The sequence below is a fragment of the Lissotriton vulgaris genome, chromosome 12 (genome assembly GCF_964263255.1).
Source record: "Lissotriton vulgaris chromosome 12, aLisVul1.2, whole genome shotgun sequence".
NCBI classification, from domain to species: domain Eukaryota; kingdom Metazoa; phylum Chordata; class Amphibia; order Caudata; family Salamandridae; genus Lissotriton; species Lissotriton vulgaris.
In genome coordinates, this window is record NC_141700.1 from 178,984,107 (window position 1) to 179,128,285 (window position 144,179).

Genomic DNA, 144,179 nt, shown 5'->3' on the forward strand with positions numbered 1-144,179 from the left:
CCTTTCCCTCCACCATGAGTCCTCAAATCCTGGCCCCTGCCCTACAACCCGACCCCTTTGCCCTGAAACGACCCCACCCCTTAAACCTTGAACTAACCTGAATCCTCCTTCCCTAAAAACTAACCCTTGCCCTGAAAACTGTCCCTCCCCCTGCCAAGATCCCTAAAACTCTGCCGCTCCTTCAAATTTACCCCAAACCTCTCCCGTGCCCTGAGCTCTATAAACTGCCCCCTGCCCTGGACACTGTCCTTCTCCTCCTCTGCCCTGAGCCCTAAAACTCTGCCCCTACTTAAAACTTACCCAAACATCCACCTTTTCCTGAGCCTTAAAAATTGTCCCCCTGCCCTGAAAACTGCCCCTTCCGTCCCAGCCCTGAGCTCTAAAACCACCCCATCACTTACAACCTACCCCCTTTGCCCCCCGCCCTAAGCCCTAAAACCGGCGCCCTCCCTTAGAACCTACCCCTAGTCCAACTTACCTCGTCCTGACCTTGTCCTTCACGCAGGTCCTCCTTTTCGGTTCCTCTCCCTGGCAGCCACCAGCTAGAACGTCGACTGCCTTAAACATGCATATGCTTGGTTCAGACATATGCGTGGTTAAGGCAGGCGGTGTGCAGCTTGCGACAAAATGGACCGCAAGTTTGAAGCCGCGTTTCTAAAGTCAGTTTCCCGTCATCTGAGGATGCGAGTCTAAATCAGACATTAATGACACATCATAAGTGTGACGAGTACAATTGGCTATAAATAAAATACAAACCTCCAAAAGGTTAATAAATTTACATCCCTTAAATGTAATGATATACACTGCCTCAAATCACAAATTATCTTGGTTTAAGCACTTTACAGAATACTGGTAAGGTTAGGAATAAATAAACAGGTTGAAACAGAAAGGAGAGGTGTTTAAGAAATTGATTATATAAATTGACAATAATTTATTTTAGAAACCAAGTTTGACATGTGATTCTTGCCCCACAGAGACAGAAACACTAATACACGTATTCCTTTGAAGATGGTTTAGCAATGACTCAAAGAGGTTAAAATGTTGTATACAGTATATTATCTGTTGATTGGGAGAATACATTTAATATTGATAACAGCAATTTGCATAACATGAAATGGATAGGTAATCATACATATGTTTCAGCCCTTAACTAAAACAGTGAGATTTTACCAGAATATATCACTTTCAGGCACTCATCAACTCACTGCAATAACCTAGGCAGGGTGGTAAAGGGTTAACTTTTTCAAACAATTTGAATAGGTCCCACAAGCCAGCACTCCACCTTCCCTTCCCTGTCAAAACCTGTGGCGGGCCCATTCACATGCACTAGATGTCAGAGGAGCCTAGGCTGGGCTCAGTCATTTTATTGCAAAGTCTGGAAGAGAATTTTACTTGGGATACCACTGTTTCCTTTTTATGACTCATTGTAAACAGAAATTGTACTGTTTGTTGTATTAACACTACTAAATCTATGGTAATTTGGCATTTTTGCCAACAGTATTATTCAGGCGGCAGAGCGAGGAAAAGTGTCACTAGCCTCTAAGGCTACTTTAAAAAAACGTTGATGGTGTTCTCCTTCCCATTGGAATGAATTCCCTTTCCCATTGGAAGAATGAAATACATTCCTTGTCTCCTGCATTTCCCATTAACTGTGGGCAAGGGTTATAACAAGCTAAGCTCCATGCTGATTTTCCTAGGCAAAAGACAGAAGCAGACTCAAAAATCCAGAAATGCATTTTTTTCTGTGCCAGTGTGTCATTATGTCCTAGGGTTTCAACTTAAAGAGACAGGAAATGGATATCAGCATTGTATCTTTATTACTAATTGATGCCAAATATTGCTGTCTCGTGTAGCACCACTTTTTAGGTTTTTGGAATCCTTATGATTAATGCTGAATCTCCAAGCACATCCTCGCTTGACATTGGGGTGACTTAAGTAGAGAAGTGGGGGTGATGTAGTCTAGTCATATTCTGCTACCCCCTGTAAATTCTTGTAGTAATTAGATGGACTTTACCACTAGATCTGAGCTGGCCTAGTGGGTCAGGTCCCTAGAAATAAGAATAGCTGACTTTTAATCTCAGATAAAGGAACTGCAGTCTCAAGTAAGCATTTTCACAGATAATAACAGCTGAACCAGTCAGAAAGCAAAGTACCCATTACGATGGCCATGGGCCATGATCAAAGTCTTTAAATTGAGCAGAATCACTGTTGGTAAAGGACATGCCTAATAATGAGGCCGCATTAAAAGTGATTCACAATCTTCAGCAATATAATTTCACTTCTCTCTGCACCAATGAAGAGGCTTGGATCCTCTCCGATGCAGCAGCAGTTTCCATCTAATCCCCATAACCTCGATCAGAACTATATCGCTCATCATTGTCCATTGATTGCTGAACTCTGGTGTGCAAATCAAGAACTGGGAGTTAAAGGAAGGCGTAAGGTGCTCCAATAGTTATGAAATAGAAGGAGTTATTTGTTGATTATAGCTTAAGCTATTATTGGTGTTCAGAACTTACAGGGAAAGGTCCAGTTCGGGAGTATGTAAAGAGGACTCTCTCATCAAGGGCCTGTTAGCAATAGAAGAGAGATCACAAGCATATAAGTCAACTAGCATCCACAGATATTATCTGGATGCAATTAAAGTGAGGGATAACTAAATCACAGGTTGTATAATGGAACCAAGCCCATGGGGCAGGTCTCCAAGAAAAGTACTCTAAATCCATCTTCTTTTATTTAACACCTTAACTGCTACTTGAATTTTTCCCCTGTGCTGGACATTCCAGAACAGGGTGTGGTTGTGACGGAACCATTCAGTCATAAGCACAGCTCAGCCGTGACTGATGACGGAATGGTTCCGTCACAAGCATCGAAGGGGTTAACAATCACCGTGCACCTAATCTCATAAATAAATTAATGAATGAGTGAATGAGTGAGTGAGTGAGTGAATGAATTCATGACTTAATTCATTCATTCATTCATTAATGAGAGATCTGTAGAGCGCTTTTTCACAATAATGGAATCATGGTGTCAAGGACCCAACATATTAGTAGAAGAAGCAAAGGAGCAAACATTTGGCAAAAAATAAGAGCTTTCCTAAAAGAGAGATGGAAAGACATCCACTTCAAATAGATATGTAAGTTATTACACATTTGGGAGCCCCACAAGCAGAGGGAGTGGCCACCCAGATGGGAAAATCTTAAATGGGGAAGTACAAATACAAATGTGGAATAGAGGGCAGGGATGTAGTAGATATGAAGTATGTGAACCACCAAGTGAGAGGAGACTTCTTGTCTATCCTATGCATAACAGAACTAGATTCAAACAGCACACCCAATGTGATTGGAAGCCAATGAAGCCTAATCCTAGAGTCAGTGCCATGATCACATTTACAAAGTCCACAGACTATCCTTAATGCCAAATGTTGAATATATTAAGTTTCCCTAGAAAGGAATTTGGAAGATTTAGGTATATCATCCAGTCTGGATGGAATTCATCACAATATCACTTGCACATGCATTTGTCTAGACAAAAAAAGGAGAATCATTTTCAGGAGCTTCAAGCAATAGAACCAAGAAGAAGAAACCAAACTAATTTGAGCTGAAAGAGAAAGCCCTTCCTGGTCAACTAAAACCCTCAAACAATGAACTTTGATTGCAGTGGGAAGAGCGAGTGCCTGAAGACTGTAGCCAGAGGTAGGGATGCCAGCGCTCTAAGTGGCTTCCATATAGCAAGATCTCTGTTATATGCACTTGAGAGTGAGATAGTTAAATGAAATCCAGCTCTGCACATTTTGAAGACCAACTGTAAGAGAGGCTGCAGAGAAAGGAACAAGTTGCTAAGTTGTGTATCGGCGCATATGAACTTTCTGTCAAACCAAAGGACTTGATCAAAGAGATCAGAGGGTAGATATAAACATTAAAAAGCATAGGGGATAAAGAATAGCCCTTGGGCATCCCACACAGGATTTCATATAGTTGGGATCGAAAAGAAACGAGGGTCATTCAGTAGGTCTAGCTCATTAAAAGAGAAGTGTACACATCCACTGCTGAGCCTTTGCTACAGATCAAATCAAGTTGGAGTAAGAGAATGGAATCATCAATTGTATCAATAGCTGCAAAGAAATCTAGCAAAATATACACAGCAGTGTTTCCCTGGTCAAAAATCACTTCTCTCAACATGATAGTTGAATACTCCCATACTATGATGCCACTTACATTGTTATTGGCTGAATGAAGAAAGACCCCGAGTTGATGGCTCAGAAAAGTGCAACTAGTTCTCTTACTGAAATTCCTATCAGGGGCACTCAGTTTCAACCAGGGCTTTGCATTTTATTGTGTATATTTGCAGGATTGAAACACCATATGTGTGGTTGGTCAGGAGAAGTGTAAATCGTTTACTGACTGCAATCACTACCAGGGGGACCCTTTTTACAACATGGAGTTTAATTGTATTAACTATTTTTACAGGGCTCAAACAATATGTTGGTGATACCCACTGGAGGTACTATGTAGCCTCTCGTTATATATGCAGCCACAAACATGGAAGGCACGCCACCAAGGAGGCTCACTATTTTGGTCAGCAAACAAAGGTCATAGATGCTGATTCTGGGAGTGTACAATAGTTTCTCATGAAAACACTCTAGTAAAAGGAGACATAACCTAAAGGTTTTTGTTTAGTGTTAATAACACATACTTGGACTTGTCAGGTGATTCTGCAGTGCTGTGTCAGCTAAACCTGAGCCTTATGAAAGTACCCTAAGTAAAACCTAGCAGAGTATTGGAAAATGGCAATGCAGCATGTGAGCTGGGTCATTAACGATGAGGTGTTGGAGAATATTTGGCTATCCTCCAGGAGTTGTTGTTCACGATTATATCCTCTAAAGCTTGATCTTATTCAATATAATATCTTCAAACTCCTAAATAGTCATTTTTTTCTCTAGACATTCTGGCAAGATATAGTTATCACCTTGGCAACAGAAAAACTCTATTTGATATTGTACCAATTTCTTCTGAAGTGTTGTATAAAGATGTTGATGTTCAAGTATGGTCTAGATTGACATGGATTATAATCCTTTTACAATATCTCTGAACTCAGTATTCTACTATCAAGCCAACCCATTTCCTCTTAGCCAGTGTTACCACACAACAGAAGAGTATAACAAGAGTCACTGCATCTCAGAGTTTCTTAAACATTTTGTCTGTTTTATCACATCCATATTCACTCAACATTTGAAACCACTAATAGCCAGGGGCGTAACACAGGCCCCTGCAGCCCCCGCGGTGCGGGGGACCCTCACCCTCCAGGGGGCCCCGTCAGCACCGCACTACTGCTGCGGAGCTCTAGATTGAGTCCGGAGGGGGCCCCTTCACGTACCCTGCAGGGGGGCCCCCTCAAGGTTTGTTACCCCACTGCTAATAGCTAGATTCAAATGTAAATTATGCTGCTTCATCTATTAAGTCATTCATCAAACCAAACACACCATCACACATACCCAATCCTCTGACTCAAAGTTCAAAAATAACTTTATTCGGCTTCAAAGACCATGAAAGTTTGTCAAACATATATTACACTTTTAAAATTTCCATAGCATATTTGTGCAACAGCATAAATAAAATTTAAAAAAACAAGCGTTTCAGAGCATTCAAGCAGTTAAAGAGGGATATGAGTCTTAGTATCAAATACGGCATTAAGATGGACTACGTCATCAATCCTAAAGTTTCATTGACTTATAAAAATTGTTATTTAAAACGTTCAACTTTCACAATCTTCTATTGTGATTCATAACATTTTCTAATGGCCATTGCAACTTTAATACAAAACTAGATACAGCAGTGCTAATATCAAGGGTAGCCAAAAAGTGCAGGACATTAAAACCTTCAATATAAGTACAAGGGCGGGTTTCACTCTAAGGTGGAGCTAGAAATTTTCCCCTAGGCTCTTTACAAACGGAACAGAACAACATAAAGTGCAAGGTGCTCTTAGCTGCCAAATTATCACATTCGTAAGGTGTGAGTTTGTCAACCCAACCTGATTGTTTTGGGAATGCCACTTAAAAGTGCGGAGTGGGTAAACAAAATCTAGTTAAAAGAAATCCGGTCTGGACAATGGTGGTAAAATATTATATAAAATTGCTGTTGTACAAGGAAGAGACATGAAAGACCTGACACCTCACCATGTGAGCAACGCTTAGTTACCCTAAAATATTACGCCTCTCTTATAATGGCTTTTGCATTTGTGTTGATACTAGCAGGGTTGTCGTAGTAGTGCCCCAACCCTATGTCATGGCGTATATCTCTCATGAATCGGAGCCAGGGGATCGACAAAGCACTATCTAGGTAATACAATCCTTAATGACGTCCCTTGTAAAAATGAATCCCTTAGACAGCCACATTTTTGCCCATAAGAACACAGGAGCAATAACTATTCGATCCTCTAGAAATTCCAGCCCCAGCCCAAGCTCACGATGGCAGAAGAGTGAGGTGGCACTGTTTAGGGTCATCAATAGCCTTTTAATGAATATGTTTTCCACCGCCTGTAGGTGGCAGCTTTTGTGGTAACCCCAAACTCCTGCCCCATAGGATGTAACAGATAGGCATTTGGCTTTGTATAGGGTAACCAGCTCTGTCACTGGCTTACGACCTAGCTTAAAGGCAAAGCAGAATAATTGCTCCACAACACGGCTAGGATGTTAAACCCTGGCAGTGGCAAGAGGACCCCAATTCACAGTGTTATTAAAAATGTTCCCCAAGAATGTAAAATTGGTCAGCTTGTCAATAGTCCTACCCCTTACAGCAAACTTTCTGGTTTCAGTCGATTTTGGGCCACACACCATAATATAACATTTGATAAAATTAACTTTTAGATCAAGGGGCGACATAAGATCTGTGAAACCATTGAGTGACTTTTGGAGGCTGTTTGCTGTCAGAGCGATTAGCACAGTGTCATCTGTGTATGATAGTAGCAGGACCGGATTGCCACCAATTCGGGGAAAGTCGATTTCCTTGTCTGTTAAAAATGCCTCTAGGCCATTAGTGTAGATTAAAAAAAGGAACAGAGCTAAAATGCACCCCTGCCTTACACCTTCTGTGGAACAATAGGCCTAGTCTTTTCCCCCTAGGGGCCATATCTTATGGCAACAGTGGTAGAGGCATGAAGCCTACTCAAAAGGGAAATCAGAGCTTCCTCAACACCCAAACCTCTGACTCTATCAGGTAGGTGAGGTTGACTTAAAAGCCATAGATCCTTAGAGTTAGAGTCATGAGATTTCGCCCTCCCCCCACTCAGAAATATATTTTCGGTCAAAGTCACAAACTCTTTATAGAAATCTTTGCATCTTGATATCTGAACTCAGTCCAATCTATTCACTTTCCAAAGACACATATCCTAAATATTTCTGATCATGTCTTCGACTCTGATTGTGGAGTTATGTTTTCAATTTTAACGAGTTCACGATATGCTTCCTCAAACGAGTTCGGAGTAATAATTTCTAATACTCTGTGGTGTAGGGGTGCTACATAACATTGTTAAAGAATAATAAATAGTTACATAAATCCCCTAGTTCTTGGGTAATATTTTGAGTCTGCTTGAAAATACTTCCAAAATGTTCTTCCTCAGACATTATGCTCTGTGCATCTGAGGTAGTGGTACTGGAGATGAAAACACTCCTTCATGAAAAATTGCTAATTCATTTAGATGCAATCCGAAGTATTCGATAATATGAATTTTACTGTCAAGAAGGAGATGCTGTGATGCCTAAAGTGCATTAATTGTATAGGTGGGAATACCAGTGTATAATATAAGAGGGGCCTACTACTGGATCGGCATATGAGAATCTATTTAACAGAAAAAATCTCATCTTGATAGGGAGACAAGATGGCGTCCGCGTGAGTGGACGCGTAACCCGACCGCTCCTGCCTGACCTTGCAAGTTGGCGGATGGAGGAAAGCGAGAGACGGAGACAGAGATAATAATTGCGGCTTACAGATATCTTTGCTTAGCAGAACCTCCAAATTGTTTCCAGTGTGCAAAACCGTGAGACACTTACGGCGTCTTTTAGGTGGACTTTCCCTTTTTCAGAAACGGCTGATGCTGGAAGCGCTGCTCATTCTCACGGTGGGAGTCCACAGGTGTCGACGGACTCGCTGGGCGACCAACCTGCAGCTTGGCTCCACGGAGCAGCGAATGTTTCCACCTGAGATCATTCCAACAAATGAGGAGTAAGCTGTGAGTGAAACACGGGAATGCCGCCGGGAGGAACTCGAGGGAGACCGCGAGCCCAAGAGGACGACACCCCAGCGTTGAGACAGAGGTGAGCGATAAAAATGTGGGCAATCCGCTCAAAAATACCAAAAATGACTCTGACGCTATGATAGCCAAAGGGAGCGGGACTGACAACAGAACTATACCTGCAGTTTTTTCTGTCGCTAAAGATAAACAGAAGGGGAAAACGATGGTCTCTGTTTCTGAAGGTGGGCTACAGTTACCAGAAGCATCTATAGCAGATATGTTGAATATGGCAGGAACAACTGCTATGCTGAAGTTAAAGGCACAGGAGGAAACTATTTCTGGGAATGCTGTGGGTATTGCCGATATAGAGGGTGCTTTGACTACGAACAACCTCATTGTCTCTGAGAGCGTTTGAGGTCTAGTTGGAGCACAGAGTGGTGCTAAACAACTTGCTAATTTTCAGTTTGACACCCCTCAGGGAGACGATCAAGCTCAGTTACAGGATGCTGAATCGGGGGATTTTTATTCTTTATTAGAGCAATCTACTTCATCTTGTGAAGACTTGGTTTTACAGTATTCCAAGCAGATGAATATGGCCGGTGGCAGCGCCCATAGTAGCATCTGCTTGGATGACTCTGTAGATTTAGCTGACAGTAGCCCCCATACAGGGCGGAAAAGACCCTAATTGACCACAGATAAGGGGGGTGAGAAAAATTTGCACTAGTCTATTGATCATGAGCAAAATAAACATCCGGATGATGACATTTCTTTATCATTGATATATCAATCAATTATGTCCCATCGAGATGAAACATGTGAGGAGAGTCAAAGGGTCCAAAACCTGTGTCGCAAATTGCAGAATTCAGTTTGGCGGTTGGTTAAGACTCATGCTGATTTCATTTCAAGGTTTAATGAAGCAGAGACTCAAATTTCAAACATGGAGGATGAACTGGCGCAACAGAAGGTTATGACTAAATTACTTTGTACCATCAAGGAGGATACTCAGTGGAAAATGGCCGACTTTGAAAACCGGGCTCGTAGGAACAATTTGAGAGTGCTACAGATTCTAGAAGGAAAAGAAGGACAGGACCCGCGCAAGTTTATTGTGGAACTGTCTAAAAATGCCTTCCCTGAGCTTACCAGATGGGACTGGGATAGGGAGATTGAACGAGCTCATAGGTTTCCTTTTAACATCCGTCCTCGCTCAGGACAAGTTGAGGATAAGCATAGAGCATTTTTAATCTACTTTAACAGTTGTTTGGCTCCTGAGGAGGTTTTTCAGTTGGCTCGCCCTGATAAGAAAAGAGCTGGGGTTGGGTTTGAATTTTTTGTTAGGCTTGATTTTTGGAGATACACAATGGAGAATCGCTGGCAACTTCATCAGCTAATTACACAAGCATATTGAATGAACCCTGCCAAGTTAAAAGTTATTTTTCCAGAACACAGTCATTTTTTTACTAATGAGGGGCTTGCCAAGGAGTTTCTGAATTCCATTTAGGGATATTAGGGTCAAGGGGCTATTATATGTATACATATAGGGGTGTTTTCCTTCTGGGACATGACTGTTATTATGAAGTTATTCACTCCTGCTTCTTCTAATCTAAAATCTAACAATGTGAAAATTGGTCTCCTACCAGCCTCGGCGGAGGGAATGAATTTCCTCTCCCCTGACTGGAGGAATTTGCAAGCAAAGGCAGGGGATGCAGGGAAGCTTGACATCTGCAGGACCGTAAGTCCTAAAGCCTTGTTAAAGGGGAGAGGTGGGGAGAGGAGGAACAGTGGGGGGGTTGGGTGGGGTGAAGGGTCACTGAGGTGGGGTGAAAAGGGGAAAAAATCCACAGTTTCAAAAAAGGAGAAGAGTAATAAAATAGATATACTGCTTTGAACTCGTTGTTTACTTTATGTTAAAATCTTAAGAAGGTATCAATTATAGATTTTTTTTCCGGCTCTCTAATGGTCTTTAGAGGGATTAAAATATGTTCTTTAAATGTCTCTGGTCTTAATAATATAAATAAAAGGAAGAGAATAGCTGCAGAACTGCAAAATATTCAGCCGGATTTAGTATGCTTCCAGGAGACGCACTTACCTTGGAGCAATCGCCATCTCCTAGCAGACTTAGGACTTTCATTAGTTGTGGCTTCTCAGCAATCATCAATGATTCGAGGGGTTGCGATTTTAGCTAAATCAAACGCTTATTCAGTGAGTTGGTGCTTGGCAGACAAGTTAGGCCGCTGAGCCATTGCTGAATGTGGTTTGGGGGGCCGTAAATATACACTTTGTACTATCTATGGGTCTAATTTAGATGAGGCCTCAAATTTGGAGTACTTAAATTTAGAACAAGCATCTTGGGCGACACCGTTAATCATATGTGGGGATATAAATATTAATTTAACAAGCCAGGAGCTTATAGACAGACCCCAAATCTACAGAGGACGCAAACCTCGGACTTTTAAGGCCCTCTACAATTTATTAAAAGATCATGGTCTAGTTGATGCATGGGGCAATTTATTTCCGACCGACCCAGGGTATACGTTTTATTCTTTTCCCTACAAAAAATTGGTACGACTGGCCTACTTTTATTAATTTATGGCCTCTTTAGTGGGGGCTTCAATGCAAATATTCCCCAGGATCTCTTCTGATCATGCCCCAATTGTTTTGGAAATCGCAGGTCTCGCTATTGATTTCAAACCGAGAAATTTCTCTTTTGATCGAAAATTATGTGTAAATGATCACTTTAGAGAATATATGTCGAGCTGGATTACGGAATTTTTTGATGATAACAGACAGTATGCTCGAATAGATATCATATGGAACTCTTTTAAGGCTTGCTTCAGGGGTGAAGTGTTGAGTTATGGTCTATTTCATAAAAAAAACTTACATTCGAGATGCAGGAATTATACTCAGCTTTAAGAGTGGCAGAGGAGAAGCTGACTCAGGGCATAGCACAGCGGGGAAACATCTTGGATTTGGAGAATACAGTTTCCAGGTGTCGGGCTAAAATAAGTGGGGTATGGAACATGGAGAACGCAAGGAAATATTTGATTCGCCAAAAGCAATGTCATGAGTATGGAGAAGCAGTTGGGAGATGCCTTGCACTCAAACTACCTATGAAAGAAACCTCCTGCCGTATCGTAGAATTAAAGGATAACTCAGGGATATCATGTTCTGACCCGCAAGGGATTTTGGCCATATTACATCAGTTTTATACAGAACTTTACACACAGCAGAGAGGGGTGGATGAAGTTGATATGTAACGTTTGGTGGGGTTTTACCTCAATTAGACCAAATTGAAGCAGAACAGTTGGATACTCCAATTACTATGGAGAAGTTAGAAATTGTGGTTAGGAGCCTAGCAGTGGGGAAAGCCGGTGGACCTGACAACCTTCCAGGGGAGATCTATAAGCTTTTTTTTGATCAATTGAAAGATGTGATGCTTGCTACTTTTAAGGCTGCTCAAACTGGGATGACTCCCAAATCATGGTATGAAGTTACTATTGTTGTTTTCAGTAAGAAGGGCAAAGCTCCGGAGCTGCACGGGTCATATCGCCCAATCTCTTTATTGAACTGCGATGGCAAAATATATTCAAACATTTTGGCTAATCACCTATCTAAGGTTATCACTTCATTAGTATCAGTAAATCAGCATGGATTTATCCCTGATGGGGCACAGTTGCACATGTTAACAAAGTGGTGACTTTTTTTGACATCGCTCACGTTGAGAAATATCAATTAGGGTTAATTTTATTGGACGCTGAAAAAGCATTTGATTGTGTGCAATGGGATTATTTGTGGAAACTAATGAAGTGTGTGGGCTTTTGGAAAGGTTTAATGACTGCTCTACAGGTGTTGTACACTTCACCGGTTGCAAGAATAGCTGCAATGGGTATGACATCAGATGTAGTAAAAATTACTTTTTGCTTTATATTAAATGCCTTTGTTGACATGCTATGTAACAGTCATTTGATTAGGCTTTTTTTGTATAGGTTATTCCACATTCAGTCTTCGCTTATGCAGACGACATATCTGTGACTTCTGCTGATCCGGCTACTGCCCTCAAAGAGATTGAGTGGTTAGCACTTGAGTTCGGCCAGGTGTCTGGTTAAAAACTTAATGTTGCTAAAACACAACTTTTATGCACTGATAATATTGTACTGCATGATCCCAGATCAGTAAAGGAAGTTACATACTTGGGCATTAAAATTATAACATCAATGCTAGAACTAGTAGATGCTAACTGGGTGGCATTGCTACATAGTACAAGAGATTCATTAGAGAGATGGGGACGACTTCACATTACTCTAATAGGTAGAGGTAATATCATAAAGATGAATATCTTACCAAAGGTATTATATTTATTTAGATCCATCCCCTCGGAAGTATCGCCAACTCAATTGCAAAACTTGCAATCACTTTGTTCTAAATTTCTTTGGGCCCCTCGCAAACCCCAGCAGGCTATTAGATTTATGACTCTCCCAATTGAAAGTGGAGGCCGGGCAATACCTGATTTAGTTTTTTATTACTATGTGTGTTTTTTGCAAAAAAAGAGTGTATTATTGACTGGGGAGGATCTTGGTAACACAGCGGAGGCTCCCTCAATATTTCAGTTGATTTTAGGGACAGAGGCAAGACGATGTTTATTTAAAGAAATTGATGGCAGCTATTATAAAAGGACGATGTTGAAAGTTTTGGAAGCCACATTCAAAGTCTGGACGAAAATACGTAAGTTAATTGGTTTGGAAGAGCTAACTTAATATACACCAATGAATGCGTTAAAGTTGCTCCCACCTATATTCTGGGACAGTTTGGCCTTAGGTTGGAGGAACAAGGGTATTGTGCAGATTGGAGATTTCTACGAGGCTAGGGGGTTGATTCCATTGTATGAAGATCTTGCATGGCAGTATAGTCTGCCTAACTCTCAATATTTTAAATACCTTCAAATTTGTGACTTTCTTAGCTGGAAGAACATGGCATTGTCACCAAATTCATTTATCGAGGCTGTAAGGCGCCAGGGAAAAATAGGTGTGTTATATAAAATATTACTTTCGTCTAGAATGGATGATTTGGAGAAACAAAATGTACAATGGGCTTCAATTTTGGAGGAACCTGACATATCTATAGGGAATGCAATCACCAGATCCAGGGGAGCTTTCCTATCTGCTAATCTAAAAAGTATGTTTTTTTAAAAACAGCATTTAATTTACATTACACTCGACGCTCGTATGCTTAAATGGGGTGGTTGTTATGACGGCAAATGTTTTCGATGTGGGGGAGATAGTGCGGATAGTCTCCATATATATTTTTTATTTGTGTTAAATTGATTAGCTACTTGAATGATATTGAAAAAATGTGGTCAAAAATCCTTAGTACTCCGCTTAATATTACTTAGGCTTTAATGTTATTAGGGATTGGCCAAGCTGTAAAAAAGGGGAACCCTCTTTATGAACATCGCCTTTTTTTGGTTGTTGCTATTACTGTTGCAAGATTGTGCATAGCTTCTGACTGGCTTCAACCTGAGCCTCCTGTTTTTGAGCGCTGGTGGACTAAAATGTATAATTTAGTTGTTTTGGAATTGAGTTTGTACTCTGTAATGGAGCAAGAAAACGCAAACTTGGTTGGTATATATGGGGGGCTTTTTCTGCTCATATGAATGCATGATTTAATGCCTCAATGTTTCAATGATTTATAATTGTTGTTTTGCTTTTGTTTCTCCTTGTTTTGATACCGTGGAAAAATAATATCTCATCTTGCTAAAGTCTGGTCTAATCAAATTTTCTCCGCCCAGAATGACGTCCATGTTTTCTAAAAACCTAATTAATGGGGATAAAAAATCACTTACCGATTATCAAAGTGGCTGTTGGAATGGAATGTGAGTGGATCTCTTCACAACAATATATCATGAAGACGATTATATTTAGGTTCTAGTGAGTATAGCTGTTGGAACTATGAGCTTGAAAGGTGGTCCCCTAGTGTAATTATTTGTAATGTAGGTAGCCACATACAAATTACTAGAAACTAAACATTTAGAAATTGCATTAAAATGCATCAAAGAAATATTGAGGGGGCAAGATGGCGGCCGCGGCTATGGGCAAGTGAGAGGTTGTGAGAGGCTGTGTCCCACTGGAGCCCGCCCGTAACTGACGCACCTTCAGAGCGAGAGCGGAGGTAGCAGCGTTCTTGGTGAGTGGAGTGGCGGAGCGTAGTGAAACGAGCAAGCGGAGCAAGCGGAATCGGAGCCGCGAGAATTCCTGGTCGGACGCCGAGCGGGAGCGGGACTCGAAGCAGTGGATCGGATCGGCGGATTGGCGGTGCCATCAGCGTGTACGGCGTGCCAGGTACTACCGCGTCCAGCAATAGCGCCCTGGGCTTTCGTGGCAGTAAAAGGCGGCTCTCCCTCTCCCTGGGAAACATACGAGCTGCGGAGAGGCTCTCCTCGCCCCAGATTTTGTTGTGCAATGGCCCTGAAGGGAAGGGGGCAAAGACAAGAGGTTGGCCAATGCGGCCAGCACAGTGCCGACATTAGCAACAGAGGGGACAGGAGGAGGAGGGGTGGGGGTACCTTCAGGTCCCCCGGTGGTGAATACTAGCAATACCGGCAGTCAACCCCGCCCCAAGCAATTTGGAGGAGAGCTAGGGAATGGAGCTGAAGGTGTACAGTGTGTGCAAGGAGGCCAGCAACAAGAAAACACTGTGAAGGAACGTACAGTTCCAGATATATTTAGGAAAAAGGCTATACCACCTTCCAAGCAAGTTACGTCTGTACATACAAGCAACAATGTAGCCGCTGCAGCAACAGTTGCGCCTTGAGGAGAAGAAGGAGATTGCATGGCTGAACTGTGTAAGGCTGTAAGTAAAGCAAGAGTTTCTCCTATAATGACTACTGCTAGCTCCGAATATTGCTCAGATATGGGGGCACGGGTTGAGCCAAAACTGATTCTTGGGCTCGGTGGAGTAGATGAAGTGCCACCTGGGCCGAATGTACCTACAAATGTACTGCCACTCCAGAAATCTGGAAACCCTGTCAATGATCTAGCAATGGTCGTAGTGAATGATGGGGACTCTGTCGGCTCAGGGGGGCAATTCTACTCCATGTCCGATGTTTCTATTACCTTGGAGAATGAGAATGACATAGACAAACAGAGTAACATTAGTGATTGAGCAGACAATGGCAGCTCACAACAAGAAGATGCATTTAGTTTAGATTCTACGATGAATCAAGATTGCCACGAGACAGCTCGTAAAGTGTATGAGTCTGCGAAATCGCCTTCGAAGGATAAATTGAGTCCGGTTAACCCGCCCCTATGGGATAACTCACCTGGTCTTCAACCTGATCAAGGAGATCTAAGTGGAAACCTCTATTTTGAACCAGAGGGCGAGATTACTCTGACAACAATCTATAAGGTCATAATGGCCCATAGGGAGGAAACTAAAGCTGAAGGGTTGCGGACCCATGGGGCGGTGCGCAAACTACAAAATACAGTGCGTCGCATTGCTAAATTTTGTACGGAGGTAACAACCAGGGTGCATGAAGCAGAGGAGCGGATTTCTGCAGTTGAGGATCAATTGGTACTGCAAAAGTCTTCAATTACTACAGTACAGAAACAGGGGAAGATGTTGACTGGAAGCTGACGGATCTTGAAAATCGAGCACGCAGAAATAACCTCTGTGTCTTAGGTATGCCCGAAGGTAGCGAGGGGAAAGACACGTGACGATTTATGGTGGAACTGTTTGCCGAGGCCTTCCCAGGTTTAAAGGATTAGAACTGGGACGTTGAGATGATAAGGGCACAGAGATTTCCCTTAGTGCAGAAACGAAAGCTAGGGGGCGCTTTTTATATGCTTGCACAGCTATCTGCTTCGTGAAGCTTTATATGTTCTGGCTAGGCCAGATAGGCTGCGAGAAGGCATGGGTTGTGACTTTTTCGTACGCCCTGATTTTTGCCAGGTGACTGTGCAGCAAAGGTGGCAGTTACGACAGATGATTTCACCTATTCAAGCCAAAGGGGGCAAGCGTTTTTATTAAACCCCGCCAAGGTTAAAGTGATCCATAAAGGAAAGACTACCAATTTTTTTGTCAGAAATTAAGGCACAGGAGTTTTTGGACATGATGTGAATCTGTTGTGACTAATGTTCTGGGCTCCCAGATCTTTGTTTTTGGAGGGTATCGTAATCAGTTGGTGTGCACAATATGAGGGTAATGAAAGGGGGGGTGTAGGTTTCGGGGGGCACGGTGGGAAGCACTCACAAACACTTTCCATCACTGAGGACATGGTCCTTACGCCTCAAGTGGGATGGGTGACTGCGGGTGGGGGGTGCTGAGGGGTTGGGTGAGGGAGGGTTGGGGGGAGGGGTTAAAAAAATAAGAATCCATGATCATGCAGGGCAGTTGTGCAGGATAATTGAGTGCCTTTTTTGTACAGCTTGCATAACCATAACCATAAATTTCAGTCAGAGTGATGGCGGTTAGTGGAATGTTTAATGGTATCCGATGTTGTTCTCTGAATGTCAGCGGTTTGAATAACTATAATAAAAGGCAACGGGTTGTAAGTGAACTGGCAATGCCCCAGAGTGATCTGATTTGTCTTCAGGAAACCCATATTCCATGGACTAAAAGAAATCTGCTCTCGGAGCTTGGTTTTAAAATGCTGATATGTACACAGCAGTCTACTACTATGAGAGGAGTGGCAATTTTAGTTCAAAATCACATCCAAGGGACAGGTGGGGCATTAGCGGATTAGCAAGGTAGATGGGCCATTGCTGAATGTATTATTGGTATACAGAAACAGAAGTGCACTGTCTGATCTATTTACGGGTCAATTTGTGATGATGTGTTAATAAAAGAAGGGCTTAATGTGGAACTCGCTCAGTGGCCCACCCCACTATTAATTTGCGGGGATTTAAATATACATCTTGGGCCCTCGGGCTACAAGATATAACTATCACCGTAATAGGAGGAAACCTAAAGTCTTTAAGGCACTTCAATCATTGATAATTGATCATGGCTTGGTAGATGCATGGGCCGAACTGAGAGGTGATGAACCGGGTTACACTTGTTATTCCTACTCCCATTAAAAACTTGTAAGGCTTAGTTATTTTTTGGTACCACAGTCAACGTTGATGGGGGCTAGAATTCAGGTGTACCCACGAATAACCTCGGATCATGGCCCTCTTGTATTAAGTCTAATCCTTGGCAGGATGGGAATCAAACCAAGTGCTTTCTCCTTTGATAGGAAACTGTTGTGTGATATATTATTTGTCAATAAGTTTAAAATCTGGATTGAACACTTTTTTAATATTAATCGGAATACTGCAGGGATTGGATGTGTGTGGGATACCTTTAAGGCCTCTTTTAGGGGGGAGGTGCTTAGTTATGGTTTATACAAACAAAAGCAAATCCATACTGCATTGTTAGGACTATATGCAGCACTAACGCTGGCAGAAGAGAAGCTGGTGACAGATATACATGGGGGTTCGGATATTACGGATTCGTTGACTGAAGTAGCCCGCTGTAAGGCTAAGATCAATATATATTGAAGCACAGAGATCGCCAAGCAATATGTGACTAAAAAACATCTGAATTATGAGTATGGGAAGTCTAGTGGACGGTGCCTCGCTCAGAAATTAAGAACTAAAGAGGCGGAGGCCCAGAGGATTAATGCAATTAGAAATACTCAGGGTGATCTTATAGAAACAGAGGCAGGGATCCTGGAAGTGTTTCATGAGTTCTATGAGACTTTATACAAAGAGGAAGATTATGATATACAAGCGGGTGAGGCTTTGGCCCTGCACTTCTGCGATAATAATCTTAATGATCAAGAAGCCGATCTCCTTGAGACCCCTATAACTCTGGAGGAGTTGGAGCGAGCCATTAATAGCTTGGGATTGGGAAAGGCAGCTGGGCCGGATATGCTCCCACTTGAAATATATAAAATCGACTGCTTGAAATTCGATATGCTGGCTACGTTCAGGCGATTCAGAAAAGGGGGTGGTGATGAACAGAGTGTCTGAATTAAGCAGACCACTCTTACCCAGTCCAAAGATCAGGGCTTGATCCATCACCGTTATTCATCTCACTGCACCATCCCAGTTCAGGCAGGCACAGATGGGCTCCTCCCGTTCATGGGACGAGGCGAGTATTATTGTGTTTAAAAAAAAGATAAAACTGCGGATAATCCGGCCTCATATCGTTCCATATCATTACTGAACAAGGACAGTAAGATCTATTCGAAAATCCTTGCAACCCAGCTAGCCGAGGTTATATACCCGTTGGTATCTATAAGACAACATGGTTTTATTACTCAGTGGGGGACGACCAATCATATTATTAGGGTGGTGACAGTAATGAATATTGCTAATACCACAGGGGGGGTCCCTTCAGTCTCATACTATTAGATGCCAAAAAGGCTTTCGACCGGGTCGCATTGGGATTTTTGTGGGCAGTGCTACAGCAGCGGGGGTTTCAGTCTAATTTTAATCGAGCTATACAAATGCTCGATCGTCAACCTACAGCAAGAATTTGTACTATGGGCTCTCTCGTGGTACAAGGCAGGGATCTCCTTGCTCTCCTTTACTGTTCTCATTATATATAGATCCATTTATAAAAATGCTTCAGGGTTGCTGTAGGATTGCACCTGTGATCTGGCAACAAGAATACTATTGGGTTCTGGCATATGCAGATGACGCCCTACTGAAGAAACCAACAGCGGACCCCACCGACCTCAAAAACTTCCGACCCATTTTGCTCCTCCCTTTTCCCGCAAAAGTCATCGAGAAGATCGTCAACAAACAGCTTGCCGCCTTCCTCGAGACGAACGGATCCCTCGACCCCTCGCAGTCTGGTTTCAGAGCCAACACTGCACCGAGACCGCCCTCATCGCAGCCACCGACGATATTCGAGCCCTGCTCGACAACGGGAAAACAGCGGCACTCATCCTCCTGGACCTCTCCGCAGCATTCAACACTGTCTGCCACCGCACCCTAGTCCAACGCCTCAACAACACCGGCATCCAAGAGAAGGCACTGAAGTGGATCATCTCATTCCTCGCCGGAAGAACACAGAGAGTCCGCCTCCCCCCGTTTCGATCCAAGGCCACCGAAGTCATCTGTGGAGTCCCGCAGGGATCATCACTCAGCCCCACCCTCTTCAACATCTACATGAGACCTCTAGCCGCCATCGCACGCCAACACAACCTCAACATCATCTCCTACGCCGACGACACCCAGTTGATCCTCTCCCTCACCAGAGACCCCGACACCGCCAGAACCAGCCTACACGAAGGGATAAAAGACGTCGCCGAGTGGATGAAGAACAGTCGCCTAAAACTGAACTCAGACAAGACGGAAGTCCTCATCCTGGGACAATCACCCTCCGCCTGGAACGACTCCTGGTGGCCCCCAGCCCTGGGCACCGCCCCCAAGCCAACAGACCACGCACGCAACCTGGGCTTCATCCTGGACTCCTCCCTCTCGATGACCAGACAAATCAACGCCGTATCCTCATCATGCTTTCACACCCTTCGCATGCTTCGCAAGATCTTCCGATGGATCTCGACCGAAACCAGGAAGACGGTCACCCAGGCCCTCGTCACCAGCCGACTGGACTACGGAAACACCATCTACGCCGGAACCACAGCCAAGCTACAGAAAAGACTCCAACGCATCCAGAACGCCTCCGCCCGGCTCATTCTGGACATCCCCCGACGCAGCCACATCTCCGGCCACCTGAGGGACCTGCACTGGCTCCCCGTTGACAAGAGGATCACGTTCAGGCTCCTCACCCACGCACACAAGTCTCTCCACGACCTGGGCCCCAAGTACCTCAACGACCGCCTGACCTTCTACACGCCCACCCGCCAGCTACGGTCTACCAGCCTCGCCCTCGCAACCGTACCACGCATCCGAAGAGCCACCGCAGATCCTTCTCCTACCTGGCGGCCAAGACATGGAACTCCCTCCCCATCCACCTCCGGCTGACCCAGGACCACCTCGCCTTCAGGAGACAACTCAAGACCTGGCTGTTCGAGCAGTAGCGGACCCCTTCCCCCAAGCGCCTTGAGACCCTTCCGGGTGAGTAGCGTGCTATACAAATGCTGTGATTGATTGATTGATTGATGTGGCCATTGTAAGTCGGAATCCCGATACTACTATGCCAGAAATTGCGGTACAAAAGGGGGTGGTGATGGACGGAGCATCTGAACCAATCAAACACTCACATCCAGACAACAGATCTGGGTTTAATCCATCACCGTTCTTTAGCCCACTCTGCCACCCCAGTTCAGACATGGCCATATGCAAATCAGTCTGACCCTGTGCCTCATGGGAACAGTGCAGCCCGAACTGCCAAGCTATGTCTTCCCTGGACCGGAAACAAGCATCCTGGGCCTGGCAGGGGCAATCCGCCCGCCATCCCCACTGAAATGACCCCCTGCCGCATTAGGATGGCTGGGGGTCCTGGCAGACGGAAAGACCGTCAGCCGCTTTTCCGCACCGTTCACCTTGCGGCCGGAGCGGAAAAGGTTTAATATGGTGGCGGTATCTATCAGACACCGCCAGCTATATTATGATGGGCAAAAACAGATGCCAAAGGCATGCGGTCTTCACTTTGGGGGCCCCCGGAGTGATGGAGAGGTGGGGGGTGCACACAGGGGGGTACCTGTGGTACCCCCTGCATTTGCATTAACAAAGCAGCAGGTACCGCGCGGTGCCTGCCGCTTTGTTAATACATATGCATTCGTGCATTTTTATCATTGTTGCGGGCGGTGCTGAGAGCACCGCCCGCCACAATGCTAAAAATGCAGGATGCACCCGCCACAGTGGCGGGCGCATCCTAATACCCCCCACGGGACCCCTGGCCTTTTGGCGGCCGGTCCCAATGACCGATAGGATGGCAGGTGGACTAAGTGCGCCCGTCATCCTAATGACCCCCACAGACTCTAAAAGAGAACTACACTGCTAATTAATTGACTGAGACTTAATATGAAAGTTTAAGTGTCCGCCTGTACTAATATTGATTCTAAATTATCGACTACCAACATACCATTAAGGTTAATAGACATGGACTTCCTATTGGTCAAATTATGTTAATCTTGACAGTATGTTATTAGTCAATATATAACCACATGAGATATTTATTATTGATGCCTGAAATATGCAGGAGGGAGCTTCCATCCTCTTCTAAGTGGATGACACAAGTTCCATCTGATTGGAACTTTTCCATTGTCTAATTTTTCAGATAATGCAATGTCTGTTACTACATCCAGGTAGTGGTAGATTCTCTCAAGCAAATTGCTTGTTGACTAAGGTAGGAGCTGTTTGATTTGTCCTTGCTGCCTGATTTGATAACACAGGATTTTTTGTTGATTTTTTGGCCATGAAATTAAATCAACTCTATTTATATTTGAAGAAAACAGATTGATACAGCCAAGGGAAGAGTGATAGGTAAGGTGACCCTCTGGCATTGAGTTATCAGAGGCAATTTATTTTCAAATTGTGGAGCCATCAGAATCACAGAGTCAGGCAGACTCTCAATGGAGACTGCAACCAGCGTCATGCAAGCAGCTAAAACTAAAGTTAAGATCCGGACCTAACCTTCCCACTGATCATCATCTGGTTTTCTGATGGAGGCTTTCTGGCTGTTATCATCATGCTGATATAGGGACATTGTTGAGGCTATTGATGACATCCTAATATATATATATCTAATCAGGAAGGGTGAGGAAGAAGGAGCTGTGATCCATTCAGCTTTCTGTTGTAATGCAATATATTAATGGGGAATGGATCACTAGTACCTGAGTAACCAGGGTTCTGTGTTCTTGCCGTCTTTCAATAGAAAACCCTCGTTCATGTATCAGGTCGGGAGGTGGTATATCTTGATTCTTAGCCTTAAAAAAGTGACAGCATCATCATTGGATTACTTTTTTTCATATGCTATCCTCCACCCGGAGGAGAAACCACTGGCTATTACAGTAGTGATCAATCATAAAACAGGGGCTGGGTGTATAAGTGGAGTGAGGTCTGGTGAAGTGAATTAAAAATGGCCATGTATTACCTGAACTGTACCTTTATTCAGTTTAGAGTAGCGGCAAGTAAAAACTGTGGTGTGTGTAGGACCGGTAGCTCATCTTCCTACGCACACCATAGTTTTTACCATCTGGGAGCATGAAGAATCAAACCATCTGGGAGTAGAAGTCGTAACTCTACAATCCCGTGCACTTAAAAGTTATCCAATTTTTATGGAGATAAGATTATAAGCACTGATAACCTCACCTGGGATAATACCCTGAGAGGTACACAGCCTAAGCTTGGAAGCTCAAGATTCTCCTACTGCACAATAAAACTAACTGGGAGAGATGTGGGACCATTTAAGCCATCGTTTTCCGTTTGTTGGTCTTAGCGTACCCTTAATTGCCACGCTACTATTTCGTGATAAAAGCGGACCACACAGTTGGACACAGAGCGGGTTATGGTCACTAAAGACACTTTCCTGGATAGTGAAACCACAAAATAAAGCTTGCAAAAAGGATGAAATTAAAATACGATCTGTAAAAGAACCACTACCTCTACCTTTAAAGGTGGGACCGGGAGCTATACTATGTGGATCGGATAATGACATCGGGGACAGCTAATCGAATCCATTTAATACATCATTTAATAATTCCCCCTGGGCGAGATGTTCAAAGTGAATCCCCCTCATCCAGGGGCAGCCTAAATCAGAAGTACAAGTTGTCCTTGGGTCTCCACCAGGATGGATGTTAAAATCACCCAAAACCACTAGGTAGTGTAGGTTAGGACCAGAGGACTGCCTTATGAATGAACCCAGAGTTGTAATATAACAGGCACCTGATGGGCATGCCATAGAGTTATAGAAATTAATGAGACCCATGGTAGTTACTGACGCAGTGGAAACAGACTTTCCCTTCACCAAGACAGCGGCCGAAAGAACTTTGTGACTGACCATGACTGAATAATCAAGAGTCGAGAACTATAGAATAAAGAAACAGGATAAACTATGCCAATGAATAATGGTGACAGAGTAGAGGGTAAAACAAACTGGCCCTCCTATCCCTCTGGACAAGAGATCAACTACAAGCAATGCAGTCAAGGTATTAGTCTGGTCCAAACAGTCAGAAATCAGGACCAAACATCAGCAAGGAACAGTCCTACCTCCTTACTGCTGCTTGTAATATGAAGTATGGCTGGTCCTGGGGCAATGCTCCACTTACTTTGGCAGATTAGATCTCCATAGTTGCCATGGCCAGATCCAAACGGGAATCCTAATTACAAAACCAAAGAGGAGGGGCCCAGCCCTGCCTCGTCTACCCGCAGACGGGCACACCCGCACGCGTCCCGCACTGTGGGAGTCCTGGCTAGAGCGAACCAGCACACAGGAATCACCACTGACCGATGCAGGAGCCCTGGCCCTAATATGAGCGTCTCCTGATGCGTGGGCGGTGTCGGTGGCGTACGTGCCGCGAGGACTGCAGGGGGATGTAGTTTCACCTTCCGGTCCGCCTCCGTCGAGCTTCTACACTACTTAAGCAAACCAGCACACAGGAATCACCACTGTCCGGTAAAGGATAGCAAAATTTCAAGGCCTCCCCTGGTTCCTTTTAGTGCTTCACTCCACAAAACAACCACTTGGGTTGGTGCTCAGGGCCCGGTGCACAGCAGTGAAAGAGAAAGGGCTGACCTCTGTGCGGTAATGCAGCGGTAATGCAGCACCCTACTGATACCCTGTGGTGCACACTCCTCTGCAACAGCTCCTCTGCCACACCCCTGCCGGTCTAAAAGCGGAGTTGACACAAGCTGCAAAGTCGCAGGCTGTCCATTCACCGGTAAAGCAGCAGGCCAACCTGCCTAGACAATTCTCCTCAGCAATACGCCTCTTTCCTCCATAACAGATCCCAAAGATTCAAGGTCAACCAATCCTTGTCCAACCCCATGCCAGTCACATTAGGAGTCCCACAAGGCTCCTCCCTCTCACCCACCTTGTTCAACCTGTTCATGGAACCTCTTACTGATCTTCTCAGCGTCACCGAGATACACTTCCACATGTATGCTGACGACACCAAAATTTACATAACGATACACTCACTGGAGGACATCAAATCGCTCAACACCACACTTCAAAAAACCCAAACGTGGCTGGCCGAAAACCATCTGAAACTTAACTCCCTCAAAACGGAATTCCTTTTAATCACCCGCCCCCCCGAACAAAACTCATACTATCTTGGACTGGATGAAGCACCTAACAGCTCTCAATGGACAACCGCTCATAGTAGACTCAGCAAAATCTCTTGGGGCAACACTTGACAGCAACCTAAAGATGCAGAAACACATTAGCGCCTCAACAAAAGGAGCCAACTTCCACCTTAAGACCCTATGAAAACTGAAACCCGTTCTGCCCGCACGCGATTTCAAACTAGCAGTTATAGCCCTGGTAATTCCCCGTGTGGAATATGGAGCAGTAACACTATGCAGCCTCCCAAGGTCATCGACAGCCCCGCTAAGAGCTACGATCAATTTTGCGGCAAGGCTCATCACAGGTTCCAAGAGAAACACTCACATTTCCCCAGACCTGAGAGCCCTCAACTGGCTACCATTCGAAGCCAGAATTCAGCTATCGCTTGTATGACACACAAGGCCCTCTACCACAACTCTCCACAATACATAGCTCAGAAACTGGTGCTCTCAGCGGGCAGCAGAGTATCTAGGAGTGCCAAGACTCTTCTCCTACAACCGCAACGATTCGCCAAGAAAAAAACTTATAACCGGTCCTTTTCTGGTATGGCTCCGAGGATTTGGAACGCCTTACTCAATGAAACAAGAATGATCCCTTCCACTGCCTCCTTCAAAAGAGAAGTGAAAGCTATCCTCATGGCAAAATTCACTTGAACTATATATATATTCATTGTATTTGTTTTCTTTATTGCTGTTCTTTGTATTATTTCTCTTGCCTTCAATTTATGACCTGTAAAGCATCGCGCAAATAAGGACTCTCACACAACTCTGAATATAGTATAAAAGGTCACCTTTATTACCAGGACAGCCAAAGACAGACCCGCAACATAACTTTTCCAACAAACTTTATCTTTATTTATTTCTCCAAACCTTTCATATAACCATTTCCTTTTTCCCAATTCTTTCTTTTCCATAACATAACTTATTTGATACCATCCTTGATTTTTCCTTCTTCTTTTTCCATCTCTTCCCCACCTACCCTCCCAAGCCCTCCCCCTTAGAGAAAGGATGAATCCGCTCTAGATTATCCAATCCCCATCACACACGCCGACGAGACAACATAAGAGTCTGCCTGAGTTGCCCTGAGGTGACATCGTGGCACTGTGACCTGACTCAAAAAGTAGGCATGCCAGCCCGACTTTATGATCAAACTGTGAAAACCTTTCTTTGCAGCCTTCTTTTTTTTTTTTTTTTTTTATACGGAAAGACACCACAGACACAACAAAAACACCAACCCTTGATTTGTTGAAATCAGGGCGGGTGGGTGGGTCAAAAAGCGACTCCACCGTTCACCTCACTCGCTCAGAGTGACGTCGCCCTCCCTCCCCGCCCTTCACTTGACCCTAAACCCCTCCCACCACCCAATCAGGTCGCGTGAGGTCGTCCCTCGCGCGAAATCCCCCAGGGGGACATGGCTTTGCCGAGTGCCCCTGGGGGCCCATCGCGCAAATAAGGACTCTCACACAACTCTGAATATAGTATAAAAGGTCACCTTTATTACCAGGACAGCCAAAGACAGACCCGCAACATAACTTTTCCAACAAACTTTATCTTTATTTATTTCTCCAAACCTTTCATATAACCATTTCCTTTTTCCCAATTCTTTCTTTTCCATAACATAACTTATTTGATACCATCCTTGATTTTTCCTTCTTCTTTTTCCATCTCTTCCCCACCTACCCTCCCAAGCCCTCCCCCTTAGAGAAAGGATGAATCCGCTCTAGATTATCCAATCCCCATCACACACGCCACCCAGGAAAACCCTTGAGTTTTCCTGCCCCACCCTCAGAAAACCCTCCCCTAATGCAGAAAAAACAGTCCGCTCAAGACAATACCTAAATGACTGAGAAGGAAAAACTGTATTTCCCCAACTTCCTCCCTTCCTTAATTTGGTTTGGAGCACCACAAATCAACACACCAGAGGTTGGCCAAAGTATCTCTGAGCTCCATCAAGTAGTATGACTGCCCCATTTGTGATAGATGAACCCCGTCTTCTCCTAACAAGTGCCTCATTTCACCGTTAAAATGCTCATGAGCAATGACTGTAATTCCCATTGCCACGCAGTATGTTTTCAATGCTCTGTTAACTTTCTTGCGGGCCCTCTCAACCGCGGCATGAACCCTGGCACCCCTCCACTGGCTCCGGTACAGAAATTCTGTCCACACAAGCCTGGTCCCTTGCCATCTGTCCTTAATCACAGCTAAGTCCAGCTTCATCTGTTTGATTAAAGCAAGACCTGAACACTCCACCAAGTCATTTTCCCCCACATGTAAAATCAACAGATCTGGAATGCCCCACACATCAGCCATTTTGTTCAATACCGAAAACAACTCTCCCCATTTCATTCCCCCTAAGCCCTTCCAGATCACCTCGTGGTCATTGCCATATAGTCCCAGCCCTCTCCCACACAGCTGCTTTTCGGCAAAGTTCGCAGCCCACTTAACTATAGAATGGCCGACAATCCATGTCCTCTTTTTTCGAGGAAAATCCGCCACTCGACCTGTGATGAAAAAAGTAACATTAACTAACTGACTTCTACAATGCGTAATTTTTTTTTTTTTTTTTATAATCGAACATATTTAAAACAACAATTCGATTTCCATCTCCCAATGCGCTGCAACTCTTCTGCACCCCAACCCAACTTTGCTGCTTCTGTAGCTGCACCTATTCTGAACGAATGCGTCCCAAAACAGTGTGAATTTTCACCCACAAAAGTCAATGCCTTCCTCAATACTGCTAAGAATTGGAAACAAGTTAACTGTGTTTTGTTTTTATGGCAAAATATCCCACCCTCCCGAAATACCCCTGAAACCACAAACGCCTCCCATTCCCCAACCGGGCAGCAACCCTTGACCCCACTCCTGCCCAGGCGCACCAACATCCCTTTTCCTGCTTGGTCTGTCTTTGACCTTCTCAATGTGATTTGCAACACACCATTGCCCAAAAGAACAATATCAGATGAACGGATACCTTCTTGATTACGTAACCCCAATAATTCTGATATCCGAAATGCACCGAAAAACAACCATATCATGCATAACTTGAACCTAAACCATTCCCACTCATCATAACAGCAGGAGGGCAACACACCCAACAATTTTTGTAACAAGTCGAACGTGATGGGGTCCCTCAACTTCTTTGCTTGCCCAAAGGACCTCCCAAAACCCTTCAGCATTTTCTGCAAACGAAAGCCTTTCTGCACCTCACACCCCAATTCTAGTTGACTATAAAATGAAATGCCTGCCAACTTGCCTGAAATGGTAGAAGGCGACAAACCTTTGTCTATTAGACTCAGAACAAAACACCACATAAATTTTTCATCACACACTGCAGTACCATCCCTGCCGTGCTGTGCAGTGTAACTCAAAAAACCAGACCATGCCAGCTGATAGCTGCGTCGCGTGGATTCTGATAAGGACTGCTCCGCAAACTCTGCCATTCTCAATTCCCCAGGTCCCACATGTTCGGCGGAATCGGTGTTCTGCATCGGTCCGCTCCAGGTGCCAATTCCCGAAACCTCTGCCACTGGCAACGAGACAAAGCGTCGGCAATTGAATTGTTGACACCAGGGATGTGTTGGGCTTTAAACACAATATTCAGCTGCAGAACACGCAACATGAAGGCCCGTAACAATTGTAACACCTTTACATCCTTTGCCCGCTGCCCGTTCACCAGAAAAACCACCGCCATGTTGTCGATATGAAACAACACGCAGCGATCCCTGAACTCTCCACCCCAAACCTGCAGCGCCACCAACAAGGGAAAGAATTCTAAAAATGCAATGCTGCGGCCCTGCTGCAACCAATGTGCCGGCCATTGCTCCGCGCACCACCTTCCGTCCCAAAACACGCCAAAACCTAAGGCCCCAGCTGCGTCCGAAAATATCTGCACTGGCCAGACAGTGTCTTCTGACACAAAATTGATGGACACACCATTGAAATCATCCAAAAATCGCAGCCAAGTGCTCAAATCCTCCTTGATTTTACCTGTCAAACGTATGTGGTGGTGTGGCAAGTACGCCCCAGCCATAGCAAAGCCCAACCGCCTGCAAAACGTCCTGCCTGCTCTGACAACTCGACAAGCAAAGTTCAAGTAGCCCAGTAGCCTCTGGACTTGCCTCAGCTGTACTCTTTTAGCTCCTAGAATTTCCTGCAAAAAAGACCTGATCTCTTGCACTTTTGTTCTGGGCAAACGGGCCACCATCTCCATTGTGTCTATTTCTATGCCCAAGAAGGTCAACCTAGTCGTTGGGCCTTCTGTTTTGTCCTCCGCCAAAGGCACACCAAATTCTTTAGCCAAGTCCTGGAAACAAGCCAAGACTTTAGTACATTGCTCCGTCTCCGCTTTGCCCACAAACAAAAAATCATCCAGGTAATGGCATACAGCTGCGTGATCTGAGCGCTGGACTACACACCACTCCAAAAATGTACTAAAGGTTTCGAAAAGTGAGCAAGAGATAGCACAGCCCATGGGTAACACCCGGTCCACGTAATATTCACCTGCAAAGTACATACCCAGCAAACCAAAATCGGCCGGGTGAACAGGTAAAAGGCGAAAAGCGGCCTGTATGTCACATTTTGCAAGGTCAGCTCCTACCCCTGCCTTGCGCACCAATTCCAAAGCATCATCCACTGACGCATATGTCACTGCCGAATCGGAAGTGGATATGAAGTCGTTAACTGAAAGCCCCTCCGGCCAAGACAGATGATGAATCAGGCGGAACTCACCCTTTGCCTTCTTCGGGATAACACCAAGTGGTGACACCATTAAGTTTGGCAAGGGACAAAATTTGAAAGGCCCAACCACTCTGCCTAATTCCACTTCCTTCAGCAGCTTCGCCTCCACCACAGACGGCATCTCCTTAGCTGACTTCAAGTTATCAGCCCAGCGTGAAACTCTGGGGCCTTGATAACCAATCCTAAAGCCTAGTTTAAAACCCCAAAACAACTTGGTCGCTCCTTCCAAATCCGGGTACAATTCCAATGCGCTCAACATGGCCTGTAACCTAATTGGAGTAGGCGCCTTTTGGCATAAGAGGCGGCACAGACCCTCTCCCCCCCCTCTGGCCCCTACCGTGACCTCCCGGGTGTTGGTTGGGGAAGCATTGGAAGACAGCATGTCTGCCCCCGCACTGGGAGCATTCATGTTTAAATTTACAGTACTGGCGCACACAGGAACCGCTGTTGAAGCTCCAACATGCTCCAGTAGCGGGCAACTGACCACGTCCGACGCCACTTGCCCCTTGTGTGGCGGGACGCTGAGAAAAGGGCCGGTAAGTAATCGGCAAACCACTGGCTGTGTGTATCGTGTTGGCAGAAGAATGACCTGTCAACCACTGCAACCATAACTCCTGATCAACCTCCCCCCATGGCTTATCGTGGAATAAACTCATTCGCGCCCGAAACTCCTCATCATAGTTCAGCCAAGCGTACCCACCTGCCTGCAAATGCGCTTTTCGTATAACATCTAAATATTTGAAAAGCGAAACCGCCCTCTCAGGGTACCGTTCACTATATACGCTGGCATAAATCAAAAAGGCCGCTGTCCAGTTTTCTATTGTTTTAGGAACTTTGGGACGGCGGGACAATTCAGCCTCTTCCTCCTTAGAACCTTCCTTTGCTTGCAATTCCCTATGAAGGAGCCGAAACACATCTATATACTCATGATCCCAAATACGCTGCCTAGTTCTGGTCGACAAATGTATGCCCAATGGCATTGATACTCCCATGTAAGGTAATCTCGTACCACTCACTTTCGGCAATTCACTCTGTTCCGAACTAGTAACCGATGAACCCGGGCTTCCATGTCCCGGCCTCCCCCCAACCCCTGACACTGCATTTACATGTTTACATTGCTGTGAACCCGAGCCTTCCCCAACCTCCACCCTCACTGGACTACCCTCTGCAGGCGCCCCACCTGAGACACCCGCCAACGGCCGCGTCCAAGCAGCCCACCAGTCCGTCTTACCTGCTGGTAGCTGCGCAGCCCGTTGCCGAAAATCCTCCAGACCGTCACGCCGATGACGTCCGCCTTGCCTCCCGTGTGCCGGTGAGAGATCCGCTCCAGAACTCTGTAACACACTGGCAGAAGTTAATCTCACCCCTCCCCTCCCAACTCCAGCTCTACCACCATGAGACAGACCACTTCTCGTCCCATAAACATTCTCTTTGTCATAATCACCAGATTCAATTTCGAGGTGTTGTTCACCTTCAGACCTTACCACACTCCTACCTGGCCTATTGCCAGACGCTAAGTTAGTAACAGCACCTTGAAACTCAGACTCGGGCCTCCGTGCAAAGTGCCCAGTCGCCGAAGTTAAATCCGCACCAGATCCGCTTCCAAAACTCACTCCCCCCTGAAACACCGCGCTCTGCAGCGCTGCCTGTGGATAGCAGAAATGCTCATCCGGTACCATACCAGCAGCTCCAGAAAGGCACTCGCCGCTCGAGCGAGGACCCGCACCATACTTACCTACCATCTGAGAAGCTGAAAAACCAGCCCTGCCTGACCCCTGCAGCTCTGCATGTTCCACCCACACCCATTGGCCTTGTGAAATCGCAGACCCCATGCCCTGGGACACTTCAGTACACCCAGGCGGGGGCCTGGCATTTGGAAACATTGACGTGTCCTCCTGTACCCGTCTGCCCACACCTTTGTCACCCCTGCCCCCCCACCTCCCACCCTTGAACTGCCTTGCTGGTTGTTTCCATCGCACCCCACCCAACCCCTGTTCCTCCTGAACAAACTGAAAATCATGCGTTAAATCAACATTAAAATCCTCCTCCACCACTTGTCTCGGGGGGCCCCTAGGCCGGGGAACCAGAATGTTCTGGCAGTCCTCGAACTCAACCAGCTGGTGTTCCTCATCGACGTCAGATGCGCCTCCCTCGACCTCCTCGCCTTCCTCAACTCCAGAAAGCTCATACTCCTCAGCCTCGCTATCGCTGGAGTAGTCCACTAGCATTGGACTCCGCCTGGCAGCCTCTACATCTGGCGCAATGTCAATTGTCTTTCCACTCGCCTGCTGCCCAGCTGCCCTCACAGGTAGACCTGAGGTGGCCCTCATGCTAGGACGTGGCGCAGCCTCGCAATGCTCCTGGGACGTCGACGCTCTCTGCGCTTCAAATTCCCTGTCAGCCTCTCCTTCACACAGCTGGACATGAGACACGCGCGTGTCAAAACTACCACCAGCGCTACCTCCTCGCCTGCCAGCTCTACGTCGAAGGGGTGCCACACTGACACTGCGGCCCCCCCTGAACTCACTTGGGGCTGATGACGAACGCGGGGGCGGCTGCTTCTTACCCCGGCCTCCTCGGCTCGTCGAGCGCGCTCTCCTGGCCCTCGCCGCTGTCGTCCTCACAACGCTGTCCTCTTCCTGACGGTCACTGCGCCCTGACTGACAAGCCGCCACCGCTCGAGACACACCTTCCGCTGCCAAGCGACGTGGACGCTTCACCACAGCTGTGTCATCGAAAGCGCCGGGCCGCAGCAAGTCGCTCCTCCCCACAGCCACCAACGCTCGCACTGCCTCAAGGGCAATCTCCTCTGATGACATGCTTCCGAATCTGAAGAAAATTCCGTCGAAAATTCAGTCACAACAACGACTGACAGCTCTGACAAAAGGTAAACAGGGCGCCTCAAAAAGCGACTCCACCGTTCACCTCACTCGCTCAGAGTGACGTCGCCCTCCCTCCCCGCCCTTCACTTGACCCTAAACCCCTCCCACCACCCAATCAGGTCGCGTGAGGTCGTCCCTCGCGCGAAATCCCCCAGGGGGACATGGCTTTGCCGAGTGCCCCTGGGGGCCCACTCTGATAAAATAAAATAAACCACTCACACTTCTAGTGAGTCATAACTGTGTAATCTTTTTAGCCCGTGCTGAACGCAGCTATTAAATTAAAGATTGATCAATCGAATTCTTGCCTTACGGTTCATAATTTTGGCACCTTCAATTAAGATGACTTGTATCATGCCGTTTTTGGTTAGGACTTTTTCTTACTTTTAGCTTTAAACCGATGTTGATATATATTGACAGGCCACCAGAGGCCCTTCCACATATAATTTTCTTTTTGCAGGAAGGTGGATTTCATAGAAGGCTAGTATGGTTATTGGACTTAATGACCGGGTTTCCTGAAAACAAAGTAAATCGTAGGCTGCAATCAGGAATTTTGCAGGGGCAGATTAAGTCATCTAGACAGTCCGGCTACGCTCCATGAGAGTATCTTGAGTTCTGTGTTTTGGTGTTTCCTGCATAGAGACACGAGTTGAGAATGTTAACAGGCCATCCACAAACCTAAGCATACTGAAGAGCAACTTTCGTTTCCAAGTGGATTATGATTCAAATCTAAAATACTTTTCATCCCACCTGATTCTGTTTATGATATTTGCTCTCCAAAACAATTAAAATGCCAACTTCTCTACATTTTTCATGTGTGAATGTCTTCGATACTTAATGTTTGGACTTGTAAACCTTTGATAGAAATCTTCAATAAAAATAGTATGCCCCGATTAACAGGATTGGGCTCATGACTATAAGTATAAAGAAATTATAATACATTGTAATTTTCCTGCAGGCTAGCAAACAGTTAACCATACAGTCAGCATGACTCAAATCATTACAATGAAACAGGCAATGACAGGCCCGCCACAGTAGTGTAGCGATCAATAACGCAGCAACAGTGGCTGCATTTAACTACAAAACCTGGATATGAGGAGCCCAATGTCCTTGTTTGCATTAGGGTCCATCCAGCCCTAACTACCCCACTGGCCCACCAATCCAGTTCTCTGGTAGTTCCTGAGTTCCATTATTGCTAAGACATTGGGACACACTCACCCTTATGCTCGAATGTGTTATGATTGGTTCACATTTTTAAATGTATTCCATGCAGCCCTAAAAGCCCTTCTTTTAAAATTTGAAATAAACAGCTCGGCCCAGATTTGAGCCTGGCTTCTCAGCAGTTCATAATGAAAACGTATGTTCATTCTTCCTTTAAATGTGTCTTGAGTTAAATGATACTGACGCTTTGAATTTTTAACATCATAATCAATAAAGACTGCTTATGCACGCTTTGCAAAACCATCAGTTTGGAAGTTTAAAAAAAAAAAATCTGCATATGGCTGCAGCTTGCTGCCTGGATCGGGGCGGCACTAAATCTTGCGAGTTAAAGTTTTACTGGTGTGTTATGAGTAGGAATGCCTTGTCAGCCATCTGCCAGTTTTTCTCCTAACATCCATATTTTCCGCCCTTGCTAAACATTGGGAGCATTTGGCCACGAGAGGCCACCTTTACAATTAAACACCGAGTTCGCTACAGTAGAGGCAAGGGCATGTCAAAATAGAAACTCTCTGCTATTAATTTTGAAAGTCCATAAAGGCAAGCTTGTGACCCTGTCAGAGGGATGGACGGGCAGTTAAATGTATTATAAACTGTTAGCTCTAGAAGATGAAAAAAGAAAATGATTTAAAAAAAAGACAATATGCCTTTTGTCAGAAGCTTCGATAGATGGTAATTATGGCGGATTAACTGGTTTATAATTTCACTGATCCAAAAAGGTTAGAGTCAATTGTGTAAAATTAGCGCTCCTGTCTGTCTCTTTGCATTTGGCACCTCTGGTACCTTATTTGCATCTTTTGCCAATGTTTATAAAGAATTGTATTCATTAACTCTTAAAAGGAAGGTGTTCTGAATTCAGAGGTGCTTTGCTGAAACTATTGCAACAAATAACTAACAGTGGAACACTTTTCTTTTCATCGACTGAGCCACAAGCCAGTTGCTGCAACCAAGGCTCTTTTTGGGGTTTTGGTTTACAGTCCAAATGTGCGGTATTCGGATTACCACACATCTTTGCTGCTAGGGCAGATTATGAGTGATGGAAATTACGTGGTTCATTATCAAGAGCAAAAGGCAAATGGCAACAAAGTGTAAGGAAATGAGAAAACATTTCAGTGATATTGTTGCCACATGTTATTCCTCATTTATTTCTGTATTAACTGTAAGTCAAACAATACTGTGATATAACGTCACTACCACATCAGGGGATTGCCCATTCACTCTGCAAAAGACATAGGGCCAGATGTATCAAGCAAATTCGCATTCCCAAAGGCCGAAATTCGCAGAATTTCGGCCTTTGCGAATGCGAATTTGCTAAATGGAATGTATGAAGCAAAATCTGGTGCAAAATAAGGAATCACAAAGTTTGCGATTCCTTATTTTACAATTGCATTTAAGGAATCGCAAATTCCTTAAATGCAATGTATGTAGCAAAAACAATTTGCAAAATGCCCTTAAGGATCCGCAAATTACCACCAACTTCTAGTTGCTGGTAAATTGCGAATTCCTTGAAAAATGCACATTTTTGCATTTTTCAAAGTGCCATGTGACGCACATACATGCCCTTAGGGCATGTATGTGCGCCGCATGTGCACTCATGCATATTTCAGGGGTGCAACAGGGTGTCCTTTGGACACCCCTACATCCTTGAAATTATTCTAAATTTGCGATTAGCAAATAGCGAAGCGCAAATTAAGAATAACTTCCCATTCATTTCTATGGGCCTCCAGCGAGGAAATCGGAGGCGCTATTTTGAAGAGGTGTGGTGGCCTGGAAGGTTGACACAGGTTTTAGGTAAGTGTCTTTCTATACAACTCATTTACTGATATCAGAGGCAACTGTGCCCAAGCGAGGAACAATAAATCGATTCCAATGACAAGCATTGTCAAAGCCAATAGTTCTGGCTTTACAGGAATGTTGTATAGTAATGTTAATTTACAAAAGGGGGTGGTGATGAACAGAGTGTCTGAATTGAGCAGACCACTCTTACCCAGTCCAAAGATCAGGGCTTGATCCATCACCGTTATTTATCTCACTGCCCCATCCCAGCTCAGAACATGGCTATATGCAAATCAGTCTGTCCCTGGCCCAGTGCATCATGGGAACAGGGCAGACTAAACTACCAAGCCAATTCTTTACCAGAAAGGAGACAAGCTACCGGGGACCGGTTTCTGGCATTTCAGCCTCTTCGGCCCGGCTTGCTTGAATCCTGATGGAGCAGTGAGAAAGGGACTCATGTCTGAGTATACCCTGCCACACCTATAGTGGCCAAAATCGATTTACAAAAGGGGGTGGTGATGAACAGAGTGTCTGAATTGAGCAGACCACTCTTACCCAGTCCAAAGATCAGGGCTTGATCCATCACCGTTATTTATCTCACTGCCCCATCCCAGCTCAGAACATGGCTATATGCAAATCAGTCTGTCCCTGGCCCAGTGCATCATGGGAACAGGGCAGACTAAACTACCAAGCCAATTCTTTACCAGAAAGGAGACAAGCTACCGGGGACCGGTTTCTGGCATTTCAGCCTCTTCGGCCCGGCTTGCTTGAATCCTGATGGAGCAGTGAGAAAGGGACTCATGTCTGAGTATACCCTGCCACACCTATAGTGGCCAAAATCGATTTACAAAAGGGGGTGGTGATGAACAGAGTGTCTGAATTGAGCAGACCACTCTTACCCAGTCCAAAGATCAGGGCTTGATCCATCACCGTTATTTATCTCACTGCCCCATCCCAGCTCAGAACATGGCTATATGCAAATCAGTCTGTCCCTGGCCCAGTGCATCATGGGAACAGGGCAGACTAAACTACCAAGCCAATTCTTTACCAGAAAGGAGACAAGCTACCGGGGACCGGTTTCTGGCATTTCAGCCTCTTCGGCCCGGCTTGCTTGAATCCTGATGGAGCAGTGAGAAAGGGACTCATGTCTGAGTATACCCTGCCACACCTATAGTGGCCAAAATCGATTTACAAAAGGGGGTGGTGATGAACAGAGTGTCTGAATTGAGCAGACCACTCTTACCCAGTCCAAAGATCAGGGCTTGATCCATCACCGTTATTTATCTCACTGCCCCATCCCAGCTCAGAACATGGCTATATGCAAATCAGTCTGTCCCTGGCCCAGTGCATCATGGGAACAGGGCAGACTAAACTACCAAGCCAATTCTTTACCAGAAAGGAGACAAGCTACCGGGGACCGGTTTCTGGCATTTCAGCCTCTTCGGCCCGGCTTGCTTGAATCCTGATGGAGCAGTGAGAAAGGGACTCATGTCTGAGTATACCCTGCCACACCTATAGTGGCCAAAATCGATTTACAAAAGGGGGTGGTGATGAACAGAGTGTCTGAATTGAGCAGACCACTCTTACCCAGTCCAAAGATCAGGGCTTGATCCATCACCGTTATTTATCTCACTGCCCCATCCCAGCTCAGAACATGGCTATATGCAAATCAGTCTGTCCCTGGCCCAGTGCATCATGGGAACAGGGCAAACTAAACTACCAAGCCAATTCTTTACCAGAAAGGAGACAAGCTACCGGGGACCGGTTTCTGGCATTTCAGCCTCTTCGGCCCGGCTTGCTTGAATCCTGATGGAGCAGTGAGAAAGGGACTCATGTCTGAGTATACCCTGCCACACCTATAGTGGCCAAAATCGATTTACAAAAGGGGGTGGTGATGAACAGAGTGTCTGAATTGAGCAGACCACTCTTACCCAGTCCAAAGAATTGGCTTTTGTAGTTTGGTTTGCCCTGTTCCCATCATGCACTGGGACAGGAACAGACTAATTTGCTTACAGTCAGGTTCTGAAACTGGGATGGTGCAGTGAGCTAACAAACGGTGTTGGATCTAGCCCTGATCTCTTGACTGGGTGAGAGCTTTCTGCTTAATTCAGAGACTCTGTCCCTCACCACCCCTTGTTGTAAATATTTTTGTCCACCCTAAGCGTGGAAGGGTATTCTCAGATGTGAGACCCTTGCTCATTGCACCATCAGGATTCAAGCAAACCGGGCCGAAGACGGCTGTAATGCCAGAAACCGGTCCCCGGGAGCTTGTTTTCTTCCCAGTGTAAGAATTGGCTTTTGTAGTTTGGTTTGCCCTGTTCCCATCATGCACTGGGACAGGAACAGACTAATTTGCTTACAGTCAGGTTCTGAAACTGGGATGGTGCAGTGAGCTAACAAACGGTGTTGGATCTAGCCCTGATCTCTTGACTGGGTGAGAGCTTTCTGCTTAATTCAGAGACTCTGTCCCTCACCACCCCTTGTTGTAAGTATAGTAATGTTAAGCATTACAAGTAACTAGCATATGTATTTGTGTGGAAGCAAATAACTGTAGAATAATATTAGTAAAGGTTAAAGGTCAGGTGACAGTTACACAGTCAAGCAAGTCTCAAAAATCCATGTACATAAATGATTGGCCTCCTTCCATCTGTCCTGCTGCCTGAGAAAGACAAACACTATAAATTATCTAGTAATCTTAGACACTTTTACAGCATTATAATGTCACGTTTGTGCCCTGAATGTTCAAGCTCATCCAGCTGGATAAATAAGCAAAATGATCACAGCTGCTGGAGGGCAAGAACATTTTTTGTTGTAAGCACACAACTCCTGCCCAATCAAAACATGTACTCCTGGCTCCCAACATGGGGGTGGAGGCAAACCCTCTCTCTACTGGTACTCACATCATTTTCTGCCGATAGCTGCACTGTCAAGCCAGACCATAACAATAGTGTGACCAGGCAGCGTGACCATTCAGCATGATGGGTATGATGTCTGCCCTGGCATTTCCCTATTCATTCTGTGTTCATTGAAACTCACATAAATTAATTAAAACGACTCGGGAAATACTTTGGGAATCATCGAGACTGGCATAGTCAAGACCATATACTGTGCACTGATGCAAAGAGAGAGGGGCTTTGGGTCAGTAACTTCATCCATTTGCTTCTTTGGGTGAAAGCCCTTTAACCGCAGGCGTGGTTACATTTGTAGTGTTTACATTTATCAGCGCTGATTATCAGAAAATAAGTTCATCTGTGCAGCTGGTGGTTGCAGTTGGAGCTCACCAGCACTCATTTTTGGGGATCAGCACTTATTTTTCCTCTTCTTGCTTTGACCCACAGTAAGAGAGAGAAAACCACAAAAGGAGGAAAGAAGGAACGAGAGAAGGATGCAAAAAGTGTGACAGTGGGAGAAGGCACGGATGGAAAACAAACCCCAAAGAGTGACATAAGGAGGCAGGGAAGGTCTGGTGGAGGATTAAAGAGGCATGAGGTGGAATCAAGATCGAAGAGCTTTAGTATTACACTCCCGGACCTTTGATAGCGTCGGCCACGGGCTTCTGAAGAAAACCTTGGGCCCCAGCACTTATTCTTTTATAAATTAAGCACAGCTTCTTTGGCGTCACAGTTTTGGCCAGCATTCATAGGTTCTTGGTATTATATTATGCAATGTCCTGGAAGCATCAGATTTCTTAGCGTGCCCCCCTTCACGCCCGAATCAGTTTGCAGCAGATACACTACAGACATTGCTTGTTTCTCTAGCAGTCTGATTCCCTGCTCTCTATATCCTTCTAGGATCTTTCCGTTTACAATGAACGAAGAACACACAACTCTGTGTTTCAGTCTATGGAACGTAACTCTCTGCGGAGGGCAGATGAGTGAGACATTATGGGAGCCAGGCCCTGCTGCTGGTGTCCTGGTTAGATAGTTCTAACTAGTTCTTGCACATTTGTGAAGCTTTCTAGTACACAGGCCGCTTTTTAAAATTGTGCGTTCCTAGATCCATTTGTTGCCCCCCAGTCAGTTACTCTTACTTGTCTGGGAGGAGGGGGGCGGGTTGACTTGGAAACAGCTCCGTACGGAGCATACGTTTCGGTCTGAATGTAAAGGGCTGGCATCTCCTCACTCTTTATTATTACAGCAGTGGTTTAACAAAGGCCCCCATGGCCACCGTAGTGCGGGGGCGCCCTCAGCATAGGACCCTGGCCCGAGAGCTCCTGAATGAGTCTGGAGGGGTGCCCTATGTACTTTGCAGGGAGGGGCCCTCAAGTCTTGTTACACCACTGTATTAAAGGTTGTATGACATTACAACGCATGCTAAAACATCGCATGCCATTACATTGTGGTTTTTACAATGCAAGTCGTTACAACGACTTGCGTTGGAGGGCGCTGGACTTAGGAGAAGTATAATTTACTATTCCAACTCCAGTCTACATACAGTAGGGAAGGTGTTGGATAGTAAATTATACTGTTCCTTGTCCTAGAGCGTCATATAGCGCAAGTTGTTGTAATAACGTGCGTTCTAAAAACCGCGATGTAATGGCATCACGATGTAACGACCGCGTTGTGAACGACGTTTCCCGTATTAAAGGTGTGCCTCGCCTGTGACCATGAACAGAGTCACCTGAGGGCAGTAGTCCAAGGTGCCCTGACTTCTCACATTTGAAACAGTTAGCCCGAGCATGCCCAGAACGTATTTATAACACAATGATTGTAACTGCTCTCCGTTGAGGCACCTTGCACACTTAACCAGGTTCATGCAACTCGGACAGCCAGGACACTCCTGATACAAAGTGAATGAGAAGGATCCCGACAGAGCTAACAGCTCACTGATAGCACAGCATGTGTGCACCTCAGGCATGGGCAGTGAGCAGCGCCTTTTATGAGCACATGGGTTCCTTGACAGCAATCAAGCTGCTCTTACACATAGAAGAGATGGGAGTGCAAAAGTATGACCTTTGCAAATGAATGCAATTGTAATGCACATAAGCTTGCCATTTATAAGAGGATCTGCCCCACTTTGAAGGAGGTCAACATCGACCCTTCTGTGGAGTCAGGAAGTGCAGGTGAAACCTGCCTCACTGGCCCACGCCTAGCAGTGGAATAACATTTCGTCTGGGAGCAGGCTTGTGCACACCCATGGCTACTGCTTGTCATGCAAAGCAAGCAGCATGCAGGGAAGACCTCTTCCGAATAAGAATCCTATGCTTGCCATTCTTGAGCATGTGGGAAGGGTGGCCCAGGAGTGTTTTCACTGCACATGACTAAGGGGTTTGTGCTTGCCCGCCTCTTGCACACAGAAGTGGTATTAGATCCATCCCTATGTTAAGCTTTTTAACCTGAAAACATCTTGTCTGCACTCCACTATATCCTTTTCACAATCATATATTTTCCAGTGCTGAACCTAGGCGTTATTTGTAGCCTATGTAGTGTGTGACAGAGTCCCTGTGTTCTGGGTATACAGTGCATGTGTATGGTATAGTTGCGCATTACCACTGTGCAACTATACCCTTCTGAACATAAGGTAGACAAGACAACCACAGTGGGCCCTATATTGTAATTGTAATTGCATTTAGATAGCGCTTACTCCCTCTGACGAGCCATCAAAGCACTTTTTTGGCGAGTAGCACGCTACTCCGGAACCCATAAAGAATTATTGGTGAATTAGTATAGTGAAATATGAAAGTAATTTGAGTGGTGGATATGTTAGTCAGTTATTTTGATAGAGAAGGATAGTGGAGGGAGAGAAGAGGGAAAACGGTTTGCATTTATATAGCGCTTGCTACCCCTGATGGGGCGTTGAAGTGCTATTTCAACGAGTAGCATCGTACTCTGGAACCCATAAAGGATTAGTGGTGAATTAGTATAGTGCAATATGAAAGTAATTTAAGTGTTGGATATGTCAGTCAGTAATCTGGAGTGAGAAGTATAGTGGAGGGGAATAAGAGGGTAACAGGTTTGCATTTATATAGCACTTGCTACCCCTGATGAGGTGTTGAAGTGCTTTTTCCTTAGGTAGCACACTACTCTGGAACCCATAAAGGATTAGTGGTGAATTAGTATAGTGCAATATGAAAGTAATTTAAGTGTTGGATATGTCAGTCAGTAATCTGGAGTGAGAAGTATAGTGGAGGGGAATAAGAGGGTAAAAGGTTTGCATTTATATAGCACTTGCTACCCCTGATGAGGTGTTGAAGTGCTTTTTCCTTAGGTAGCACACTACTCTGGAACCCATAAAGGATTAGTGGTGAATTAGTATAGTGCAATATGAAAGTAATTTAAGTGTTGGATATGTCAGTCAGTAATCTGGAGTGAGAAGGATAGTGGAGGGGAATAAGAGGGAAAAAGGTTTGCATTTATATAGCACTTGCTACCCCTGATGAGGTGTTGAAGTGCTTTTTCCTTAGGTAGCACACTACTCTGGAACCCATAAAGGATTAGTGGTGAATTAGTATAGTGAAATTTGAAAGTGATTTGAGTGGTGGAAATGTCAGTCAGTTATTTGGATTGAGAAGAATAGTGGAGGGATAGAGGGAAAAAGGTTTGCATTTATATGGCACTTGCATAAAAAAATAGAATACTGTAACTACCAGTAATATGTACATTTGTTAAGCAGAACTAACAAGTATCTATATTTTGAAAAACATAATTATTATAGACGTTTATACAAACAATACACATATATAGGTGCATATCCATATGTGAGTGTTCTTCCAAAACAAATGCTCATAACAATATTCTTAGACATATGGTTACAACATGATACCATTTCAAGCACTTTCACCCAGATTCATGAAGAACACATTTTGCGATTCCTTAATAGCGAAATTTACCGATTCACTATTAAGGAATAGCAAAATGCTATTCATCAAGAAATCACTCAAGAAATAGCGATTTCTAATTATTCCTTGATTGCGATTCGCAAATTGCGAGTCGCAATTAAGGAATATCTCCCTATTCATTTCTATGGGCCTACAGGCCCATAGGATTGAATGGGAAGACACTCGCAATTTGCTAATCGCAAATAGCGATTCGCAAAATGAAATTGCGATTTCAAGGGTGCAGGGGTGTCCAAAGGACACCCTGTAGCACCCTGAAATGTGAATTTACACTGATGTTGTGCACACACATGTCCAAAGGACATGTGTGTGTGTAACATGCAACTTAGAAAAATGCATTTAAATGCATTTTTCGAAGTTTTCGCTATTTACCGCGAGGTTTGACTTCGTGGTAAATAGCGGTCCTCAATTGCGATTTCGCAATTTTTAAATGCTTCATGAATAGCATTTAAGGAATCTCTGAAAGAGATTCCTTAAATGCTAATCCTCGCAAATTTGCGAATTCTTTATTAGCGATTTTAGCATTTAGGATGATGAATCCCAAATGCAAAAATTGCACTCGCAATGGGCCAGATTCTCAGAATCTGGCCCTTTTGCGAGCGTATTTCGCTTGATGAATCTGGCTGTTTGTCCACTTTATTAGGACTCCTATGAAAGGGCATGATGTTCCATGCAGTGGATAAAGAGGACAAAAGCATTAAGGAGCTGCACCCACAAAGCCATATGGCATCTTCCCTGGGCATATTTAAGAGTCATCCTTGGCAGTGCCAGCATAGGCTGTCTGCAGTCTTCGGAGACTCCTATTTCACCTTTCCCTGTGGCAGACTGTTAGCTACTAGCATTTAGGGTGCTAAAGTACACTGGGAACGTTCACTTACAAATTTTGTTTCTTTTGGCATCCTGTATTAATTTGTCATATCTGCTACTGCAATTGTTGCATTCACAACCATTTTATTACATATATTTTGTACTAGGTTTGTGTACAGTACAGACCTAGAGAATACATTTTAATTCCTTCCCTACTGTCCCAGGGAGACAAGGGCAGGTGAAGTCTACTCAGAATGAGGGCTTGGTCCCCCCTCTTTATGGATGGGTTGTAGTCCACTGACCACTAACCTCCATGTACACCACCCAGTAAAACAAGCTTCCCTGATTAACGGTGGTTTATGCATTGCCACCAGCAGATATCTTCTGGCAAACTGACATTAGTAGGTGACAGAAATCAGGAATGGGATGGTACTTAATTTGCATAGCGTCACCCCCCATACAAATGTGACCTCACTTCTCGGCAGTGGCTCTTGCTTGAAGGGGTTCCTTGCAGCAGGAGCCTCTGCCCGTCATCTAGAAGCTAACTTAACCCTTTCCGTGCTCGTGACGGAACCGTTCCGTCACGAGCCTCGGGTGGGCTGTGCTGGTGACGGAACAGTTCCTTCACGGCCCGCTCGCCGCGCCTGCGCGGCGCGAATTCCGCACCTGCGCTGATGTTCTAAAGAGCGGGCGGGCCGTGATGGAACCGTTCCGTCACAAGCACAGCCCACCCGAGGGCCGTGACGGAGCGGTTCCGACATGAATACGGGAGCGCCGCGCGGCCCCGCCTCCCCCTTAGCCCTGCTGTGGAATAGCAGCCAAAGCTAAGGGGTTAATGAGAATATTGTACTGTCTTTAAAAAGTCAGACCGACCCCCGGTGGAATTAACCGTCTGTTTGTTTAGTGGGGCCATGAATGCTTCACGTTCTTCCTTTAGCCTTATTTACCTCAGCTGTCCGCTTTACACACTTTACATCATCTAAATTAATGTTTGATTGTTTATTTTACCTGCAAAATAAATCGATTTCGGAAGGTACCAGCGCGGTATAAGGCATGTATACCACAGCTTCAGAAATAGTAAACAAATTAAAATACGAAATGTAAAGCACACACTGCTTTAAAATTAAAAATGCTAATCAGACTAAATGATTTGAGGAGAGTGTTGCTGGCAGCATCCTGGAGACTTCATGTGTGAAATTGCATGAGAATTTGTTCCTGAAAGTGATGTTTGCTAAATCACTTCCATCTCACTGAAGAGTATGATTTCCTCTTGACCTTATCTTTTCAAAGAAATCTCTGGTTGTTGAAACAGCTGACATACTGGAGAACACATTTCTGACTGGTAGTTAATATAGGATGTTCTGTCTTCTTGCTTCTGAAGCCAGAGCATAGATTAAATACCCAGCAGAGAGTGTTCCCTGTAGAAGTAGGTCTCTTGTGACACTTGGGCAACTAACCGTTTGCAGGTGAAGTCAACAACAGGCTTAATGTATGCTCATAAACCTTCCGCAGTGACACAGAAAAAAAACATTTTTTTTTACTGTATGAAGCTTTGTATTGAGTTGGTTATTGCAGCGTGAATTGTATTGTTTATTAGAATGTTTCTAATTGCCCTTAATTAAAAAAGCAAGGAAAGTGGGCCATTACATTAAGAACCGCTTTGTGAGGACTCACACAATTAGGTCAAGTGGGCAAACTGGAAAGAGTTCTCAGATTCGCTTGTTCAAGCACAGACATGCACTGTCGACAGTGGCCCACATCTCGTGAAAAGTAATCAATTCTATCCTTAGCGTTTACAACTATTTGCCCATTTTATCATGCTGATGGGTACCATCTGTATGCAAGTAGAGAGAATACATTAAAACCTATTGACAGTGATCAGCTGTATTATATTTCTGACATGTGTGTGTTTATGTGTGTGTGTGTTTGCAGTTTTCTATAACACTAAACACCAGAACTATGTATGTATTTATTTATTTATTTATTTATTTTAAAGTTTTATAGAGTGCGAACTTGAACCGTGAGGGCATCAGAGCGCTTTACAGATTCAATAGAGTTATACAAGGTTACGGCAGGACATAACAAACAAAAAACAGGAAAAAAAAAAGAAATCAGTACGTCGGAGAGGTTTCAGAAACAGGGGGTCGTAGGTGGGACGGGGTAGCATACAAGTACTGTACATTGAGGAATAGGATAAGCTATAACAGCAGGACAGAAATATTACAATAAACAAATGAGTAATGTACAAGGACGCAGGACAAGGCAATAGTCTCTCAGATGGTTGCGGGAACGAGTTTAGCCGAGGAATTTACCCATGAGAAAGGCCTTGGCCTCTTTTTTGAAGCATGCAAAGGAAGTGATTTTTCTGATGTCGGGAGGGAGGGAGTTCCATATTCTTGGTGCAGTCCCGGTGAAAGCTCGATTGTAGGTTTTTATTTTTCTAAAGCGTGAAGGCCAGAGTAGGAAGGTCTTGGTCGATCTTGTGTTTCTGTTTCCTCCGGATAGCACAAGCTTCTGTGCAAGATACGCAGGGGAGTTGGAGTGGGAAGCCTCGAAGGGGAGCCAGTTTAACGCTTTCAAGTGAGGAGTGATGTGATCAAATTTTTTTGAGCCTGTAAGTAGTCTGGCGGTTGCGTTGAGGCAGGCTTTCAAGGGTGGTAGAGATATCTTGGGTAAACCAGAGAGGGTGGAGCAACCATATTCCAGTCGAGAGATGACTAATGATTGGACTGTGAGTTTTAGGTCCGGAACGTCTAGAAAGGGTTTCAATTTCCATAGGTAGCTCAGGTGGAATCTGGCCGATTTCGCCATTGTGTTGATGTGGTCATGCATATTTAGGTTATAATCTAAGGTAATTCCCAGCGATTTGGCTGAATTCACAATGGTCGGGGAGCAGTTCAAGGCTGTGATGGCTTTAATCCAAGTCTGGATATCATGGTTGTTCTTGGGCGGGGAGATTAGAAGTATTTTCAGTGTATAGAATTTCAAGCTTAAGATAGTCCCAAGGGCAGTGGTGGCTCCTGTGCTAAGGCGGAGGAGCATCGCCCCACAGTTTTTTCAGCAGTATAACAAAAAAGAAAATAATAATAACTCAGTTTTCTTTCTAATTATTTTTATTTTTACAGAGTTTTATATAGCGTGAACTTGACCCGGTATCAGGTATCAGAGAGCTTTACAAAGAATCAGTTGCGTTACATGAGAACACATTCATTTTTGTTAGGCACGGGGAGATTAAGAGATTTGCTCAGAATCACAGGATGTTCAGCGCTATTGCCAAGACTCGAACTCGGTACCCCAGATTCGAGGGTTGACCGCCCCAGCCCTTTAGGCCAACTCCGCTCCCAGTTATTATCATTTAATTTTTTCTTTTTTCGTGCATGGCAGCTTTGCTAGGAGAGGAGAGGTGGGGCTGACAGAGCAGCCGAAGAGTGGTTTGCCTGCACTCCTAAGTGCACATGACTGTTTGGCTGGGCTTCACAGGCCTACCATAACAGTCATGCACACATTCTCTCTTCTTCACCTAGGCTACGTTACAGCCTAGGTGGAGAACATGCCCAGGCCCCCATTCCCCATCTGAGCGCCAAGCCACGGTGCTTAGACCAATCACAATGCTGCATTACAGAGTTATGATTGGCTGAGGGAAACCTGGGTTCTTCCAGTCTACTTCCTGTTCCTACCGGCAGGAGGGGGAGAGACCCGACCCGGAGGAGCGGCAAGGAGGATGCGGCAAACAGGTTTGTTGAATTAATTTCTTTATTTAACCTTACATCCAACCCCCTCCCTCCCCCCCCTGCTGCAACTCTACCCCCGGTCGGTGCCGGCCGCTCCTGCACAAGAGCTTTGATGTGGAGCCTTCGCAAACCTTTGTCATCCTGAATGTTCAACTGTAGCCAGAGTTAGGCGCTGCAGGGATGGAAAAGTCGCTCGCATGGTGGCAGGAGTGCACCCCTGCACTGAGTGCCCCAGCTGCAATTATATCTGGATCAATGGTGCTTGTTTTTTAGTTATGGGTGAAAATTGATCATGTGTGTGCACTATAACATTGGCCTGTCTCACAGAGTAAATATTGCCGTCATTCATAAAAGCACTTCTACATTTATAAAGTTCTTGCTGGTAATTTTTTCAGTCATATAAACAGAAGTTACCTACGTTATTGCCATTACTGACGCTAGGCAATACTAATCCTCCAAGGGGAGGTAAAGGAGGTTTAAAGACAAAAAAAAACTGGTTTTTCTATGCCACCCATTTCTCTGGTATTGTACAATATTCTAATGCTGCGGAAGGCTGTTTTGTTTTTTCCGTCACACAACCTTTTGGTTATCAACATGGTTGCCATTCATGACTCATGGTTCCTTACATTCTTGCTACCCAAGACTTTAAGTAACCAAAGTTCTAGTTAGGCTGAAAAAAGCAAATCTGAGAGCCCTACTGGGAGTTCTGTTGCCCAGTTGAAATATAGCAGCCACTCTTCAATTGTGATATGCTAAATAACACTCTCATGGCTCAAAGTCGAATAAAGAAAGCCAAGCAATCCCACCTTCTTAAAAAAAAACACCTGTACCCCCTGTGAGGCTCTCCCAGCAGTATTTACTACGCCAAGGATTGGATCCCATCCGGTCACCTGTGTGTGCTCGCTAGACCACTACTGAACACCTAGGGCCCCATTAGGATGGCAGGCGGTTCGCCCCCGCCGGGCCGGGGATAGTGACCGCCGGCCCGATCAGGGGTGATCCGCCGGCCATCCTTGCAGAAATTACCCCCCGCCATATTACAACGGCTGGCCGGTCCGCGGCGGATGGAAAGACCGTCCGCAGCTTTTCCGCCTGGTTGACATGTCGACCGGGCGGAAAAGGGTTCAATATGGTGGCGGTGTCTGAAAGACACTGCCAGCCATATTAGAATGTGGCTTTGTAAATGCCTTCACGGAAAGGCATGCAGAGTCTGTTTGGGGGGCCTGTTGCTGGCCCCCAGGGACTCTGGGTGGATGGGGGGTTCACATGGGGGGTACTTATGGTACCCCCCTGCATTTCAATGTACAACGTGGCAGGCACCGCGCGGTGCCTGTCACGTTGTGCATTGAAAAGCACAACATGCATTTTTGGCATTGCAGCGCGGTGCTTTCAGCACTGCCCGCCGCAATGTTAAAAATGCGGGATGCACCAACCAGTGTGGCAGGCGCATCTTAATGGGATGTACAAGACCGCCGCACCCTTAGTGGGCGGTCCCATTTCCTACTGGTATGGCGGGCGGACAAAGTCTGCCCGCCATACTAATGTACCCCCTATTGTTTGAGCATGGCTATTTTTCATGGCCTTTGACCGTCGGAAGGAAATGCCAGAATCAGATATTCCTTTGCGTGGCCCTGAAAATATCAGGAACTGTAGTTATTGTTCCAGGCTTGAATTTGTTAGAGCATGGAATCTAAGGCTTTTAAAATACTGCTCGTAGTCAGTGTTGTGGGGTTTTGAAAGTAAAACGATGTACTTTTATAGAAATATCTCACTTCCATAAAAATAAAAAGATAAAGGTGTAAACTATTATATCCAATCGGGTGGGATAGGCCTCTAAGGCTAACTACATTGTTTTTGGCATGGTATTTCTGTACAATTAATTTGTAACACCATAGGGAAATAAGACCAAAGATTATTTTCTTAGTCCCCATTGATGGAAATTATTTGACTTACGTGAAAGGTGTGTACCCTTTTAATAAATCATTTTTGACAGGGTATACAGTGAGTTTATTTTACACTTTCTGTCTTTGTTCAACTACATTTTTCCTTTATTCAGATAGATATTTTAAATAAGATCTCCCATTAATGGTTGAGTCTGCCCTGGCAGTACTATCCTACAAGGGTGTAGATAGGCACTAATGATGAAGCATGCCACTATTTAGTGGGTGAGTTGTCTCTTCCAAAATCTTGGATTTCCAAGTAGGTTCCTGAGTGGTTTCAAGTAACCTTTTTTCAAATTGCCCCATTGTCTTTAAATAGTATTTTGGAAGAACTCATCTTGGCTGGTCTTTTTTCGCCCTCCCTGGATGAAGAAAGTACAATTTTATGAACCTTTCCCAATGTATACACATTCTTTAAAGTTAAATATACAAATCATTGTAGCACTTAGTACACCTCAGAAGGCTACTCACCAACACAACCAGTGCCTAGACTCATGCTGATACCATCTCTTAGAATGAGAATGTTACATTAACATCACTGTGCCAATGGCAACAGCCTTAGTTATTATGTTTCTTGCAACTAGTCAAATATGCTGAAATATGCCCTTGCCACTAAACTGCGATTTACAGTTATTTCTCAAATGCCAAAATGAGAACATGTCACTTATTAGTGTCACACTGGGTATAATAGAAACCAGCTCACAATAATATTACAGTAATTCAGTTGTTGCTATGTATTTCTGTGTTTCCTTTCAGGTTATGTGCCAAAGTTTGTGCCTATAACACAAACCAATCATGAGCAGAACGTGATAAATGTCTAAGAGTGTTGAGTGAATATACTTGAATACACTGTGAGTGGAGTGCTTAAAACTTTGGGCTTCTATTTTTCGGTCCTGATGTAGGCCACAAGACCCGTAGGGTTATTCATGTCAGAAACATGTTGAGCCTGATTTATTTTGTTCAATAACGTTTCCAACACAGAATAGGAGGTAATTTTAACCTCTAACTGCTGTCAAAACCCAGACAGTCTCCCTCCTGGTGAAGCCACTTGGAGAACAGAACACTCAAGTGACAGACCTAATGATGACACTATCCACCAAACCACACAAGGGGAGACAATATATATCGCAAACTGTGAAATTGTGGTTGAGGGTCTCTGAGACAATCTTCCAGAGACTCTGGCTTATCAACACTAGTGATTCATTCTCCCTCTTTTATTGATAGAACATTGCCTCCAGAAGCTGAATGAATCTCTGCTTCTCTCTCCCTCTAATTCTTTTTTGAAGCAATATCAATGTATGTCAGTTGTAAAAAAATGTCCAGTTTTAATGCACAAAGTCTGCGCACAAAGATAATGGAGAACACAGGGTTGGGAATAGACCTCAGCACCCTTTCCATACATTAGATGAAGGATTTATATAGAGATGGAGGGTGCAGAGTTCCTAGAAGTAGGGAGAGAGAGGTCTTCCTGATTTCATTAGGAGCCAGTTTGAGGCAGTGGGTGAGACTAAGGAGGCTGTAGTTGACTCTGGGCAGGGAACTATGGTAGAAACACAGGAGGAGAGTACTGTAGTGATAGGCTCTTGTGTTTCTTTAGCACAAAACTTTCCTAGATGCACACTGAATGTGTCCCCTAATGCATTTTCCAGAATTCCCCCCACACACACATCACCTTTAATTCCTAGGCTACCATTGTCTCAGATTTCCGGAATAAATTCTTTCGGTGGGTTGAGTCTAGCAGCGGTGCTGTACTTGCAATTGGATCTTCAGACAGCTGAGCAGGAGGAGAAGGTCAGACAGTATGAGGGGGAGACGTTGGAGCTAGCACACCAGGAACAAGAGAGAGGTGATGGGAGAGACAGGAGAAATGTGCCCATGAAAATAAATTGAAAGAAAGGGAAGAGAGGTCAAAAGTACGGGACGAGAGAAAAAAAAGGAAGGGGAAAGAGAGCTGGGAAGGGAAAATGATCTCTTGAATGGGAGAAATTTAGTATGGCAGCTATGACACTCCCTCTAGGGGGGGTGACTCCACATCCATTTTAGGCCAGGCTGTGGCCAAGATTCCGAAAGATCTGTGCATGTGTATGTAGAAGGTCTGGATATCTTGGAATGGTTTGCTCACTTTGTGATCGCTTGTAAGGTGCAGGCCTTGAATGAGGTACCTAAGTCAGCTGCCTTAATGGAATGCATGCCATTGGAAGGGACAGCCATCATTGGAACAATCCTTGTGGCAGTCCAGATGGTCTACAAGCAAATGGCGGAGGCTCTAAATAGATGGTTTGGGCTGAAAACAGCTCAGTACCTTCATAAGCTCCAGGACTGGAAGGGAGCTGGTGATGTTCGTTTTAGATCTGGATTCATGGAGTATTGTGTGATTGAAATGAGTGGGAGAGAAGGGTTAAGGCCACGGATTTTCAGTCCCTTAACTAGTTTATGGTGATAGAATGACTCAAGGAGTGCTCTGTCATACGTATGTAATACCTATCTCATTTGAAAGAGAGGGATCCAGAGAAACCTGCAGTGTTGGCTGACAGGCGGGTATACAAGAAGGTTCACAAGGGGCTGAAACAGCATGGTTGAAAGCCAAAAGGGGAGAAGAACTCTCACCAGACCTGTTCCAAACTGAAGGGCAAGCGCCCGGGTAATTCCCATGCAACCCGAAGAGGACCCAGGAGAAATGAGAATGGTGATGTTGTGTCCAGTATGGAACATCGTTAGAAGGGAGGACGGGGAAGTTTTTCTAAGACCAAGTTTGTGAATTGCTATAAGTGCACCAGATGGGACACTTCAAGAGCAATTGTCAGGTAAAAGATCCTGAACCAGCAGCACCTCTGATAGCAAGCATGTTACATGTGGGTGAAGGGACTCAAAATCCTGGTTGTGCTCAGCCTAGTAGCTATGGAGTTCTAGGAGAAAGACCCAGATGCTCTAAGACACATTCATCCTAACACAATGGGGTTTGTGCAGGAAGTCAGTATAAATGGGGGGGAAGTGCCTGCCCTGAGAAATACGAGCACCTTCCACACTATGGTAAAGAAGAAGTACCTTAAACCTGACAAGATGCTCCCTAGTACCAAGGATAATGGTTTGGTAGCCAGAGAAGAGCTCTTCGGAAGGAATTCAGATGTTATCATTGGGCACAAAGCTGCTGACCCATGGGGCAAACATCTTATGGTATCCTGGTCTCATGTGTCAGTCCTTCAAAACTCTAATTGAAAAATAGTAGGAAAGTGAACTAGATATCACTAGTGCAGCATATGGTGAGCCACTAGATCCTAGGGTATGCAATGACCGGGGTATCCAGATTATGACTATGTTTACTCCCCAACAAGAGGGAAACTTAAAATATCCTATGCTTGCTTTAGGGCCCACAGCACTATTGCGAAGGCACTGGAGTATGATATTAAATGTACATAGATGGGAGTGAATGCTGAAAATGAAGACTTAGGAGGCCTGGATGATTTTCTCAAAAGCTCTCTCAACTCAATACAATTTCTGAATGACATACCAGACAAGTTCAATAATATGTGACCTGGTGGTAAACAGAGAAATATTACCAAAAACAGTAGCTTCAAAACACACTTCATAACTGCTCATCTACATTGTAGAAATTATTGCCTGCAAGTTCAAACTTATTCTAACTGTTATATGCATTAAATATCATGAGTGCTGCTCATTGGAGTTGTCTAGAGTGGATAAGTTTGTTAGTCTAGCAGTGCTTGTACCTGGAGTAGAGTCACGTTATTGTGTAGGTAATCAAAACCATTACAATTTTTCATTAAAACACATCAAGTATGACAACATTCTTATTTACACATTGAATTGTGCAAAGTTGCAAGTTTGTTCGATCTTTTTAAAATGAAGCGTTATACATAGTACAACTAAAACCAAGTCAGCGAATTTATGTCCATAATGTGGAAATGTCCGCTGACTACATTCACAAGGTTTGTAAGGAAGCTCTGATCAACTATTGTCTGCCACTAGGCTAATCCAGAGAATTCCCTTACCATTATTGAAAGGGTCCTTGCTAATAAACAATTTCATTTCTTAGCGCAAATCTAAAAAAGATGGAAATATTAAAAAACTGTGTTGAAGTGGGTGCCAAATATTAGCTGTCCTCCATTACAATTTTATGTACACCTTCACTGTGCCCTTTGTGGCTGCCATGTTGGTGATCATGTGCGAAAATACAGATCAATGTAGCAAACTTTTAGTAAATGGCGCGATCTTAAACAATTGGGAATCAAGTATGTTTCCATCTAAAACAATACAGTTGGGTCTGTGTGCGAGTTATGTTAAGGGACTGCTATACTCTTTTCCAATGATTATGTGCTTGTACTTTACTGTGTAGGGTAGCCAAAGGCTAGGGCGTATAAACAGCACTATGGGTTCGATATTTGTAACAGTTTGCTGACTTGTTGCAAGAACTTGGCTGCCCTGCACGAGAGCTGTAGCAACTGGCTATTTAGCCCCTTCGATGCTCATGACGAGCTCAGCTCGTCATGAGGTACACCTCTCGTGTGCTCATGACGAGCTGAGCTCGTCATGACCACACCCATTTACATTAAGGTCCAGCACAGCAGAGGAATATCTGCAGCATCCAACCGGCAGGTCGACATGATCGAATCCGGAGGGAACGGAGACCTGAAAGTAGAAAATACTGTCTCCAGTTATTAACAGTTGGACATATGCACAAGAAATTTAGAACAGACTCTTCCGCCTATTCCCAGAGTCGGCACAGACTGGTCGGCCATGTTCATTTCCAGGTTGGGACCTGATCTTTTGAGCAAAAAGATCCCAGTCGAATCAAAAGCAGCAAGTGCTGTATGGTTGGAGAAATGTGTTGTATAAGATACGGCTGCATCAGCCGGACCCTGTACGAAGATAAAACCAGCCACCTGTGTTTCTTCTTTGCAAGGATGGGAGTGAATGCTGAAAATGAAGACTTAGGAGCCTGGATGATTTTCTCAAAAGCTCTCTCAACTCAATACAATTTTTGAATGACATACCGGACAAGTTCAATAATCTGTGACCTAGTAGTAAGCAGAGAAATATTACCAAAAACAGAAGCTTTAAAACACACTTCATAACTGCTCATCTTCATCGTAGAAATGATTGCCTGCAAGTTAAAACTTATTCTAACTGTTATATGTATTAAATATCATGAGTGCTCCTCAGTGGAGTAGTCTAGAGTGGATACGTTTCTTAGTCTAGCAGTGCTTAATTTGTAAAATAATTTGTGCTGGGGCTCAGAGTTTTGTTCAGAATGTCGGAAGTATCAAATACCAATGCTGTGTAGTTTTGATTCCACCTGATATCTCACTCTTTGAGGTTCTTTTTCATCCTGATTTTTTCTTAGTCACTGTTTTCCAGCTTTCTCTCTCTCCTTCTGCCCCCCTTTTGTGTTTCTCTCGCTTGTTCTAGGAGACAGTCTGATGAGGAAAAAAAAGAGATGCTCCCCAGAAACGAGTGCTGGTTGGGGTTGGCTCCCCTCTTAACCACAGGCTCAAATTAGGCACTGTCTCCTGGGTCTTTATTGATATGGCCACTAAGATCAGTAGCACTGGAAGTAGAGGTTACCAAAATATATGCACCCTTCTCCCATCCCTCGGCCCACTCCCACAGCAACCACTGGCTATTTTATCAAGGACCCCCCAGTTGCTGATGCACACCTTAGACTTGGCCCAATGTCCTCTGCAGGCCTCCGTATTGTAAGCTGTACCAGTGTGCCAACTGACGAGGATTGAATGCAGTGCTGGTATTAACTGTGTCCCCATGAATGGTTCACACTCCAGGTTGCATGCTTTAGTTACTCTGTTGAAGTGACCTGATCATGCTCTCACGTTGCAATGCATTCTTAAAGCTACAGACTCATTTAAAGAACACAGTTAAAAGAATTACCTAGTCTGGTATCATTAATACAGGTTGAGAGGTTTCCCTTCCAGAAGCTCAGTGAACGTCTCGGCTTTGAGATGTGCTAAGGTATGAGAGTTTCAGGGAGGAGCCTGTCAGAAGGAAAAATCGCTTAGAGGGAAATGAGCCTGTATCTCAGTGCTCAGACTGAGCACCCATCTCTTCCCTGATTCATTGTGTCCACTGGTAATGTGTCTCGGAATGACTTGCACGAATCCAATTAAGAAAGCACTGTTTGTTTTATTAGCAGTGAAGGAGTACACACATCTCGTTAAGAGGAGGACATTACAGCCTGCTCGCTGCTCCTGGTGTTACTGAAGGCAAGAGCACAATGTACACCTTCTTTATTTAAAAAAAAAAAAGCTGGATAAATACCGTGCTAGCCAGATGGGTCTCTCAGCTTCTTTCACAGACTCAAAGGGCGACTTGCTTAACTTTATCAGACTGACTTATATTTCTGGTTGCTAGTTTCGTGATCTCAAAAACCCTTTCTCTAACTGAGTGAGCTTGAAAGAGAGCGACAGAAAAATATGTTAGCCTGATAGAGGTTTCATCCCTGCAACATCACTCAGGGGCATATAATCAAGGGGGTTTATCTCTGCTTTTTTGGCTTTAAAAGCCAAGAAAGCGGAGAAAAAATTATCTCCCTATTACCTAGCTGTCGCTAACACCAGTTAGCGACAGCTAGTAGGAGATAGCGACCATCTTGGACCCCACTTTGCATGTCAGTGATATTTATCACTAATGACATGCAAAGTGGGCGTGCCAAGATGTTAGCGACTGGAAACAGTCGCTAACATCGCTATCTCCTATTACCAACTTTTGGAGATATTCGCGCTAAGCGCGAATATCTCCAAAAGCTAACACCTGCCCTGAGCAGTTCTTAGCCATGTTATCCAATGGGAGGTGGATAACATGGCTAAAAGCATTAGCTCGGTAATGCATGAATATCGCGGACTTTTCAGCGATATTCATGCATTGCGGCCGGTTTTTATCGCATTTGCGATAAACCTTGTTAATACCAAGGTTTATTTGCGATAAAAATCGCCGCAGCTCGGCGATAATATGTTCACGCTAACCAAGCAATAGCGATAATTATCGCTATTGCTTGGTAATATGCCCCTCAGTGCGTTGTGTTCTTTAACAATTCGTTTTGTTTGATATTAAAAAAGTTACACTCTTCATTGTTCGATATTTTCAAAACTTTATAGTCCGCTCTTTCTCACTTTTTGAATTAAATCTTTCTACAAGTTAACCTATTTCAAGAATAAAAGTTAGAAATGTTTTCCCAAACAAAAAAAATCAAATTCTTGTAGTACTGACTACTCAGTTTGATGCTTTTAGATACCACCCCTTCTTCATGTTTCACATTGTATCTGCATATTATGCAATTTAATACATTAATTAATGTGTTTATTGATTGAAAGCGCCTTCCGGGCATCTTGGGGAAGCACAGAGCTTTGAAGGAGAGACGGTCATAGGCATTATCAACAGGACCTCAAGATATTACATCGAGATGCATCATAAATACTTTCTGTGAGCAGCTGAAGCTCAAGAATTGTGGTGTAAGTCAAAGTCCAGTAGGTTCTGATCTGCAATGAGCAACGCGCGGACCAAAGGTGGAGTGTGCATGGTGCACGAGCGAATCAATGGTGAGCCAATGCATAAAGAGAACCCAAGAGTCAAGGCACCCAAAATGCTTCCTCGTATTCCTCCTTGTCCATGAGGAAAGGCGTACTTTTTCCAAACTTTTCTAACCGGTTCACTCATATGCATTTGTGCCTTTATTGCCACTCTAGACCAATTTCGAGGAAGCAATTAGGGCCTCATACAGTGTTACATCTTATTTGGGTAGAAAATACCACATCGCGTAAGAAGCATTGCAAAGCCAAAGGGACTGGTTTTCATGTGCAAAAGCAGGCAAACATGCGGTAGAGCATGCAAACACAAGAATGCACAAATGTTGTGGGGGTGATGTTGGTAATGGTGGCATTGATACTGTTATTGGTGGAAGTGGAAATTATAATGCTGGTGGTAGTTGTGGTAGTGGTAGTAGAGGGGATGGTGGTTACTGCTTACACTCAATCCAAGGCAGTTTTTTTTTAAAGCCTGCTGTATTTAAAAAAATACAAACAAACAAAGTCAATGCCAATGATTCTGGCCTATAAATGAATGTGACTTTTGTGTCATTGATGGGTTTAGGCACTCAACTCATGTATGCACCCTTTCACTACTCTTTGCACTCATGCATCCATTCATGCATCCACTGACTCTTTTTGCATTCATCCTCTGACACAGACACAATAAAACATCCAGAAACTTAACAAACTGTGAGATAAAAGAATAAAGGTTGAAAAAAGAAAACGTGCTGCTTTCTAAACATGATGGATATATGCTTTCAGTAACAAAACTAAAGTTAGCAGCTGGAGTCCATCCTGCTACGGCATTCTAAATTGTCTATTGTTGGTTTAAAGATCCAGCATAGCAGTCACATGTGTTGGACATCTTAGAATGGTAAACCAATGATGCACTATGGACAACAGCGATCCATAAATGTCTCCTGGTTTAATGAAGGTGGTCACCTGGGATATGATGCACTGCAGATGAAACAAGAGGAAAGCAAACGAACAAGCAGTTAGCGCTGCCTGTAAGGCTGTAAGGCTGAAGGATCCTCTTAAGGAACATTACAAAAAAAAGAGCAGCGGAAGGAACAAAGAAATGAAAGGAGAACTGTAAAAGTTGAAAAATGAAAGCTAAAGGACTGGCCAATCAACCAGTGCTGACACTGAAGTGCACTCATTTTCAAGTGGATATGTGATCAGAAAATGCTGTCAATCACAAGGCAAGAGAGCCAATGTGGACTAAACCATTACCTCATGCATTATGCTGTCATGGATGGAAGCAGAGTGTAAAGGCCACTGAGACAGACCACTGTCAGGACAGAGCTGGTCAAAAGGTTTCTATATATTTATATGGCTGTATATTTATATATGTGGATGTAAATATTATTCAATGATTGTTTTTATTACAAGGTCAAGGCAGACACCAAGTGATTCTAGCAAGAATCCTTATAGTGCAAATATTTTCCCGCTAGGATCTGCCAGGGGCAATAAAGAACACCAACATTTTTCTCTACAAAGGGTATCTGTGACATGTTATGTTACAAAAACTATTGGTAGGCTTAAATACAGCAAAATAACAATCTACTCTTAATCATCTATTGGCTTTAACATATGATTTTCAAGATCAATATATCAGGCCTACGGCGTCTATCAGAACTTTTCATAATAAAGAGATCAGACTTATGGCACAAGAAATATTTTTCCGAGTGAATCAATCACCCCTCTATCTGTTACTAATGGCTTGCCACCATAACCAACTGAGGCATCCTCTAGTGATCATAAGTTTTCCTATAAGGCAAAATTCAGACTTGGGGCCCGATTAGGATGTCAGGCTGACCACCACCAACAAGCTGTCAGTGGTGGTCTGCCCGACAGCCAGGATAGTGGTCCGACCGCCACATTATGATGCGGTCAGTTGGAGAGCAGCAGCAGAAAAGACCTACCAATACCCTCGACAGGCTCAAGCAGTTCGTCAGGACATCAGTCTGACCGTAATCCCTACAATTGGGTTGGTGCCTGCGGAGGAACTACCATAGGGATTACGATGTCCCTTTCCCTCTGCCTTTACATGACGGTCCGACCGTCATGTAAAGGCAGAGGGAAAGGCACCATTTGAGAGGCACCGCATGGTGCCTGGCACACGGTGCATGGATGTTTGCAAAATTCATTTTTCCTTTGAAACTTGTGCTGAGGTCCTTTTCCGGACTGCAGCATAAGGCACAATGGTAAAAGGCAATTTTCCGACTGGCCACACGGTAGTCGCATTGTAATTTGGTGGGTGGAACTGATGACTACATGCCGCTGGTTCCATTCCTGCAGCCATGGCGGACAGACGCTCGTTCGACCACGATTGTAATAAGGCCAATAGAGTAAAAAAAACGTAATATAAACAATTATGGTTGGCAAATCAAAATATATCTCTCAAGAGGGCCTAACAAGGATTCTGACAGTTAAAATATTCTGTACTAATGGTTTGTCAGAGCGATTAACCAGCACCAAAACCCTTGCCTACTATGTTAGTCCGTGAGATTCCATGAAACACAATACCTATATGAATATTTTAATACAGAGAAATAACAAATACCCTTAATTGCCTATTGGCTGTAACACATGCTTTTCACTATCAATATGTCAGGTCTACTGTCTTTATCTTGCCATCTAACTATAAACAATCAAGCATATAACCTTTATCAATCGATATCTACTGTGCTGGTCATAAGCCTTCCCACAAAACAATCATCAAATATACTGTGGTAAAAATTCAAACATGCTTAAAATACAGTTGTCAAAACATTATCAAATTCCTACTAATCAAACATAATAAGAATTACCATAGTGCAAATCGTTTGTCTCTACGGCTTGTACGGGTGGGTCACCAACACCAAAACCCTTGCCTTTTATATGTGAGATTCCATGTAACAAAATATCTGCCAACAGGCTTTAGCACAGTGTAATAAGAAGGGAAGGGAGGAGTTTCCAGCACCTGGAATATAACAAATATTATTGTATTCTTGAAAAAAGGAAATCCACCAGAGGACATGGATTGTTATTGATCCATCTCCTTTATTAACACAGATACAAAGCTGTTTGCCAAAATCTTAGCTATGCGACTTGCTCCTTTGCTCCCAGCATTAGTCTCTCAACAAAAGCACAGGTTTGTACAGGGCAGAGACACTATTAGTCATACAAATACAGCAATTGAGGCATTTGATGTTGCAGGAAAATCCAACACCAAAATAGGTATGATCTTATTAGACGCAGAGAAGGCCTTTGACCACGTAGTCTGATTCTGTATGTGGGCCATGCTGGGAGCTCTCGGCATTGGGGATAGATTTATTAAATTGATGCAGGCATGAGTCACCATGTGCCAAGGTGGCATATGCTGGGAGGTATTCATTTGTATTTCAGATTTACTGTGGTACCTGACAAGGATATCCGCTTTTTCCCCTTATATTTGCTTCGTATATTAAGCCATATCTGTAATCGCTGCATATTAACGCAGGCATCTTGCCTTCGACATGTGGTGGTCATAAACTTAAACTTACTGTCTATGTGGATGATGTTGCAGTTTTTGCTTCAAATCCATTAACAGCGCTGGGACAGGTCATTAATGAAGCAGCTAGATTTGGAATGTTTTCTGGGTACAAGCTCAAAATACCTAAAACACAGGTGCTCTTGAAGTTTAAGCCAGGTTCTCCAACTCCAGGAGTAACTACAACTGCTGTATATCTTGGTGTCAAACTCTGTTGCCTGGTTGGTGACATTGTTGAATTGAATTTTGAACCTTTGCTATTGTCATTTATTTCTAAAATGAAGTCATGGAATAATCTTCCACTCAGTATCATTGGTTGATGCAACATTATTAAGAAATGTCTTTATTAATTTAGGGCAATTCCATTCCTGATTCCTGATTCTTTTCTTAGATGTCTGGAAGGTGCTATTGGAATTATCTAGGATTATAAGTGGGCAAGACGAGCAATTCATCTTACAAAACTCCTATTTAAGCAAGGGGGGCTCCAGCTTCCCGATTTTAAGTTATATTTTAGGGCTGCCTTCACGGGTCGTTTACATTGTTTATTAACTCTTGCAGATCCAGGTTTTGGCTAGCAGCTAGCGCTAGGGATTGAATTTAGGTTTTTTTTATAGGCTGGTGATCCCAACTATTACAAGACAGTGGGATTTAATGTTGACAGAAATGTCATTCTTATTTGGCAGGAAATTTGCATTAAATATTCAATTGCAATGTTAAACAAAGACACACCACTCTGGGACAATACCGCTTTCCCACCAGTATTTCATGATCCAATTGACAAGATTTGTGCACAACATGGGGTTCAGACACTGGGGCAGATGTACAATTTAAATTGTTTTTATTCATTTGCTTGACTACATACCGCTTATGGTCTTCCTAATCACTTTTTTAAGTACTTACAAATTAGGTACTATTTCTTATCATGAGGTTCCGTGACAATTGTAAGTGGTGTTTTTAACTCGCACGAATATGGTCGAGTCTAGTATCTATGAACCGCAAATGACGAGTTTTGTAAGTGTGCGCAGTTTCACTGTGCTAACTAAAACCGTTCGTTTGTTATGTGGGTTTGTCATCTGTACCCACGGGTTCCATCTTAGATACGGCATCCATTTTGTCTCTTGCCCTCAAGTAGCCAGCGAACGGACGCTGTCCGCTTCGCGACCCTGGGACTCCCAAGATATGGCGGAAGACGCATGTTCTTTGTAAGTGTCTTTATGACGAGGGGGATGCTACTGTAAGGCAGATGGCGCCGCTCGAGGCTCATCTTGCCGCACGGGCTTATTGTCTCAGTCGTGCATCTCATTAGGCACGTCCCTTTGATGCCTGTATCTCGTGCTTCTCGACACTCCCCTTTTACACCCTTTCCGATCTCCCTACTGTCTCCGTCTTCCTCTGCACCTGTCTTCGTTCCTATTTCGATCTACTTTACTGCTGATTGGAATTTGCTAATGGTGGGAAGATGGGTTTTTACAGTTGGGAATCGCCAAATGTTTCCGCACTTATGTTCCGGATCTTGTGTGTTTCAAAGTGATCTAAGCGACCCCTCTGAGAGCGACTTGTGGGAACCAGGTTGTAAACTATTGTGTATCATGTTATCCTATGGGTAAAAACTGTATAAAAGGAGCGATCCACAAATACAATTTGAAGCAGTCTCCCCGAACTACACTCGATGTACTTCCTGTGACTTCTGTGTTCCCTGCAGTAAATAAACCTTGACTCTTTGACGCCGAAGGAAGTGTCCCGTGTCTCTGTGACTTGTACGCCGGAGCAGGTTACCCACGAAGGTTTCAGGTGTTGTGCCCTGGCACCGCTGGGTCCAAAGAACCCAGTCCTTCAGTTGGCGCCCAACGTGGGGCTGCATCAGTGGTACCGGTCCAAGCCCGACGATCGTGAGGAACTTCGTGTGAAATCTCCGAGGGAAGGTGCACCCCGCTTCATCGATCCTGTTGTCGAAATAAGTGGCCCGAAGACTTTTCCCGCGAAGATTCCCGCCTCCTAACGGCTGCGACGGACTGCTGCCCTGACTGTAGACCTGTTTTGGCGCCTGGCGTAGACCTTGGTATAGCGAGACGATTGACGGGCCTTCCTGAGGACGCCATTGATCTTTGAGTTAAGTATTTGTGGGTCGCTCCCAGAGTTCTTGGTTGTAGACACTTTAGCGAGTGTCTTTGTTGTAAACACTTTAGCGAGTGTTTTTGTTGTAGACACTTTAGCGGGTGTCTTTGTTGTACACGCTGTGTGAGTGTTTTTGTCGGTGACACTTTGCTAGCGTACTTTGTTGTTGTTGTATTTGTTTGACGACTGCAGCCGCCAAAGACCGAGGGTTTAGTTCTTTGCTGGGACTTGGTAAATCCCGAAATCCCGTAACCCTTGAAGTTTGTGAAACTCGGCTAGTGTGCAAGATGCCTGGTCGCAGTACTTTGTTCAATTGCTTTAGACCTTGTGGTGCGGATTCCCTGCTGGAGGACTCGTGTCCGATACCTCCGGTTGGAACTCCTACATATGACTTATATAGCAAACATGGGCTAGGCCCGATTGCTTTTAACGATTATTGGATCAAATATACAAAGAAAGACGGCGATCTTCGTTGGCCACCTCACGGTAGCTTCGAAGCGTCGATCTTAGATAATTTGGAAATAAAGTTGTTCGAACGTAAATCAAGGCCGGCCATGTTTGATGCCTTTCGGTTCTGGCGCAAAGAAGCCCGACAGAAAGAGATCAGACAAAATAAACGTAGTCAGCGAGATACTGTTGCTACTATAGTGAAGAAAGCTGAGCAGTTTCAGCGTGATAAGGAGGATAAGGATAAGGAAGTGTTTGAGAGATTACAGCGTATGTCCATAGACAAATGCTATCCTGTTTTGCCTACGGAGTCGGATAAGAAGGAAGAGGCAGTTGAGGATTCTTTAATGTCCTATCTTATGAAGTCGCCACCTCCGTACGTACAGGGTACCGCAGCTCCTGTGGTCCCTGCCGTACCTGTTCTTCCACCTGTAATTCCTCCACCAGTTCCTCAACCTGCACCTGCTCTTCCGACTGTTCCTGCTCCATTGCCTATTTCTATTCCTACTGCTCCTCCGCTTCCACATACTCCTGTTCCCGCTACTGCTCACGCTACTGCTCCTGTGTTGTTAACCCCTGTTGCTGCTAACGTCTCTACTCCTTCTCTTGTTAGTCCTGTGTCTTACTCTTCTCCCTCTACTCGTAATCGTGATTCTCCCCTTGCGACAAACTTCTTTCAGTCGCTCGGACCTGTTTTTGGGTCTGCAGGTTCTGATGGTCCACAGAGACGTAGCCAGCTTCCTGGTAATAGAGAACGTGTTGCGCTATACAATATGGCGATGGGTTGGATGATAAACCCTGTTAGAAATCCACCTCGTGTTGTCCTCGAAACGTTTGATCAATTCAACATACCTACTCAGAGATATGTGTTTGATGAAATGTGCAAGTTCTTACATGATCAGATAGCGGCCAATGCGCCTGACGAGGTGCTGACCGCCCTGTCTGAACTCCGGCTTCAGTTCGCAACTGGACTGATAGTCGACACTAATGTCCGACGTGCTATTGAGCGGTTGCTATCTCTTCGTCCCGCTCCTATTCCTCATGCATTGTTCGTTGAGGACATTGAACAACGAGATGGGTCTGGCCAATATCCTATGCGTGAAGTTCCGCCAGTTTGGGTACCCGCTGATAATACTAATGCTAATGCTCCAATACCAGCACATTTCCAGAGAGTGTGGATACACCTCCCTTGGAAACGATCGGAAGTGCTTCAGGTGAAACAAACTTTGCCTGATCCTCGCAAAAATCCTGCGGGGTATTACAAAGAATTATCGCAGCTCGTAGACGCTACGATAATGAATCTGGCCGATATCGACATGTTGTTTGGCAATGTCGTACCGCAACCGGTATGGGCCAAGATTCGTCACCAAGATCACGCGAATGAATTAGGTGGTGATTGGGCTGCCATTACAGCGGCAGACGCTGGACAAGTGGCTGCTACTAAACCCGATCAGTTGATTGAACTTCTTCCCCAGCGAATCATTACATTAATGAAAACGCTTATGCCAGCTATGAGGGTAAATTGGGACAAGTTGTCAGCCTGTAAGCAGAAGAAAGATGAGAGTGTTTCAGACTTCTTTACGAGGTTCGAGGAAACATTCGTCGATCATAGTGGGCAGGATATGGGTACTGAGGGTGGACAGAGGTTGTTTGTGGATAAATTCGTATCGAACTTATTGCCCGACTTGAGCCATAAATTGAACAATTCAGAAAGTTCATGGGCCGTTTCTACCTCAGCTCAGATATTGGCTACGGCACAATATTACGAAAATAGAGAAAAAGAGGAAAATGACCGTGCCGATAAAAAGACGAAAGAGCTGAAAACTAAAGTGTTGTTACAACAAGCATATCCGCCGCGTTCTAATCAGAATGCGCCTCAGCAGAATAGATCGCAGTCGCAATCGAATCAATCGCAGCCGCGTAATGATTCATCTTTTCAGAGATCTTCATTAGGGTACAATCAATGTGCTTATTGTAGACAGGAGGGACACATTAAATTCAATTGTCCTGCTTTATATGACCGTAGTGGTGGTAATTCGTCTAGAGGAGGTCGTGGTGGTGCACAGCACGCATCACGTGGTAGAGGTCGTGGTGCTCAGAATGATCGCTCTGACCATTCATCAAATTCTAATAACTGTTTCGATCAACGTGGATCATCGCAAGGACGATCTGCGCAGTACAATGTAGACGATTATTACGTCGATCAGGGACCTGACGATAGTAATTACTAGGACAGCCAAAGACAAGGAGAGGGAGTGGTATCAGTTCCGGTTGATCAGAGAGGGCCTTACGTCGCAGTTGCTACATCGGGCGTTGTTGAGCCTTTTCTGTTGGACACTGGTGCAGCGAAAAGTTCTATCATGCATTCGAAACTCCCTGGCGCACCTTTGTCTGGCTTAACAAATGTTTCCGTTGGATTCTCTGGCGCCCCCGTTAGCAATCCAGTTTCGCGCCCTTTGCCCCTTAAAATTGGGCCACGTGAGCTCGAAGCTCCATTGATTTTGTCTACTGGTTGTGGCGAAAATCTTTTGGGTCTGGATTTGCTTAAACGCTTGTATGCGACTTTGTATTGTTCTCCTGCGGGTGTAAAGCTTACGTTAGGAGAGAGGGTAGTCTCTCCCATGTACTTGTCCCTCGATAAGCTTCCACCGGAATTGAGTTCTCTTCCTGCATCTTTGTGGGCGACGGGTCCAAATGACGTGGGCCTACTTGATATCTCCCCTTATGTTGTTCAGTTGAAATCGAATGTGCGATTGCCACGTATTCCCCAATATCGTATCTCCCTTGATGGTGAACGAGCTTTGTTAGCGATCATCTATGATTTGATCGAGAAAGATGTCATTGAAGAAACTCGGGGAAACGTGTGCAATAGTCCTGTACTGCCCATTCTTAAACGTACTGATCCTACCAAACCGCCTGTTTATCGTTTTGTTATCGATTTACGGGAGGTGAATAAAATTGTGGTTCCTCAATTCCCTGTTGTGCCTGACATTACGGCGCTACTGACTCTGATTCCAGCTACAGCTTCATGGTTTTCGGTGATTGATTTGAAAAATGCGTTTTTCAGCATCCCGATTGCCGAAGAGAGCAGGGACCTTTTCGGTTTCTCTCTTGGTGGACGTAGCTTCCGGTTCAAACGCGCTCCTCAGGGCTACTGTGAAAGTCCATCGATTTACAGTCAAGCTTTGAAGGGTCAACTAGATGCGTTTAGGTTGCCGGTTGGTGCGGCTTTAATCCAATACGTCGACGACTTATTGGTGGCTGCTGATACTCAGGACATTTGCAAAATTGCTACAGTGTCGTTGCTGCAACATCTCTGTGAGTTAAATCACAAGGTGTCACCTTCTAAACTCCAATATTGTTGTCAAGAAGTAACCTACCTAGGTCACTTATTGTCAAAGGAGGGAAGGAGATTGACCCCAGAGAGAATTGCAGCGATTGCGCGCATGGCTGTGCCACAAACCCAAAGAGATGTGCGTGCCTTTCTAGGTATCACATCGTACTGCAGGCAGTGGATTCCTAATTTTTCATTGCTGGCGAAACCATTGGTGGCTCTTACGTGCAAGGATGTTTCGACTCCTTTACCATGGACGGAAGAATGTCAGAAAAGTTTTTCTGAATTACGTGATTCATTGTGTTCGGCTCCTGTGTTAGGTACCCCTGATTACAGTAAACCGTTCACGTTATATGTTCACGAGAGGGAAGGTTGTGCTTTAAGCGTCTTAACGCAACCTTTTGGTGGTAAGCAACGTCCATGTGCATATTTTTCCTCGACCTTAGACCCAGTAGCTAGAGCATTGCCGAGTTGTTTGAGAGCAACTGCGGCAGCTGCGGTCTCCATCCGACAATCAGCAGGATTGGTCATGGATAATATGCTTACGGTGATGGTTCCGCATGCAGTCGATACTCTTTTGAACCGTACGAAAACTCAGCACTTGACGAGTGCGAGGTTATCTGGGTACGAATTGACGCTCTTGGCAAGCCACATTCAGATAAAACGTTGTAATGTCCTAAATCCGGCAACTTTGTTACCAATTAGTGCAGAGTCAGATGCAGTAACAGAACATGACTGTTACTTGCGGACAGAGGAGGAAACAAAAGGTCGTGTGGACCTTAAAAACACCCCATTGGAAGACCCGGATGGCATCCTGTATGTGGATGGGTCATGTTTTAAATTGCCGAATGGTGATGTGACTACTGCTTATGCTGTGGTGACATTGAATACTGTTGTTGAGACTGCGAGATTGAATCAGAATTCTGCCCAAGCTGCAGAGCTGATCGCTCTTACTAGAGCATGTGTATTAGCAAAAGGTAAACGTGTGAATGTGTACACCGATAGTCAGTATGCTTTCGGTGTAGCGCATAGTTTCGGACGATTGTGGCGAGAACGTGGTTTCTTGACGTCACATGGCACGAAAATACAGCATGGCCAGCTTGTGAACGATCTTTTGGATGCATTGACTTTGCCTGCTCAAGTTGCAATTGTTAAATGTAGTGCGCATCGTAAAGTGACGGATGATGTTGGTCGTGGTAATGCGTTTGCAGATGAGATTGCTAAGGAGACTGCCCGGAACCTTAGCACTCGAATGTATGTGACGAATTCGGTTAGGTGGCCTACAGAATCAAGTATGTGTGAGAATACTATAGAGAGTGTGAAAGCAATTCAGAATGAGGCCACCGACACTGAAAAGATGAAGTGGAAAGAAAGTACGGGAAGGTTGGATGTGAATGGTTGCTGGATTGATTTGTCAGATCAGAAAAGATGGATGTTGCCTGATGCGTATGTACTGGCCGTTGTGCAAATGGCACATGGGTTAGCACATATTAGCGCGAAAGGTATTTGCAAGTTGTTGGCTGATGTGTGGAAGAATGATGGAATTACTAAGTGTGCTGAACGTTTGGTGAAGAATTGTATGGTGTGTATAATGTACAATCCTGGCAAAGGAACCCCAACTCCCCCTGGCAGTTTTGCTCCTCCTTTGTATCCCTTTGAGGTGATCCAATTGGACTTCATCCATATGGAGCGATGCAATAACCTGAAATACGTTTTGGTTGTGGTTTGCGCATTCTCCCGATGGATCGAGGCCTATCCCCTCAAAGACAATACTGCTTTGTCTACTGCGAAAATCCTACTGAAGGAATACTTTCCTCGGTATGGAATGCCTAGAGTCGTGTGGTCAGATAACGGAAGTGAGTTTGTTGGAAGTGTGATGAAGAGTGTGTGTAAGGGCCTTGGAATAAATCAGAAATTCCATAGCGCCAATCATCCCCAGTCAGCTGGATTGGTTGAAGGGTACAATGGCACCCTTAAACTAAAATTAGCGAAGATTCAAGCTACGACTGGACTTTCGTGGCCTGATGCTTTGCCTCTAGCATTACTGTCAACTAGGGCGACTGTACACTCCCGAATAGGGCTCAGTCCCTATGAAATAGTGTTCGGCCGTCCTGCGAATGTGTGGGGGGTTCCTAGGCCAGGAATATTCTCTGATCTTGAGTTTCCGATGTTGATTGATTACTTACATGACTTGACTGCTAAACTGAGGTTAATTCATCAACAGGTTTACGACGCCTTGCCGACGCAGACGGAGGGTCCAGGCCACCAGCTCCAGCCCGGAGATTGGGTGGTTACCCGAAATTTTTCACGAAAAAACAATCTGGACCCTCGCTTCACCGGACCTTACCAGGTGCTCCTGGCCACGAGGACTGCCGTTCGTCTTGAGGGGCGGAAAAATTGGGTACATGCTACCCATTGTAAGCGAGTCCCTATTCCTTTGTCGGCAGACCCGTGGGTAAGGAAAGGCATTGCGTCAACAGAAACAGAAACATTGCCGGCGTTTGTACCTTTTAGCGACGCACAGCTTGTTGGAGAACCCTCAGCGCAGCAGAAAGCCACTGTTGAACATTTGTCAGCAAGAGACTCAAGACCAGACCAACGAACTGATCAGCAGGACGCTGTCTCTTCGACAGATCCTTTGTTCGACGTGCAGACACGTCCCGGGAAACATCGATATTCTTTGCGATCTCACACTAAGGACAAATAAAAATTTGCTTGCTTTGCTGAAATTGATAACTGCAATATCTTCGTTTCCCATGATCAACTTTGAACATTCGTATCATTGAAAATTGTTTTGTATATATATATATATCAAGCTTCTTCCTTGTATCTTTTTCTTCCACAGCTGAGAAATATTGTGCTAATATATACATACTGTGTATTGAGGGCCGTAGGGCCGCACGCGTACTTCCTTCTGGACAGTAGGTCTTGACACTAGGTTAAAGACCGTCGGTTCCTAGGAACTCCTGGGGATTGACTATTGCTGCACAGAACGAAGTGCGTCAAGAAACGTTGCGGACGGTCGTAGGGAAATGGCATTTTCGAAGCTGAATGATTTGGAAGGAGCTCAGGCATATAGAGTCAAGCTGCAGAAACTTAGTCGTACGAAATGTTTTGTATCCCAGTTGTTTGTTTTGTTTTTAACTGCTTCTGCATTTTTGGCGGGTGGGGTGTATTACACTATGTCTTACTTCTTACTTCCTACCCCTACTCCTACTCCTTACCCTAACATTACTTCTACTGCTTCTCCTCATTCCTTTCATATGTTACCGGAACACGAACAGGCTAGACGTGTAGAATTCCGCAACAATTCCTTTATCCAGCTCCTCCATCAGCATCAGTTAGTGGTTAACACTACTAATTGTTGGGTGTGTGGGTTGATGCCACATACTACGGGTAAGGGAATTCCATATCTGGTGTTACCGTATAGTTCCCAAGGGTCAGCTCGAGCATTCCAAACAATGCTTCGAAGCGCACTAGGTTTCCACCCCTCTCCAGAACGTTCCCCCAAACCGGGTCCTACCTCGTGGCAGTGGGTGGTATCGATGATAATACAGGATTTGGAAGATGAGATCTATGATGCTTTTCTCATCCCTAAGGCAGAGGTACAAGCCTATAGGGCACCGGATAGAGGGGAATATAGTACGTTCACTAATGAAAAGCAGCTTAAAAGCTCGCCTCCGATATGGGTCGTACCCCACACTGGTAATTTTTGTATCGTGGGTCGTGGTTCGCAAGCCTCACTTGGAGTAAGTGCTTGCACTGAAAGTTACGTTCTGTCAATGTCCCCGATCCCTGTGCTTCTGGCTGCCAAGGGTACGTACTTCATCTGTCATGATCGTGCATACACATGGTTGCCCGCAGACTTCATGGGCTCATGTTTTGTTGCAAATCTGTTGCCTCCGACGTTTACTGTAGATGCCGATTATCATAAGACTAGAGTTGTACGAGGCGTAATTAGCGAAGAGGATACTGCCGGTCAAGAGGCAGGAGACTTTTTTAAGGGTTTCCTCCCGTTTTGGGGACCTATGGTTAATAGTAGGAACCTGAGACATTTGACTCGAGTGGTAGAATCGACAGCTAACATTACTGCCAGTGCCCTTGGTAATATCACCACAGAACTTCAGGCGGAGAGACTTATGACATTACAAAACCGTATGGTTTTAGATGTTGTCTTAGCAGATCGCGGTGGGGTATGTAAAGTGATCCATTCGAGCTGTTGCATTTTCATTCCAGATAATGCTCCTACTGTCTATCAAGCCATCTCGAAGTTGCACAAGATCTCCGAATCCATACACGTGGATGTAGGGGATTGGACGCTACTCGGTTGGTTTTGGGGCCTGGTGTCGACTTGGGGTTGGAAGATTCTGACGATCATCGGGGTTGTGGTAGTGTTCCTGTTCACGTGTTGCCTTTGTGTGCAGTGTGGTCCTGCCTTATGTGGCCTCTGTGCTACAACGTGTATGAGACAACCATCTGTTACCAAGGGGACTCGGTTGGACAGAGCTATGCTACAACGACATCTTGATGGTCTGATGAATATCAAATATGATTTCGACTAGTGCTTGCCTACATGAGGGCAAAAGGAGCGTCTGAGGTTCCGTGACAATTGTAAGTGGTGTTTTTAACTCGCACGAATATGGTCGAGTCTAGTATCTATGAACCGCAAATGACGAGTTTTGTAAGTGTGCGCAGTTTCACTGTGCTAACTAAAACCGTTCGTTTGTTATGTGGGTTTGTCATCTGTACCCACGGGTTCCATCTTAGATACGGCATCCATTTTGTCTCTTGCCCTCAAGTAGCCAGCGAACGGACGCTGTCCGCTTCGCGACCCTGGGACTCCCAAGATATGGCGGAAGACGCATGTTCTTTGTAAGTGTCTTTATGACGAGGGGGATGCTACTGTAAGGCAGATGGCGCCGCTCGAGGCTCATCTTGCCGCACGGGCTTATTGTCTCAGTCGTGCATCTCATTAGGCACGTCCCTTTGATGCCTGTATCTCGTGCTTCTCGACACTCCCCTTTTACACCCTTTCCGATCTCCCTACTGTCTCCGTCTTCCTCTGCACCTGTCTTCGTTCCTATTTCGATCTACTTTACTGCTGATTGGAATTTGCTAATGGTGGGAAGATGGGTTTTTACAGTTGGGAATCGCCAAATGTTTCCGCACTTATGTTCCGGATCTTGTGTGTTTCAAAGTGATCTAAGCGACCCCTCTGAGAGCGACTTGTGGGAACCAGGTTGTAAACTATTGTGTATCATGTTATCCTATGGGTAAAAACTGTATAAAAGGAGCGATCCACAAATACAATTTGAAGCAGTCTCCCCGAACTACACTCGATGTACTTCCTGTGACTTCTGTGTTCCCTGCAGTAAATAAACCTTGACTCTTTGACGCCGAAGGAAGTGTCCCGTGTCTCTGTGACTTGTACGCCGGAGCAGGTTACCCACGAAGGTTTCAGGTGTTGTGCCCTGGCACCGCTGGGTCCAAAGAACCCAGTCCTTCAGTCAGGCTGCAAATATGGGATTGATCTTGAAAGCATGGAGTTAATATCACATCTATATGAGCCAGTTAGGAAGCCTTCAATAAGTATGGTGTATCAAGACTTCTGTCAGTATGTCATTGATGATAATGCGTTATTGGCAGCAAAGTGGAGCTAGTTGCTTTCCTCTGAAATCCTCATCTCTGAGATCCAGAGGGCGCTAGAAATTGTGGACAGTTAGGTACACTCTATCAATCTGAACTTACAACAGCTTAGGATTATCTCCCTTTTGTAATTCAAACCGGAGAAAATATTTAAACGGGGTGCGAAAGTTGGTATCGATAAGACTAGATGACATAAATGCGGACTGCTAGCTGCGGATATTGTACGTATGTTTGCTACATGACTCGCTTTACAGTTAGAGGAATTCTGGGTTGGTGGAATCAAGTTAATGTCATCTGGTTTAGGCTTTCAAGTCTCATTATCTCCCAAAGAAATACTGATGGAAATAAAATTTGAGTATGATGGGGATATCAAGCGATTGATGTTAATAATGATGGTCTGTGCTCAGTTGTGTATTGCCAGGTCATGGGTTTCTGCCACTCCCCAAGGGCAGTTGAATGGTGGGTTTCTATATTTAGGAGTCTGGGTTGCTTTGGCCAAAGCTAGAGGCCTTTCCTCCCTGAAGAAGCTCGATCAAATCCGGGCACGCTTTAGCTGGGATTTCTCAAACTACAATGTTGATTCAATTTGTGTTTACTAGTCGATTACGGTTATAGCTATGCTTTTTTCTGTGAATCCTATGCTCTCAACTATATTCTAAATCTTGTAGGTTTAATTTTTATCCTCTATTGTTTCTTCATTTTTTCTTTATGTCTGGGAATAGTCCCCTCTGTCTGAAAATCTGAATATTTTGAATATTATGTATAATATGTTTCTGATGTGAAACGATTAAAACAAAATTTAAAAAGGATTTGCCAGAGTGCGTAGCTAACATCAAAACATTTACCTACTCTGGTCATATGTCCGATTATATGTAACCAAATTCTTTTCTATTGCCTGTCACATAATCTGATATCAAGCCACTGTTAATAGCCTATTGACTTTACCATATGCTTTTTATAATACATACGCCAGGCCTACTTCCCTTGTAGTAACTTTTAATAATAAACAGATCAGCCTTACAGCAGTTGGTTTAATAGTTCCCTGTGCACCAATCAAGTCTATATCTGTTCTCATTGGCTTATCACCATAATCAACTCAGACCTAATGTACTGAGCATTAGCTTTCCCACAAGGCAACCATCAGACATACAGTCAAACACAATTGCAAAAGTATACAAAATAACAATTGGCAAAGCATAATACTAATGCTTCGAAAAGTGCTTAACAAAGATTATTGTAGTGCATATCTTAAATTCCCCATGGTTTGTTGAGTTTGTGGATCACCAACCAAAACACTTGCCTCCTATGATAAACTTTAAGATTCCATGTAACAGGATACCTGGCGGCAGGCTTTATCACAATATAATAGCAACCCATCGCTAAAAGCATATTGTCTTTATCATTTGTTTTTCATAGCACTTAGGTCAGGCCTATTGGCTTTGTCATAACTGTTCATAATAAACATATTAAAATTATGAAATATGACATGGCTCTTCCTGACTAGATGGAGCCTATACACTGTATCACTGTATTTACACCTTGCCCAACACCGGCATATTCAAGTGCACAAGAACTGCCAACCATAATGCATACCATTATAGAATTACAAATAGGTTAAAAAAATAAAGCTTGCAAAACAATAAACAACCCTTCCAAACAGCACCTAACAAGAATCACCACAGTGAAAAACACCCAGGGTTTGTCAGAGTGGGTGACCAACTTCAAAACCCCTTGCCTACTATGATAATCTGTGAGGTTACATGTAACAAAATAAATACCTGTAGACACAATGTGATAACTACCAACTGTTAAATGCTTACAGACGTCAACAAATGCTTTTCACAGTAAATCAGCTAGACCAACTGCTTTTGTCATAAAGTTTCATAATAGGCGGGCCAGACTTATGGCATGAGGCATAACGTTTCCCAGTGCACAAGTCAGACCTATGGCTTGTAATCTTAGCCAACATAGGCCTGCGGTTTTGAGTGTAAACTTTTCCACAAGGAAACTATCAGGAACACACTCATAAAATTTGAAAGGTAAAAAAAAATACTGTCGGGTAGGCAAAATACTGTCTCTCTTAAGAGGGCCTATCATGCACTTTCACAGAGCGAATCTTCTGTATCCGTGGTTTGCCACGTGGGGTAACCATCACCAAAACCTTGCCTATGATGGTAATCTGTGAGAGTTCATGTAACAATATACCTATCTGTCGGCTTTAATAGAGAATAATATCAATCCACACTTCAATGCTTATTGACTTTAACTTATACTTTTCAAATTAAATACGTCAGGCCTAGTGCCTTTAATATAGTATTTTATAATAAACTTGGCAGGTCTTAAAAAATGACCAATGGCTTGGCAGCATAACTAACCCAGATCTGCTGTATCAATAATAAGCTTTGCCATAAGCCACAAAGTGCTGTACAAGCAGTCGTTTTAATGGAAGCACACAAATTCAACCTTACCAAATCTTGTACTTTAGGGACCAACTTGTGGGTGGAGACTAAGTATCTCATATAGTAGTACTCTGAAACCGTTTTATTTGTCGATCCCATAAGATCAGGCAACAGAGGCACTTTCAAGTCAGATGTAAAAATGCAGGAAGAGTAGGTAGCCCAGGGCATCCCATAGTGCTCTCAAACACAAAACTGAACTCGGAAGTGTAAAGCTAATGATGGTAGGGGAGGGTGCTGAGACTGAAATACATTCCACGTGACTGCTCTCCTCCCATCGGTGCTGCTGCCGGAGATAAACAAACACTATAAATGATCTAGTTATCTAAGACACAATAACAACATTACAATGTCATGTGTATGCCCTGAAAATTCAAGCTCAGGCAGCTGGAGAAATAGATAAAATAATCACAGCTGTGTGGAGTGGAATCACGTTTTCTGTGAAAACACACAACTTTTGCCCAATCAAAACATGCACTCCTGCTTGCCAACATTTGGGGTGAGCATATGCTTCTCTCTATAATGCTCCTGAAACTTTTTTCAGGTTGCTAACATTACGTCTGGTGATAGCTATTCTGTCAAGACAGCCTTAAAACGAATTGCTATTTGCATACAATGCATGTAAGAGATACAGAATTAAATGTGTGATATTTGAGTGTATTTTCAAGATGTGAACTAGTTCCCCAACCACTTCAATGCTAGCACACCATAGATGGGATGAGAGAGTAATAACTCACTGGGTGGACCCAACCCCTATTCAATAGCTCTATGAGTAACCTCTGTATTGTGCTTTGTGTACAGATATGTGTAGCAACCCACTATAGGTGCTGGAACACAGGTATTTAAGAGCACCCAGGATATAGGCCTGCTATACACGTCTGCGAACATCAACCCTGAGTGCGTGTTGAAGTACAAGTAAACAGCCAATGATGAGGGGCGATTTTATTATCGATCTATATTCAAAGTCTTTGTAGTGTAATCCGACCACAGAAATTCAGACTGTAGAATATCTTTGATAACATTCGTACACATACATAGCACAAAAATATGCACAGGAAATTAACAAACATAGGGTTAAGTGTGCTCCCTAAAGCTATCTTGTGTACCTATAGCAAACGTGTTTTGCGTAATCCATTGCAGAGTCATATTCTTGAGGCCCATTTAACAATATGAAATAAATGGGGTACTTTGCCTTTATGGGTCTGAGCTTGGTTAGCTAGATGGTCTTTGAATAAGAAACAGTGTGAGCTTCATACGCACCAGCTGGGTACTTACTGCCTCATTTAGGGCCCCATGCTAGTGCCTTTTTGGGTAAAATGTTTAATTTGCGCCCAAATCAGGATTCCAGTTTGTACAGTAATACAATTTTATTCAGGTAAGACTGTGCAGAATGTGAGAGCTGACTGTTACATTCCTTTGGGCTGTGGGTGAAATGGGTGAAGTGAGTGGACAGCCATGAAGATTAAAATGGTCACTAAAGAAGAGTTCCGTGTACATGAACATACATGTGTGTGATCGTGGCCATGAGTGTATTCTATGACGAAACCTACTAACCTCTTCAGGGTGTCGCAAAGAGGAACATCATGTATTTGTACCACTCAGAAGAATCTTGAGGAGTGTATTGTGCATTTATCTAATTGGCTGACATTTCACAATTTACATTGTTTGACCCATAAATAAGGATGTTTGTTTTACATACATTCAGAAGGAAGAAATAAAATGGATTATCTGGGAAAATAGCACCTATTCTTATGCTTCCAGTCCCCCTAAACTTGCTATATAAATCCTAATATTTCTCTATCTTTTAAGAATCCCTTTTAAAATTCCCGTGACCCTATATTATGTTCAATCAGTTCATCAATTCTCATAGATGTTCTTGGACATCGCCACGGCTGCATCCCATGATGATAATGTCAGCCTCCACTTCAATTCCCTAAGCCAGAAAGTCATTCCGCACATTATATAGGAGGATGAAAAAAAATACGACTACATAACTAAAACATACATAAGATTGATTAATGGAGAATCAAAAACACTACACAAAGAAGTTTATCCTTGTGTTATTTGTGTCAAACATACACATGTGACTGCAACGCTATTAAAAAATTTCTCTCTTGTGAAATAAACATAAGACATATGGTATAAAGCTTTAAAAAAGTTTTTTTTAAACAAATACGCAATTTAAATTGGAGCAAAGGACGACCATTTATGGACATCAGCTTACTGTATCATAACTCTGCTTCAGGGATGTGAAGTTATCTAGTGTTAATTACAAAATGACCCAGCAGAAAGCTAAAAAATCCTGGGATGAAAAATATTGGGAAGAACTTCTCGAAGCCAGTAAAATGAGAAACATGGCAAGTTTTTGGGACCTAGTAAAATGGGGCAAAGGGTGTCACAGGGCCCACCCGCAAAATTATGTTGCTCCTGAAGTATGGGGATCGCACTTCAGGACTCAGTTTGCACACTGACTGGGAAAAAGGGGCTAGTAGAGATATCTCCCCCAACTGTGTAATTGTCACCCCACTGCAATTTAGCCTGAAGAAGTTGAGTATGCTCTAACTACTATCCCCAAAGGAAGAGCGCCGGGGCCGGACATGATACCCGCGGATCTCTTCCTGCATGGTAGAGAGGTTTGGGCACTGTATATTCAGCTACTAGCAAATGCCATTGCTAAAGGCTCCCCAATTCCAGATATCTGGAAGGGAGCCGAACTAATCCCGATTTTTAAAAAGGGAGACCGTGCAGACCCTGCAAACTATAGGCCAATTAGCCTGATAGCCTGCATTCAGAAGGTGGTGGCCAGGCTTGTGCTTTTTAGGATACATAGTTGGATAGAAGATGCGGAGGTCATGTCGCCATTGCAAGCCGGTTTTCGCCCATTTACGAGCACTGTGGACCAGGTCTTCAGACTTGCCACTATTTACTGGAAATGGGTAGTTCTAGGGGGAGGCACACTCTATGCAGCCTTTGTCGACTTGAAATCGGCTTTCGACTTAGTGCCACGCACAAGGCTGTGGAGAGTTCTCCAGGAGCAAGGCATGCCACCGGAACTTCTTGCCCTCTTAGTAAAATTCCACGAAAATAACTATGCACAGGTCAGATGGGGGAGTCAGGCAAGGTCACTGACAAATTTCCTACTGAGAGAGGAGTAAGACAAGGGTGTGTCTTGGCACCGACATTGTTCACACTCTACATCAACAGGGTTATTGAATACTTCAAAGACTCACCTACTGATGCCCCCAAGTTAAATGGAGTCCCAATACCCCTGCTGATGTTTGCCGACGACACCCTTTTAATTTCCAAAACACAACAAAGGCTCCAGAGAGCAATAGGGTGTTTCGAGGCCTTCTGTACAGATTATGGCTTAACCATTAAAGTTTCGAAAACAAAATTTATGGTTATGAATAGACACAAGAAGAAGAGTGCTAATGAACGGAGAGCTCCTTGAACAGACCCAGTGTTTTAGTTATCTTGGAATTACTTTGGGGTCTAGACTGGAATGGAAACCACACTTGAATTATTTAACTACCCAACATGCACAGCTGGCAATTACGATCCTCGCCCACACAACCAATAGCTCCGGCCCTAAAAATATATGACACTAAAATAAGGGCCTCTGTGCTATATATCTGGCAGAATTATGGGGGGTGTTTGACATCTCGGCCCTGACAAAAGCTCAGAATAAGTTCATGAGGGGCCTGGCAAGGCTCCCCCTATCCACACCGTTGATACCTCTTTACTTAGACCTGGGCTGTCAGAGAATTCAGGATGTTGCACATTTCAGATCGATCGCATATTGGCGGAGGATCTGGGTTACCCCTGAACTTTCTCATTATGCTCAAGCCCTACTAGAAACCAGAGACTTGGACAAAGGGAATAGAATACCCTGGTTCAGAGAAGTGAGGCTGACTTATAAAGCAATGGGATTGGGGGATTTTTGGGACAATCCATTACAAAATCCATTCCCATCACGCAAAACCCTAAAAGAGCTTTACTGGGCCATGGTAATTCAAAGAGACTTCCAAAAATGTACTGCCCCGTCAATAACAAGGGATTTTCTGGAGCACAAACATACACCGGTCTATGAACTATACTGGGATGTTATCACTATCCCAGAAGACAGGAAATTGTTCCATCAGTACAGGGTAGGAAGTCTCCCAATTAACACATTTACCAGTAAATGGACAACTAACAACAATGATGTCCTGTGCCCTTTCTGCACTACACAATTGGAAAGTATAGCCCATGTCCTCTTTATATGCCCTGAGTACAAATTTCCACGCTCCAAATGGTTGAGGCCAATATGCATTCAGAAAGGCATCAAAAGAGGTACCGGAGCTCTTAGGATACTAAGAACAGACGGTTCTGAAAGCCTGGTAATCGCCGTGGCCAAATTCTTAAAATGGATGTGGATAATTCGCAGGAACAAACTAAAATTACTGAACACTCCATCAGTTTAATCTGGTTTTAAATTCTGACTGTAAATAATTGCAAATGTAATGAAATAGTGTGTTTTTAATCCTGGTTTTATAATATTTATTCTTTTAACTAAAAGTGTATGGAACAATCAATGGACTTAGTCAACGAAGTAGTATAAATGAGAAAATCACTGAGATCTTGTAAAACTAACAGATGAAGAATCATCCCCTGTTCCACTATGGTTTTGATGCTCTGATTTTAATTTTAATTTTATTCTTGCTGTGTTTATTTTATATATATATATGTTGTCTTTTATGACTTGTAGTCGAAATAAAGACTTATTTGAACTGAATAGTGTTAAATTGCTGGCGGTGATCATGAAAAATCGTATTTACAACTAGAACTGTGATGGATGAAAATCCTTAGAGCAGGGGTTTTGTTTGGATTAAAGGAAGAAATTACCTGGTCAGGTTCTCTTTGATAACAATACAAAAGTGCATGGGATTGGTATGGCCTCCAAACCCAGACCATTATGCTTCTATGACATTGCTCATGTATACATCTGGAAATGAAACAGGAGGGCTAGACAATGAATCAACAGCATAACTACTCCACAATGCCAATAAGCGTGCACATCAGGTGAGAATTGTGATGGTGTGTTGAACTTGCTTTATTTTATATAGAAATACAGGGCACTTAATTTGATTTGTGATGTATAATAGATGAATTCGCGTTTTTATGTGTATCCTTGGAATAAGTTTTGTTTTTTTTGAACCAGGCTACTAATTCCCCTGATGAATGGTAATTAAAACTCCAAGCACGGCGAGCACCGAAAATTGGTTTATTAATTTGCAAGACTATTGTCAAGTAATACCAAGCAATATTCTATATCAGAATGTGTTCAATGAAGATTGATTAAAAAGGATTAATTCTTAAATGAATGCGATTCAATTGTTGTGGAGGATCAACATACAAGTGTTTAATGTTTCAAGAACCAACATGGGAATTGGATACTGAATCAGCAGCGAAGTACAAAAAAACACTATTTTTACTTGGATATATCGAAAGTACAGAATGAAAGATTGCAGAATAGTACACAATTATCTCAAATGGATGATTGTTAAACCTGTTTCATGTGAGTGGTGTGGATGGACTTGAGTAAAGGTTGAGTTGCAAGTTGAAGATGCATTTATCCCTCTTGGTAATCGGTTGGTTTCCTGCCATGGTTATGTGTCCTGGGATAGTGAAGAGTTTCTGAAAATGTGTGTGTGGTCAGAGTATGTTAAGTAGCTTTAATATGGTGTGTTGTAGCTCAGTTTTGTCAATTGATGTTTTGAGATAGCCCAGGAGGCACAGGCTAGAGTGGGTTTTGGTAAGATCCTGGGTGGAGTCGAAGAAGAGCTAATCAAAAGTATGCATACTAAGAAAGTTCTATTCTTTATTCTAAGGCAAACTTTTGGAGAGTAAGAATTTAATTTCAGGGCACAAGACATCTTGGAAACTGGTGGCAGGTGAGGTGTTCTTGAAAGCAACTTGTACTACTCCACTTGTATTCTTGCTAGAGGACTTCTGAATAGGATTCCGCAGCATGGAAAGATGGGCAATACAAACATGAAGTCTACTTATTCCCTGGGCTAAGCTTCTTTTATGGCAAACACAAAATGATGGACAGATTGCTGAAACCTTTCAACCGCTCACCCCCAGTCAAGAGATCTGGGTTTAATCCGTTGTTCTTTTGCTCACTATGCTACCTCTGTTTGGACCCAGCCATATGGAAATCCGTCTTGACCCTGCTCCTCATGGGAACAGACCTTCCCGAACCCACAGGCCAGGTCCTCTCTGGACCGGAATCAAGCATCCTGGGACCGGTTTCGGAATATCACCCCTCATCAGCCAGGCCTGTTTGACTCTAGTGGCACAGCTAGAAAGGGAGCCACTTCTAGGCATACCCTTGGCCACTTAGGGCGAACATAGCAAACATAACAAGACAATGGACGGAGTGCTGAAACTTTTCAACCACTCACTCCCAGTTCTTTTATGAACAAGAGAGAGAGCCTGGTGTCAGTGTTGAATATATGATGATATCCCGCATTCTTTCATCCCGCATACCATCACTCCGCATTTTTTACTACGAAAGTACCATTACTCCGCAAGCCATAATTCCTCAAACTTTTACAATGCATATGACTTTATTACGCATGCCATTACAACGCAAATGCATGTGTGGTGAAGTCATATACTTTGTAAAAGTACTTTATTAAAATAAATATATATATATATATATATTCACTGAAAAAACCATAGGTTATAGACCATATATAGTTAGGAATTCGCATTTACAAAACCTTATTTTACTCACACAAAACCATTGAAATTCCATATATAGTTAGTTGCACTAACTATATATCGCGCACCCGCAATCCACTGCTGATGATGTCACATATTACATCATTCATGACATGGTCAGTGACATCACTGATGACATCACTGATGACATCTCAAATGACATCACTGATGACATCTCAAATGACATCACTGATGACATCACTGATGACATCTCATTTGACATTACTGATCACATCACTGATGATATCATTCATGTGATAATACGATGAACCTCTTCAGACTCTAATATAACCTTAGATACAATCAGTGTAAACAGACACTCACAGACTGTCACTCATCCATGGAGTTACTCACACACCTAGTCAGTCATGCAAAGAATCAATCACACCTCCATTTCCTCAACTATACAGTTATACAAACTTTACTTATTCAAACATATACTAACACATATTTACTCTCTTATACAATCCCTGATACAAGTTCACAATGATCCATACAGCCACTCACACATTCACTGGCTCTTATGCACAGTTATTTATATATGTCAACTCTCACATGTACTGTGTTTTACATATGTACTTACTTTGACATGTAGCTCTGAGATATCCATTCACTCACCAATACACTCATGCACACAGTCAACCGCCCATACAGCTGTTTCCACATGCACTTTTGAAACCATACATCTAGTGAATCAACTGCTCACACATCTATGCACAGAGTCATACACCTCCCAGCCACCCACACACACACTCAGTCTCCCATACAAATACTTGGGCAACCAATCAATAACCCATATAGTTACTCATATAGCTACTTATCAACACATGCAACAGTTTACAGAACAACAGACATAATGATGCACAAATTAAGACAGTTTAGTCACTAACCCATGCACTCAGTGAGACACATTTAATCACTCACTCATACAGTCAGTCATGCACCTACTAAATCCTTCATCCAGACACTTATACATCCACTCATTCTTCAATATGTAAGACATATTTTAACTTTACAGAAACATACAGTCACTGGATGTTGTCATCAGTGATGTCATTTGAGATGTCATCAGTGATGTCACTGACCATGTCATGAATGATGTAATATGTGACATCATCAGCAGTGGATTGCGGGTGCGCGATATATAGTTAGTGCAACTAACTATATATGGAATTTCAATGGTTTTGTGTGAGTAAAATAAGGTTTTGTAAATGCGAATTCCTAACTATATATGGTCTATAACCTATGGTTTTTTCAGTGAATTTTCAAGGTTTTGTAAATGCTAATTCCTAACTATATATGGTCTATAACCTATGGTTTTTTCAGTGAATTTTCAAGGTTTTGTAAATGCTAATTCCTAACTATATATGGTCTATAACCTATGGTTTTTTCAGTGAATATATATATATATACATACATATATAAACATATGTCATCTGTATATCTATATAAATACAAACATAAATGCATGCATACATATACTTATATGCATACAGATGCATGTTATTTACATGAAAGTTGAAAAAACACTAATAAAAGCAAAGCTAAAAATCCACCTCATTACAAACAGAATGGCTTTAACTTAAACGAGGGCGAGATCTATTGCATTTTCAATGCTTGTTTACTTTGGTTACATCAAGAAGGCATTCAGATGTGTCACACATTTGCCATAAATTCTGAATGTTAGCACTCTAGTTGCACATTAGATCACTGTAGTAAAGCTACTGCTCACCAGGGACGTCTGCTGCTGGTATTCAAAGTGCATGTTTGAGTCTGCATGTCAGAATTTTTTTAATGAAATAGAAGAGGATTTGAGAAGTCACTCAAAATGATCCCTAATTTTTCTTTCTGAAGCACTAATCATACTTTCTATGGCAAAATTAACCCCCTCATGTTGTTCCTTTTTAAATTGAGTGTTTTCAGACTTACCACTTCATTCCAATCAAGATGGCTTCTGGTGTGCCATACTTTTGTCATAAGTAAGACTGTTAGCGCTCTAGTTGTTCTTTAGAACACTCTGGGACATTCTGTCATTGGGCTATACTTGGGGTACATCTGGGTGATATTTGGGCTACATTTAGGCTCTTTTGTCTCTGGTGGCCATCTTGGGAGACTGTATGTCAGAATTTTTTAATGAAATTGAAGAGGGTTTGAGAAGTCACTCAAAATGTGCCCTAATTTTTCTTTTTGCAGCACTAATCATAATTCATATGGCAAAATATACCCCCTCATTTTGTTCCTTTTTAAATTAAATGTTTTAAGAGTTACCACTTTATTCCCATCACGATGGCTCCAGGTGTGCTATACCTTTGTAATAAGTAGGACTGTTAGCGCTCTAGTTGTTCTTTAGAACACTCTGGGACATTCTGTCATTGGGCTATACTTGGGCTACATCTGGGTGATATTTGGGCTACATTTGGGCTCTTTTGTCTCTGGTGGCCATTTTGGGAGACTGCATGTCAGAATGTTTTAATGAAATAGAAAAGGATTTGAGAAGTCACTCAAAATGTGCCCTAATTTTTCATTCTGCAGCACTAATCATACTTTCTATGGCAAAATATACCCCCTCATGTTGTTTCTTTTTAAATTAAATGTTTTAAGAGTTACCACTTTATTCCAATCAAGATGGCTTCAGGTGTGCCATACCTTTGTAATAAGTAGGACTGTTAGCGCTCTAGTTGTTCTTTAGAACACTCTGGGACATTCTGTCATTGGGCTATACTTGGGCTACATCTGGGTGATATTTGGGCTACATTTGGGCTCTTTTGTCTCTGGTGGCCATTTTGGGAGACTGCATGTCAGAATGTTTTAATGAAATAGAAAAGGATTTGAGAAGTCACTCAAAATGTGCCCTAATTTTTCATTCTGCAGCACTAATCATACTTTCTATGGCAAAATATACCCCCTCATGTTGTTTCTTTTTAAATTAAATGTTTTAAGAGTTACCACTTTATTCCAATCAAGATGGCTTCAGGTGTGCCATACCTTTGTAATAAGTAGGACTGTTAGCGCTCTAGTTGTTCTTTAGAACACTCTAGGAGGCTGCAGTAGAACACAAAGGAATCAACTGACAGTCTCTGTCCTTGTTGGATGTACATGTTTTACTGAGAATGTCAGACTTCATTTTCACATGACTGAGAAAGATAATGTGAATTTACAGAAAATATGCTTTCAGTTTAGCTTATAGATCCCCTTCCAAACCACTGTGGGAAAATCATGAGATATTAGTTTTCTTTCAAACAATATTCATGATATCACAGCAGAAGGTTTTTTCACATGGTAAAATCACCTTAGAACCCACCACAATTCCTAAAACGAGTATGGTACCATCAACAAATGATTTATAATGTAACTAAAGTCCTAAAACCCTCTATTAACTACAATGCTTTTTAATGAGGTGCTATCATGTATATTGGTCCCAAGATGGCTGCCAACACTTCTTGGATGAAGTGCTGACAGCCAATCAGATCAGATGTGTGGTTAGGCTCCGCCCAGATATATATCTTTTTTTGAACCTAAATTACTCAAAATCCACTGGAGCACATATATTGAGACCTAGCAAAGGCACATCGGGCTAACAGTCCCTACAATTTTGCCAAGTTTCGTGCAAATCCATTCAGCCGTTCGAGCTAAAAGTGAGGCCAACCGCCCTATGGAAATTAACATGGGAAAAATGCGTTTTGGGACCCCCCTTTTTTCTCGGCCCCCCTTGATGAAACCCCCCCAAATTGTCAGGGGCTGCTCAGAAACAAAATGTTCCATTTTCCTGAAAATTTCAGCCACTTCCGTCCACAAACGCCAAAGTTATTAGACATAGAATTTTCAAAAATCCCATAGAGAAAAAATCCTAACTATATATACCTACTGGCGACCGCCAGTAGGTAATATATATATATATATATATATATATATATATATATATATATATATATATATATATATATATATTACCTACTGGCGGTCGCCAGTAGGTATATATAGTTAGGATTTTTTCTCTATGGAACTTTTGAAAATTCTATGTCTTTTAACTTTGGCGTTTGTGGACGGAATCGGCTGAAATTTTCAGGAAAATGGCACATTTCATTTCTGAGCAGCCCCTGAAAATTTGGGGGGGTTTCGTCAAGGGGGGGCCGAGAAAAAAGGGGGGTCCCAAAACACGTTTTTCCCATTCATTTTTCCATAGGGCGTTTGGCCTCACTTTTAGCTCGAACGGCTGAATGGATTTACACGAAACTTGGCAAAATTGTAGGGACTGTTAGCCTGATGTGCCTTTGCTGGGTCTCAATATATGTGCTCCAGTGGATTTCGAGAAATTAACGTTTAAAAAAACAGATATATCTGTGACAGCGTCCCGGATAGCGCTCCAGATCGCGTACTTTTCGCGTAACGGAGCTTTGCGAAGCGAAGGTGATTGGCTCTCCGGTGTCTGTCAACATTCTAAACAGTCCGGTGCGGCCGCCATCTTGTCTCTCGGTAGGATCGAGAGACAAGAGGAGGAGAAAAACGAAGGGGGAATTTAATGAAAGGGGGCAAGGTAGACCCCTCTTGACCCCCTAGGAATGATGTTGGGGTTATTAAAGGGTCCCGTGGGGCAAATAAAAAAAATTTAATTTTCCGCGGTAGAAGCGCTTCCCGGTTCGCGAACTGGGTCGCAAACTGGTAGCGAAACGGGAATTCGCCATTTTGTATTTCGTTTTAATTAAATTACAGGGTATAAGGGGGTACGGGAGACGTATCCTGACCCCTTATGTTTTCTGAGGGTGGCTGAGGAGGCTCATATATGTTGATACTTGTCTTCCACGGACTGCGCGTGAGCGTTTTTTTTTTTTTTGCTGTGTGACGTCTGTTGACGTTCGATTCGAAGGAAATCAGGAAGTGTTGACCGCCATTTTGACACTGCGAGTAAATATATTGTTAAAAATAATTGTTATAAATTAATCCGTATTGATAAACATTGTGTGCGCCATCTTGCTTTTTTCCAATGCCACACTTTTGTCGTGCACGGCAGCCATTTTAGATGCTTTGACCAGACCCACTCTCTGCACGCTGCCGATCCTCAGCATGGCTCCCCACCCTTGCAAGCATCTCCCCCACGCACTGGTCACCCCCGCTCTCTGTCTTATGCATGGGCCATAAACCTCCCCCCATTAGCGCTGCTCTTCCCTGAGAATCACACCCTGTGCCCGTCCGACACCTCCCTTTCACTCTATTCACTACCGCACCCTCTGACACTCCTCTTCCTCTGTGTCCGATTGTCCAGGCCGGTCCCAGGCTATCACCTAGCACTGCGGATGTAGTTTATGGCCTCAACTGTAAAGAATCACCCCTCTTCAAAGGAGTTACAGTAGATCAAGGCCCCCCCGATGAGATACGTCACACTACACGCGTTCCTACAATCTGATAACCATCCTGTATTGTGATTGGGGAGGGGATTCTCACTGTGAGGGTGTGTGGGACCGGGCCTGAAGCGGAAGATTCCAGGGATGCCTTTTTGTACATCAAAGTCTTCACAATTATGTGTCACATTAAAAATATATAGCACTCCAACAAAGTAGTAGGATTATAACACTTTAATAACTTATAAATATATACATCGCAACAAAAACAGTAAGCACCTTAAAACATTTTTATTAAAACAGAAGCAACACTCTGAATGGAAATTAACCAGAACTATAACCATCTACTTCCAATAATATAACTTTTATGCCCAAATAACGCATAGATTTAGCTAATCTGCTAAAGGGGGAGTCGCCATTTCTTTACAATAATCAATAATGAAAAATCGACATCAATATGGTTGTCCGTATTCCCGATGCAGCACTATAGTGCAACATACACAGCACCTGGGGTGTCAAGAGTGAACAGGTCCTAGCTGCTTTACCAGTGACTGACAAATGCTATATTAAACACTTACTATGTATAATACTTGCGTTCACAATAGTTTTACTTTACAAAACAGAACAAAAGATGTCCCCTGTAAGTAAACCCATATTAGCTGTTTCAGTTATTGAACATCCTAAGGTTTTATGACATGGGGAACAGTAGTGATATCCTGGGCGGGTGATGGAACTGAGTTTGTTAATGGAAAAACATCTACAGAGAAAACTATTGGTAAATGATACTTCTCCGGAAATTTAAAACTCACAAATGTTTCATTTGTGTAATCGTTTAAAAAACATGTACATTAAAAAACTAAATACGCTCCACTGTTTTAGAAAATCTTTACAGTTTGCTACATCACCCTTTAAAGTTACAACTACGAAAACCTACTTACTTAAGCTGTTGAATTCGGCTTGAAATGTAAAGCATAAGTTCAAGCTAGCATATTTTTAAAAGGTTAAACATAATTGATATGCAAATTTAAATACTACCCTTTCTTAATGGTGACACCTTATCTGTCCTATATCCCACAATTTCCATGAGCAAAGCAAAAGAAATTCTGAGGCCCTGAAGAAATAAGGCTTACTGTGGGGTTCAACTCAATCTGTTGTTTGGGCGCTTTCATGTTTTGGGGTGATATTCTGTGACAGGGTGCAGGCACCAGAAGAATTTTAGCCTAGTTCATCACATTGGAGAATGAGGGTCTGGGTAAATATCTAATCTGGTGAAGACCCATCCCTTTTTTAAACCCCATGGTGACCAAATATAGTTTATTCTCTATTTCGTTTCCTTGCCATAACAAAATAAAAGTCTTGGGCTATTTATGGAAGTGAAAACTTCCTCATCCTTAATTTGTCTTTCTTTGTTCCTTAAGATGTCATCTGTGTCAACTCTTCCGAGAATGCAGATGCGTTAGGGATTTCCTTGTGTTTCTTAATAGCATTGGTGTCTGCACACTTCTTTGTCAATTCTGTGAACATGACAGCTGCTTCATAGACAGACGATATCTTTGTTAAGTCATTAGTGTTAAGTGTGTCTGAAACTACAGTGACCTTCTCTGTTTTACTTTCCCCAGACACTACAGAGTTTTGTGTGTTGTTCTTCTGAGCGACAATTATTCCAGATGTTATTCTAGCGTTGTTCTAGCGTTTCACTTGACATTCAGCGGTTTTGCTGCACTGTGTCTCGTCAGTAGCGGTCTGTTGTGCGAATAGTCCCAAGGCAGCAGAATGCGCTGAGATCTGGACGGCACCCAGGTCATGTCCAGTAAGTTGCCGCACTGGTTTTGGTATCCTACAATGCTGTTCCGAAAAACGGCGTGGGGTGCCCTGGGGGAGGGGGGGGGAAGGCGGCGTGAATGGGCCTCCCCAGGTGGAGGCTCGTCTGCTGTAGTGGGGCGCCCCTTTACCGTTTCAGTTGCCATTCCGCCCGCTTTTGCTACACTGTGCCTCTTCCGCCATTCAGCTGTTTACCGCCCGCTCTTGCAGCTACAGCGTCTCGCTCACCATGTAGTTGAGTTGCTTCCACTCTTGCGGTGCAGCGATAGGCGGCTGCCACAGGACTCTTAAAATGGCGGCCGGCTCTTCGGATTTGGGCGTGGTCCACTAAAATGGCCCTGGGACACCTTGGAACTCGGACGCTTGTCTGCTAGGGCATGGGCCCCATTCCCGAAAGCGTCCCCTCAGCCTTGAAGATTCTATAAAAGTCTTGGGGTCCCCCGACTCCCGCAGGCTTCCGGTGGGGAGCGGCTGCCATGATTGCTTGCGGAATGGCCACGACGGAGCTACAAGATGGTGGTGCTCTCATGCTGACGCCAGCTTCAGTCTGAAACATCCAGTAACACTGTAGACTATCAATTCGATGAGTTCCGGTGGAGCCCCAACGTGACCCGGTAGGGAAGAACTTGCCCTCCCCTTTTTCGAGTGATGGTTCTTGTTGCCTGTCCCCTCTGTTGTCATCTAACAGAACCTTTTTTGATTGCCGAGTGAGAAAAAAAAAGGTGGGTCTTTCATCGTTTGGGAAAAAAAAATGTTTTAATCCAATGAAAAGTGTTATTTTTAGGTCATATGATCAAGCCTTCCATCATTAGGAAACCAAAAGTAAAATGAACCAATGAAAAGTTTTATAAACAAGTCACATGACCTGTTATGCGGCTTTGGGTTATAAAAAGCATACAAAACTCGTTGGCCCATGAGGCGGCGTCAGTAGCGGACCGATGTGCGAATAGGCCGAAGGCAGCACAACGCGCCGAGATCCGGATGGCACCGAGGTGGTGTCCAGCAAGTTGCCGCACTGGTGTGGCCATCCTACAATGCTGCGCCGAAAGACGTGTCTCCCACTCAAAACACATAAAATGGCGAAAGACGGCGTTTCTCCCACTCAAAACACATAAAATGAAGTCTAGACTAAAAGGCAATGATCATATTTTCTACTCTTGCTATAGTTGTTCATGCACTGAGGGTGCTGTAGAAAAAAATTGAAAAATGTACTCGATTCAGCACTATAGTGCAACATACACAGCACCTGGGGTGTCAAGAGTGAACAGGTCCTAGCTGCTTAACCAATGACTGACAAATGCTATATTAAACACTTACTACTTGCGTTCACAATAGTTTTACTTTACAAAACAGAACAAAAGATTGTTTATTAGCATAGTGATTGGAGCAGTTATATACATATTCGGGCATAGCAATAATCAGAATGTCACATTCACATGTCTGCTCAGTGTTTACAGGTACTTAGTATCATTGATTTTTCATTTTCGTTCGGACCATGGTGACCAACTATAGTTTATTCTCTATTTCGTTACCTTGCCATAACAAAAAAAAAGTCTTGGGTTATTTATGGAAGGGAAGATTTTTTGTTTCTTCCAATTTTTTTTAAAAACAAAGGTTTAAGGAAAGGCAACCCTTAATGTGCATCTTTTCCACAGAAATTTGCCTTTGAAAACTAGAGGCAATAAATAAGGCCGAAATCTGCATACACAGCACCTGGGGTGTCAAGAGGGAACAGGTCCTAGCTGCTTAACCAATGACTGACAAATGCTATATTAAACACGTACTATGTATAATACTTGCGTTCACAATAGTTTTACTTTACAAAACAGAACAAAAGATTGTTTATTAGCATAGTGATTGGAGCAGTTATATACATATTCCGGCATAGCAATAATCAGAATGTCACATTCACATGTCTGCTCAGTGTTTACAGGTACTTAGTATCATTGATTTTTCATTTTCGTCCGGACCATGGTGACCAACTATAGTTTATTCTCTATTTCGTTACCTTGCCATAACAAAAAAAAAGTCTTGGGTTATTTATGGAAGGGAAGATTTTTTGTTTCTTCGAATTTTTTTTAAAAACAAAGGTTTAAGGAAAGGCAATCCTTAATGTGCATCTTTTCCACAGAAATTTGCCTTTGAAAACTAGAGGCAATAAATAAGGCCGAAATCTGCATACACAACACCTGGGGTGTCAAGAGTGAATAGGTCCTAGCTGCTTAACCAATGAATGACAAATGCTATATTAAACACTTACTATGTATAATACTTGCGTTCACAATAGTTTTACTTTACAAAACAGAACAAAAGATTGTTTATTAGCATAGTGATTGGAGCAGTTATATACATATTTGGGCATAGCAATAATCAGAATGTCACATTCACATGTCTGCTCAGTGTTTACAGGTACTTAGTATTATTGATTTTTCATTTTCGTCCGGACCATGGTGACCAACTATAGTTTATTCTCTATTTCGTTACCTTGCCATAACAAAAAAAAAGTCTTGGGTTATTTATGGAAGGGAAGATTTTTTGTTTCTTCCAATTTTTTTTAAAAACAAAGGTTTAAGGAAAGGCAACCCTTAATGTGCATGTTTTCCACAGAAATTTGCCTTTGAAAACTAGAGGCAATAAATAAGGCCGAAATCTGTATTTTGTTTTTGGATACACATGTTATTTGTGTCTGTGTATTCATTTTTATGCATGACTTTATATGGAATGGTTAAAATAACTTATGATGCATCTTAACAGGAAAGATCACAAACATTCCAATGAGTGCTATGTCCCAGGTTTTACATAAAGTAGTGTTTACCTAGAGTGGTGCTGTGTAGGACACTCTGAATGGAAATTAACCAGAACTATAACCATCTACTTCCAATAATATAACTTTTATGCCCAAATTACGCAAAGATTTAGCTAATCTACTAAAGGGGGGAGTCGCCATTTCTTTTCAAAATTTATTCACCCATCCGTAGCCTCTCTAATCTCCATTACAATGTGTTTGTTGCTATCGCTAGCTGATGAAAAAACTAAAGTGACAACTTCCTCATCCTTAATTTGTCTTTCTTTGTTCTTTAAGATGTCATCTGTGTCAACCTCTTCCAAGAATCATCAGCGTGCATAAATACGAAAATGTTTTTACTTACCACGTACTTGACATTTTACAGCTTTTCATATTTGCTATTAAAAAACCATTGAAATTCACTGAAAAAACCAAAGGTTATAGACCATATATAGTTAGGAATTAGCATTTACAAAACCTTAATTTACTCGCACAAAACCATAGAAATTCGAATATAAAGTTAGTTGCAATAACTATATATCGCGCACCCGCAATCCACTGCTGATGATGTCACATATTACATCATTCATGACATAGTCAGTGACATCACTGATGACATCACTGATGACATCTTAAATGACATCACTGATGACATCCCAAATGACATCACTGATGACATCTCAAATGGCATCACTGATGACATCACTGATGGCATCTCATTTGACATTACTGATCACATCACTGATAATATTATTCATGTGATAATACGATGAACCTCTTCAGACTCTAATATAACCTTAGATACAATCAGTGTAAACAGACACTCACAGACTGTCACTCATCCATGGAGTTACTCACACACCTAGTCAGTCATGCAAAGAATCAATCACACCTCCATTTCCTCAACTATACAGTTATACACACCTTACTTATTCAAACATATACTAACACATATTTACTCTCTTATACAATCCCTGATACAAGTTCACAATGATCCATACAGCCACTCACACATTCACTGGCTCTTATGCACAGTTATTTATATATGTCAACTCTCACATGTACTGTGTTTTACATATGTACTTACTTTGACATGTAGCACTGAGATATCCATTCACTCACCAATACACTAATGTACACAGTCAACCGCCCATACAGCTGTTTCCACATGCAGTTTTGAACCTATACATCTAGTGAATCAACTGTTCACACATCTATGCACAGAGTCACACACCTCCCAGACACCCACACACACACACTCACTCTCCCATACAAATACTTGGGCAACCAATCAATAACCCATATAGTTACTCATATAGCTACTGATCAACACATGCAGCAGTTTACAGAACAACAGATATAATGTTCTCAAATTAAGACAGTTTAGTCACTAACCCATGCACTCAGTGAGACACATTTAATCACTCTCTCATACAGTCAGTCATGCACCTACTAAATCCTTCATCCAGACACTTATACATCCACTCATTCTTCAATATGTAAGACATATTTTAACTTTACAGAAACATGTCATGAATGATGTAATATGTGACATCAGCAGTGGATTGCGGGTGCGCGATATATAGTTATTGCAACTAACTATATATTCGAATTTCTATGGTTTTGTGCGAGTAAATTAAGGTTTTGTAAATGCTAATTCCTAACTATATATGGTCTATAACCTATGGTTTTTTCAGTGAATATATATATATATATAAAAAATATATATATATGTGTATATATATATATATATATATATATATATATATATATATATATATATATATATATATATACACATATATATATTTTTTATTAAGAATGAAACATTATTTCTTTTAATTTGTATTATATGTATATCTATATTAATATTACATATATATATATATATATTTTCATATATATTTCATTTTTAAAAATTAATAATTACCCTTTACACCCTAAAAACTAATCCCACCCTAGTCCCTTTAAATACCCCAGCACCCTTAAACACTAACCCATCCTGACCCTAAAAATACCCTGGCCTGTACCCCAAACCCCAAACCTAGCCATGTTCCCTATTAATACCCATGTACCCCAATACCCAAACCTAGGCCTGTTCCTAAAAATACCCCTGTGCCCCAAAACCCAAACCTAGCCTTGAACCCTAAAAATACCCCAGTACCCCAAAACCCAAACCTAGCCCTGAACCCTAACAAAAACCCTGTACCCCGAAACCCAAACCTAGCCCTGAACCCTAAAAATACCCCTGTACCCCAAAACCCAAACCTACCCCTAAACCCTAAATTACCCCTGTACCCCAAAACCCAAACCTAGCCCTGAACCCTTAAAATACCTCTTTACCCCAAAACCCAAACCTAGCCCTGAACCCTAAAATACCCTTGTACCCCAAAACCCAAACCTACCCCTGAACCCTAAAAATACCCTTGTACCCCAAAACTCAAACCTACCCCTGAACCCTAAAATACCCCTGTACACCAAATCCCAAACCTACCCCTGAACTCTAAAATACCCCTGTACCCCAAAACCCAAACCTATCCCTAAACCCTAAAAATACCCCAGTACCCCAAACCTAGCCCTGAACCCTAAAAATACCCCTGTACCCCAAAACTCAAACCTACCCATAAACCCTAAATTACCCCTGTACCCCAAAACCCAAACCTAGCCCTGAACCCTAAGAATACCCCTGTACCCCAAAACCCAAACCTATCCCTAAACCCTAAATTACCCCTGTACCCCAAAACCCAAACCTGGCCCTAAACCCTTAAAATACCCCTGTCTCCCAAAACCCAAACTTAGCCCTGAACCCTAAAATACCCTTGTACCCCAAAACCCAAACCTACCCCTGAACCCTAAAAATACCTCTGTACCCCAAAACCCAAACCTTCCCCTGAACCCTAAAATACCCCTGTACCCCAAAACCCAAACCTATCCCTAAACCCTAAAATACCCCTGTACCCCAAAACTCAAACCTACCCCTGAACCCTAAAATACCCCTGTACTCCAAACCCCAAACCTAGCCCTGAACCCTAAAAATACCCCTGTACCCCAAAACCCAAGCCCTGAACCCTAAAAATACCCCTGTACCCCAAAACCGAAACCTACCCATAAACCCTAAATTACCCCTGTACCCCAAAACCCAAAGCTAGCCCTAACCCCTAAAAAAACCCTGTACCCCAAAACCCAACCCTAGCCCTGAACCCTAAAAATACCCCTGTACCCCAAAACCCAAACCTACCCATAAACCCTAAATTACCCCTGTACCCCAAAACCCAAAACCTAGCCCTGAACCCTAAAATACCCCTGTACCCCAAAACCCAAACCTATCCCTAAACCCTAAAAATACCCCTGAATCCCATAACCCAAAACCCACCCTGAACCCTAATAAAACCCCCTACACCCCAAAACTTAAACGTACACCCTTAACCCTAAAAATACCCAAGCACCCCCAAAACCAACCCTATAATCTAAAAATGCCATACACTAAAAATACACTGTGCACCCCATAAACCAAACCCACCCTTAAAATACCCCTGAACCCCTAAAACATATACCCCAACACCCCCAAACTAAAACCATATACTTACCTTAAACCTAAATATTAAAAACATATACTTTTACCATTCATGCTTTTACAACGAATTTCGTTGTCAAAGCATGCGTGGTAAAAGCATATAAAATGTAATGGTATGCGTTTTAAAAGTATTGCGGAGTAATGATACTTGCGTTGTAATGGTATGAGGAGTGAAGGTATGTGGAGTGAAAGTTGCGGAGTGAAGGTGTTTTGCCGTCAGTGTTAGATCATGGATGTTCAAACTGATCTTTTTCATCAGTCTCACATTGCTGGATGGGGAGTATTTAACGGCTGATGGGCTGGGAAGAGAGGGTGAATGAATGGGAAGGTCTCGTTGTCTGATTCCAAAATTTTGATAAGCGATTTCATGAAATTAGAAAGGAGAGGAGAGGGAGTTTCGAAAGTATATCAAACAGACAGTTAATGAGGACGAAGAGTTGTGGGAGTAGGTTTGTGGCCCTTATCAAAGGCACCTCATTGTGGAGCAGCTCTCTTTAAGGTCATCCTGGAGGCCTACATCTTCTGATCACAGCATCCCTGCAACTGTTAACAGAGTTACCCCTGTTGCAAAATCCTAGAATCTCCCATCCCCTCATAACCATTTTCAACTGGTCGGATGTAATAAATGAAGGATGTGCAATGCATATAATATATGTGCACATTACAAGTGTATGCTGTAATTTTCTATGCCACCACTCATCGTCCACTAACTGCTACTTTTGATAAACCTCAATGTATTCACCCAAATTATGTTCTCTTAAACCCATTCTTGCTATGTTTCTGGTACAAATTCATTCAATTAATTGAAGTTCAATGCTCAAATTTATCAAGCATATAATATGTGTGTACATTAAAAGTTTCTAATGTATTTTTTTTGCCACCACTCATCGTGCACTAACCGCTTCTTTTGATAAACCTCAATGTACTCACCCAAATTATGTTCTCTAAAACCCATTCTTGCTAAGTTTCTGGTACAAATTAATTCAATTTATTGAATATTCAATGCTCAAATATATTAAGCAAGCAAGCATCGTGGGGTTGTTCTAAAGAGAGTCTCTTAGAAAGTCAGTCACATGAGAAGCACATACTTACGCCCAAGATATTAAATGTAAAAATTCTGAGCAATCCGACATTTGGGAATTCTGTTAAGACATACCGCAGGGCAGTTTGAACCGTCTAGAAAAGATGCCTGCAGTCCTATTACATATGCATGTTTTTTTCTTTCCAAACTGTTATATTGAACAGTCACTTAAGCATGTGAAAGGGCGACTCTAAAAGAAAAAATCCTGGCCTGTCTGAAAACGGTAAATACAAAAGGAGCTCGTTCGATAATGACGTAATACGTCAAAAGACGTCCGAGTCGACTGCCAACAAGCAGTTAAAATTATTAGAAGTGGAATTCCATCATGCTATTAACGTCCCACTATTCAGCTGCGCCTGTGTTCTGTTCACTTGGCTCGCCTCCCCGGGTGCTGCTCTGTTTTTAAAGCCGTTTTGAAGGAATACTCTCCAGTGGACTGGAGCCTGTCACTGCTCCTTGTCATGTGTCCGATAATTAAAATGTGACTGATTTACTGAGTGGCATCAGCCATCACAGCTCAGGAGTTAGATGATGTTCGTTCTTCCCAAGGCTAAATTTACTTGGTGAGAAGGGGCCGCGCGCTTCCAGCCCGAGCTGTCAGTCAGCTGCCGTGGAAACTATAAAGATGGCTAACAGAGCCCCGGCCAGCAGCCTGTAGTTTATTTTATTCTAATATTTATCGCCACCCAGAAAATGAACATAATACAGACAAGTTAGTGAGAGGCGCGCACCGGTGATTTGTGGCGCTGGTGTGCAGTGAGATCAAAACAGTCCGGGAGTATTAAAATAAAATAGAACAGTGGCATTTCCCCAAAGTCTGGCGGGGTTGCAGCTATGTTTATATTAACCCTAATGGGGCACAATTTATTATTACATTTTAAGTCTGGGGAGCTGCACGGAGGAAGGAAAATATTGTTTATGCTCTCCTCAAAGTGAAATAAGAAAGGGGAGTTTTCAGGCGCTTCGGAGGGATATTTGATACTCGCGGCATTATTAGAATGGGCGTGGGGCGGAACAGAAGGGAAGTAAGTATATTGTTTAAAATGGTGTACAAGGTTTATTCTTTGGATATACAGCAGAGGCGTAAAAAACAGTGACGCACTTTACAAAATCATGGTACATTTCACTTGAATCAGCTAGTTGCATATTCATTTATATATAAAAAAAATACTTTATCGTTTAGCACGAATAACGTCACACAGGAATAATCTTACATGGACATTGTGAAACACCAACACATACACCTGATCACCAACACACAAGCCCACACTGCCATTGAAGACATTACAAGATACCTGGCACGTTCCCTATTTTGCTTCAAAGGAAACGAGTAATGCTTGATTAAAAAAAAACCCACATTTTTTTACATTTCCGTTTTAGTCTAACTAAGAATCATTTTCACCAGTGCTTTAAGATTTCGTAGAGATTTGTACGTCATATATTTTCACTGTTTCCGCACATTTTTGTGATCAGAAAAAGTCTGAGTGGTTTTGTTTGCTGCCTGCAGAGATGTCTGAGTAATGTTAAGGTTATTTGGGGTTCGGTTCAGCCTTTTATCCTTCTGAGCCAGTTCAAATAAGAACACCTGAACAGGATAACAGTAACATATGCTCTTAGCAGTTTTATGAATTGCCAACATTTTCAGATGAAAGAGCCGGATATAAGTATGTTGTTTACATTATCGTCATGGCCACTGGAAGTTTGTGGCAATGCAAAGACAAATTATACTGACGGGTTGACAAAATTAGAGGGCAAGAAAAGTAAATTATGCATTAACAGTCTTGAACTCATAGTACTATTGTCTAGTCAAACTTATACTGCATTTTTAATACCAGTTTAGCACCTGAATATATCATTCAGCAAGTGAAAGGCCATTGATTAATCTTTGCAAAGGGCCTACCATTTCAAAGAACAACGTACTAATACTTTTTTTTTTTATCAAATTTGTTTTTATTGGCAATAACATAGTACATCACAGTGATAGGACAAATGCAATCCACCAACTCAAGTGTGCCCCACGCAGGGCTCCCGGTATGGGGCTCCAAAATCGTAGGGCCTCGGGCCATGTGTCCATGCATGCAGTGGGAGCCATTTTCAAGTAACAAGAAACCCCAACAAACCTCACTCCCAACCCCCCGCCCGCAATCCCTTTTATCGCAACAACCGTAAACCCCGGCCCGCCCCCCCTCTCCCCTCCCACCCTCCCCGGTGTGCTGCAGAGATCTTATTATGGAATCACCTGGGCTTTCGACGTTTTTTCGTCTGTCCTTGAGCTTCGTTAGGTTTGTGAAACTCATCAACTAGTCTGAGAACTCGTAGGTATTTGGGGCATGTCAGCTCGTGAAATTCAGTGGTGAGTAGTGCAATCAAGGGCGACCATATCTCTCGGAACGCGTCCGTGGTTTGCGTGAGAGAGGCCTGTATGAGCTCCATACCCATTATAAACCAAATTTTGTGGAGCCATCCCGTGTGAGAGGGTTTGCGCGAGCTGCCCCACAGTGAGAGGATGTGTTGTGTCACTGCGCCCAATGCCAGCCTCATTTGCTTCCCCCGGATGGATTTGAGTGGGAAAGTCAATTTGTTAGGTAGGCCTAAAATCGTGTACGCCGGGAATCGTGGGATCTCCATTTCAAAGTGTAAATCTATATCCCTCAGTACCTCCTCCCAGTAGTCTTGTATCTCTGGGCATTCCCACATCAGATGGATCATGGTCCCTGTCTGTCCGCATCCCCTCCAGCACTTAGGGTCTCGCCTAGGGTTGCTCTGGTGGAGACGTTCCGGAGTCAGGTGCCAGTAACAAGCCACTTTGACCGCGGCCTCCCTACTCGCCATATTCCTAGCCGTGTGGTGGGCCCTGAAAAATACATCCTGCCATTCCCTGTCCGCGAGTGCCCGCCCTAGCTCCTTCTCCTACCGTTTCTGCCCTGCTGACTTAGCCGCCGGCACTGGTGGGGACAGTAATTTGTAGAGCTCCGTGATCGTCCTCTTATCATCCGATTTGGCCAGAAGCCACTTCTCAAAGGGTGTGAGGAAGCGTCCCACTTGCGGGGCGACTTCTTTGTGAGTGAGCCAGTGTCGGATTTGAAAATATTGGAAGTGGTGCGGGCGGTCTATCCCGTAGCTCTCCTTGAGAGCCTCCAATGTCATAAAGCCCTGTCGGTCAAACAGGTGTCCTGCCGAGCTACATTCTGTAGATCGCCACTGAGAAAAGGCGCCAGGGGCCATCCCGGGGGCGAACGCCGGGTTATCAAAAAGGGGTGTCATCGGTGACGGGAAGGAGGTGAGGTCTCTAGTAATTGCCACAGCGTCCCACACCTGTAATAGGGTCCTGGTGATAGGGGATTTCTTGATATATGCCGGTCTGTCGCGTCTTGCCAGGAATGGGACTCGCCAGAGTGGCATAATCGCCATCGCCCTATCTTGAAAGAGCCACCTTTTCTCTGAGGTCGGTCTGGACCACTCCAGGAGGTAGCGCAGCTGGGTAGCTTGGAAGTACCGCTGCAGGTCAGGGACCCCTAACCCCCCTTCAGCTTGCGGCCGTGAGATGAGATCCCGCCGCATTCTAGGGCGTTTCCCGGCCCAGACATATTGCTGTATGGCGTCTTGCAGCTTTTTAATCATGCCCAGTGGGGGAGTGACCGGGATGGTCTGAAACAGGTATAACACCCTCGGCAGCACAGACATCTTGACGGCGGCCACCAGGCCCAGCCACAACAACGGTTGGTGTCGCCATCGGAGGAGATCTCCTTGAATGGGGTGATAGAGCTTGGTATAGTTATTTTCCACCGTTTGGGCTGTCGAGGGAGACAATTCTATTCCTAAGTATGGTAGTTCCAGGCGTTCTTGTAGCCCTCCTATCCGGAGCGAACCTCTATGAGTCTGTCGCGCATTGGACCCCAGTGGTAGGATCACGGATTTCTGGACATTCATCTTAAAGCCCGAAACCTTCCCAAACTGTTCCATTTCTTGTAGAAATGCTGGGATCGAGGCTCCCGGGTTTTCAACAGCGACCAGAATGTCGTCTGCGTACAAACTGATGGTCTGCTCCTCGCCTCCGAAGGTGACGCCCCTGATGTTCCGGTTATCTCACACTCGTTGGGCAAACGGTTCCATGTACAGGGCGAACAACATCGGCGATAGAGGGCAGCCTTGCCTCGTGCCTCGTCGGATGTCCAGTGGCTTGGAGCCCGTCCCTTTCACCCTAATAGTTGCACGGGGGGTCGCGTAACAGCTTGCCACCCAGGCTCTGAATCTCTCCCCAAATCCGAATCTCAACAGCGTCCTATCGAGGTGAGTCCAGTCCACTCTGTCAAACGCTTTTTCAGCGTCGACTGACAGTAGGGCCGCATCCGAATCGTTGTAATGGGCTTTATCAATGACGTGCAGCAGGCGTGCAGCAGGCGTTTGGTGTTGTCTGACGTGCGGGTATAAAACCCGCCTGGTCTGGTTCAATTATGCCTGGGAGACATGGCCCCAGCCTTGTAGCTAATATTCCGGTAAAGAGCTTCAGATCTACATTCAGAAGCGATATTGGCCGTATGCTGCGCATTTAGAAGTGTCTTTTCCGGGTTTTGGTAGGACGATTATGTCTGCCTCACGCATCTCTTGCGGGATCGAGCCCGGGCCCCGGAACAAGTTAAAGAGTTTTGTCAACACTGGGGCCAGAAGTTGGCAAACGGTTTTGTAAAAACCCGCGGAGAACCCATCTGGGCCCGGCGTCTTGAGTGGTTTGAGGCGCGCAATAGCAGAAACCACCTCCTCCAGGATGGGAGCGTCTAGCGCCTCGGAATTCGCACCATTCAGTGCGGTCACGTTGGCTTCATTCAAATACTCTGTCCCCACCTCTTCCTCCGGGGCCGGTTTGGCCTCGTATAGGCTGGCGTAAAATGCCCTGAAAGCCTCGGCTATGTGCTCGTCATTGCAGTGCTCACTTCCGTCATCCTCGCATATGACTTGCGCCTTGGCCTTGACTGTCTGCGCTTTGAGTTTAATGGCCAGCAGGCGGCCGGTCCTATCTCCCCCCACATAGTAAGTGTGCTTGAGGCGTAGTGCCGCATATTCTACCCTATCCAAGTCCAGACTTGCAAGTTGTGCTCTAGCAGCCTTCAGTTGGCGCCATATCCTGGGGGCCTCCGTCCTACAATGCACTCGCTCGAGTTCTAGTACCTGTGCGGTCAATTCCTGGTGCCTTTCCCTCCGTAGCTTGTTATCTGCGGCTGAAATCGCCATCAGCTCCCCTCTGACCACCGCCTTTAGCGCCCCCCACACCGCGGACATGGCTACCTCACCCGTGTTGTTCCTGCTAAGGTAATCTGAAATATTCTGGGAGAGTTGCTGCGTGACCCCCTTACGCGTAAGCAGGGACTCCCTGAGCCGCCATCTGCCTCTGCTAGAGTGGTGCGGGGGACTTGCAGGTGTAGTAGGATTGCGTCGTGATCGGAAAGGGCCACTGGGGTGACCTCCACGTCCTTTACCATAGGGGCCTTATCTGTTGACACAAGGAAATGATCTATCCTGGCATATGTCCGATGTACGTGTGAGTAAAAGGTGTACCCCGGAGCTGTGTGATGTACCTCCCTCCATACATCCCGGAAGCCCCTGCTGGCGAGCCAGCGCTTCCCCTCTGTAGAGAGAGCCCCGGAGTCACCAAATCTGTGTCCCGACCTGTCTACCGCATTATCCATCACCAAATTTAGGTCCCCTCCCACCAGTGTATACTTTGCCGTTGTCCCCAGAACTTCCGACAATGCCCCCGTGAGGAACGATTCTTGCTTAGTGTTGGGTGCGTAAATGGATCCCACTGTAAACTCCACATTACCAATGCTAACAGTGTGCGCTAGCAGTCTGCCCTTTATTTCTGCCACCTTGTCCCTCACCTGGCCCATGAAGTGCTTAGCGAACAAAATGGCCACCCCCGCTTTCTTCTCCGTAGTGGAGGAATAGATTTGCGTCGGGAAGGCCCTGGATCGCATACGATGCCAGTCCTTTGCCAGCAAGTGTGTCTCTTGTAAGAGGCAAATTGCCGCTCCGGAGTTCTCTAAGTAGGAGAGCACCGCCCGCCGCTTAATTGGATTATTGAGGCCCTTAACGTTGAGAGTTAGGACCTGCAAAGTGTCAGACGCCATTCAGGGGGTTAGGCCCTGTCCCGCCCCCAACCTGCCCGAGCCAGATGCGCCCGCGAGCTTTCGTGTCTATCGCCACAAACCTCCCTACATAGCCCTTTCGGATCCCTGCCTGTCCCGCCGCTCTGGAGCGAACACCCCGGGCTTCCCCCCCCCCCTGCAGAACCCCCCAAACACCAACAAACCCTTCCCCTCGAGAACCCCCCCCTCTCTCCTCCCCCACCCCAATCCCAACTCCCAATCCCCAACTGGTGAACATTGTCCCAGGCCTATATAGCAAAAGTTCAGGCCTGTGGTAAAGTGTCAATGGAAGGGAATGTGTGGCAGTGGCGGCCTCGAGGCCCCCCGTCCCGCCCCCCCAGTGTAGTGCTGTGACAGCTCACGGGCATAGTCCTGGTCCCGCTATGCGGCTCCTGTGTCTTTAGCGACTTCCTGAATTGCTGCCTCTTGGCTCTGCGCCACCGTTTCTGGGTCTGGTTTGAATCCTTTCTTGGCAGGGCGGTGGCGCCTCACCGTCTGCCAACCGTCCCTGGCCTTTTGCGACAACATGGATAGCGTGGATCTTGGTTCCTTGTCATTGTCTGACTCATCGCCCTCCGGTTGGATACCCAGCAGAGAGCAAGTGTCTTTCAGCGACCGCAACTGATGGAGGGAGCCGTTCCATTTGAATATAAGTCTGAATGGGTGGCCCCAGGCGTAGGGGATCCCTTTGTCGCGCAGGAAGGTGGTGGCCACTCTGAATGCTCGTCTTTTCTGTAGGGTGATTGCGGAGAGATCTTGGAAGAGCTCCACTGCGTGACCCTTGAAGGTGATAGGTTGTGCCTTTCTTGCCGCTAGTAAGATGCGTTCTTTGAGAGGGTAGTCAGGCAGAAACGCTAACATGTCTGGAGGGGGAGCAGGTGCCCTGCGAGGGAGGCCTACCCTATGGGCCCTGTCGATGCGAATCACAAAGTCCTCTTCCTCCTGCAGATTTTCCCTAAACAGCTCTTGGAGGTATAGCGTGATGTCTGCCCCCTCTGCCCTAGATGGCACATTTCGAACCCTAATGTTATTGCGCCTCGAGCGGTTCTCAAGGTCTTCGGTGTGAGACTGCAGGTCCGTCTGCTGATCATGCAATCTGAGGATTTCTTGTCTCAACATGTCCACCTCCTCATCTCTAGTGTGCCCGGAGGTCTCCACTGCTTCCACTCGTTCTCCGAGCTCGTCAACATCCTTGCGCAGCTCTTTGTAGTTTCCCGCCATGTCCTGTCTGAGGGTTTGGATGTCCTCCTTCAGGGAGGTAAAGAGAGACTCCATAAAGGATTTCGTAGCAGGGGCGTCCCCCCCTTCGCGGTCTTTCTCCTTGGGTGGCATGGAAATCGTCGGTTTATCCGGACTCTTGCCCCCTTTCGCCGAGCCTTTGGACAGCATGTCGTGGATGGTGCGTGTCCCTCTGCGAACACCTGAGGACATCGTCACCTGCCACCGCGCGCCGTGCGCTTCACTACCCCGTGCTCCTTATGTCGTTGTCGGCTCCCCCCTGGGCACCTCTGTGCAGCGATCGTTGGGTCGCTCTTGGCTTGGTCCCCCCGCCTCTCTGTCCAGTGTGCCCGCGGGTGCTTCCCCGGTCCCAGGCTTCCCCGCTGCCGTCCCCGTCGCCTCCCCGAGTCTGTTCGTTAAAATGGCGACCTTTCCTTTCAGCCTGGCGCTTTCTCTTGCTGGGGGCCTGGCTTATCTCCCCCCTCTGCGTGGGTCTCCCTTCGTGGGAGGGAGAAGTGAATGGTCGTAATCAGGGCCTCTGGCAGTATCAAGGCCCGGTCCTTGCCCCTCTCCCGGCCTGGCCCTCGCAGTCCTCCGCCGGGGGCCCGGTCCCTGCCCCCCGAAAGTCGCCCAGCGGGCAGGCGGTCTGCCCTCACAGGGCCGGTGATGTCGCCGCTGCGGGCCTACCGTTCCCGGCCACGGGCCAATCTCAGGCCGTTGTGCTGCGCTCCGTGATCGCCGCGACCACCGGGGGCCCAAGTCACCGCCCCGAGCTCCCGAGGCCGGTCTCCCCTGCTGCATACACCGCTGCACCAGTGCCACTGCCGCCCGGCCCACGCCGCCACCTGGGGCTCGGGCCGTCCTCGTGGGGGCAGCGCGTCGCCTTGTAGGCCGAAGCCGGGGTCTCGATTTCGCCCACTGCCGGAGGGCTCCCCTGCCCGGACCCGGCGGCTCACCCCGGCCTCTCGCTCCGCCGCTTTCCTCCTCACCTCTTTCCTGGGCGCTGCTGGGCCTCCGCCGAGCCCGGTGCTCTGGGCCCCCCGCGGGCCGACTCGCTCCGCCGACTGGGCCCCCTGATGCGCCCCCTGCGGCCCAGCGGCTTTCCTCACCGCAGGGCCTTACCGCTGCTGACTGCGTGGGGGTCCGCGCCGTTTCAGGCCGCCTTGCTCGTGTCTCGGTCGTCGGCCCTGCCGGCGTCTGTGCTTCCGCTGCTAGCCGATCCGTGCTCGGCCTCCGACCTCTAGGCCCCCTGCGTCTCTGCCGCGGCGCCGAATCAGACGTCTCTCGGCTCTCTAGGTGTCTTCACTCAACTCCCCACTGGCTGCACCACCAATTTGGCTAGCGGGAGGCAGGGTAGCCCGCGAAAACTGTGCTGTGAGGGGGATCGGACGAGGAGCCTCCGGCAAACACGTCTCCTCAGGCCGCCATCTTGGCCACGCCCCCCGTACTGATACTTTTAAAGTAATTTATGATCCATTTGAGGCAGACATTTTTTTTTCCTTTAGTGAAATCTGCCCCAAAAATTCAGATGGGGGATTATGTGGCAAACGCAGCAAACCCGTAAGTATGTGGAAAATGCAGCAGCTGTAGAATCACGTAACTTCGCTCGCCCTTATAATAGGTCAAACTATATTCGCTGTCAATTAACGTCTACCTTATCGTAGCTCACGTAACACTCTATCTACAATGCAAAAATAATTGCACTTTGGTGATATCCTTGAATAAGAAACATATAAGAGAGTTCATAAATTACTGGTCAAGTGGCTTCTTATAATCTTCCTTGGTTGGTGACCATTTGAAACAAAAATCCCTATGTGTAAAAATTGTCTTCCTGCAATATATTTATAAAACACACTTACATATCACACTGTTGCAAAACACACTGTTCGTTGAAGGGGACTTATCGTAGTTTTGAGGGACACCACCTCAGGGAGGATAGAGAAAAGAAGAGGTTCATGCTACTGTGCATAGTGGCAGGATATATATATCCACCTTTAGTTAGGAAAATGTATTCACCTGGAGCACTAACTTAGCAATTAGTGACAAAGAACTTGTAAATTAGACAATGCCCGAGCACTCATATATCAATATTCCTGTTGCTCATTACAACATATATATCCACAAATGCTCTTCATATTTGGTTTCATTTGATTTTATTTTCTTCTTTTGTTTGTTCCAGCCAACACGTGTTTTGTCATCCGTTTTGTTGACCGTCCTGCCTTCTTCAAGAACGGTCGCTCCCCCCACCTCCTCTCTGCTGGTACAGTGCTCATTGCGATTGTGCTAATAACTTATGTGTATTTGTGTAACGCTCATTGCGATTGTGCTCCACATTACTGCTAATCTTTTAAGTGTATTTGTATAGCGCTTTCGAAGCGCTCGCCACTGCTGGGCATTAATTAGCATTTTTGAAACGTTTTGTTTGTAGGACTTAATCTGCCTACCTGCCGCCTAGCGCGTAGCGCTTTTCCACTGCTGCCTTGAACCATTGTATTGTAGCGCTTGATTGGCATTATAGCCCCTCGACCCTCGCAGCATTTGTTTGTTGCCATTTTGTTGAGCTTCTTGCTGGCCCCTCCCAGACCCTCCCTCCACCTCGCTCCCGCCTCCAAGCTGCCCCTCCCACCCACAGAGACCAGGAGCTGCCCTCGCCCTCGTGCAAGCTGTGACCGTCCTGCCTTCTTCAAGAACGGTCGCTCCCCCCACCTCCTCTCTGCTGGTACAGTGCTCATTGCGATTGTGCTAATAATTTATGTGTATTTGTGTAACGCTCATTGCGATTGTGCTCCACGTTACTGCTAATCTTTTAAGTGTATTTGTATAGCGCTTCGAAGCGCTCGCCACTGCTGGGCATTAATTAGCATTTTTGAAACGTTTTGTTTGTAGGACTTAATCTGCCTACCTGCCGCCTAGCGCGTAGCGCTTTTCCACTGCTGCCTTGAACCATTGTATTGTAGCGCTTGATTGGCATTATAGCCCCTCGACCCTCGCAGCATTTGTTTGTTGCCATTTTGTTGAGCTTCTTGCTGGCCCCTCCCAGACCCTCCCTCCACCTCGCTCCCGCCTCCCAGCTGCCCCTCCCACCCACAGAGACCAGGAGCTGCCCTCGCCCTCGTGCAAGCTGTGACCGTCCTGCCTTCTTCAAGAACGGTCGCTCCCCCCACCTCCTCTCTGCTGGTACAGTGCTCATTGCGATTGTGCTAATAATTTATGTGTATTTGTGTAACGCTCATTGCGATTGTGCTCCACGTTACTGCTAATCTTTTAAGTGTATTTGTATAGCGCTTCGAAGCGCTCGCCACTGCTGGGCATTAATTAGCATTTTTGAAACGTTTTGTTTGTAGGACTTAATCTGCCTACCTGCCGCCTAGCGCGTAGCGCTTTTCCACTGCTGCCTTGAACCATTGTATTGTAGCGCTTGATTGGCATTATAGCCCCTCGACCCTCGCAGCATTTGTTTGTTGCCATTTTGTTGAGCTTCTTGCTGGCCCCTCCCAGACCCTCCCTCCACCTCGCTCCCGCCTCCCAGCTGCCCCTCCCACGCTCCGCCCCCTCGACTATCCATTTTAATGACTAATGCTCCAACGTGCAGCGTCCACGCGCTGCGGCCGCGCCGAAGGTGCGCCAAAGGTAAGCCCGTCTACGCCCGTCCGCGCCTGGACCGCGCCAAGCGCCAGACCCCCTGTCCTGCGTCCCACCCACCCCACCCGCATTACTTACGCCGCCTCCACCCTCCTAGCCCTTAACCCCGGCCGACTCTCCGACTGCGCTCAAGCCGCCCCCGGACACACCCATGGACCCTTCACGTGCAACTCCTGCAAGTTTGACGGCACCAAGACCAACTCCACATCCGCTAACACCGAACAGAGACCTGACACCAACCACCTAAAATGCATCCTGCTCAACACCCGCTCGGTCCACAAACACGCCATCGACCTCTGGAATCTACTAGACACCATCTCTCCGGACGTCACCTTCCTAACAGAAACATGGATGAACGCCTCCTCAGCCCCAGACATCACCATTGCCATCCCGGAAGGCTACAAGATCATCCGTAAAGACCGCTACAAGCAAACAGGAGGAGGCATCGCCATTGTTCACAAGAATTCCATCCGAATCTCAACCAGCTCAGACGTCAACCTCGCTAGCGCCGAACACCTTCACTTCCAGATCCACACCGACCCCAAGACCACACTCAGAGGCACCGTCCTCTACAGGCCACCAGGACCCCAAGCACAATTCAGTGAAGACATCACTGACTTTATCACCCCACACGCCCTCCCCTCCAAGGACTACATTCTACTGGGAGACCTCAATTATCATCTGGAAAAAAGTAACGACAGCAACACCACCGCCCTTCTGGAAAATCTCGCCAACCTCAGACTCAAACAACTTGTTAATACCCCCACTCACCTCGCAGGTCACACACTCGACCCTATCTTCACCTCCAGCAAACATATCTCCTTCAGTCACACCACAGCTCTCCAGTGGACGGACCACAGCTGCGTTCACTTTATCTACAAAAAGACCACAACCCACAACCATCCTCAACCTACTCTGCGTAGAAACTGGAACAAAATCACCATCAACCAGATCTCCTCATCGCTTCTTCAAAACCCCCCTGCCCACTCATCGAACGCCAACCAAGCAGCCATTAACTTCACTCAATGGCTAACCAACAGCGCCGACAACCTAGCACCCCTGAAAAAACGTCTAATCAAACAAGGCAACAAAAACGCCCCCTGGTTCAATGATGATCTTAAGAAATCCAAGAAACTCTGTCGCTCCCTTGAGAAGGCCTGGAAAAAAGACCCAAACACCAGCACCAGAGACGCCTTCAAAAACGCCACCCGCATACACCACCAACTGATCCGAACTGCCAAGAAAGCCGCTTTCAAAGACCGACTTGACAACAATGCCCACAACAGCAAGGAATTATTCAACATCGTCAAAGAATTCACCAACCCCACTGCCAACTCCAACGACATCACTCCCTCTCAAGACCTATGCGACTCCCTAGCTTCGTTCTTCCATGACAAAATTGCAGACATCCACAACAGCTTCGACAACCAACCCGGAGACCAGCCCACCCATCCTTCTACCACACCCTCACCCCCCTTGAACATCCTTAATGACTGGAACCCAATCTCCACGGATGATACCATCCGCCTGATGAACTCCATCCACTCAGGATCCCCCTCAGACCCATGCCCTCACCACATCTTCAACAAAGCAGATTCCATCATCGCACCCCACCTCCGAGATGTCATCAACTGCTCCCTCACCTCCGCCACCTTCCCAGATAGCTGGAAACACGCCGAACTCAGTGCCCTTCTGAAAAAACCCACAGCTGACCCCACCGAACTCAAAAACTACCGCCCCATATCACTCCTTCCATTCCCGGCCAAAGTCATCGAGAAAGCTGTCAACAACCAGCTCGCCGCCTTCCTCGAAACCAACAAATCCCTCGACTCCTCACAGTCCGGCTTCCGAGCCAAACACAGCACTGAGACCGCACTCATCGCAGCAACAGACGACATTCGAACTCTACTGGACAATGGTGACACCGTCGCCCTCATCCTCCTCGACCTCTCCGCAGCCTTCGACACAGTCTGTCATAGCACCCTGTTACAACGCCTCAGTAACATCGGAATTCAAGGAAAAGCACTGGAGTGGATCACCTCGTTCCTTGCCGCAAGAACTCAGAGAGTTCGCCTCCCACCATTCAAATCAGAAGCCACTGAAGTCATTTGCGGCGTGCCACAAGGATCTTCACTCAGCCCCACCCTCTTCAACGTATACATGAGCCCCCTTGCGTCCATCGCACGTCAACACAACCTCAACATCATCTCCTACGCTGATGACACTCAACTGATCCTCTCACTCACCAAAGACCCTAACACCGCCAAAAACAACCTTCATAAAGGAATGAGAGAAGTAGCCGAATGGATGAAGCACAGCCGTCTGAAACTGAATTCCGACAAGACAGAAGTCCTTATCTTAGGTACCTCCCCCTCCGCCTGGGACGACTTGTGGTGGCCAGAATCCCTTGGAAAAGCACCCATCCCAACGGACCATGCACGGAACCTGGGCGTCATTCTGGACTCCTCACTCTCGATGACCAGACAAATCAACGCAGTTTCATCATCCTGCTTCAACATTCTTCGCATGCTCAAAAAAACATTTCGCTGGATCCCCACTGAAACCAGAAAAACGGTCACCCACGCACTGGTTACAAGCCGCCTGGACTACAGAAACACCCTATACGCCGGTACCACCGCAAAACTTCAGAAAAAACTCCAACGCATCCAGAACGCATCAGCCAGACTCATTCTAGACATTCCGCGTAAAGACCACATTTCTGGTCACCTGAAAAACCTCCACTGGCTCCCCATCAATAAGAGGATAACATTCCGCCTTCTAACCCACGCACACAAAGCACTTTACGAACTTGGACCCGAATGCCTCAACACACGACTTTCCTTCTACACCCCCTCCCGCCAGCTACGCTCCTCCCACCAAGCCCTTGCTGCTGTACCTCGCATCACCAAAACCACCATGGGAGGAAGATCCTTCTCCTACCGGGCGGCTACAACCTGGAACTCACTTCCCACTCACCTCCGCCTCACTCAGAACCACCTAACATTCAGAAAGCAACTTAAAACCTGGATATTCGACAAGTAACTCCCCACCCTTCTCCAAGCGCCTTGAGACCCTCTGGGTATGTAGCGCGCTATATAAATCACTGAATTGAATTGAATTGAATCCGGGAGTGAACCCACGACTTCTTCAGGGCTGGAAAGACAATTATATAGAACAGATACTGGTGTCTTATACAAATGTTCATACATTCATTCATTGCACATTGTGTGTTCTATGTGGGAACCCGTACATTAGCACCAACAATCGAGCCAAAGTTTGTGATATAATATTCGTCAAATATTAAATGTTTCTTTATTGATTAGTGTTTGATGACTTGATATTGTAACACATGACCAATATACTGTGGGACGTGGTGCACTTATCAGTATCTCTCCCAGTTTCAAATTGGTCAAATCATCGAATTATCGTTGATGGGGGGCATGGGAAACAGTGCTCATATCCTTAATTTTTATCGTGAGGATGACTATGGTGAAACTCCATAGCCCTTGTCCTGTGAGACATACATGTCATGCTGCTCTAAGGGGAAAGGTGTGAGAATGGTTCAAGGAAACAAAGGTATGGCATATCTTTCCACAAGCCAATTTATGGTGAGGAGGTCTCTTCTGTGTTGAGATTTACCTTAAATTGGGGTGACTGCTTTTGGCATCTGATCACGAATTACATAAGAGAGGGGTTATGATGAGGACTGGGATGATGAGGTTGGGGTATGATCAGATTCTGCCCCTAAGTTGAAACTAGGATTTGAGTAAACACACACTGGCAGGCCGGAGTCTTCAACATCTCACAAATATGCAAACATTTTGGGCTGAATGGGGGTCCTCTGAACAGTTGGGGCCCTCCTGCACCGCAGGGTCTGCAGGGGCCTGTGTTACACACCCGGAACCAAGAATAATGAAGAATAATGCTTTGACCGGGAGGCCACCAGCAATGGGCCAACAATATTCCCAAAAATCAGAACAACCACACTCAAGGTGCCCCTCAACGATTGTACTACTGACTATCGACCAGCAGAATACCACGATAGAAGAATATCGATGATAGAATATCAAGGGCTAAACTATCGAAAGGTAAGTGCATATAGGGAAGAATAGATTTACTATTCCTAGCTCCACGTCTACATACCTTGAAGATATCTGTACCTGGTAGGTATATATGTGGAGTTACATATTGAAAACCTAGACTTACTTATATTTCAATATTTCGTTTTTAATATTTTGTATCACATCGATATTCTGAGGTCGCTATGCAGACTGCACACTCGCTTCAAGCAACAGTATTTTTTGTAAAATGTTCTTCTTTCATAAGGTTTGACAGCTTCATCTTTGAACTTTCAGATCTTTCATCTTCCCTTTCTTAGCTATTTTACCAACATGTGCTTTAAGCTATGCAATGGTGACCTGTTTAAGGGGGTTGACAGAAGATGGATTGTCTCACTTTATTGAGTTCTGTAGAAATGTCTCACTCATGAGTTGTTGTGCGTTTTGTCTCTTACCCATACCTCCCATATTTGAGGACAGACATGCATAAGCATTCATTAGCATTTCCTTTCATGACAATTTGGGAAATGATTGAGTTTTCCAGATTAAACCCAAAGAGATCTAGCCTCATGTAGAAATTGAGAACATCAAGCACACAACCGTTTAAGGCAGATAAATATGTTAATCCTATGCCAAAATGGCTAAATGATGTACATTTTTCCAGTATTTTCTCAAAAACGCTCTGAAATATTTCTAGAAAAAGCATAAGGTTTCTAAAGGAGTTCACTGTGTACAGATTGACTCGTAAAATGACAGCAAGTGAAATCTGAGCAGGTGAAGGGCTTATCCAATTCAATTTATATATTATCCTGTGATTCTGACCTCTGTGGGCTTAAAAGGGGGAGCAGGACAGCCAGGCTTGGACCACTGACCATTTATTTGCTGCCTTAAAAACAGTAAATTTCCAGCACATGCTTTGCTGCTGAAATACTTTATAGTGATGGCGAACAAGTCCTTCATTCACGAATCAATGCTGAAAAACTTTGGGCGTGATGCGAATTTAAATCAGTGTGGCCTTTGTTGTCTTGCATTTATTTTTTTGCAAATATACATAGCTGTGCTACTTTTGTTTATTTCCAATGTGAGTGCTCTATTTCCTTGTGTCAGTATTATTTGTATGGATATGCAGATTTGAAGCATCCGATTTTTAAATAGAATATTACATTGTGTGATTTGCAAATAAACTCGTTAATTGCCAGTCCAAGTCTGTATGAAGCAGCACTGTCTCTCATTAAAAGCGCTATCTTGGAGAGGCAGAATGACATTTGACACAATGTGCTTAGCAGGGAATCTCATAAGTATCCCATTTTTATTATGACATGCTTTAAAAATATATGCATCTAGTTTTCAGAAGGACTAAATTGTTCAGTTGTTGAGGTCAGAAACAATCTGCTTCAAACCCAAACTTTCTTCTTATAATTGGCACTCTCAAGTTCAGTAAGAAGCTATTGCACTTGTAAATGACAGAATTAGAAATATAGACAATAACAGAAAAGAACTTCCTTTCACAGTGAAAAATTAGCACTTCAACGAGCTAAATAATTTTTAAAGCAAAATAATCCTCTTCACTCTTTGCTGCAGGTCTGATTCCAGTGAGAGCTACTCATCACTCTGCAGAACAATCTAGAGAAACAGTCACAAAATTATCTATTCCTGACATTTGCATAACAATAGTGTCACTTTTCTTGAAGCTACTTTCGCACCCCCTGGAAATATTCTGGGATTTGGGTTTGAAAGAGTTAATGTATATTTGCCAGATTTTAGTCAGTGTGAATTTACACATTCGCTGGCAGATTCATTGATTAATGTAAAGAAATTTTCAGGTCATTTCTATAATAGCGGTGCCCAGATTCACAAACAGTTGGTCCAATGCAGGTAGCAAGCAAAGTTCTGCCCTGTCTCTGCGTTGGTGCCATAGTACAAGGGTGTTTGCACTGTGGTCAGCATACATTTTGGGCAGAAAGAGATCTGTTCCTGTACAAAAACTATGCTTTAAGGCGATTTCCCCTTTGTATGTGTGCTGCAGATTGCAACACACATGAGAAGAATAAAAATCAAGGAATAATATTTTCATTTTTAATCATGCCTGCCCCAGGGAGGTGCACACTTGTTGCACAAGTCCATGTCTAAAATTATTTTTGTAAATATGGATTTGCATCAAAATGCATATGTGAGGGTGAATGCGTTGGAACCCCCATGCACCACCCATGGAAAAACCCCTTGACGCTAAGTAACACAAGGCAGCACATTGCGCAGCATTGGGTTGCTCTTGGTTACAAACAATCGCAAATCTCCAGTTATGTTGTCTTATAAATAGCAACAAAATCTTTGCAAATTTAGGCCCAGATCTTTTAATGTTCTATCAACTTTTGAAAACCCTATGATCCCTGTGTAATTTAGAGTGTGGACAGAGTTTAATTTTTGAATTCTGTCTATGGCTTTTTCATAGATTTTGTAGTGTATGTAATTTATTGTCTTTACTAGCCATACAAATGCTTCCACTGGGTGCTCTGTGAAGCATCTGAAGGATCCTATCTCTATCCATTTATGAATTCTTGCAGCTAGCTCATCCGCTGTTCCAGCAACCAAGGGAAGTCCCTCACAGTCCATGAAAAATGAGGCTCCACAGTCCCCTCCAAGTTGCTATCTGTGCTGTCACTTGTTATGGGGCATGTGCAAGGATTAGGTTAGTCAGGTCTTGATGTTCGTGTTGATGGGTCACATACGGCTCTGTGGCTGTTCATGTCCCCTGTCCTACCTCTGCCTGCTACCTCCTTGCATCTGAAATGGTCCCCATGCTGCATTTAAAAGTGTGGTAATGGTCTCGGCATTTCACCTATCAACTAAGAGAGAGTGAGGTCCGTATACACTTGGTGACCGAGCAGGGCCCCAGCATTCTGGAGGTCTGACCCTGCTAAAGATGGGTGCTGGCATGCTTGTAGTTCTGAATGGCCCCATGATTGGTCTGTATGTTGGCTCTATCTGGGGAATCCTCTTGCAGAGTGGTTGTTCCTTTGGATGGAGGAGCACAAGTGAACAATGTGAAAATCAATTTGGTCCCTCAGCCTCTTAGGGGAACAGAAGTGCATGCAATGCTTCAAGGATAGGATGCCAAACCTCACCAGATAATCTCTCTCCCTCTCTTCTCTTCTTGTCTTTCTCTGGGGCTCATAAAAGCCCACATTTTGGCCCCACACCGGACCGCCTCTCCATCTCAGTAGACAATGTCACATGATAACGCATGATTAAAAGAGAACATTGCCAATGCTGCATTGAGCACATAGGATGTAGGATGGAAGCTGGTTCTATTGAATCAGGCCCATGCGTTGTTAAAGAAAAGGCTGTACATTCCTGGATGTTTTCAATTTTTTAGCCTGACTATTCTTTCACATTTCATCCTTTTCACAGATTTAACTGAAAAATATATGTGACCTCTTTCTGTCACTCCTTTTTATAAACTACATTCACATTTGTATGAGGAAGTAGGTTCATCTTTGATGAGGACTATGTTACCTTGTTTATAGATCTGAGCAGTAAATGATGCACCACATGTATTATCAAATGTGGTTCTGTGGCGTTTAGTGTATGTGTTTATGTGGACTATGTGGACCTTAGAGAGTGCATCCTTTCTGTTGAGAATTTGAATTTGGACATATCCCCAGACTTCACAGTCATACAGCAGAATTGGCCTAATTATGCTGTCAAGAAGCATTAAACAAAGCATTGCAGATGGGTTCATATAGTCAACACTTTGTATTGTATTGTACAGTATGAAGGCTTCCATGGCCTGTGTGAAGTTTCCAGAGGTACTGAAAATAATGTCTCAATCCATAAATAGACAACTTGGGTGATATGTGCAAGGATATTCTAGTAAAAATTAAAAGCTTACTGCTGTTTCTGTTTTATCGGGAAGAATCAATGCTTTACTTATTTGTGCTGTTTATTTTTAAGGCCTGGACACCACATTACCATTCTGCAAAGTAAGTTGGGTTCTGGTGAATGAAGACTCAAATCTTCATCTTAAAGAGGCAGTTTCTATGTGTATTCCAGAGAACATCCCGGAGCCTACGGCCCTTCAAAATCTAATTAGAGCCACACGGACAGGTGAATTCAGGGAAAGTTGCACTTCATTTAAAAGTACAAAATACCTTGTAAAAAGGTGCGCTCATAATTGGACCAGGTTCTGCAGTTCTATGTTTAGATGAACATTGACGGGCAGCTGTACAAATGTGGATATTTTGGGTCAGAGAGACCTCAAATAGCTGACTTCACAATCAGGGGTGAATGGTTATGGTGAGGAAGGGGCAAGCTGCAGGTAGTGTGTAAGCCCACAGGTCAAAAGAGCACACACTGGAGTCACTCAGACCATTCATAACATGAATAGTGTGGAAGCCATCTATGTGTCCAACCAGTGCATGAAAAGGCAGGGTGAGGGGTAATGGGCAGTTCACATTTAGAAAGTACCACTAGAGAGTCCAGGTCTGTTCTATGTTGGTTAGATCTCCCTACATCTGATGCAGAGCTTCAACTTACATGCCCAATACCTGTCAGTTGGGTAGTAGCCCACTGCCTTTTAAAGTCAGTGCATTCTTCCTTGATAAACATTTGACCAACCAGATGGTTTACATCCTCAGAGGGTCATCTGGGAAGGGCATCCCTTGCATTGTGATACGTAACACCTATGTGAATATGGCGTGGTGCAACCTCCAAGTGTCTCCTATGGCCAGAACCCTTGCTCATTTCTCTCAGAGAGTTTCTGGAGACAAAGAAAGAAAAAAAGGATGAATATGTAGGAAATGGGGTGTCTCTGTTCTCCCTTACTAGCAACCGCTCTCCACCCTGCAAATGTAATCCATCCAAATGTAAACACTTCCAGAATCTGCATAGGGTAACATTAAAAACAGGGGCAAAAATGCTAATTGCAAACTACCCACCATGTGCGTGTTATGTGGTTCACAATCTGTTTTACAAAACTTGTGCTTGCAATGTTTGGATAGATTTCCAAACCTCAGATCAAATATGCATAAATGGGTGCCATTTGTTCCACTGAACTGGGGTTCATATTAGAAGGGTAATTCAGTAGGCATGACTTGTGGGTGCAGCTACAGACCTACTAAATATTAAAAAGGTGGCCTAAATTGGCTCCATGCAAATGGATACTTAGCACACTACCCATCAAGACAGCAGGGAGGAGAGTCCAATGAACGGTCTCCCAATCTCAAGAAGCGCCTTGGATGTCCCTGAGGTGTAATAGATACAAAGTTTATGGATTTCTTTTGGTTTAGAGGCCCTTCAGACTATGACGAAAAAGTGTAGATGAAGAAACTGATAAACAAAAGTGATATCCTTTTCCTTCCAGTATTTGTAATAAAAAGATTTGCCTTTGTATTTAAGGTATTTGTTATACCATACAATAGATGATAGAAAACATTGGAGAGGAGTCAAATCTTTGGAAAATGTATTATAGAGTAAAGTCTGAGAGTATTTCAAAACAGGATTTTTGTACAGATAGGTATAATTTGACATAAAGATAATATTTTGAAAGGAAAAGTTCATTAACAATAGCTGTCATTGACCTTCATGGACATTGCTGGAACTTCATTCTCCTACCCGGTTACTCCAAGGGCATGTGCTCCCCCATTTGCAAGCCGTCGCTGCATTTTACTGATCGGAATACTGCTGCTTCACCCAATGATATGAGCTATCAGCATCCAGTACAGCTACCTCTGAGGAGCGACACCCAGTGCCAGCATCAGCACTAAAGCACACCATTCTGCCCTATCTATTTATAAAAGGATTAGCAATGTATTATGTTTCAATACTGTGCTGTAGCTAAATGATTTCTAGACCAATAGCTGAGCTCGTCATGACTCCACCTACTCAATGGAACGCCCCACACAGGAGGGGAATTATCCCCGCGTGGGCGTTCCACGGCAGTCATGACAAGCTCAGCTCGTCATGAGCACAGCGCCACCGTGCCTCATGACGAGCTCAGCTCGTCATGAGCACCCAAAGTGTTATCATGATTTTCCCAATAATGTGTTGGTGGCTTTAAATATGTCAAATATTACTTGGGCTACACAGGCTGTTTATAACAGTTATCAATGTTAATTTAGGTTTATTATTCATTGGCAATGTCATGGGTTTAAATGCAAATGGAAGGAAATATGATTATTTAACTGCCTACCCAATGGTTTCGATAACCGTAGGTGCCTAATTATCACCACCCCACCTCGATCTACTGCTTTGCCACCTTCATAGACTTCCTTCTTAGTTTTAGAAATCAAACCAGCAAATAACTCAGTGTGAAACGAGACAGGAGTGGGTTTAAAAAAAGCGGCTAGAAATCGAGACTGGGAAATTAAACAAAGGAAGTAACCATAAAGTAATTTAAATACCAAAGTCACAGATGTTCCAAATTTAGAAACGGAGTTAGACTAGCTAAGTATCAGTGGAAACGTGAGAGAGAAAGAAAAGGGGACATAGATCACAAAGGGAATTTTCTTCCATAGGCTTAAAAGTGTTAAAATGAGTATTGAAATGCAGTTGGAACTCTTTATTTCCAGTTGGAAGAGCAATACTAATGCCACTCTTGCCATCTCCCCATCCTTTCACATTTTGATTCTCAAGACTATGGAGTTTCCAATATTCGCCTCCTGTTTCAGTGTCTTGGCTCACACGAAGAATGACCCATCATCATTTCACCCAAACATCATACTGAAATCGATGATATAAATACCTTCAGCAGCTATTGTATTCTGGAGGTGCTGAACATAGTAAAATGACTATTCCTACATATACCTCGACAGCAGACAAGCCATCAGGGAATAGATCACATATCCTTACTTGGTTGATAACATTTTCAAATATGATGACCATCCTTAAAGGGCTTCAACACCTGTTTTTCCTTTCCATGCGTGATGCCCTATATCAGGCAGAAATAATTCCACACAGTCAACCAGCGTCTACAAACCGTGTCTGATTATTGTATTTCTAATTACCCTGCTCCCCTTTGACAACCATTTATCAGTGGTTCCTTCTTTGTTCGTTTGTGTTTCCGTACTTGAATAAAAATGGACGAGGCCTCTCACACGTCCAGTACCTCATTTACTCAGCCTGAATCCATAATGAACCATCTACTAGCTGAGGGCCTCCTTTAGTTGTTTTTTTTGCCATAGGGCAGGGCAGCAGGCCTTGCTTCTGTACTGCCCTATGGCTAAAGAAAAGGGCAGAAATGCTCTGTACCCATTAGATATGGCGCATTCCTGTCCTTTTCCCCTGCACTGGTGCACAATGGGCTGCCATATGCCAACACAGGCACCTTTGCACAAATAGAAAGAGGAAACATTAGGAGAAATACAGATATTTCTCCTCGTTGTGCCTTCCTTATGCCTCCTCTGGTGGAGAAGTACATTTTTGGTGCTGCCTCAGACTTACGAATTCTCATAAATCTAGGGCAGTGTCAAAAAGCCATGGATGTTGCTGGGAGCCCCCCTTCCCCAGCAACACTAACAGAACACCCCTTTCACATACTTTTCTGCATGAAAGGGGAACATATTTATAAGGCCATGGAAAACCACGTAACGTGGCTTTACATTGCCCTTTTAAATATGCCAGTGGCACATTGCACCACTGGAACGGTAAAAAAGTGACGTCCCGGCAGCGCAATAGTGCTGAGTCCCTGATTATTTATTAGACGCCAAACAAAATGGAAAATCATATTTCTCACAGTGAAACATCTCAATACCAGATCAGTAAGTAAACATAGCTCTCTTGTCCATGACCACCCTTGACAAACATTTTGCCTGGCTTTGGTGTGAATCTTGAACACACATTGGCCTACTCACCCAGAATGGCAATAATATTGCTGTATCAGGTTATTGTGGTAAAATGGATGGAGCTCTAGATACCATAAAAAACAAAGTGTGCACAGTAACTTCTACCAACAACCTAGTCTGTATTTCATCCTTTCCACAATATATTGCCCCCAGGAGGCAACTAAAATATTGTGGCTGCATTTTGGGACCCATTCTGTGGTTCTAGAATGAATAAAAAAACTCTTAATAATGGGACAAGTGCCAATAAACAATTGTCTGGTTTTCAGTATGGTGTTCTTGTACACCTCTTTTCCGCTATATCCACCTAACAAGTCAGGTGTTTTAAGAATGCAACCCTTGCTGCTATACTTTTTAAGATGGAATTTCATTGGACTGAGTTAACTGTTGTCAGGAGTGATGGTCTGTTCAAACTATATTTCACAACGACATGGTGACGGTATCCTTGGCCCTTTGTCAAGTGCCTATCACTGTTATGTTCATAACGAAGCACTAAGAAATTAACAATGCTCCCAAGTTATAAATCAAACATGTTAACATTAAAATAGGAAGCCTAGTCAAAGGTACATTTTGTTCTGCACCAACATATTGAACAGAGAAGGGATATATATTAAAAGCAAAGATAACTGAGAGTTGCAAAATTTGCTAATGAAACCAGTGTAAGACCGTAAAAACATGCAAAGCATCTAATTTCAAGTAGTGCTATTGTACACATTAATGCCTAGCGAAGGTGGCATTTTATTTAACATCTTTATTGTGATTGAATGTTGAACGCATTTCAGTCTATCAAGATGACTATTGTGTTCTTCCCTCAACAACATTTTGTAAAATGTGTTGGAGAGTTGTGTGCTTATTTCAGATCATGTTCTGCTTGATTCCTATGTGTTATATGTTAACCTTGTACTTTGTGCTTCATGATGGGATCAGCGAGTTTCTTTAGTGTGTCTGGGTATTGGGAAATATGCAAATCCAGTGTTTTCTTGAATGCTTTGTTGCCCTTTGTTGGTTGTTTATTTCAGTTAGTTACTTATACGCTTCTGTGAGCTGAGTGGCGAAATGTGTTAATGTGTTGTTTTAATTGCATGAGGGAGTAGGGATCTTGTAGTATTATTTGGTTTCATGCAGACCTTTCTTAGGCCAGAAGTTTTTCTTTCTTTGGAGATATTTGGTGGTCGATTTGTGTTACGTGGGCCACTAGTGTTTGGGGTCTTGCTAGTTTTGATGCAGGTGTAGGACCCACATGATGGCCATCTTTCATTTTTTGGAGATCTCTCTATGTAGATAGCTGTCCTATGGGCTGACTTTGGAGTGATGAGTGATGACCCTTCTTCTAATGTACTTTTTTGCTTACAGCTGGTAAATACAAGCCTGTTCAAGGATTACTATACTGGAGTTTTTGCCCTGTGTATTAAATAGTGTTGTGTTTTCATGTCATAGCTTTAGTTAGATGTCTGTTAGTTGGAAGGGTATATATTGAGGCCCAGATGTATTAAAATTGAGCGTAGTCCTTGTGCCACGCAAGGGAACGCAGGGCGACGCAAAACCTAGAATGAGATATACCAAGCCACGCAAGGCCACCTTGCATGGCCATGCGTGACTTGGTAAATCTGGAGTAATGCAAGGCAGCACAAGTCACTGCCTTGTGTTCCTCTGCTTGGTGGAGGTGTTACATAGGTGGAGAACTAGAATTGTATGCCTTCCCACCAGTGGCGCGCTGAGGAGAAATATGTTTATTTCTCCTTGTTCTTTCCTCTTTCTAAGTGTGCTGCATGATGCAGCACACTTAGAAATAGGAAAATGCCTCCAAAGAAAATGTGCCTAAGGAAAAGGCCTCTAATGCCTTCCTGCACTAAAACAATCCTGCCTTTAAAGCTGGCCCCCCTGCTCCATGACTTAAGGGTGCCTGTGTTGGCGCTAGGCTGCAGATTGTGTACCAGCCTGCGCAGGCAGAGGACAGAAATGCACCATATCTTGATAGATATGGTGCATTCCTGCTCTCTTCCTTTCAGACAGAGCAGCGCAGCAAGTTGTCTTGCTGCATTGTGTGAAAAAATGTTAAAACTGGCCACCAGTGTTTTGATGGTGTATGTGTCCATGTAATTTGACTCAACATATATATATATTTTTTAACTCAAGTAAGGTACTTCTTTTGTTGGGTGATTTGTACTTTAAGTGTGTTTGTGTGGTATGATTTGATGAGGAAGTTATAGTTTCGTAGTTTTTGAGTTCTTTGTGGCATTCATACTTAAGTTTTGTCTATATGCATTATGCTACTAAAGTGTAGCACATTTCTCTGCATGATAATTCAGGTTGGGTTGTGTCTTTTCACAATAGACAATGGTTTGTGTGAGTGTGTGTGTGTGTTTGTTCATTCCCATGATGTTATTGTGAGCCTACTAGGTTTTCACCAGCTTTGATGATACATAACTCTGGGAGATATATTACAGTTCTTTTCAACTTCAAGCAAAGGTTTGTCTTAACTGAAAATTCCTAAAGAAAGAAGCACCCTGATCTTTTCTAAATGTATTCCATTTTAGGGCACTCCAAGAATGATTTTCTATAGTCCAATGCTTTTAATTACAGGTTGTACTGGATTCTTTTCTAGCAAAATCCGACAACATTTTCAAAGAAAACAGCTTCAGTCTTGTGTAGAAAAAAAGGATTTATTGTTCATTCTTATTTCTGCTGAACAAACATAGGACAACCAGCCGAGCCAACGTGTTTCTTCCCTTCCTGGAACTTCATCAAGTCTGAAAGAAACCATTTGTACACCGTAAATACAATGAAAAATGTGCACATTAAATTTGAAACACTAAAAGCAAATATACAGTTATTTGTACCAACAAATAACTTCAACTAGAATAAATGTTCATGCCACTAACACCCGTTATCCTTTTTTATTTTTAAATACAAAGGACAAAAATAAAACTGTTCAGATTCATTCTAATTGTTCATATTATTGCACACCACTTCATTTTGTTGCATTTACAGTCAACTAATCAAAACACGCTTCTATTAGGACCATATACAAATTTATGTTACTACAATATTTATCCTCCTATTGCCTATGAAACAATTTTAAGAAGCATGGTTTTATATTACAATTCATAAAAAAATTATGGCAAAAACGCACATCTTATCAATCATAAGCAATCAAATGATAATCCATCCTCTTGTTCGATCTATGGACAAGTAGGTAGGTATTGCTTATGTTTGACAATTTTGCACAACCTGTAGTAAAGAAGATAGAAGCCACTATCACTCTTTCTTACCATATCCTTCTGCTCATGTAATATTATATGTCCCATTAGTTTTATGAAGCAAAGCAAAAATCTGTCCAGTAGTCAAAATCTTCACCCAGCACCAACTGGTTATTGGCTTGTACTTCGGACATCAAGACATGAGTAACAACGCCATCCTTTACAGAGAGCTTCTGCTTTATGCCTTTAATCCAACACTTTAAATCAAATTCGCTACGTACCATGCAGGTGTAACATCCATTGACCTTATAGATATACACTCTGGAGTTAGCCAATATTTCATATTAAACTCTTACTGGCCAAAACAAAATGTATCCAATATTATGCGCAATCAACCAATAAGTTGTAGCGACTTGCAAATATAACCCATTGAAACCATCCTCGTTTTGGACCCAGCAGCCCAAACTGAGTATATACTTCAAAGTAGTCACAGAAACACCAGCACCATCTTGGGCAGGACGAGTCTCCCCTCATACCATTATTCAAACTATTACTCCAGATAGGATTTGCTGAGTTTGCTGACTTACATATGTATGGGCAGATTTATGAGACAGTTGTGTCACATTTGCACCATGCAACATGGTACATGTGTGACGCAAACCTCTTAGTCAGATTTTTGAAGCCATGCAAAGCCACTTTGCATGGGTGTTCCTATGCAACTCCCATGGTTTTTGACACATTCCCAGATTTACCAGACCTTGTAAACCTAGGAGCGCGCCAAAAGGATACACCTTTCCCAGGAGAGATGTAAAAATGAGAAATATCTTTATTTTTTCTTGTTACTTCCTCTTTCTATGTGTGCTTCTGCATGGACAGCCAACTTTGTGCCAGCGCAGGGGTAATAGTCCCAAATATGGCACATTCCTGCCCTTACCCAGTGATGCAGTGCACCACAGCAAGGTGACTTGCTGTGCTTCATTGTGCCATTATTTAATAAATATGCCTCATATTGTCTATCATCCATACAATTCTTGTAAATGCACAATCATTAATGAACACAAAACTCATATTATACACGTGCTACCAGGATCAAATTGCATGGGTCACCATACCCAGGAATGTGACCACTCTCAAATAGTTCCAATAAAAAATGTTGCCATCTTGAATCGGGCATGATCCATCATTTTAACATCCATCATTCTTCTCCCAGTAGTAAAGAATCACTATCTTCCATGTCCAGCATATCTAAATCAGTATGCTCAATATCGACCATTGAGTTCACTTAGCATCAGTAAACACTGCCTCAGTTCTCCCCATACCTTTCTTAGCAATAACATATGGTTTGGTTTTGGGCCACAATTTTGGTTTTCTACTCTAGTCATAGATTTAGTTTACTCACTTGGCCCTCCGATGGGTCTTGTTTTATGCCATTGAGAGGTTGAAAATGAAAGATTAACAACCGGCTATCCCACGAGGATCAGGAATCAAATAAACAACTCACAAATTATAACTTAGATTCATATATATGACTCTCAATACCAAGCTAAATAAATAAAGAACTATTACTCCTAGTCCGAACCTTCTAAAGAAATTTAGCCAAATTAAAATCATGCAAAGCAACAATTTGGTTAAAGCAATACGAAACAATAATATTAATACTTGATGATTTGAGATCTCCCTATAATGACTTTTGCCTGTCATTAATCACTGAATTGGAATGCACCATCAACTTTTAGGAGATGAGTCATGAAAAACTCAGAGTCTATGATTTAGTTAAAAGTAAAATGTATTTTATGTTATGTTATGTTATTAGATTTATTAAGCGCAACAGCTGCCCCAGCAAAGGGGCGTCCCGACGCTGCCAAATCATGAAACGGACGAGGAGGCCATCCAGAGAGTTTAAGGAGGGAGACTATGGTGATGGAAATAGAAAGGTTTTAATGGCCTTCCGGAATTGCAGCATATTCTCAATGCCACGGATGTAATTTGGCAGAGAGTTCCATAATTTAGCTGCCAGCACCCGGAAGGAGCGGCCACCCATGCGGCATAGTTTAAAACGCGGCACCTTCATCAAATGTTGCCCCAGTGAGCGCAAACTGCGCTGCGGGATGTACCTGGTCAGCAAAGGGCGTAGTAAGGCCGGGCTCTCAGTTTTAAGAATCTTGAAGGCCATCACCAGGGCTTTAAACTGGATCCGAGATGAAATCGGTAACCAGTGAAGTTTTTTCATTGTGGCTCTCACCGAGCACCAACGAGGAAGCCCTATCAGTGTTCTTGCGGCCATATTTTGAACTCTTTGTAATCGTAGGATCTCGGATTTATTAGCACCTAGAAGCAACACGCTGACATAATCCAAGCGTGAGGATATCAAGGCTTGCATGATGATTTGCCGCACGGTCGGTTCAAAATATTTGAGGATGGGCTTGAGGCCTCTCAACAGACCCACGCAAGTAGCTGGCACTCTCTTAGTATGGGTCTGGAAAGTAAGTGAAGAGTCCATCCACACTCCCAGATTCTTAACAAGGGTCGTTGGTGTTGGCATTTCGCCCAACGATGCCGGCCACCAGTGCCCATTCCAGAGGGCGGTGTTCTTCCCTGCCAGTAAGACCTCCGTCTTACTGGCATTCAGCTGCAAGTAGTTATCCGTCATCCATTGGGCAACAGCTGTCATTCCATCTCTGAACCTGGTGGCCGAGTCGGATGGCCCTTCGGATAAGGTGATGACCAGCTGGGTATCGTCTGCATACGATACCAGCGTAAGGCCCCACTTTTTTGCTACATCGGCCAGGGGTTGCACATAAATATTGAAAAGTGATGGACTAAGTGCAGAACCCTGCGGGACCCCCTGACCGATGTGGTGGGGTTTAGAGATGAATGGTGGGGCTGAGACCCGAAAATATCTCTCCTCGAGGAATGATCGGAACCACTCTAAGGCGGCTCCCGTAATCCCTATCGCTTCCAGCCGGAACAGAAGGATGTCATGGGATACCGTGTCGAAGGCAGCACTGAGGTCTAATAAAATCAGAGCTGCACTTCGACCAGCGTCCAGGATCATCCTAAGGTGTTCAGCAGTAGCAAGTAAGGCAGACTCGGTGCTGTGACCCAGCCTGAACCCGTTTTGAGACGGATCCAGGATATTGTTGTTATTCAGATATTGGGGCAGCACTTCACTCACATGGGCTTCCGCGATCTTTGCGGCCCACGGAAGGAGAGATATGGGCCTGTAGTTTGCTGACATAGAAGGATCTAAAGATGGCTTTTGGAAAATGGGAGAGACCCAAGCTTGTTTCCAGGCTCTAGGTACTCTAGCAGAGGAAAAAGATAAATTAATGATGTCACCAAGCGGCTGTTGGAAGTGCGCCAATGACTCTAGGAATTGTGCTGGCCTCATAGGATCTGCTGGAGAACCAGATTTCACCTTCCTACAAAGTTTACCTAGCTCCGCCTCCGAAATTTTAGGTATGGCTTCCAAGATAGGACCATCCACCTTAACTTCACCAGGGGTTTGAGGGCTTAAAACGTGCTGTGGGAGGGACTTGTAAATCTTTTGCACTTTTTCAATGAAGAAGTTGGCTAATTCCTCACAGTGCTGTGTTGAAGACATTTTAGATACCGTACTTCTAGGGTTTTTTAATTCTTGCAAGATTTTGAAGATGCATTTAGTGGGGTTAGGACTGGATTGTATTTCTTCCGCATAGAATAAGGCCCGAGCAGAACAGATTGCTTTATGATATATCTTCAACTTAGCCAAATAGATGGCTTTGTCCCCCTCCTTATAGTCTTTCTTCCAAGACCGTTCAGCTCTCTTGCAATCTTTCCTCAAGGCTCTTAGAGCATCGTTGTACCATGGGTTTGAAGAGGATCGACGTCCCTTTGTATATTTCATAGGTAAACAGGCATCCAGGCCTTTGGTAATCCATTCACAAAAGGCAGTATATGCCGTGTCCGGATCGGCCACATTTTCCAGGGAGAGCTCTCCAAGGAATTTATGGAAGTCCAGTAGTTTAAGCCTATGCCAGGGTCTTTTCAGCACCCTCTTCACTTCCTCCACCCTAAACGGCGCTGAGATCTCTACGTTGGCTTTTATCAGAAAGTGATCGGTCCAGCCCATGGGTTTCGGGATAGCTAAAGACAGTTCTGGGATATTAGAAAAAACGGGGTCAAGGGTATGACCGGCTAGGTGCGTAGCCCCATTCACCAGCGAGTTCAACTCTAGTGCCTCTAGGTCTGCCAATAGAGTGTGAATAGTTGGGTCCTGAGCTAGATCAAAGTGCAGGTTCAGGTCTCCAAGGATTGTAAAGTTGGCAGACCTCGCCACGAGCGAGTTAGCAGTGTCTAGCAACGCTTCAATGAATTTAGCGGTAGGCCCTGGCGGACGGTAAATATAGAGTCCAGAGAAAGTGAAATGTGCATTGATGGTGATTTTGAAAGCGCGCATTCCCCTCCACCTATCTCTTCCTTAGTAAAGGAGCAGGGATACTGGGTCTTATGAATGACCGCAATACCGCCGCCTCTAGTCTCCCTGTTTAGTGCCTTCATTAAGTAGCCTGCCGGGAGAGTGAGATTGAGTATCCCAGTCATGTCATCGTCTCGCAGCCATGTTTCACATAAGAAAAATATATCCAGAGATTCCTCGTTAATAAGTGTCAGGACTTCTAGGTGGTGCTTACTAAGTGATCTCACATTTAACTGGAGGATTGATATCGAGGTCAAAGTACCTGATTTTGTAGCCGATCTCACTCGACCAGGAACGGGGAGTTTAAACTGACACACAGTACATTCTGTGCAGGCTTCACCCATCTGTGACAGTGAATTCGTGCATCTCTCCCCCCCTTGATTCAAAGACAGAAGTAACTCTCTCTCATAGAGAGGGGCATCCGGTGTGAATCGGCCAGCGGTCCTGGCGAGAGGCGATAATGTGGCGATGACGGGCGCAGACGGGCTTGCCTTTGGCGCACCTTCGGCGCGCCCGCTGCGCCCGCTGCGCCCGCCCACTGCGCGGACGGCTGTTAGTTGCCATATATAGGGGGGAGGAAGGGGGCGGGGATCTCCCAGCAACTAGACCGTCACCCCAGACTGGTCTAAGTATGGCGCCTGGGTTCGCGGTGGCAGTGGCAGTGCAGAACAGAGAAGCACCGCGTGGGGCGAGTGTAAGTTAAAAACCAATTACACAGTACCACTCACAATATAAACAATGTTAAAACGAACACATTTTTAAAAATTAGCAGTCAATTTCTAAAAATAAACGTCAGCTCCTTGCTTTCCCGGCTGTGCCTCAGGAAGCGTTTCTGTTAATCTGGCTAGCGAGCGAAAGCTCTTCGCGGTTAAAATAGCCTCTACTCCAGGGGGCGGGGATCTCCCAGCAACTAGACCCTCACCCCAGACTGGTCTAAGTATGGCGCCTGGGTTCGCGGTGGCAGTGGCAGTGCAGAACAGAGAAGCACCACGTGGGGCGAGTGTAAGTTAAAAACCAATTACACAGTACCACTCACAATATAAACAATGTTAAAACGAACACATTTTTAAAAATTAGCAGTCAATTTCTAAAAATAAATGTCAGCTCCTTGCTTTCCCGGCTGTGCCTCAGGAAGCGTTTCTGTTAAACTGGCTAGCGTGCGAAAGCTCTTCGCGGTTAAAATAGCCTCTACTCCAGGGGGCGGGGATCTCCCAGCAACTAGACCGTCACCCCAGACTGGTCTAAGTATGGTGCCTGGGTTCGCGGTGGCAGTGGCAGTGCAGAACAGAGAAGCACCGCGTGGGGCGAGTGTAAGTTAAAAACCAATTACACAGTACCACTCACAATATAAACAATGTTAAAACGAACACATTTTAAAAAATTAGCAGTCAATTCCTGTGCCTCAGGAAGCGTTTCTGTTAATCTGGCTAGCGAGCGAAAGCTCTTCGCGGTTAAAATAGCCTCTACTCCAGGGGGCGGGGATCTCCCAGCAACTAGACCGTCACCCCAGACTGGTCTAAGTATGGTGCCTGGGTTCGCGGTGGCAGTGCAGAACAGAGAAGCACCGCGTGGGGCGAGTGTAAGTTAAAAACCAATTACACAGTACCACTCACAATATAAACAATGTTAAAACGAACACATTTTTAAAAATTAGCTGTCAATTTCTAAAAATAAACGTCAGCTCCTTGCTTTCCCGGATGTGCCTCAGGAAGCGTTTCTGTTATTCAAAGATGTATAAGTAGTGCATCATTAATGAACATATAAGCTCTAAGGAGTGCTAGTCAATTCAATTTGCGTAGGGTTGCCATAAGGTGACAAAAAACCATGGAAAGTTCAGCAAGCACATAAGCCATAACAGCTTATAGGCAGAGTCCCATCAAGAAAGAGTCCACAAGTGGCACACACAGCATATCCATCAGTACAACAAGAAAGCTTGTAAAGTCCCCAAAGTTCCCAAAGGCAGTGATCATCAGCAAGTTATGCCAAATCCATAAGAATCATCTGCCTAATCTGCTCCAAGTTAAAAGTTGTTCTCCTCTATGTTCAGAACAATGTGTATTGTAAGCCTCTAGTTTTGGTGGTGACACCTCCTGGGTCACCTCATCATGTCTGACCACTCAGTCCATTGGTCAGTTCATGTAGGATGATTGTTGTTAGACATAAAGAAGACACATATTGTAGAATAGGGGTGGTGCAAAGCACATATTTTTTCAGATCATCCAGCAAATATTATCTTCCGAACAATGATCCTTTATCAGTAGGCACATGAATGAGTTCAAGAGGACAGTTTCCATAGCAAATGTTTTCAAAGTATGAACATTGTAGCAGATAGTCCTTGTATACGAGTGATAACTCCTTTAATAAAACACAATCTCTCTTCACATTGTAAGTTTATGAAACTTTCTCACAATTGTTAGGCAGCACAGCATAAGGAATGAAATAGCCTATAAGAAAGTCATTTTAAAATGTGCAGAATATAAAGCAATAGAAATATGCTGATTATAAAAGGAAATCAGCATTCTAAAACTCTTCCAGCTTATAAGCATTCAGAATATTGTTATTTGTTGGACTCCAGAGATCACATGCAAGTATGGCATATTACTGCATTTTCAAAGTACTAACATGTAAAATAATTTGAAATCATAAAATATTAATATAGTTTCAAATGATTTACATTAGTACATACATAAAGATCATAACCTGAAGGTTTCGGAACAGTTGCACTAAATATGACTATGCAGCACCACTTTTTCTCTTGTCACTTTCAGTGCACATTTTTATAAATGCAATGACGAAATTCGGAATGAAAACCTTTCAATATCACATGCAAATATATCTAAATCATGTTAGATTTAATTAATTCTTCACACCCATCATTATTTTGAGAAGAATGTTTAGCAGTCTCATAACACCTAAGTACTTCACATTAACCTTTTAACATACATTGAATTAGCAAGTAAAACTGGTTAAAATTAAGAACCTGTATTATTTTAATGTACATGATTTTATCTATCCTACAATTTATCTGCAGACTTTTATGAAGCAGTAACTAAATTCTCTCACATATTAATTCTCATATCACTTTATGGTGTGATTAGTACACGTCTATTCATGTATTACCCAAGATCTTTCATGATCAGTTTGGATATATATTAAGCGATCTAGTTGCTTATCAGCTGTATCACATGCATATGTCTCTTTAGCTGAAGTAAACAATTGGAATGTGTTTATTTGCTCCCCTAGGGCTGTCTAGCAAACTGCAAGTTAGCACTCATAGATTTTACCAGTCAAAGGTCAAGCATCACATGACCAATTCAAGCCAGTATATGGGAGGTCAAGATAGGCCCCACCTCGTATTAGTGCCTGAAAAAATGGTCGCCATGTTATCATGGTCAACATCTTGAAAGTTCACTATACATTTACTATAGAGAAATCATATCAATATTCCCAGAACTCAATAATCCTCACACCTTGTCTACAAAAACTGTTGCCATCTTCTATGGTCAAAATCTTGAGCACACACCATACTTTTACTATTGCAGAAACCACATCAATATTCTGTTTCCTCAATTAGTCCTTACACCTTAACACACAAGTCTTACTCACCTTTGGGTTGTTACCGCATACTCCAATTCACATATCACTCTTCAAGAATTGGATAAAGTCACTTCCATCACCAATTAAAACTTGGAGTCACCAGTTCACAATGCCACACTTTGGACTACTCTTTAAACGGTTTACTGACATCTATTTACATTGTATGGATCTGGAATGCTCCACTTCATTCCTACGATTTATTACACCATGAAGTATCTACCAAATCATACACCAACAATAGAAAAACAACATAACATTTTATATTTATCAGACTTCTGAACAGTGTTTGACTACCACTACACAGATCATTAAAAATAGTGCAGTTCAATCTCTGTATCGAGCCATCTCACCACAACTCGTAACCTACAAATCTATCGTGCTTCATGTTGTCAAAGGCGCACATTCACGCTAATCTCTGAATACCATGAAGCCTAACAACACAATAAGGATGGCATTCCTTAATGCGTTTCCATGAAGATGAAATACAATCTAATTTTTCAATGGCTCTACAATGTTCCTGAGTGTGAATTTTTAGGAGCTCTTACTATACTGTCCACACATATTTTGGAGCAACTACAGATGATTCTAAAAACAACACAAGAACTGTTTCAGTTGATAAATTGGTGTACACTAGGCATTCCTACAGAGTTATAACTAAATTTCACCAATGTATTTATGCCATATTTACACATATTGCAAATATGAACATATGAAAAAACCTTTGGGCAGATCAGGGAGCCATTTTTTGATCTGCAGTCTATGTTTAAGTTAATTCTTAGCTACTCTTTGCCTGATGGTCATGCTTTTTCGATGTGTGATCAGTGGTTTGGTTGTAATATGTTCTGCAAGACCCGGCACTGCAACCAGTAAATGACAATGTTTCTCCAAAGTTCTATAAACAGTGTCATGTTGTGCATTAAAAGTAGTAATAAGTCTTTTTTGAGCCATAATAGGAGTCTGCTTCTGAAGCTTTGGGTAGCTATTCACCATCTGAAATCTACATTCAGCATCTTTCAAGAGAGAATCGCTATACCCTCTAGGCCTTATTCTGGCCTTAAGATTCCTCACACTTGCCTTAAATGTATCATCCTCACTGCAATTACAGGAAATTATCACCATTTCTCAAAAGTCATCTTTTCTTCCTGAAATGTATTAGCTTCTTTTAAACCACAAATCCCTAATCATTTTTTCAGTTAAAGAGCCCTCCAGTATATGAGACCTTAAAAGGCCCTCAACACTTTACAAGGCTCCTTATCAGCCCATCAAACTAATACCCTCTAGAAAACTGTGCAGTTTATCCTGGTTCACCACTGACATTCACCTTCTAAAGTGGGGCATAGAAGAGAAGTGTAAATAAAGAAATTCCAATTCCTCAAAAGCCTCTAATGCTTGAAATTCAATCACAAATTGGTGAACAATTGCCGTTATTGTAGTAAAAAACCCTTTATTGCTGCTAAAATAAATGTATCTTCTCACCAACCCTGAAAACTGTACTTCCTTTCATCAGAGGGAGACAGATGCATACGTTTGCAAATTATCTGTCCTTATAAATAACGAAAATCTTAAGTCCCTGTCCCCATTTTCACAGACCACCTACTACTATCTGTACTTTTTGATTTATGGATACCAAAGACTATAAAGTTATCAACCAATGATATTTAAAATCCAGATTACAAACTTAAACCTTCTGGTTCGCTAGTAGATTGCTGTCCTCCATTTCTTCAAGGAGATACCCAGATCTTGAAGCTAACTTTGCAAACTTAGTTTACCATGGATAGGTTACCTGGCCCATTGAAACTGTCATGGACTTGGTCCTCGCAGACAAAACCTACCTTATCACAAAATTAGCTTGCAATTGTCCATCCAGTAGATTCTCTCCCTTATCCAACGAAAGTCATATCACCATCCATCATTGTCTAACTACGAACTTTGCTGGAAACCAACCACATTCTGAATGAATTAAAATTTCTTTCATAGCACATACATAATGTAGAAACTTCCATATAAATGTTACAGTAGATTTTATGAAAAGAACGGAGGCGAAGATTATGACAGGCTCTCCCATTAAGGAAATTTCTAGCAGCAAAGACCATAACACATGCACCCACTATGGATTCCATAAAGAATAAAAAACGCAGCAGTTGACAGTCCACTAGTAAAGTCTTTATGATCTCATCCCCAAATAACCAGTTAACCAGCACGCTCATCTGCAATATCGATGCTGGCACAATTATATCTTCTTTGCAGCTCCAGCCAAGATAAATACTCTCACTTAGTTCAGTTGGTAGATACACCTTAAAAAGAGTGTTTTCATTTTATCTAGATTTACTGTGTTATTTGTTCACTGACTTGTTTTGTTATTTCAGGTTGCACCTGATGCATGTGTACTTTCTCTTTCGAGGGTTGGTTCATGAGCATCGAAGGCGGAGTCTGTTGGCCCTGGGAAAAGCTGAGCAATGGCTGGTCCATTTGTTTACTCTAGGGGTGTTCCAAAGACAGTCCAAGTTGGTTGCGGCTTTTTTTGATGGAAGGTCAGGCGGGGGAAAAATTGGGTCTCATTTATGAGGCTGTGCGTCACTTTTACACCGCCGGTGCGTCACTTTTTGGGATGCACAAGCAGCGTAAAAAATGTGCCTTGTTGCACCATATTTACAAACTGACACATCTAGGTAGATGCGTCACTTTGTAAACCCCTGTGCTACATTATACATACGCCAGGTATAATGTATGCAGGGGGGGATGTTCTGACGCAAGAAAGGGTCATAGAAGTGACCCACTTCTAGGACACAAATGCGTCAATTTCTTACGCCTGCCTCACAGCCTGTGTAAGACTGATGCAGGCCCTTTCACATGGGCCTTTCACATGGGGCTTGCCCCATGTGAAAGGACACATTGCTGGAGTTGCGTCACTTTTGTGACACACTCCAGCAATGCGTCACTTTTGCGCCATACAGATACGTCAGAAATACTGACGTATCTGTAACTCCTTGCGCCATGATGCGTCATACTGTAAATATGACGCATCATTGGTGTCGCAAGGAGGGTGCAGTGAAAAGTGACGCATCGCTGTTTTCAAGCAGCGATGCGTCACTTTCATAAATGAGGCCCATTGTTTCTTTCAACACTGTCTGTCTAAAGAGGGTATTTGTTTTGCCAGTGCACTCTGTGTAAATGAAGACTTTTTAACACTTCTGCAGTTGGCGGTTTGTTCTTGTTGTCTCAAAGACCTTTACTGCACTTTATTGCACCACAAGGACATTTGAGTTATTTTACTTACTCAGAAAAAGAAAGAAAAACTGAATGTGTTTAAAGGAAACTTAAGGGAAATAGCTGGTTTGCGTGGCAACCATGTCTTGCGTGATTGTGATAATTGAAAATTCAATTGTGGTTGGTACCGTTTGACAAGTTAAATCCCAACTTGCCCACATCACTCAGGGAAGAATCCAAGCGAATTCCAATCAGGTTTTCCCAAGAATAAAAAATGTGTGGCTAAAAAGTGACATCTTGTTGAGATGACACAGCCACCTGAGAAGCAATGTAGAGATCAATCTGTTTCTGTACTAATAAAGAAATGTAGTGTGCAGTTTGTGGATTTATTGGTGGATGGCAAATGGGGCACAAGTAGGCATCAGGATGTTTCTACTGAGCTGCAGGTGTTTTGGTTTCCTCTCATATTCAGCAAGATGATGACGCTCTGAATCAAAGACATTGCCTTTGAGCATTTACAGAGAGTGGCTAAGAAATTACCCCAACCCTAAACAGTTTTTTATTTTTCCTTCAAAATAGAGAAATACAAGATTCCTTTGTTGCATAGAGCTCTATTTTCTCAGAAATGCTTCTGATTGAGCATTTTACAACATGTCCTACATGGCTCAGGAGTGTGTTTTTGTATGTATAAAAATGACATCCAGGTTTACAGCAGCCTTTCCAGCAAGAACTCCTATAACCTCAATTGTATCTCAAATGCATTTCGATCACATGAGACTTTTATAAACTATAACATGCTCAGCTTGAATGTTTCTAAAACTGAATTTACCATAAGACCTTAGTAGCCTCAAGAGCATTATCACACTTCAGCCTTAGAGTCAACACTGATCCCTCACTGTCACTATCAGGAGTTTCCAACCTCTTTTATAGTAATTGCTACTTCTCATTGCCTCCTCGTAAGTCTTCCTCGTCACATGAGACACAAAGTGAGATTCAGTTCCACACCAGAAAGCTCCATAGCAAAGTCAGCATCCCATACCTTCCCAAATGGCCGGAACACGTCACCCCTAACCTCCATAAGAGGAGAGTCGGCCCATCCCACCACCTGTTTTTTTCGTTCTGAGTTTGACTCTCCAAGTGCGCTGTGAGGTAAATATGGGCCTTTTCCTAGCAGGATCCACATTCCCTGGGTGGAGGCCCTGGCCTAGTGGGCCTCAATAGGCAGGGGTCTTCCCCTTTCCTTCTCCCATATCCCCTATTGGAGGGTTTTGGTTAGGCTCTGCTATAGCAAACCAGGGGTTAATAGGGGGCGAGCCGCTCGTTCAGTCAGGCAGGAACATGATCTTCCTGCCCACTGCGGCTTAGTTGACGCTGGTTCCACTTTTCATGGGCACTGCAGGCCTTGTGGTGCCTGATTATCTGAGTTTCGGTATTGCTTCGAGTGGGTGCCGGGACAGGGTGTTCACCTTGCGGTCTCGGCTCCTGCCACAGTGGTATTTCATTTGGATCTGCCGCCATTGGCGGGAATACACAGGGTGGCAATTAGCCTGTCGTGCTGCGGTTCTCCGGCTCCCCTCCTCACCTGACGCCGATCACGGTTAACTCCTTAAGAAAAGGAAAGGGGGGAGCCGAGTACAGTCTCTCTTGAAGGCAGCGTCTGGGGGACTTTTACGACTGTCATGTCGCCCGGGCCTATCCGGCCTCCAGGGGGCGTGACCGAGCTTAGCCGGCTGCCTGTGTCCCAGGGTTGCCCTAGAGATGAGGTAACAGTGAGGTTAAGACAGAAGGCACTATTTTAAGTGGTGTTTTCTGTATTTGCCTGCAGTGGTTGATCTCCAGGCATCTCATTATTTCTTCTTATAACACGAGTTCAATATGGAACAGGGTATGATCCTCCTGTAGTTGCAGGTTCCAGCTCTCAGCCACCCTCTGAGGCCCTATCTATGCAGGCCATCCAGGCTATGATTCAGGCTGCGGTGGCCTTTAAGGAGAGTGAGCTGGGGGCAGGATCCCTTTTCCTCTAAGAGATAACGACTGGACCCACCGCCAGGTACTGAAGGGGATGGTGAGGAGGAGGAACTCCGGGTTTGTTGTGTGCAAGTCCAGGAATTGCGTGATGTCCAGAGGCACATCAAGGATAACATAGGGTTCCCGGTTCCCCCAATCGATGAACTAACCGATGATTCTTCGGCAAGAGATAGATAAACAAGCTTTTCAGCGTTATCTAGCCAAACGCTACCCCACTCAGGACTTCAAAAAGGATTTCCCGTCCTCCATGAAGGTCGATTCTCTCATGGCTGGTCTGGCCTCTCTGGGAACTATCATTTCTAAAGATGCGTCTCCCGGTCAACAAAAGAGTGGAAGCTACTGCCATACGTCCCTATGCAGCAGCCAACTTTTCCATCTGAGCTTCTGCCTATTTGTCATACACAGTTCAGTCTTTATTGAAGTACTTCAAATCTTTGGCTGAGCTGCTGGAGCAGGGAGCTGCTGTTCTTCCTACCTTGGCAGTTATGGAACAGCAGATGAGACTTTTGTCAGAAATTTCTTTTGACATCTTGGGGGCAGCTGCAGGGGCCGGTGACGCTGTGATCCAAGCCCGTCGTCAGGTATGGCTCCACCTTGGAAGGCTGCTGCTGCCCAGAAGGCTATCGTGATGAAAATGTCTTTCTCAGGAACAAAGCTGTTTGGCGCTTTCCTGGAGGAAATGCTTAAGAAGTCTGCAGAGGACAAGAAGCTTTTGGCTCCCATCCGTTCCTCACCAGACGTTTTTTTGGTCCTAAGCGTGCCTTTACTCCCAATTCTATGTCCAGGAGCCGTGTGCCCTTTCAAGGCCGGGGTTGCGGCCAGGGCACCATGTTCTTCAACAAATTCCTGTCTCAGCCTGCCACCTCATCCCTGCATCTAAATCCTGACTATCCTAGGCTCCCTCCTGTCTGGGTTCCAGTGGCTGGATGTCTGCGGAATTTAATCCCTGCGTAGGAATCCTCCACCTTGCATCAGTGGGCCCTGTGGATTGTCCGGAAAGGCTACTCCATTGTGTTCAACTCCCTTCCTCCGAACACTTTCCATTCTACCCTGCAGCCTTCGACATCAGGAGGGCAGGAGGCCCTGCTAGCCAGTTTTCAAGACCTCGAAAAAGGGGCTATTTGGCTAGTTCCTGCTTCTCAGAGGGGTAGGAGCGTCTATTCCATCCTGTTTCTTGTGAGGAAGGTGTCTGGGGATTTTCGTCCACTTCTGGATTTGAAGCGTACTAATTCTTTCATTCCCCATGTAAAATGCTTTTTGCGTGGAGGGCCACCACTTTCAGTTCCAGGTACTTCCCTGGGGTTTGTCTGCTGTCCCAAGGGTCTTCACAAAGGTTTTGGACCCCTTGGTTGGGATTCTCCACAGGGAGGGGATCAGGGTTTTTCCTTTTTTCCTTATCTGGATGACTGGCTGATATCTGCCTCTTCTTTTTCTAAGGGGACTCTCACATCAAGAGGGTCGCAAAATCCTATCCAACCATGGGTTCCTGATCAACCTCCAGAAGTCTCAGCTGTTACCCACCCAGGACTTGGTGCTCATCAGGGGTCGCCTGGACATGATCTGGGGTATGGTCTTTTTGCCTGTGGAACAGAGGAACACCTTATGTAGGGATCTGGGTTGTCTTCTGGGCCAGGACTCTGCCCCTGTTCAGCAGTGGTTGAGGGTTTAGGGGTTGATGTTGGCTACCATCAATGTCTTACAGTGGGCTAGCCTCTATTTATACCCCTTGGTGAATCATCTCCTGTGCCGATGGGCTCCCGGTTCGGGGAATTACAACCTTCCGGTGGTGTTGTCTCCGCAGTTCTGCACTGGGCTGGGCTGGTGGTTGTCGAGTCTCATTTCTCCAGGGGTCTTCCCTTCCTGGTCGCTCCATCCTGGGTGGTCACGACCGATGCCAGTCTCCTGGACTGGGGGGCAAACCTGGGTTCCTGGTCTGTTCAGGGTCAGTGGGATCATCATCAGTCAAGTTGCTCCTCCAACTTTCGGGAGTTGAAGACTATTCACCTGCCATGCCTGGAGTTTGCCCCTGCTCTATGAGGTCATCATGTTTTGGTCCGGACGGACAATCATGTGGTGATAGGATACATCAATCATCAGGGGGTTTCAGGGTTCGCTCCCTTTGTCTCCTGTCCCGGGAACTCCTGTCTTGGGCGGAGTCTTCGACCTTGTCCCTTAGAGCAGTGTATCTCCCGGGGAGGGAGAATGTTGTGGCGGATCATCTGAGCCCGGTGTTTTAGCCAATGTCTGCCATCACTCTGAGGGTCTCAGTGTTCCGGCAGCTACTGGTCCGGTTTGGTCACCCGACGATGGACTTGTTCTTGTATGAGTACAATGCTCTCCTTCTTGCCTTTGCGCTCTCCCCCCTCTGCCCAGGGGCAGGGTGGTTGGATGCATTGTTGTTCTATCAGCTGGCCTCCCTTCTGTACGCGCTCCCCTCGTGTCCCTTGATTCCCCACGTCGTGTGCAAGATTCCTCAGGAGAAGACATTTGTCCTGTTGGTGGTTTCTGGTTAGGTTCGCCATCCTTGGTTTACTCTTCTGAGCGAGTTGGCTGTACAGGCGTACTGGGCAATTCTGGATCTTCCTTACCCCTTATGGGCCCCCGCTCCCGGTGGGAATATTGCATCAGCTGCATCTTTAGGCCTGACTCTTTAAAGGGTAAACTTGCTAGTGAGGGGTTGTTCTGTGAAGGTGGTAGATTTGCTGCATGGTTCCCTACAGACTTCTGCTCTGCTTCCTTACTCTCGCCATTGATCCTCCTTCTCTTATTGGTATGGGTTGAAGGGGGTTGACCCTCTGTGGATCCCTTGAGGGTCCTCGATTTTCTTGCTGAGGGGTTTTCCCTGGGACTGCATCCTTCCATCCTGCGGGCTCAATGGACAGCCTTGTGGGCATTTTGCAGTCCGTTGCTGGACGGATTCGATCCTCTTGTGGCTCGCTTGCTTCGGAGATGTTTTTTAAAGCGTTCTTGGGCTGTTACCATGGCTCCTTTTTGGGATCTTCTGTTGGTTTTAAGGACCCTTCACAGTGCTCCCTTTCGGTGGATTTGAAGTTTCTCACCTTAAAGGTGGTATTCTTGGTGGCGATCGTCTCGGCTGGTAGGATTGGGGAGCTGGGCTCCTTTCTGCAGTCTCCTCCATTCTTGTGGGTTCTCCCGATCGTCTTGTTTTGCGCCATGGCCCAAGGTTTCTCCCCAAGATCCCTTTGGTGGTCAACCGCTCCCGCGAGGTGTTATTGCAGTCTTTTTCTCCGGTTTCAGTGTCTGGGCTGGATTTGTCTCTCTCGCTTTTGGATGTTCGTCGAGCTGTCTTGTTGTATTTGGATCGGACAGCCCCTTTCTGTTGTTGTGACAATTTGTTTGTGACTTTTGGTCCAGTTCGGGAGGAGGAGTAATCCCCACCGGTTGTGACACCAGTGACCTTGATGGAAATTATTTGAGAAAATAATAGGCCGCCTAGTGTAGACTTCTTACCTCCCCTATGATGAGCCACTACAAATCATAGGGACGGAACTGAGACAGAATAATCACATTACCATCGGATCTAATCCTGATAGCGCTTAGTCAAAGACACAGGGCTTTGATGGTTGTGTGCACATGCTATGTATTGCAGGGGCAATTGACAGACAGTGAACTGGGGTGGTGCCAGCTTCAAGGCCGTGGCACGGTAAGACAGGGAGGGTGGGAGAAGGGAAACAGTTGAATCGTTTGAAATGCTATTAGTTTAAAGGGAAAACCAATGGGGGACACTGAGCTTAAATATAGGTGAAAGTATGGATCTAAGGTACATTCACTAACGAGAATGGCTGTGCACTCTCTTAAATTGTTGTCTTGGAATATCAATGGTCTGGGCCACAAAATTAAAAGGGGAGTAGTATCGAAAGCCCTAGTGAGATACTTGACAGATGTGGTATTCCTACAAGAGACTCACATGAATGTTAATAATACATCAGCATTAGGACGAGGGAAATATAAGTTGGTTAGCTATGCAGGATTCACTGCAGGCTCTAGGGGGGTGGCAATACTGGTTAAAATATCTCAAGAGCTCAAAGATACAAAAGTCTGGACTGATGCCTTGGGAAGGTATACAGTGGCGTCACACAAACCCCCTAATAGCTGAATGGCTAAATAGGGTCAAAAAATTATATTTTACTGAAAATACCGACTTTGTGGACAACACAGCCACCCTGTGGGAGGCCTGCAAAGCCACTGTAAGGATAGAGATCATTTCAGGGGAGGTAGGAGATTAAAGACAGCAGGAGTTGGACTGTTTCAGAAAAGCAATACTGGCTTTTGGAGGTCACACACGCCCAAACCCCAACAGAAAAGCTCACTCAATGACAAGGCAGGTAAGATTCTAGCATGGCTTGCGGCTAGGGATGCAGACAGAACACACATTAGTGACCTTCTAGTCCCCACCGAAGAGAAGTGAGGAAATGTCTGCCTAAATTGCGGCCATGCTACATAAGTTACATGTGGAGGCCCACCGGAATGGGGAACTCCCAAAAGACTTAAGAATGGCAACAGTGATACCAATACTCAAACCAGGGAAACCAGTGGACAAATGGGACTCTTACATATCTATCTCCCTACTAGGTAGAGACACCAAAATCCTTGGCAAGGCCCTGGCCAATAAGCTGAGGGGAGTAATATTGGACTTGGTTCACCCAGACCACTGCTCAATCTTCTGAGACTCCATAATATAACAGCATCAAAAGGGATGGAGGTGATATTGTTCTGTGGTCTCCCTCGAAGCCCACAAGGTCTTTGATTTGGTGGTTTGACCCTTCCTGTTCGCAATCTGGGAGAAAATGGGATTCAGGCTGAAATTCTTAGCCTGGGTCCACCTATTATTTAATAATCCTAGAGCGAGGCTCAAAGTAATTGGGATTCTCTCCCCAGACTTCCTGCTATGGACAGGAACAAGACAGGCTGTCCTCTATTGCTGATGCTGTTTGCATTGGTAATGGAACTGCTCTCAAAATTGGTGCAGATTGAAGCCCAGATAGAAGGTTGGAGATGGACCCTCCATGGGAAGCCCGCATAATGATGTATGAGGATGATGTTCTGCTGTTTTCAGTGAACCCTGATGAAAGCCTTCTGAGAGTGAGTTGAATATTTGAGAGTTATGGGAGATACTACAGGCTGAAAATCAATTGGGAGAAGTCGCTGATATTCCCAATGGGGACATAGAAGGCAAGTCTACGACGTCCCATGCTACTAAGGGTCAAACAATGGCACTTAAAATATTTGAGACTGTGGAACTCCAGAGGGGAGAAAGCCCACTATGATGACAATCTAGTCCTGCTAATCCGGAGGCTGGAGATAGGCATCAAACATTGAAGAACGCCGCCACTCTCCTTGATGGAAAGAGCGTCAATACTTAAAATGATTGCCCTATGTAGACTCACTTATGTACTCCAAAACAACCCATACGGCATACCAAAGTCATTTTTTTTTCAGGCCATCAATGCATTATTAAGAACACTACCCTGGGAGGGTAGCCCACAGAGAATAGCGCTATCCAGCGCTCTACAAATGAGGAGGGGAGCATTGCACTCCCGAATGTACAAACATATTATGAGGCAGTACATGTTAGCACAGTTAATGAGTGGGAATATGCACATTTGAAAGGCCCGGCTTTACGACTTCATTTGGATGCACTGGGGGAGAAGGGGAATATACATGTACTAAATGGATGGTGATTACCCACAGAAGCCCCACCGGCAACAAGAATGGTGCTTACTACCTGGCATGCACTGTTCAGATAAATGGGTTGGCGTAGGCAGCTCAGACCACAATCCCCTCCATGGATGGACACAAAGCTAGGTGCAGAACCAAGAATCTCAGGGTATACGAAATGGGATGATATTCTTATCACCACCCTAGCCAAGGTGTGGGACACGAATGGTGTGGTCCCCTCTGAGCATCTTAGGACAGAATACAACATGCTGACCTCCAAAGCATTTAAGTACCTCCAACTGCGCCATGAGCTGAAAGCGGCAATGCCGCTAGATGAGGAAACTATGGAGACCTCTCCCCTGGAGAAGAGACCAGATGCTCATGTGACAACTAGGGCGATATCCCTCCGATATCAGACGTTACAGAGAAACACTCAAAGAGACCTAGACCACCTAAAAATTAGATGGCAGGGCAATGTGGGAGAAATAGTGGATGAGGACTGGGGGAAGCATTACAATTCCCCAAAGTAGTGGCAATGAAAGCACGTTACTGCCTGAAACAACCTAATATTACATCAAGTATATTATAATATAGTCTGTCTATGCAAAATATTGAAAGCTGCTGAGAAGAGGTTCCTACAGGAATGTGGATAGAGAAACACTTTCATCCACATATTGTAGTACTGTCCACGAGACCATTGTGCAAAGACTGCAAGGAGACATGGGGACACATATAGAACTCGGCATACCGCTGGTGCTGTTGGGAATTTGGAGTAAGACCCTCCTACAAGACACTACTTATTAACCTGAGCTTTCTTCTGGCCAAATGAGAACTAGCGCTTAAAAAATAGGGTTCCACAAAGGTACTGGAAGTATAAGACTGGGATTGTGAAATTAACATTTACTATGCACAAGAAAAGATGACGTATAAAGGGAGAGGTTGTCCCATAAAATGGAGTAAAATATGGGCTGGATGGGTGGGAAAGGGCCACCCATGTACGAAAGCCACAGAAGACCTGGAGGGAATGTGTGACATGGACCCTGGCCCTAGCCAGCCAACTAAAAAGTGCATAAAGACAAATGCTGAATACAGCTCGATCTGTGCAGCAGCTACCGCCATTATGGTGAACGATATGATGGGAGATGGTCACCCCAGAGGGCGGGGGTGGGTCGGTGGAGATAAAAGTTAACTACTCTAAGAGACTGTCAGTTTGAGCATGATGTTCTGGAAAATCAATAAAATATTATTCAAAAAAAGCATAATGATGCCATGCAAATAAAATGCAGATTTCTCCAAACCAGCTGCAAGACCAATCGCTCCAACCTTCTGAAAAAGCTGCACTGACTCTCATTAAATCACTAACACAAATTCTAAATCCTTGTCTTTGACCCATACAGCTCTGCACCTTAAAGCATTTTAATATGTCACCTCATCCCCAACACAATGTGAGACTGCACTGCACCTGTCTATACACAGCATTCCCTCACATCCTCCGAGATAGCACCCACATACTATTTCAGAGAACTACAGGAAACGATACGCTTTGGTTCTGTAATTTGTAGGTTTTCTTTCAAGTGCATCTCGGTCATCTTCCAACGCACCTTAAGGTGTAAGTGTTGTGTTGTTCAATAACGATCTCGAAAATACATAAATAATGGAAGATGATGAAGACATGCTAATAAACAGGTAAGGCAGCCCACTCTCACTAGATTCTGCTTAAATGAATATTGAAGAGAGTCCAACTGCCAGCCTAAATGATGGACCAGGATGAGAAAGAGCAGTGACGGCTCATCCGCTAAGGCAGAGGAGCGCGGCCCCACTGCTCTCCGGGCAGTGAAAAAAGGAGGAAAAAATGTATATTAACGTAACGTTATTTCCATTTTCTTTTTTTCTACTGCAGTGGCTCAGTTGTTTCCCGGGCCAGGGCTGGGCCCGTGATGCCAGAGCACTGCAGGGCACTCCAAGTGTCCATTACATTTTGACCGGCCCTCTGGGGCCGTCCAAACAGTCATGTGCATTAGCCATGTCTTCCATCCGTGCTGCATTACAGCCTGGGTGGAGAACATGCCCCAGGCTCCCATGCTTGGTCTGAGCGCAGAACTGCAGAGCTCAGACAAATCACACTGCTGCATTGAACCTTGGTGATTGGTCAGGGGAGCTTGAAAGCCTGGGTGCGTCCTGCTACCGGTCTCCAGACAGGTAGAAGACTAGAAGATGAAGAGGATTGGAGGAGAGTCAGCTGCAACACCGGCCGTAGTAAGGTAAGTGTTTTGTTTTTAATTTAATTTTTTCATTTCCCCCACCTACCCCTGCTACCCCCTTGGCCCCCACCATCCCCGCCGCACCACCCGAGTCCCTAGCAGCTGCTAATGAGAATGACAGTGAGCCCTGACCTGAGCAGACAGCCAGGAGGAGGGGCTCACAAATTTGTGATGCAGAAGATTTGAGACAATCCATGCCCAAGAGTCAAGGGGGCCAACTTCAGGAACGAAAAACTTCTGGAGGGTTCATCGGGTAGAACATCGAAGAGAAGACAGGCCTCACGGATGGGAGACTGACACTCATGCATAGAGGTAAAAGTGCTCCTTTCTGCCAGTGGAGAAACACAACTGCTGATGATTTGTAACTCCACCACCAGGTGGGAGGGGACCCTGGAGGGTAAAGTCTGGGGCATCTGTGCACAGAACCGGATGTACCAGACTTCTCCTCAGACAATGATAATATACAATACACATGCCCCCCTTTGCCAGGGTGCATCACACTGGAAGCCTCACTGGCACTTCGTCCAGGACGTGGGGTCAAGCACCCACCAAATATTGCACGGGGGTCTCCAAATACCGTTCCCATAGACCAGGGTTCTCCAAACCGGTCCTGGAGGGCCGGGTCCATGCCAGATTTTTAAAATTACTACAAGTTACTAAATGGGGATATACAAAAAATCTGGCATGGATCCGGCCCTCCAGGACCGGTTTGGAGAACCCTGCCGTAGACATTTATCACTCGTACTTATGTGATGAATGAAACACATTTTGTGCAAATGAAACCCTGCCCATAATACAAGCCTCCATGGAGAGCCCTAAAATGAAAATACTGTGTCAAAAGACAATAAGACAAAGAGGTGAATTAAGCAAGATGGAGAAAGATCATTCCAAGAAAGCGCATTTCTGTCCTACCCTTCACTTCCCCCGTGCAACCCAATATTGTGTGACCATCCAGCTGTGGTTTGCTCAAACCCGCTGCAACAACATAAATCTCTCACTCACACCTCCAGTATTTTTTTATTTCAATTTTGGACAGAACGTTCACTGTTCATTTATTTTGGATGCTGAAGCAGCCTGGTAAAACACACTAAGAACTATGCTCCTTTTAAAAAAAATGAAACATCTTAAATATTATGAGCTTCTTCAAACAAATATAATTGCAATAACACCATTACAAGTTTATTTTTTTCCTTGCAGGAGGGGGGAGCGAACTGCTCGACACCGTTCTTTTTAATCATTCTGTAACATCAAACTTCTTTTTAATCATTCTGTAAAATCAAAATCGTCTCTGCTGCAATGAGTTAGTTTTGGCAGCCTTGACGAAGTAAATAAAATGTACCCGAGTTAGAAGTTCAAAGCGGCGATTTATGCTTCAGGTAATTCAAAATTAATTCTTAATCCACGAAACAGATTGGCAAATGCATCGGACATCCTACATGCAGCCATGTGGCCGGAGAAAGATGCGTTGCAGTGTGCGGCGCAGATCTTGCAGTCTCTGCCACGTTCACCTGAACTTCGTGGCCCCTAATGTAATTGGACAGTTCTGTTTGTGAAAGTGGCCTGTTCTGCCAAACGCTGAAGTCCTTTCCTTGACAGATAGATCACTTTTCCGTTGTGACTGTATTTTGAAGTGAGCTGACACACGATCAAGTTCGCTTTAATATCCTTCAGCAGAGCTGACAGTTGTCCAGCAGGGTCTTGTGCTGTATCCAACTGTCAACTATCACAATGCATTATGGGAATGTGCACAGAGGAAAATAACAGCGGGCGGGAAACCTTCTAATGTCTTTTCTGCTTGCTTTGCTTAATATCAAACTTGCACTGGTATTAATAAGAATGAGCACAGTGGAGCACCCGGGGTCACGAGGCAGAGATATACAACTAACAGGGAACAATTACTCGGTCCGACTCCTTCTAAACCGTGGCGTAGGGTGGGGGAGGCCACAGGAGGGTGGGCTAGCCAGGCGCAAAATTCTTAGGGGCGCAACATTTTAAAATAAGTTATTGCTCCCCCTAACTCATGGACCTAACTAGTACTTCC